Source organism: Salmo salar, chromosome 26 (assembly GCF_965601325.2).
Source record: "Salmo salar chromosome 26, fSalSal1, whole genome shotgun sequence".
NCBI classification, from domain to species: domain Eukaryota; kingdom Metazoa; phylum Chordata; class Actinopteri; order Salmoniformes; family Salmonidae; genus Salmo; species Salmo salar.
Window position 1 is genome coordinate 42,608,378 of NC_138316.1, and position 108,651 is coordinate 42,717,028.

The 108,651-nt window shown below is 44.5% G+C and overlaps 1 protein-coding gene across 1 annotated transcript; it reads left to right on the forward strand.

Moving 5' to 3' along the window:
* Positions 1-14,908: 14,908 nt before the first annotated feature.
* Positions 14,909-95,942, forward strand: LOC106562708 (D-glucuronyl C5-epimerase B). The gene is made up of 6 exons (XM_045708959.2): positions 14,909-15,112; positions 52,198-52,307; positions 66,680-67,209; positions 82,451-82,702; positions 90,217-90,509; positions 91,516-95,942. The coding sequence occupies exons 3-6, from the start codon at positions 66,693-66,695 to the stop codon at positions 92,245-92,247; spliced, it is 1,794 nt and encodes a 597-aa protein (XP_045564915.1). The 5' UTR covers positions 14,909-15,112; positions 52,198-52,307; positions 66,680-66,692; the 3' UTR covers positions 92,248-95,942.
* The last annotated feature ends 12,709 nt before the right edge of the window (positions 95,943-108,651 follow it).

The following is a 108,651-nucleotide window of genomic DNA, read 5'->3' on the forward strand; positions in this document are numbered from 1 at the left end:
GCTAAAACTGGTGAGCATAGAGAGTATAAGGATATTGTTATCTACTGTATGTCGGCACCAACGATGTCAGGATGAAACAGTCAGAGGTCACCAAGCAAGCGCAACATAGCTTCTGCGTGTAAATTAGCTAGAAAGATGTCAGCATCGAGTAATTATCTCTGGCCCCCTCCCAGTTAGGGGGAGCGATGAACTCTACAGCAGAGTCTCACAACTCAATCTCTTGCTGAAAACTGTTTTCTGCCTCTCCCAAAAGATTAGCTTATCCCCACATTCTGCCACTAGCACAGTCAGTGTAGTCAGCTCAGCTATCCCCATTGAGACCGTGTCTGTGCCTCGATCTAGATTGAGCAAAACTTAACATGGCGGTGTTCGCTTTAGCAATCTCAGTGGAATAAAGACCTCCTCCATTCCTGTCATTATTGAAAGAATTGTGATATCTCACATCTCAAAATAGGGCTACTTAACACTTCCAAGGCAGTCAAGCTCAATGAACTAATCACTGATCATAATCTTGATGTGATTGGCCTGACTTAAACATGAATTTACTGTGTTAAATGAGGCCTCTCCTCCTGGTTATTCTAGTGACCATATCCCCCGCACATCCTGCGGAGGTGTTGCTAACATTTATGACAGCAAATTTCAATAAAAATACATTTTAAAAAAAGACTGCGTTTTTGTCTTTGGACCTTCTAGTCATAAAATCTATGCAGCCTACTCAATCACTTTTTATAGCTACTGTTTACAGGCCTCCTGGGCCCTATATATGGGTCACTGAGTTCCTTGAATTCCTGTCGGACCTTGTAGTCATGGCAGATAATATTCAAATTCTTGGTGACTTTAATATTCACATGGAAAAGTCCACAGACCCACTCCAAAAGGCTTTCGGAGCCATCATTGACTCAGTAGGTTTTGTCCAACATGTTTTCGGACCTACTCATTGCCACGGTCATACCCTGGATTTAGTTTTGTCCGGTGGAATAAATATTGTGGATCTAAATGTTTTTCATCATATTCCTGGACTATCGGACCACCATTTTATTACGTTTGCAATCGCAACAAATAATCTGCCCAGACCTCAACCAAGGATCATCAAAAGTAGTGCTCTAAATTCTCAAACAACCCAAAGATTCCTAGATGCCCTTCCAAACCCCCTCAACCTACCCAAGGACATCAGTTAACCACCTAACTGAGGATCTAAATTTAACCTTGCGTAATACCCCCGATGCAGTTACACCCCTAAAAACCAAAAACATTTGTCACAAGAAATTTGCTCCCTGGTATACAAAACAATACCCGAGCCCTGAAGCAAGCTTCCAGAAAATTGGAACGGAAATGGCGCTCCACCAAATTAAAAGTCTTCCAACTAGCTTGGAAAGACAGTACCATGCAATATCAAAGAGCCCTCACTGCTGCTCGATTATCCTCTTTTTCCAACCTAATTGAGGAGAATAAAAACAATCCAAAATGTATTTTTGATATTGTAGCAAAGCTAACCAAAAAACTGCACGCGTGAAGGTGGTAAATTACCTTTTAACGGCGTCAGACCAAGGCTCTGCATCTGTCCTCGTGCTCCTAGACCTTAGTGCTGCTTTTGACGCCATCGATCCCCACATTCTTTTGGAGAGATTGGAAACCGTAATTGATCTACACGGACAGGTTCTTGCCTGGTTTAGATCTTATCTGTCGGAAAGATATCAGTTCGTCACTATATATTTTACCTCTTGGTGATGTCATTTGGAAACCCAATGTCAACTTTCACTGCTATGCGAACGACACACAGCTATATATTTCAATGAAACATGAAGAAGCCCTGAAATTACCCTGGAAGCCTGTGTTTCAGACATAAGGAAGTGGATGGCGGCAAATGTTTTACTTTTAAACTCAGACAAAACAGATCTGCTGTTGGATCTGACAATTAATCTTGATGGTTGTACAGTCGTCTCAAATAAAACTGTGAAGGACCTCGGCGTTACTTTGGACACTGATCTCTCTTTTGACGAACATATCAAGAATATTTCAAGGACAGCTTTTTTCAATCTTCGTGACATTGCAAAAATCCTAAGCTTTTTGTCCGAAAGTGATGCAGACAAACTAATCCGTGCTTTTGCCACTTCTAGATTAGACTACTGCAATGCTCTACTCTCTGGCTACCCGGACAAAGCACAGTTAGTCAGTTAGTGCTAAACACGGCTAGAATCTTGACTAGAACCAAAAAATGTGATCATATTACTCCAGTGCTAGCCTCTGGCTTCCTGTTAAAACTTCTTCAGGATTGGTGGGTCCCCTGCGGGACAGTTGAGCTAACGTAGGCTTATGCGATTAGCATGAGGTTGTAAGTAACAAGAACATTTCCCAGGACATAGACATATATTGGCAGAAAGCTTAAATTCTTGTTAATCTAACTGTACTGTCCAATTTACAGTAGCTATTACAGTGAAAGAATACCATGCTATTGTTTGAGAAGAGTGCACAGTTTTGAATATGAAAAGTTATTAATAAACAAATTAGGCACATTTGGGCAATCTTGATACAAAATTTTGAACAGAAATACAATGGTTCATTTGATTAGTCTGAAACTTTGCACATACACTGCTGCCATCTAGTGGCCAAGATCTACATTTCACCTGGGCCGGAATAATACATTATGGCCTTTCTCTTGCATTTCAAATATGATGGTACAAAAAAAGAGAAAAAAAAGGTTAGTTTTTTTCTTTGTATTATCTTTTACCAGATCTAATGTGTTAAGTTCTCTTACATTCCTTTCACATTTCCACAAACACTAAAGTGTTTCCTTTCATATGGTACCAAGAAAATGCATTTCCTTGCTTCAGGGCCTGAGCTACAGGCAGTTTTTATTTTTTTTATTTCACCTTTATTTAACCAGGTAAGCTAGTTGAGAACAAGTACTCATTTACAACTGCGACCTGGCCAAGATAAAGCAAAGCAGTGCGACAAAAACAACAACACAGAGTTACACATAAACAAAGGTACAGTCAATAACACAAAATAATGAAGAAAGAAAGTCTATATACAGTGTGTGCAAATGGCATGAGGAGGTATGGCAATAAATAGGCCATAGTAGCAAAGTAATTACAATTTAGCAGATTAACACTGGAGTGATAGATGAGCAGATGATGATGAGCAGATGATGGTGTGTGAGTAGTGATACTGGTGTGCAAAAGATCAGCAACGTAAATAAAAACAATATGGGGATGAGGTAGGTAGATTGGGTGGGCTATTTACAGATGGACTATGTACAGCTGCAGCGATCGGTTAGCTGCTCAGATAGCTGATGTTTAAAGTTAGTGAGGGAAATGTAAGTCTCCAGCTTCAGCGATTTTTGCAATTCGTTCCAGTCACTGGCAGCAGAGAACTGGAAGGAAAGGTGGCCAAAGGAGGTGTTGGCTTTGGGGATGACCAGTGAGATATATCTGCTGGAGCGCGTGCTATGGGTGGGTGTTGTTATCGTGACCAGTTAGATTTCGGCGTGTCATTTCAGGCGAAAATTGAAAAAAAGGAGCCAAATCATAGCATTGCAAATGAAATAAAAATACCAATGCTCATATTTTCTTGCCACCCAACCTATTTTTTTTATAGATTGATCTGCCCTTGCAGCACTGAGATTTCAGATTATCCCAAAAATGTTAAATCTGATAAACGTAATCAGAAACGATTCTACTGTTGTCACTGAGGGATTCAACTGTTGTTACTTAGTGATTATACTGTCGTTACTGAGAGATTATACTGTCGTTACTAAGTGATTATACTGTTGATACTGAGGCATTATACTGTTGTTACTGAGTGATTATACTGTTGTTACAGGGATTATACTGTTCTTACTGAGTGATTATACTGTTACTACTGACTGACTATACTGTTCTTACTGAGTGAATATACTGTTGTTAATGAGTGATTATATTGTTCTCACTGAGGGATTATAGTATTGTTACTGAGGGATTATACTGTTGTTACTGAGTGATTCTACTGTTACTCAGGGATTATACTGTTCTTACTCAGGGATTATACTGTTGTTACTGAGTGATTATACTGTTGTTACTCAAGGATTATACTGTTGTTACTGAGGGATTATACTGTTGTTACTGAGGGATTATACTGTTGTTACTAAGGGATTATACTGTTACTAAGGAATTATACTGTTGTTACCGAGGGACTATACTGTTGTTACTAATTGATTATATTGTTGTTACTGAGTGATTCTACTGTTGTTTCTGAGTGATTCTACTATTGTTTCTGAGTGATTATGCTGTTGTTACTGAGTGATTATACTGTTACTCAAGGATTTGACTGTTGTTATTGAGGGTTTATACTGTTGTAACTCAGGGATTATACTGTTGTTACTGAGTGATTATATTGTTTTTACTGGGGGATTATACTGTTGTTACTGAGTGATTATGCTGTTGTTACTGAGTGATTATACTGTTCTTACTGAGTGATTCTTGTAACGGTCGTCGTAGTGAATGGACCAAGGCGCAGCGGGTACGTGAATGCTCATGTTTATTTACAAAATAAAACACGAAAAAACAATGAACGGACGACAAACAGTCTTGTAGGCTCACACAGCAGTACAAAGAACAACCTCCCACAATTCCCATGACAAACACATCCCTAATTATAGGACCTTCAATCAGAGGCAACGATAGACAGCTGCCTCCAATTGAAGGCCAGAATCCCAATTACCTAAACACAGATCTAAACACCCTAGAACAGACATAGAAATATACAAACATAGAACAATGACCAAAACCCCGGAATACATAAATCAAACACCCTCTACATACACACACCCCAAACCATATAAAACAAATACCCCCTGCCATGTCCTGACCAAACTATAGTAACAAATAACCCCGTTACTGGTCAGGACGTGACAATTCTACTGTTGTTACTGAGTGATTCTACTGTTGTTACTGAGTGGTTATACTGTTGTTACTGCGGGATTATACTGTTGTTACTAATTGATTATAATGTTGTTACTGAGGGATTATACGGTTGTTACTGAGGGATTATACTGTTGTTACTGAATGATTATACTGTTCTTACTGAGGGGTTATATTGTTACTCAGGGATTATACTGTTGTTCCTGAGGGATTATACTGTTCTTACTGAGGGATTATACTGTTGTTACTGATGGATTATACTGTTGTTACTGAGAGACTATACTGTTGTTACTGAGGGATTATACTGTTTCTCAGGGATTATACGGTTGTTACTGAGTGATTCTACTGTTGTTAGTGAGTGATTATATTGTTACTGAGGGATTATACTGTTGTTACTGAGGGATTATACTGTTGCTACTGAGGGATTATACTGTTGTTACTAATTGATTATAATGCTGTTACTGGGGGATTGAACTGTTGTTACTGAGTGATTATATTGTTCTTACTGAGGGATTATAGTGATGATACTGAGGGATTATACTGTTGTTACTGAGGGATTTTACTGTTCTTACTGAATGATTGTACTGTTGCTCAGGGATTGTACTGTTATTACTGAGGGATTCTACTGTTGTTACTGAGGGATTATACTGTTGTTACTGAGGGATTATACTGTTGTTACTTAGATAGTATACTGTTGTTACTAAGGGATTATACTGTTGTTACTCAGGGATTATACTGTTTTTACTCAGGGATTAAACTGTTGTTACTGAGGGATTATACTGTTGTTACTCAGGGATTATGCTGTTGTTACTGAGGGATTATGCTGTTGTTACTGAAGGATTATACTGTTGTTACTGAGAGATTATACTGTTGTTACTGAGGGATTATGCTGTTGTTACTGAGGGATTATGCTGTTGTTACTGAGGGATTATACTGTTGTTGCTGAGGGATTATGATGTTGTTACTGAGGGATTGCTGCCATATTCTTTTACTAGTAGTGGTAATTGCTCATTTAAATTAGTGTGCAATCTGAAAGGTGACCTTGATATTGTTACGGTAACTGGGAAACTCCTGAGAATAAAGAGCTGGTCCGACATGAAGACATGTCTTTGGATAAAGACATGGCATATATTATATTATTTTATATTATTGTAATATTATATATATTGTACAAGACATATCCTGAATCTAACTATTTTGAGGAACTCAGTGTGCGCTTCTTAACTGTCAAGCAACTATGTTTTTTTCCCCAGCTGGTAAGTACTCTCAGAAAGTGAATACAAAGGTGTGAGTCAACCACCTCCCAAAGCACAGGTACCTGTCTCATAGAATGAACATGCATCCGTTACTCCACTCCATTTTCCTATCCTCTTAACAACACGAGAGCTCTTAAGCACTTGTTGGCTGGTTCATTTACCAGTCCCACAATTACAAGTCCCTCTTAGATTACTCCTACTCTCACTTGGCCTTACATCATTTGAACCTGATTGGTGTGTTAAACCTTTTTTATTATTTTTAGTTTTAGTTTCACCAGTTGAGAACAAGTCCTCATTTACAACTGTGACATGGCCAAGATAAAGCAAAGCAGTGCGACAAAAACAACAACACAGAGTTACGCATAAACAAAGGTACAGTCAATAACACAAAAGAAAAGAAAAATAGAAAAATATATGTACAGCGTGTGCAAATGTAGAAGAGTAGGGAGGTAGGCAATAAATAGGCCCTAGAGGTGAAAATAATTACAATTTAGCATTAATACTGGAGTGATAGATGTGCAGATGGTGATGTGCAAGTAGAGATACTAGGGTGCAAAAGAGCAAGAGGGTAAGTAATAATATGGGAATGAGGTAATCGGGTATGTTATTTACAGATTGGCTGTGTACAGGTACAGTGATCGGTAAGCTGCTCAGACAGCTGATACTTAAAGTTAGAGAGGGAGATATAAGACTCTAGCTTCAGAGATTTTTGCAATTTGTTCCAGTCATTGGTAGCAGAGAACTGGAAGGAAAGCTATATATATAACCTATACTCTAACTTTCTGTCAGACAGGAAGACTACATGGTAGGTCCCCAATATGCAGTCAGTGACATATTATCAGTGACATATTATGCTGTGCTTACTTCTGGTTCGAATTGCAAATTATAGTGTTAGCAGTAAGCACATTCACACACAGAAAAGGAAAGCCCTAGCTCAGTTTAAGTAACTGAAATATAGTGTTATCAGTAAGCCCATCCACACACATAAAAGGAAAGCCCCTACTCAGTTTAAGTAACTGAAATATAGTGTTAGCAGTAAGCCCATCCACACACAGAAAAGGAAAGCCCCTGCTCAGTTTAAGTAACTGAAATATAGTGTTAGCAGTAAGCCCATCCACACACAGAAAAGGAAATCCCTACTCAGTTTAAGTAACTGAAATATAGTGTTAGCAGTAAGCCCATCCACACACAGAAAAGGAAAGCCCCTGCTCGGTTTAAGTAACTGAAATATAGTGTTAGCAGTAAGCCCATCCACACACAGAAAAGGAAAGCCCTAGCTCAGTTTAAGTAACTGAAATATAGTGTTAGCAGTAAGCCCATCCACACACAGAAAAGGAAAGCCCCTACTCAGTTTAAGTAACTGAAATATAGTGTTAGCAGTAAGCCCATCCACACACAGAAAAGGAAAGCCCTACTCAGTTTAAGTAACTGAAATATAGTGTTAGCAGTAAGCCCATCCACACACAGAAAAGGAAAGCCCCTGCTCGGTTTAAATAAAGTTCCACAGTTGAAAGAAAGGTTGTGGGAAGTTGTCAGGTTGAATTAGAAGCCAAATAAAAGTTTATATTTAAGCAGTTAGGCACAAAGGATGTGGTATATGGCCAATATACCATGGTGAAGGGCTGTTCTTAGGCAAGACGCAACGCGGAGTGTGTTGTGAAGTGTGTTAGAGGTAGGTGAAGGAGTCAAGCGCAGGAGAGCAGAGATGTCCATGTAGCGTCTTTAATAGGCAAGTCCACAACACACAAAAGGTCAGGTACAATACTAAAACAAGAAACCGCCCACGACACAAGACAACACAGTACTCATGGGAGGAGGAAAACAACGCTCCTAAACTTATACACACTCAGTATAAACGTGAATAAACCTGAGGCACAACCTCAACAAGCAACATAACACGTATAATCCCACACAAACCTAAGCAGGCAACAGGGGTAATTATACACACAGAAATTAAACCAAATGAACCCAGGTGTGAAAGAACCAAAGACAAAACAAACGGAAAAGGAAAAATGGATCGGTGATGGCTAGTAGGCCGGCGACGCCGACCGCCGAGCACTGCCCGAACAGGGAGAGGAACCACCTTCGGTGGAAGTCGTGACAGAGTGCCTGGATACAGCCCTTAGCCGTGGTATATTGGCCATATACCACAAATCCCAGAGGTGCCTTATTGCTACTATAACAGGTTACCAACTTAATTATAGCAGTAAAAATAAATGTTTTGTCATACCCGTGGTATACGGTCTGATATACCATGGCTGTCAGCCAATCAGCATTCAGGGCTCGAAACACCCAGTTTATACAAGCCTACATGTCTCCATTCAAAGTGATGGCCTCCCTCGCTCCCCTTTTGCAGTGCTGTCAGTTTTTTGCGCCAAGGTTAATATCAGAGAGAGCGAGAGCAGCGTATGAAAGTGGCGCGTCTCATCCCCTTTTCCCAAAAGTGAAAATGAGAAACTACAGCTGAATATAAATGGCGGGAGATCAAATGAACTGTGGTGTTGAGCGCCTTATCTCGCCCAGTCAGCCTATTCAGGCCCCAGCAACAAAGACCTAGCTTCCCTCATGGTTGTGACACACACACACTCACTCACTCACACACTTACACTCACACTCACACTCACACACAGCTATAGGGAGGTGAAAACACCAGCCCCGCCCCAGAGAGAGTTGGTGTTGGACAATTATGCTTTCAATGACCAACACTGGAGCGGGGAGACAAATGTTTTCATAGTGAGACAGCTTTTACCAATTAGCTCAGTACATTTGTGTAAGCACGGCTGGGTTCAGACAACATGTCCAAGAACCATGTGGCTGGGTTGGAAGTGTGGCAATATATTTTATTATTGAATCATGTACAAGCTTGTAAATCATATGTTCTCACTGTAAAGGGCTTGACTGCCATGGATTTAGTTGACTGTATGGATCAGTCCAGGTTATCCATTCTCACTGTGTCAACAGAACTTCAAACCTCTTGACTATAGGATTCTCAAGATGATCAAATCAAATGAAACTTTATGCACCGAATACAACAAGTGTAGACCTTACCGTGAAGTGCTTACTTACAAGCCCTTAACCAACAGCGCAGTTCAAAAAGAGTTAAGAAAATATTTATCAAGTAAAAAATAATAAAAAGTAACACAATAAAATAACAATAATGAGGCTATATACAGGGGGTGCAGGTACCGAGTCAATGTGTGGGGGTCCAGGTTAGTCGAGGTAATTTGTACATGTAGGCAGGAGTGAAGTGACTATGTATAGATAATAAACAGCAAGTAGCAGCAGTGTGGGGGGGGGGGGGGGGGGGTGTCGATGTAAATAGTCTGGTGGCCATCTGATGAATTGTTCTGCAGTCTTATGGCTTGGGGGTAGAAGCTGTTAAGGAGCCTTTTGGTCCTAGACTTGGCGCTCTGATACCGCTTGCCGTGCGGAAGCAGAGAAAACAGTCTATGACTTGGGTGACTGGAGTCTCTGACAATTTTATGGGCTTTCCTCTGACACCACTTATTATATAGGTCCTGGATGGCAGGAAGCTTGGCCCCAGTGATGTACTGGGCTGTACGCACTACCCTCTGTAGTGCCTTACGGTCAGATACCGAGCAGTTGCCATACCAGGCGGTGATGCAACCGGTCAGGATGCTCTCGATGTCGCAGCTGTATAACTCTTTGAGGATCTGGGGACCCATGCCAAATCTTTTCAGTCTCCTGAGGGGGAAAAGGTTTTGTTGTACCATCTTCACAACTGTCTTGATGTGTTTGGACCATGATAGTTCGTTGGTGATGTGGACACAGAGGAACTTGAAACTATTGACCCGCTCCACTACAGCCCCGTTGATGTTAATGGGGGCCTGTTCGGCCCGCCTTTCCCTGTAGTCCACGATCAGCTCCTTTGCCTTGCTCACATTGAGGGAGAGGTTGTTGTCCTAACCACCACCCTGCCAGGTCTCTGACCTCCTCCTTATAGGCTGTCTCATCGTTGTTGGTGATCAGGCCTACCACTGTTGTGTCGTCAGCAAACTTATTGATGGTGTTGGAGTTGTGTTTGGCCACGCAGTCGTGGGTGAACAGGGAGTACAGAAGGGGACTAAGTACACACCCCTGAGGGGCCTAGTGTTTAGGATCAGCGTGGCAGACGTGTTGTTGCCTACCCTTACCACCTGGGGGCGGCCCGTCAGGAAGTCCAGGATCTAGTTGCAGAGGGAGGTGTTTAGTCCCAGGGTCCTTAGCTTAGTGATGAGCTTTGTGGGCACTATGGTGTTGAACGCTGAGCTGTAGACAATGAACAGCATTCTCACATAGGTGTTCCTTTTATCCAGGTGGGAAAGGGCAGTGTGGAGGAGATGGCTTGCGCAATCTGTGGATCTGTTGGGGCGGTATGCGAATTGGAGTGGGTCTAGTGTATCTGGGAGAATGCTGTTCATGTGAGCAAAGGCACTTCATGGCTACCAACAAGAGTGCTACGGGGCGGTAATCATTTAGGCAGGTTACCTTCACTTCCTTGATCAACCTAATAATAACATATTTTTGCCTAAACCTGTAGTATGAGCATATGCATGTAACTTCTTCAGTCCACATCTAGTATCTTCATCCAGACTTATTTTTTTTAATGAGACGCTAATTCCTAATTTTGTCAGTGCAGTTATAAGTACTGTAAAGCTGGATGCGTATTTAAAGCTCCTATCAGTGTTGTGAATGCTGCTTTTTCACACTACTATGGAATAATATCCACCATGTGTTTGAGCATATTTTTCATTGGAGGTAGCTACCTGGGTAGTGCCAGACATCAGCCTCTGCGCATAGGGACAGGGATAAAAACACTAAGCTTATTAATTTCAATAACATTCTGCATGTTCTTGGATGAGGGAATCGAGAACATGGCTGCCAGGAAATGTGATTAGGTGCCGTAATGTCCTCTGTCGTTTTAACAACCTTCCACTCACATCCTCTCCCAAAACAAGATAGACCTACTTAATTCCTTCTGCCCTCCTCTTGTGTCGTTTTCCCCCCCTGTATTAGTGCAAAGTTACATACTCATTATTATACAGCTGGGTGCGTTCAGTTTGACAGAATGGTGTGCAATGGTGAATTCAAAGGAAACTGTACCGAACGCCGAGTTGAAGAACGGTGTGCTGAACGACCAGTTGAAGAACGGTGTGCTGAACGACCAGTTGAAGAATGGTGTGCTGAACGACCAGTTGAAGAACGGTGTGCTGAACGACCAGTTGAAGAACGGTGTGCTGAACGACCAGTTGAAGAACGGTGTGCTGAACGCCCAGTTGAAGAACGGTGTGCTGAACGACCAGTTGAAGAACGGTGTGCTGAACGACCAGTTGAAGAACGGTGTGCTGAACGACCAGTTGAAGAACGGTGTGCTGAACGACCAGTTGAAGAACAGTGTGCTGAATGACCAGTTGAAGAATGTTGTGGTTATGGTGACCCAGAGAACGACTGTGTATGTGCTGCACAGGTTTTGTGTTTTAAAATGGTCACAACCATATCGCACATTGTTTTACGGACATGTGTCATTCAGTACAAACCGTCAAGCAATTAGCAAATGTTGAACCCGAACTGAACGCACCCCTGGCATCTTGGGTCCAGATTTCCATCATCCCAATTTGAGCTTTTTTGTCAACAAGCTTCCAGGGAGCATTCAAACACACCTCCAAAATTTAGCACATGTACACATGGGAATTTACACACACACACATCCCGAGAGACTGTTTACTTCTGAGAGACTGTTTACTTCTGAGAGACTGTTTACTTCTGACAAACTGTTTACTTCTGAGAGACTGTTTACTTCTGAGAAACTGTTTTCTTCTGAGAGACTGATTACTTCAGAGAAACTGTTTACTTCTGAGAGACTGTCTACTTCTGAGAGACTGTTTACTTCTGAGAGACTGTTTACTTCCGAGAAACTGTTTACTTCTGAGAGACTGTTTACTTCTGAGAGACTGTTTACTTCTGAGAGACTCTTTACTTCTGAGATACTATTTACTCCTGAGAAACGATTTACTTCTGAGAGACTGTTTACTTCTGAAAAACTGTTTACTTCTGAGAGACTGTTTACTTCTGAGAGACTGTTTACTTCTGAGAGACCCTGCTTCTGAGAGACTGTTTACTTCTGAGAAACCATCTACTTCTGAGAGACTGTCTACTTCTGAGAGACTGTTTACTTCTGAAAGACTGTCTACTTCTGAGAGACTGTCTCTTACTCTATGTTGGAGATGGACAGGCACTCCTGTGGGATAGCACACACACACACTCTCTCTGTCTCACTCTCTCTCTCTCTCTCTCTCTCTCTCTCTCCACACACACACACACACGCACGCACGCACGCACGCACGCACGCACGCACGCACGCACGCCCCCCACACACCCACACACACACACACACACACACACACACACACACACACACACACACACACACACACACACACACACACACAAAACAAAAAATGACACACACACACACACACTGAAAATAACAAATACACAACACTACTATCTTTGACGCCCACTTGATTATTTGGCTGACCATTAAAAAGCAACTCTTGTAAATGGTGCATACTATTGGCATGTTATTCCTATAACACCCACAGCACCCTGTAGCCTGCAGCCTGTTTCCTTTCCTCCCTTAGCAGAGTGGACCAGGACTCCGACCCCAGTGACACATCCAAAAAGCATGACCAGCCATACACATGGCCAAAGCTCATTACCCAGCATGCAAGGCTGAGTATGGAGTGAAGCTCTTCATCGCAGGTCAGGAACCCTTTCACCGGGGGGGGGGGGGGGGGGGGGTGAAAAGACTCCAGCTCACAGGAACATAGTGAATAATGCATGGAGGTGACTAGGGGAGCCTGATCAAAGGATACCGTGTAAGCTGATGAATATGAGAAAGAGCTTGACAACGGCCTCCAAAGGGTTGTTGTTTTTTGAATAAAATGAAAAATTTTGGAATTACAAACGGCTGTGTGTTTTTAAGGGTGGTGGGTGGACGATGCAGCCTAACCCTGTCTATGATGTTTACTGTTTATAAACATTTTCCACACATGATTACAATTCTATTGATCGATCTATTAGGCAAAGCACGTAATGATACGCTAACAAAGCATTTGTAACCTGCATTTGCCACGACTGAGCACCACCACAGATCCAGAAATATTGTTGTTTTATAATGCAAGAAGTCATGCTCTTATGAGAACCTGCTTCATTAGCTTAATTATAGCCTGCAGTCTGCACACACAGACACACACACACACACACACACACACAAAGTCCCCTAATCTGCAGTAAACAAAAATACATTTGTTATTGATTTGCTCAATGCATTTTACATTGTGAATGTTTCATCTGGAGTAAATATGTCTGAAAATACCACAATTACCTCGCTGTTTCTCAGGTTAATGAGTACAGCTCCCAGCCCGGTTGTACACAAACAGAGTAGGACACACTTAAACATTGGTCTAGTGCTCATAAAAATGGGATTCTGGTACTGCTGTCATGAAATCAGATGTGTTGTACGTTTTCAGCCAGGTCACAGCCTATGTTGAACAGGGATGACTCAAGACTTTTTTTCTTCTCAAATTAAAACAGGCCAAAAAAGAGCAACATGAGAACTCATATCACAACATGAGAACTCATATCACAACATGAGAACTCATATCACAACATGAGAACTCATATCACAACATGAGAACTCATATCACAACATGAGAACTCATATCACACAACATGAGAACTCATATCACATCATCAGAACTCATATCACACAACATGAGAACTCATATCACACAACATGAGAACTCATATCACAACATCAGAACTCATATCACACAACATGAGAACTCATATCACACAACATGAGAACTCATATCACAACATGAGAACTCATATCACACAACATGAGAACTCATATCACAACATCAGAACTCATATCACACAACATGAGAACTCATATCACACAACATGAGAACTCATATCACAACATCAGAACTCATATCACACAACATGAGAACTCATTAAGGCTGCAGGTAGCCTAGTGGTTAGAGCGTTGGACTAGTAACAGAAAGGTTGCAAGATTGAATCCCTGAGCTGACAAGGTAAAAATCTGTCGTTCTGCCCCTGAACAAGACAGTTAACCCACTGTTCCTAGGCCGTCATTGAAAATAAGAATTTGTTCTTAACTGACTTGCCTAGTTAAATAAAGGTAAACTAAAAAAATAATATCACAACATCAGAACTCATATTACAATGCCACTTGAGAGGGTTCAACATAAGTTTAGTCTAATTATGCAGAAATTCAATGTTAGTGACTGAATACAACAGACTAGATCTTGGTCTCTGGATAGCAGGTAGCCATCGCACCTCTGCTAATATTCATACAGAGTTGTAGCATCCATCCACATTCCACAATATACCTTGTAGCCTATAGCTGTATACATAATGAATCAAAACCTCCTTACCAGATCATTTGAAACTGAGGGCCATATATGATCACAATTTATGTTTTCACAACTGTTTTTGCTTTGAAGCATATTGAATGAAACATACTTTTATCCTATTTAGTTAAAATAACAGACAGATCACTTAAAATGACTGTATATGTGCATAACCGCGACCCCTAACGTCAGATATCTGAATCTGCCAATGAAAAAAAAAAAGATAATCTTCGATTTCATTGGCCATTGCCTTTCTCACCGGGGCCTCTCACTGGTTCGTCAAATCTCCACCCTCTCGTACTGTCTCGCGGTGTCAGAGTGCTAGCAGTGAGAAGCAGATGCGCGATTGTGTCCACATTAAATGTTGCGCGAAGGTAAGGCATACTGCCTCTTGTGAAAAGGAACATTCAGAGAGAAGCCAGCTATCTACCTAACCTGCACTGAAGTCATTGATTTCAGCATCCCTGGATATTCAGCACTATATCTGAACAGGACATTTATTGAGCTTTTGTCGAAGGTAAGTCACACATCTTTCAGCATTCTCTGTTTATTATTGCCCATGTAATGCTAACGTCTGTTTGCAATAATTTTCCATTCTCCACATACACAGCCAGCTGCTAGTTAGGACAACCGTCATATGTAGTGCCTTGTTCAGACAGTATAGCAACGGAAATGTCTCTATTTGCCGTACTAGCTTGTTTGCTAGCTAAGTAGCTAGCTATCATTGTATTTGATAGGGTGCATTGAAGTTACATGTACAAGTTAGCCTGCCAGCTAGCTCGCTAACGTTACAGTAGTGGACTAGCCAGCAATGTTTTAAGACATCAGCTGGCAGCTACGTTAGCTTCTTCTGGTAGACACACTCGTACAACCACAGCGGGTAACGTTAGCTAGCTAGCTAGCTAGCTATATGTTTTGCAAGTTGCACAAAAACACTAACTAGGTATGTTTTTCAGTGTAAAGGGATAAAGAAAAGAAGGAAAGCACATTTGGGTAACTTAGCAGTGTTCACCCTCTTGACATTCTAGCCAGCTCCTGCTACGTGGCCAGTCTCTCATGCGTTCAACTCTGAACTTCTGAGTTTAGGCGAGTAAACTAGCTAACTATTTCCAACTACCAGACAGTACAACGTTAACACTTGAGTTATCCTGTCTGTATAACCACCCAACCCCAATCAAAGTAGATTTTACCCTCCTCAGTCCAGTTTTAGAGTTTGGCTATGCCACCATAGTATAAAACTAGTCAAATTCATCTAAGGGTCTTTTCACATAGTCATCTTTAAAGCGAACTCTGGGATTTAAAAAAAGAGCAAATAACTCAGTTCTTTGTGTTCACACTAACCTTGCATTTTAATGAGGACTCAACTATTTTTTGCCAGTTCACTTCACCTATTTTGTGATCCGAGTCACATTGCTATGTTTAGAAAGGACCCAAGATCTTCTTCCAATATTCATTCAATGCACTCTGGGTTTTTACAAATGGCAGGAAAGCCATTCAATCAGAATGTGTCATTGGACAGCAAGATATACCTACTTACTTTGTTGGAAGCTGATAGATTGCATTTAGTTAAAAGATGAGACATAATCATTTTAATCAGAAGATGCTATTAACATGTAAATATTATGGTAACAGAATAAATAGCAGAATAACTGCAGATTAAATAATGCTGTCATTGAAAATTGTAAACCCAATGTAGGGTACTGCCCCTTTCGAGAGCTAGAATAAATGTTGTACCCTAGTTTGTGATTCTCACCAAATACAGTATATTATTTCCTCACACTATTCAAACCCCACAATCGAATAAACCGTCTATGAAGCTCTCTTAGCCTATAGATCACATATTGCAAAACAATTATCTGAACTAAACTCCACACATTTTAAGGCATTTCTGTGCGTTCTTGACAATCGCTAATCAATATCCAAAACAGAAAAAAAAAATCCACAAACCTGCACGTCATCCCTCTTTTGTGGCACTAATGTGAGGGTTTATGTCAGGGAAAACGGTGTTTCAGTAGTCTAGTGTGTGGTGCCGGAATAACGACATGTAATCCTGGGGAGATTTTTGTTCACATTACCCCAACAAAGTGAAGCAAACGGAGCTCAGACCAGCTCTGAAGATTGTTTCGGTTCACTTCGAGGGCTCTTTTGAGGGGTCTGAGTTCCTTTGGAATGTTCACACTACAATTTTTTTTGCAAATGGCATTGAGTTCACCAAAATTGTCTGAAAGGGACCAAGTGTGAAAACAATGTTTGGCACCCCTGATCTTTAAAAAAGACACCACTTTTCAAAAATAAACTGTCACACACCCCAGTCAATTCTATTCTATCCAGCCTCTTCACCAACTAAAGGAGATTCATCCAGCTTTACGTTGTCTTGTCAAACTGTTTCTGCAGTCTTGGATACAGTGACTTTTTGGGGCTTTTGTGTGCACTGGCTGAGCCCACTTGGCTGTTGTGACTGCATCTCTCTGGTCTGAGAAGCAGTCTTTGCTCTGTGCACTCTAGCTAGCCTAATGCCTTCACAAAGTCAACACAATTTTACTTTTTCAACTTTTTTGTTACAGCCTGAATTTTAAATGGATTAAATTGAGATTGTGTGTCACTGGCCAACACTCAATACCCCATAATGTCAAAGTGGAATTATTTATATATATATAAAGCTGAAATGTCTTGAGTCAAGTATTCAACCTCTTTCTTATGGCAAGCTTAAATAAGTTCAGGAGTAAAAATTTGATTAACAAGTCACATACATTTGCATGGACTCACTCTGTGTGTAATAATAGTGTTTAACATTTATTTTATAATTACTGCCTCAGCTCTGTACCCCGCACATACAATTATCTGTAAGGTTCCTCTGTCGAGCAGTGAATTTCGAACACAGATTCAACCACATAGACCAGGGAGGTTTTCCAATGCCACGCAAAGAAGGGCACCTATTGGTAGATGGGTAATACAAAAAAAAAGCAGACATTGAATATCCTTTTGAGCATGGTGAAGTTAATAATTACGCTTTGGAGGGTGTATCAATACACCCAGTCACTACAAAGATCCAGACGCCCTTCCAAACTCAGTTGCCAGAGAGGAAGGAAACCATTCAGGGATTTCACCATGAGGCCAAGGGTGACTTTAAAACGGTTAGAGTTTAATGCTGTGACAGGAGAAAACTGAGGATGGATCAACAAGATTGTAGTTACTCCACAATACTAAACTAAATGACAGTGAAAAGAAGGAAGACTGTATAGAATATAAATATTCTAAAACATGCATCCGGGTTCCAATAATGCACTAAAGTAAAACTCTAAAATGTGGCAAAGAAATTAACTTTTTCCTCAATACAGGGCACTATGTTTGTCGCAAACATCACGGAGTACCACTTCATATTTTCAAGCATGGTAGTGGCTGCATCATGTTATGGTATAATATTAATCGGCAAGGACTAGGGAGTTGTTTTATGATAAATAGAAACAGAATAGAGCTAAGCAGAGGCAAAATCCTAGAGTAAAACCGTGTTCAGTCTGCTTTCCAACAGACACTTGGAGACAAAATCACCGTTTGTGTGTGTGTGAATACATTCTTTAGGCACTGTATATGCCAAACAATGGTTTGGCCTTGGCAGTGTGCACTTTTGTCAGTGAGTCAGCGACTGTGATTTGTAGTTCACGTGTTCTTCCAAATCCATTTCAAAGTCCTCTCTCCAATGAGTGTCCTTTATCAGCACATTTTGTCATACTTTCTTGAATTATTCTTTCTGTGATTGAAGTGCAGAGCTAGCTGATGCTGAAAGGAACGGTGCATCAGTTGCTATTCAGACTTCCAAAAGAGACTCATCAGTGGAAATGCCTTTTCATTCATAAGCACTTTTTAAAAGACCTGGGGACTACATTCTCTGGAAATGTGATGAATAATGGGCTCATTGGGTTCAGAGTTTAATTTGAGATTTCTGTTGCAGCCAATGTTCCCTCTAAGCTGTGTGCGAACACGCAGTAGTCCCGAGACGCGCATCTCCCTGGGACTGCAGTGCAGAAATATCAGCCCACAGAGAGTAGCTTGAGATTAAACTTCACTCAACTTTCTAGAGCAGTGGTCACCAACCGGTCGACCGTCAAACATTTCTGTAAAAACCCTGATGATAAGTCCTTGTTTTTTTTTTTTTAAATGTATTTGTCTCCTGCTGTTGGCGGTAGGTGCACCCGGGTAGGGGAACGGTTGCCATTTTGAACCATTTCATCTGTCTGAAGGTACAAACTCTCCCTTCCCGGCGGGCCCAGAAAGCAAATCAAGTGCATTAAAGGCCTACCGCTGTCCAATCGGTTGGCGCAGATGATCGTGTCTGCAGTAACATCGCAGGCATTAAAGAAAGCTAAAGCAAAGTTGGTACTGTGAGATTTCAAAATGTTTAAAACCATGAGAGGGGCTCAATGAATACAGCAAAGTGCTGCTGTTTTTATGACTGAGTTCATGTTTAAGTTCTTACTCAGCACTGTCAACACTTTGTATTTAACACTTTTTTTTATAAGCCATGAAATGTGTGTTCTTCCTATTTCCACTCAATGCTACAACAAGCAGTGCAGTAGTAATGAATGAGTAGGAAAGTGTATCTATAGGCTTGCGTTGTTTGGGTCTTTAATATCAAGGAATATTTCACTTTTTCTCTGTTCATAGGAGTAACAACATGAATTTGTGCATGAAGCAGAAATAATGCAGTGTGACTCGAGTTTCACCATCAGCTGGAAGACAGTGTCTCTTTTTGGTCAGTGTATGAAAGGTAAAGTGGAGGGGTGTTGAGGCGGACCCTCAGTCTGCTGCTCTCACCCTCCGCTGAGAATGACCATCAGATGCAGGCACCATCAGCAAAGTATTTAAATATATGCTCACTGAGCTGTGCTTCACAAGTAATATCACAACGTATCTATTACAGGTGTGATCATATAGCCTACCTCAAATATTGAATTATAAACTGGGTGGTTCGAACCCTGAATGCTGATTGGCTGACAGCCGTGGTATATCAGACCATATACCATGGGTATGACCATTTTTATTTTTACTGCTCTAATTACATTGGTAACCAGTTTATAATAGCAATAAGGCACCTTGGAGGTTTGTGTTATATGGCCAATATACCACGGCTAAGGGCTGTCTGCAGGAACTCCGCGTTGCGTCGTGCTTAAGGACAGCCCTTAGCCGTGGTATATTGACCAAATACATTTTAAATTCAGTTTTTAATAATTCCTGTCATTTTAATCCTAGTAAAAATTCCCTGTCTTAGGTCAGTTAGGATCACCACTTTATTTTAAGAATGTGAAATGTCAGAATAATAGAGGTGATTTATTTCAGCTTTTATTTATTTCATCACATTCCCAGTGGGTCAGAAGTTTACATACACTCAATTAGTATATGGTAGCATTGCCTTAGTATTTGGTAGCATTGTTTAACTTGGGTCAAACGTTTCGGGTAGCCTTCCACAAGCTTCCCACAATAAGTTGGGTGAATTTTGACCCATTCCTCCTGACAGCTGGTGTAACTGAGTCAGGTTTGTAGGCCTCCTTGCTCGCACACGCCTTTTCAGTTCTGCCCACACATTTTCTATAGGATTGAGGTCAGGGCTTTGTGATGGCCACTCCAATACCTTGACTTTGTTGTCCTTAAGCCATTTTGCCACAACTTTGGAAGTATGCTTGGGGTCTTTGTCCATTTGGAAGACCCATTTGCGACCAAGCTTTAACTTCCTGACTGATGTCTTGAGATGTTGCTTTAATATATCCACATCAATTTCCTTTCTCATGATGCCATCTATTTTGTGAAGTGCACCAGTCCCTCCTGCAGCAAAGCACCCCCTCAACATGACGCTGCCACCCCTGTGCTTCACTGTTGGAATGGTGTTCTTCGGCTTGCAAGCCTCCCCCTTTTCCTCCAAACATAACGATGGTCATTATGGCCAAACAGTTCTATTTTTGTTTCATCAGATCAGAGGACATTTCTACAAAATGTATGATCTTTGTCCCCATGTGCAAACCGTAGTCTAGCTTTTTTATGGCGGTTTTGGAGCAGTGGCTTCTTCCTTGCTGAGCTGTCTCTCAGGTTATGTGGATATAGGACTCGTTTTACCTATGGATATAGATACTTTTGTACCTGTTTCCTCGAGCATCTTCACAAGGTCCTTTGCTGTTGTTCTGGGATTTATTTGCACTTTTCGCAGCAAAGTACGTTCATCTCTTGGAGACAACGCGTCTCCTTTCTGAGTGGTATGACGGCTGCGTGGTCCCATGGTGTTTATACTTGCGTACTATTGTTTGTACAGATGAACGTGGTACCTTCAGGCGTTTGGAAATTGCTCCCAAGGATGAACCAGACTTGTGGAGGTCTACAAATTATTTTTTCCCTGTGTCTCAGCTGATTTCTTTTGATTTTTCCCATGATGTCAAGCAAAGAGGCACTGAGTTTGAAGGTAGGCCTTCAAATACTTCCACAGGTACACCTCCAATTGACTCAAATGATGTCAATTAGCCTATCAGAAGCTTCTAAAGCCATGACATCATTGTCTGGAATTTTCCAAGTTTTTTTAGAGGCACAGTTAACTTGGTGTATGTAAACTTCTGACCCACTGGAATTGTGATACAGTGAAATAATCTATCTGTGAAAAATGACTTGTGTCATGCACAAAGTAGATGTCCTAACTGACTTGCCAAAACTATAGTTTGTTAACAAGAAATGTGTGGAGTGGTTGAAAAACGAGTTTTAATGACTCCAACCTAAGTGTGTGAACTTCCGACTTCAACTGTACCACACCACCTTGTGCCTTATTGCTTGAATATAATAAATAAGTCTCTCACAACAATGCATTGGCAGGAAAGACAGTATGCAGTGATAATTGGCTAAAGTTTACTGCACAAACCTTATTACTACAGTACTGTTTTTAATTGGTTAATGTTGCATAGCTTACGTTTTTTAAGTCATGTTAATAAATCTAAGCGGTAGATCTCAGCTTGCATTTTGACTCTGATCTTGACTCAGGAAAGGTTGGCGACCACTGTTCTAGAGTTTTCCCTGTAAACGCTATCAACGTTTCCCTTTACTGTGGCAATTGTGATCGACTCAACGTAATGTTAGCCACTTTCAATGCAACACTACCCAAATCAAAATACATTTACTATAGGCAGAAAGCATCAGAGTAGGATTCTATTGCATTGACATGCACTACTCAGCCCATACTCTACACAGACCTATGCTGCAGTAGGCCTATAGGCCAATACACTGTTGCCATATATGGATGTGTGCCATTTACTTTGAACTAGACTGTTTACAGCATGATCGGTCGTGAGTAAATGCTTTTGTTTTGAGATCAAAGCGAGAGCTGAATGTATCCACGTGTGCACATTTTGTTCATATATTTTGCTAGTTAGTGAGTTAATAACCAAGTTACAAATAATTTGTAGTCAGCAATAGGGGAGTGATTGCTTCCTACAAGAGCACAAAATGTATGCGTTTCTAGACATCTTTGAAAATCGAGTCAGGTAAAGACTTTTTTAAATTTTTATTTTTATTTTTTGTCTTCAAGGGGCAGTGCTGTATTGAGACAGACTTGAAATAAGCTAAGCCAACAGGCAGAGGGTAACTGTTTGATTATCTGTAATAATGGTATGGGAATAATGCATTTTATTTTGTAAAGTTGTTTCTTGCATCAAACAACATTTTCAGTCACCTTGGCCACTTAAAACTATAACTTAAAGTGGGTGCACCCTCAGTGTTCAGTCAACGGGCTTGAAGTTGCACTGAATTTTCACTACGTTCAAGTTTGCGCTCAGCATACTTTACATTTTCTCAGTGCTGGAAAAAAATTAGAGGAAACATTGGCCTCAGCCCTGTCTAGTTTGCAGGGTTGTCTGATCAAGTCGCTTCACCTCAGCAGTTTACAGGACTTGCTGTAGCTGCTTCCCCTTCAGGTCAGGCATGGCTCTAGAAAGAATTTGCCTGAATGAAATGCATAGTCCTTTCCCATCATTGCTTAACCTCTTATGGCTACGGGGCAGTATTTTCACGGCTGGATAAAAAACGTACCCGATTTAATCTGGTTACTAATCCTACCCAGTAACTAGAATATGCATATACTTATTATATATGGATAGAAAACACCCTAAAGTTTCTAAAACTGTTTGAATGGTGTCTGTGAGTATAACAGAACTCAAATGGCAGGTCAAAACCTGAGAGATTCCTTTACAGGAAGTGGCCTGTCTGACCATTTCTGGAACTTCTTTGCCATCTCTATCTTTTACTAAGGATCTCTGCTCTAACGTGACACTTCCTACGTCGTCCATAGGCGCTCAGAGCCCGGGAAAAACCTGAATGTCGTCATCCCAGCCCCAGGCTGAAACACATTATCGCCTTTCTCAAGTGGCCGATCAAGGGACTCTGGGCTTAGGCGCGTGACCTGGCCGCCCCCGTCTTTGTGATTTTTTTATTTTTTTCCTCTGTTTGCCGAAAAGGAGATTCCCGGTCGGAATATTATCGCTTTTCTACGAGAAAAATGGCATAAAAATTGATTTTAAACAGCGGTTGACATGCTTCGAAGTACGGTAATGGAATATTTAGATTTTTTTTGTCACGAATTGCGCCATGCGCGCGACCCTTCTTTACCATTTCGGATAGTGTCTGGAACGCACGAACAAAACGCCGCTATTTGGATATAACGATGGATTATTTTGGACCAAACCAACATTTGTTATTGAAGTAGCAGTCCTGGGAGTGCATTCTGACGAAGAACACCAAAGGTAATGAAACTTTTGTAATATTAAATCGGAGTTTGATCAGGGCTAAACTTGGTCGGTGTCTAAATGGCTAGCCGTGATGGCTGGGCTATCTACTGAGAATATTGCAAAATGTGCTTTCACCGAAAAGCTACTTTAAAATCGGACATATCGAGTGCATAGAGGAGTTCTGTATCTATAATTCTTAAAATAATTGTTATGTTTTTTGTGAACGTTTATCGTGAGTAATTTAGTAAATTCACCGAATGTTTGCGGGGGGTATGCTAGTTCTGAACGTCACATGCTAATGTAAAAAGCTGTTTTTTGATATAAATATGAACTTGATTGAACAAAACATGCATGTATTGTATAACATAATGTCCTAGGTGTGTCATCTGATGAAGATCATCAAAGGTTAGTGCTGCATTTAGCTGTCTTCTGGGTTTTTGTGACATTATATGCTAGCTTGAAAAATGGGTGTCTGATTATTTCTGGCTTGCTACTCTGCTGACATAATCTAATGTTTTGCTTTCGCTGTAAAGCCTTTTTGAAATCGGACAGTGTGGTTAGATAAAGGAGAGTCTTGTCTTTAAAATGCTGTGAAATAGTCATATGTTTGAAAAATTGAAGTTTTTGTATTTTTGAGGAATTTGTAATTCGCGCCACGCCTATCATTGGATATTGGAGCAGGTGTTCCGCTAGCGGAACGTCTAGATGTAAGAGGTTAATCAGGTCCTGTCTGAAACGTGAATATGGAAAGATCTGCCTGTCTTGACAAGAGCAGGATAGTCAACCACAGCTGTTTTCCTTAGCAGGTGTCTGCAATCTCTGCTGTTTCAGTGGGATGAACTTCTGGACCACATTGGTCTGAGCGGATATTGTTTCTGTGTTCTTACAAGAATTCTTACAACTCTTATGCATGGTGCTGTATTGACTGTTTTGCTAATTCTCTTGAGCCTGGCTCCACCTCTAAGTGAGGTTTTTTCAATATTTTAGATGTTGCGAACACACTAAATTGTAATTCCTGCATTTATTTAGAAACGAATGCATTTACAGCTTTGATTAATGCAGCATCAGTGCTAAGTTGATTCAACAGCAATCTTTAGTTCTGGGGCAAATGTTCAGTTAATTACAAAGCTTTTTTTCCTCTGTGGCTCTCTGTGCTATGTGAAGTAGACCTGTATTAAGGGTGCAGTAGCTGGAGAGGCAGGTGCTGATTGCAGCCAGAGGATCCAGCTACTTTACGAACAGTGGACAAATGGCCTCTACTCTACTTCTCCAGTCAGCTGCTGGTGTCATCTCTTTCCTCAAGGGGCTCAGTTCTGGGCGCATCAGGGCAAAATGCTGAATTATTTTATAAAGTCATTGGGAATACATGGGTCTTTTGATGTGCTTTAGTGGTGGCAGGCAGCCTAGTGGTTAGAGCGTTGGACTAGTAACCGAAAGGTTGCAAGATCGAATCCCTGAGCTGACAAGGTAAAAGTCTGTCGTTCTGCCCCTGAACAAGGCAGTTAACCCACTGTTCCTAGACCATCATTGAAAATAAGAATTTGTTCTTAACTAACTTGCCTAGTTAAATAAAGGTGTAAAAAAGAAAGTTAACCGAAAAGTCATGTTTGAAACATGTAGGTGAGGCTAGCTATTCGCTAGGACTACATCAGGCCCAATGTTAAAGGCCTGGCCTGTAGTCTATTTTATTTTAAATGTTGCTGTTATTTCAGTCATGTTATTCAGACTACTTGAGAACTGGAATAGACTACGTAGGTGGTTAATGCCCCCAGTGTCTGAACAGATGTGAAAAGCAACATTAGCCAGAGCACTAGGCTACATGCGTGAGGAACCTAGGTTCTGTAGGCTAAATGGTGTGGGGGAATGTAGTGTTCAGGGAAGTGTTGGCGTCTCTAATTTGCATGATGAACTAAATTAGTTCTGGTTATCTCAGCTTACCACCCCATTCTATTGGGAGCAGTTATCATCTTGGCTAAATTAATGAATGATAAGTTGAGCTGATTATCAGACTGTCAAAAAGTAAGCTAATTATAGTGTGTGTGTGTGAGGCTTTTGTATCAGCTGCATTGCATTATCCTAAAGAGAGACTGTACCGTCTAGCTTCCTGCCACAGATATACACATTTCTTCTGTTTTTCCCCTTTTATTGTTTGAAGGAGTCTTGGTAGTTCTACTTCCTGTTCCGTAGCTTTGGAAAGCAACCCTCAACAATGGGCTGCTTTTATGAGCTTTGAAAAGTGCCAGCTGAAGAAATTGTATTGAAGGAATGCTAACATTTCTGTGCCCTGAGGAGATGCCATTGTCTCTGGGGTGTTTGCCTGCCACCCATCAAAGCAGAGTCCTAAAGCATACTGAGTGGCTTTATGACACTTGTTTGGCTTTGTCCTGCCCTGTGGTGGTTTGCTGGGAGGTTATCAGAGGTGGGGCGTCTGGGGCCAGGCATACAGGCAGATGGCCACTCTGTGCTGCTCATACCCTACTGGAGCACACTAGGAAATCCTCTAATTGTCATGTCCTTTTGGGATGTGGCAGTGCTTGAACTTCTCCCTTCCTGTTTTCTGGCTAAATTGCGTTTCAAGGACCCACGACCATGTTAACTCGTGCTCTTAACAAATTGTTCCATCGGCTTGTTTTCAGTAAGGCTTACCTACACGGTGTCGACCCTAAGTCATTGTCATCAGTGACAAGTGTATCTAGCGAACAACCAAACCATTATTTAAACATAATACAACTTAGTATGCTGCAGTGGTTTAAATATCCAATTTTAACAATATAACAGCTTTTTCACTAATGTATTTATGAAATTTAATTAACCCAAATCTCTTGGAAATGTAAAAGTCAACCTGTCTTTCAGGGAAGTCTTTTGAATACTGCACGAATAATTAGAGAAATGGGCTTGGTCCTAGCAGCAGTGTAGCCTAATAATGATGCAGCATTTTTACTAACATTCCTAAATCTCTTCTTATTGTCTAGGTTGTATGGAAACGTGAGCTGTAGCTGTAATCAGTGGCTCATGTGACTTCTGTCTTGGTAGTTACAATAGTTCCACGTTTCAACCCGTAGCCTACACACACACTCATCAGCAACCCTGCTTCCAAGAGCGACAGTTTACAACCAATGACACCAACCCCGTCCACGCATAATTAGCACTTAGCGGTATGTCTTGATAATCGCGAGTCTCACCTGCAGTGCCTTGATAAGATGCAGAACTTTCCCTCCTGTTCTCCTTTAACTTTTGCTAAAGCTTTGGGGAGTCTGCCAAGGCCCACCAAGTGCTTTGATTAAGAGGCATATGATATTTCAGTGGACTAATTATACTGGAAGGTGCAAGGGGAATTTTTAATAGGGAGTTTGGCTGAGAACAGGTCTCAAGCACAAAGGAAGCTGAAGTGAAATGGGAAGAAGTAAATTGGCCTTCACCGATTTTCAGAACGCCTTTTCCGCTGTCTTTTTGTTTTACTGCAGCACCTCTTAATGAGCGTCCGTAGGAGCCGTTCCATGTAATTTCAGCAAGCCATGACACCCACCATCTCAGACCATACTATTTATTTTCATCATGAGCAAAAGCAAATGGCTCTCTACCCAAAGTTGCAAATAAATTGTTGTGATCTGTTCAATAAACATGAGACCAGTGACATTTATAAAAGCGTGTAGCAGGAACAGTGGCATCTAGTGGGCAGAACCTGGTATTTTCACACATTTTTGTTAAATAATGCAAGTGACTTCAATGGCCAATTTCTCAGAACAGGGGAAAAACCACCAGGTTAACAGGGAATACATTACATAGTGTGACGAAACAATACTCCAAGCCGTAGCTCCATACTACTTGTTAGACATGGGGAACTGATAATGGTTGTTGGGGAGGGATTGGCATGGGGGGGGTCCATGGGTGGCTTTTGATCATGTTATTGGATTCCTCATGACTTACAATAATTATGGTCCAAATTGGATGGTAGGTACTATATTTATTGAGTTCTATAAATTAAAAGGACCAATTTGGGTGTAATCAATTAGCTTATTTTCTCAGACCAAATTATATTTCAACCAAATAATGTTTCAGGAATGTTAATCTTATTTCTAACTACAGGAACAATTTCAACACGACCCGTAGCCATCTTCAAAGGAGATTTAGAAAAAATAGGCACACGACTCTTGGTAAGACTATGGGCCTGTGCAGGCCTGGCCAACTAGCTGGGCCTCATTTGGTTGCCTCAGGACCTCTACTCTAAAATGTTGGGTCACTGGCCTGTTCCGTGGCTGCCTTTAAAAAAAATGTATAGGCTCACTGTCAACCAGACACTAATAGGTAGACTCATAATCTGCCCCAATGCTTCAGTCACTTGAGTCGGCTCATCGAGGGGGTTTAGTCTCTGATACCGTGAGTGGAGCGTTAAGCCAGGCGCCCCATCGAGACTAATAATAGTGTAGTGCTGGAAGGCCCTGCCCTACTTTGGCTCCTAGCTGGACACTTCCTGCAGCCCTCTGGTACACAAGTCACTCCGGTCATTTTGATGGCTGGGTTACTGGCTAACTAACATTGCTGTCAGCAAGACTGCTAAAATGGATCATCCAACTGGGCTTCATTCAGCCCTGCCATTAAAGTTCAACACAGTTGTGGTAAAACAAACGTGCAAAGTTTTCTGTACTTTGCAAGAACCAAAAGGAGCCATGAATATAAACGCTCTAATGGATTGGAGACATTTTGAGAGATCGATAAAACCTCAAATCCAGCAAAGGTTTTACGGTGCCCTCGCAATCAATACGCTGCCTGTGTTGCTGGTTTGAAAAGGGCAACACAGACAAACACAGGGTTAACGGTGCAAAGTTTACCCAGTTCTTGAGGGGTGGATACTTTTGAGGGGGTGGAATTTAGCAGGAGGTGAGATCTGTTTGCTGTGGATGGTTTCCATAAGAGTTCCCCGGTCAGTTCATTTGTTGAGTCACAATGGGGGTGTGACGATCCCTATTGATAGTTAATTTGATGCGTCTCCATGACACATGGCTCCAGTTTCCAATAGTGTCTAGAACAGTAGTTAATAAATACATGACTGATGCAGAAAAGACTAGGGGAAGTTTTTTAAAGTGCTCATGATGTCTCCAGTGTGTTCTGTTTTGAACTGAAGCATGCAAGCCTGCATTCAAACTGTGGAAGTTACTCCCATGTCCTGATTTGAAGTGTGCATGGATGACTCCCCATCTCGCCACTTCATTGTACAATGGTCTTTCTGTTGAGGCCCTTTTGCTTTAGGGCCACTTTGTCACCCCGGAACGACAGCAGAGCTTCTGGGAGCCAAGAGATGTCAGGAAGGGCTAGGCCATTATTGTCTCATCAGAGAGAAAATATGGGCTTGAGAAACTACACACTTTCACCCACAGACTTCTGTTTTCTGAGTGGTTTCTGTGTAGTCAATGGGCATTCATATCACATTTTAATGTTGATGTAATGGGTGATTCATGATGTTTAACATTTTTGAACAGCGCTTGGTGTTTTTTTTTTTTTTTATGGAGTTGTTGATGACATGGTGCAACATCCCATAGTCAGCTGATTCAGTGTGGTGGTGACCATGCATCATTGAGAGCCTCATTTAATTCAAACAGCTGTCCAATCATTTCTATATATTTTGTACTGAATGGTTCCTTTTTATAACTGCTGTATGTTGTCTAACTAAATATTACCATGGAGTAGCCTAAATGTGTGACATTGCTCATTTTGCTATCATCATGGGTCTTGGTGAAATACAAAGTATTACACAACTTTGTAAGACAGACTATTTCCTCTTTCGAACATCACTTGTTTTCCCTAATGCCATTTTTTTTTCTGAGTACTGGCTCTTGGAAATGTGATGTCACTGTTACCACTGCTGTCTGTAGAGGGTGGTCTCCATGCTGTCTGTGGGGCTGTCAGCCTGACAGTTAACCCCCTCGCTGGGGCCCCTCAGGGCACCGTTGACCATGGCCCAGTTCACAGTCCTAAACCAGACGGCACTAATGCTCCCCGACCCGGGGTGCTCTAATCCTCAGACGCCCCCCTTCCCCTGCAGCCCCAGCAGCCACATCAACAAAGAGCTGGCTTCAGCACCCCGGCACCAAGACCAACAGAGATGGAGTTGTGCTCCCATCCTATTATTCACTGTACTCTCATTATGGCCAGTTGTGAATGGAGGGGGCTTTTAGAAAAATGTGTCTGTGCTGCCTTCGGGGCTAGACTTCCTGGTCGATGCCAGTGTTTGTGCAATAGCCTGAATGTCCAGACAGGCTCACAGGGACAAAGGTGGGGGTGCTCTCTCTGAGGATTGGGAATATCTAGTTGGCTGCTGCTGAGCCAATGGAAAGCTTGCAGCTCTCCCTGTTGCCCTGTGGTCTGCTATGACAGACACTGCCATGAGGAGTAGTGGCTATGGACACATGCCCACACAGACACACACTGTGGTGTTGGCCTGTGGAGTCACACTGCTGCCTTGCCAGGATGGTCCTCTCAGGTCTGTTTAGGAGTTCATGGAGCCCATTCAGCTGAATGTATAGAGGGGTGTTCCCGGAGTGTCAACAGAGGTCCATATGACCCTCATGTCATACTAACTGGCTGAGAGCCTTCACTTTGTTTTCACTCTGTTTTGATCTCAATTTTCTGTCTTTCAGTTGTTCAAACAATGATAGGAGAATGGATTGGAGCGTAGATCAGTTGTTGGCATTAAAAGTGGAAAACCATGTTTGTCTTGCCTGTTCTTGGCATTGTTGCTGTTTTGACAACAGCCAATGGGAGGAGTACAGTGCATTGGGAAAGTATTCAGACCCCTTGACTTTTCCCACATTTTCCACATAGCCCTTTTCTGAAATTGATGTTTAAATTATGTATTTTTCTCAATCTATGCACAATACCCCATAATGATAAAGCGAAAACTAGGTTTTCAGAAATATTTGCTAGTGTATTAAAAATAGAACACCTTCTATAAGTATTCAGACCCTTTGCTCTGAGACTCAATTGAGCTCTGGTGAATCCTGTTTCCATTGATCATCCTTGATGTTTCTACAACTTGATTGGAGTCCACCTGTGGTGGAAAGGCACACACCTGTCTATATAAGGTCCCACAGTTGACAGTGCATGTCAGAGCAAAAACCAAGCCATGTCGTCGAAGGAATTGTCCATAGAACTCTGAGACAGGATTGTGTTGAGGGACAGGAAGAAGTTTAGAACCACCAAGACAATTCCTAGTGTCTGGCCAAACTGAGCAATCGGGGGACAAGGGCCTTGGTCAGGGAGGTGACCGCGAACCTGATGGTCACTCTGACAGAGCTCCAGAGTTCCTCTGTGGAGATGGTTGTCCTTCTGGAAGGTTGCCCCATCTCTGCAGCACTCCACCAATCAGGCCATTATGGTAGAGTGGCTAGACAGAAGCCACTCCTCTCTAAAATGCAAATGACAGCCCGTTTTGGGTTTGCCAAAAGGGACCTAAAGGACTCTCATACCAGGAGAAACAAGATTGAACTCTTTGGCCTAAATTGCAAGCATCATATCTAGAGGAAACCTGGCACCATCCATCCATCCATCCGGTGAAGCGTGGTGGCAGCCTCATGCTGTGGGGATGTTTTTCAGCGGCAAGGACTTGGAGATAAGTCAGGATCAAGGGAATGGTTAACTTAGCAAAGTGCAGAGAGATCCTTGATGAAAATCTGTTCCAGAGCGCTCAGGACCTCAGACTGGGGCAAAGGTTCACCTTCCAACAGGACAACGACCTTAAGCACATAGACGCGTCTCAATGTTCTTCAGTGCCTCAACCATAGCCCGGACTTGAACCCGCTTAAACATCTCTGGAGAGACCTGAAAATAGCTGTGCGGCGACGCTCCCCATCCAACCTGACAGAGCTTGAGAGGATCTGCAGAGTAGAATGGGTGTGCCAAACTCAAGTCTGTAATCTCTGCCAAATGTGTTTTAACAAAGTCCTGAGTAAAAGGTCTGCATATTTATGTAAATGTGATATTTCAGTGTTTAATACATTTGCAAAAAATTCTAACCATCTTTTGCTATGGAATTATGGGGTATTGTGTGTGTGTGTGTATTGAGGAATATATTTTTTTAATCCATTTTTGAGTAAGGCTGTAACGTAACAAAATGTGAAAAGTTCTAGACAACAGCCAATGAGTGGAGTATGTCTAGACCTACACATGTTCCATCATTCTCTATTCATGCTCAGATTCAAATGATACCTGGAAAAGCAAGCACAGAAAAGGAAAAGCTTTCATTGTCGTTTTGAAATGGTCTCCATGTCAATGTTCCCTGTTATCTTGTAAAATGGCAACAAGTGGGTACAGTAGGCTATCTGTAAATGGCTGTTGCTGTTAGCCTGTTGAGGCGGGTGTCTGGGGAGGTCGTGCATTGTAGGGGCGTGAATGTTAAAACGTAAAAAATACCTAACCCAAAAAGTTTTTACCGTAGCATAGTCGGTGAACTATTGCTACCATGTATGACTAAGGAGGATCTGTCGCAACCATGTACTAGGGATGTGACGAATGGGGATTTTTTTTCCTTCATTTTTTTGGGGGAGTCGTCCTTTCAGATTGTTAAGCATTACTGTACCTCAATTCCACCTTGCAACGTTTGCTGCATTTCCTTCTCATTTAACTTCTCAGTGTTGCCATACAGGACTTTGCCTGTCGTCGCCTGCCTCTCTGCCATTTTTCCAACTGTTAACGATGACGTGGTGGAGAGTCGACTCCAAAGTAATTGATTCCTCGACTCCTTGCAGGTCGATTCCCATTTCTGAGTGAAAGTTCAATTCATCTGGGAATCGACTCGTAAGAGTCAGTGTTTTTGGAATGGAGGAGAAGGATTAGTTGTCGTACTTCTGAGAATACTAACACTTGTTTCAGAGCGAGCTAGTGAGTGTTTCAATTAGATGGCACAGCCACAAAGTCAAAATTGTCTCATGAAAATTCATAAACTATAATGTGCTTTTTTTTGTTTTCATATAAGGTTAGGCTAGCAGTGTGATTGAGGTTAGGATTAGGTTTAAAATCACATGTTGGGTTTCCCAAGTGGCACTGCGGTCTAAGGCACTGCTAGAGGCATCACTACAGACCTGTGTTTTTCCATTTGTCACATCCCTAGTGCATGGTAGCGACAGCGACAGATCCTCTCCAGACCTTTAGCTCACTTCCTGCCACCGGGAACTCCTGCCTCGACCTTTAGCACCCTCCAAGCAGCAGGTTTTCAGGGGCGATATATTAAAAACCTCCAGTCATCCAGAAACAAGGTGGAAGAGTGCTTATGCTTAAACCACATGGCGGCCCTCCTCTCCTCAGCAGATATAGCTTAGTGATCCTCCACACACTGTCTATTAGCCTGTACGTGCCTATGTTAAATCCAGAACGGAATGCTAAACTAGAGAAGCCATCACTGATTGTAAACATTGCTTAGTGTCTTGTTTTAATATCATTGGTTGAACTTTATTTGACATGTAGGCCTATGTTTTAATGACTTTTAGCTCATCACTACACTACTGATACTTTACATATGCAGACCATTGCTCAATATCAATAAGTGTTAGGATAGTCATTATTAGGTTGTGTTGGCATTATTTGCAGCGACTCCTTGATGTTTCTCCTAAGCGAGGAAAGCGCTTATGCAAATATGACCTGTGTCATGGGAAGGACAGCGGTAGGGCTTCATAAGTATGAATAACGACGCAATTATTTTTCATCCATTTGCTAACACATGGAGCCAGTATAATAAAATGTCCCTCGGCAGCCATTTTCCCTCCTCCATCATGAGCGCCACCCACTCCCACCGTAGAGTCTGAAATGATGCCTCGTTAAATAGTTCTAATAGCCGCCTTTACAAGCCAGTGCCTGGATACAAACTGTCTGTCTGACTTCCTCCTCTCCCAGGATAAAATGACTTCCCTCCCTGGATGCCTCAAGTCACGCTCACACATGATTGGGCTTGCAAATTAAGTTTTCCCCTTTTGAAAGATAAGAGCAACCTTGGCCCTGGAGACCCGGTAAGTCTGTTTTCTTTGGCCGTGGACAGGCCAGCTCCTCCATCATCAGCTCTTTCTTTAGCTCTTCCATCGCGTCCTCCCCAACGGCCCCTCCCTCAACAGCCTTTGAGGCGAGGGGGGTCCCCAGACTGATGAAGCACTTTGGTCAAGAGAGAGCCACCGTTTGTCATCTGATTTGATGCAGAGCACACAGAGGAATGGAACCGAACCAATCAGCTGGCCGCCTTTCCTCATCCTCTTTACGTGGTGTGGGGATCGCACCTCCTGAAACAATGTCTTTTTTTGAACGGTATTGTTCCACAGTCGGCTATAGACGGGTTAGTTGACAACGTCAGGAAAACGACGTGCTCGCTTCAATGGGGCAGAAGTCAGTGTGTTGTGATTCTGGATGTGCAGATGGCTAGCAACAATGAAGAGGGAGAGAAATAAATCCTGGCATGTGGGGAATCGTAGGTGGCTTGTTTCAGCTAGTTTTATCTTGTGCTTGATCCAATGTCTTGTTTTGAGGTGTTTATGCTAATGTGGCAAATTCACTAGCTATCCAACAGATGTAACAATATATTTGAGAAGTGCTCATTGTGAAAATGTATTTGTTGACATGTCAAATATATTTAGAAAACAGTCTAAGCCAGAGGTCTAACCTTTTTCTAGCATGAGAGCTACTTCATTTATTTATTTTTATAAATGAACATGTCGCGAGTTAGTATCACTTATTTATTTTATAGCTTCTCCTCTACACTGCAACTTGTACACCAAGGACCTGGAGACAAGATGTGTTTTCTGTGAAATATACCTGATCAAATAATGGTTGATTTAAAGTATTTGGCATGACTTGTATTTTCCCATATGCTGTTTTCTATCTGGTTTATGGATTTATTTAATTGACTCTTATTACAATATTTGTAGAGAAACAACTAATTGATATTCTGATAGGGCTGGGGGGTATACTGCATTTGACCGACCAACACTTTTGGTTCCTACCTTGTCAATAATTCCTCCCTGGTTTATTAATTCATTGTCAAACAGCAATGTATTCAAGGTGCTGCCCACTATATCCCAACTATAGAATTAGAATAATCATAAAATTTTCATGATTCCAACAGTTCACCAATTAACTAGGCCTATATTGTTTTGCCCATATCATGCTGCGTGGCAGTGGGGAAATAAGTGCGGAAATTGATGAAAATGCTGAATTTGTTGTTGGATTGAACAGTATAAATGGAGAAAGCCCCATTTGAAGTCACATTTGTCTTATCACGCTAAGGTTATGAACTACTGAAAAAGCATATTTTGAACTTTTATTATTGAAAAACATACAATACCGTCAAACAAATTTTGATAGACAAAAAATCATATCCCGGCCATATGTTCTGAGTCCATTTCAATGCTTAACACATTTTTAATTTGTCTAATTCCCCTTTAGTTGTCCATCTAGAAAGAGGAATGTGTCAGTCTAGCGATGTTTCTGCTGTTAGGCCTACTGCTGCAGCACGTCATGGCATAGTTTGCAAAACAATGGACTCCCAATTTAATCAAATAATGATTTATGGTTCTGTCAGGTAAGCCTACTCTGCAATTGACATATTCATTTAAGGTTTTTGGGGAAAGTCTTTGTCTACTCGACCCACAAGACGGGTATCATTAGCACCTCCTAAGAGGCAAAATACGGAGGGATGGACAAACACGCACGCCAGATGGGCAATATTGCTGGAAATGAATTGCCAGGTGTTATGTTTGGCTTTTTAAGCCAATGGTGGCTAACCAGTGGTGGGATATTGTCAACATGGCTTTGATTGGATAGTAGCCAGGAGCTTTATGTTTGACAGTACTCCGTCTGGTTTGGCCCCGGACCCCGTCTGTTTCGACCCCCGTCTGGTTTGACCCCGTCTGGTTTGGACCCGTACCCCATCTGGTTTTGTTGCTAAACAACCAACCTGTCTATTAAACCGTGCACATTCAGTGTACACACACACACACACACACATCTAACATGTTTTGATGTTTTCACACACTTCACACTGCTCAAAATGCTGTGATGTCTTCAGCTCCATTGGCCCCATGTAAGACCTGTCACCACTATCATCAGATCTCATGTGATGAGGAGTCGGGCCAATGATCTATAACAGCTCTTTGTTTTCTTCAGAATATGTATCCAACCTAAAGATGGCGCCGACAGAGGGCTGCCTCGCTTCTAGTCCTTAGGAAACTTTGCACTATTTAATTTTTTGTAATCTATTATGCTGCACTGTTGGAACTAGAAGCACATGACTATTGCGAGTGTAGCAAAATTATCTGCTAACCATGTGTATGTGACCGATTTTTTTTAAATGATTTAACTCTCTCCTGAGACTGGACTATTCTGATAAATGACTTCTAAAGGAAGGATGGTTGGTGTTTATTGCAAGGAAAATAATAGAATGGAGTGGGGAAGCATGTTTTGAAGGGCAAACATTATTGGTGTTATTCTGTAAGAAACAGAGAGACGGTAGTTGGTTGGCTTTTTCCCCAAGTAGGTCTTTGTAAACTTGACAGTCCAGAGAAAAGTATGAAGGGAAGTGATCTCTCCTCCTTTGCAGGTTTTCTTTGAGGGCCTGTTCAGAGTGTACACACCCTGGAAAGTGCTTGCCTGTATTGCATTTTGCCTAGTTATAGGCTGTAACGTTGTGAAGCCGTAGGCTGTAACGTTGTGAAGCCGTAGGCTGTAACGTTGTGAAGCCGTAGGCTGTAACGTTGTGAAGCCGTAGGCTGTAACGTTGTGAAGCCGTAGGCTGTAACGTTGTGAAGCCGTAGGCTGTAACGTTGTGAAGCCGTAGGCTGTAACGTTGTGAAGCCGTAGGCTGTAACGTTGTGAAGCCGTAGGCTGTAACGTTGTGAAGCCGTAGGCTGTAACGTTGTGAAGCGGCCAGGGTGGGCTAGCGGTAGCAGATAAACACCAGGGCTAGCTGATCATTTGTTACCTTGTTGCCACCAAGGAGAAAATATTTGGATGTGCTTTCAATTACAAGGCTGCACATCAAAGAACATCAAGAGAAATCTTTGAACACATGTCTCGCTGGAACCAAGATGTTAATTTCATGTGCTTTATCTTTTAGATCGAAAGCCTTCACTAAGGTTATGACAATAGCCTTCAAAGGTGAAGCAACCATTATCATAGCAAATGACAACCAGCTTTTCAGTGGCAGGTTGTAGCACAGCCATATCTTAACGCTCCTCACTGTCATGACTGATGCACCCAGGTGACATCACCCCTGAAAGCTGGGCTCTTCATCCTCTACCTCCCTTTCATCTTCTCCACACCAAAGCGAGACTGCAGCACCTTTCATTCTGCCTCAGTGGAATATTACAACATAGGGACCCCACCGCCACAGAGGCGCTCAGAAGCCTCACTAAGAGGATTTCAGATGGAGGCGGTCGGTGCCAGGTAGAGGTCAGGCCAGGTTGAGCTTGAAAAGAGAGCCTCTGCCTCTGAAGAGCTAGTGTGTTGGAAATGTTCTGAGTGTTTCTGCAGGCTAGGCAACGTAGCAGTGTGCTGGTGAAGGCTAGGCATCGTAGCAGCGTTGGCAACAACAACAAGCTTTGGGGTGATTATTGACTCCCAGCTTTTCTACTTTTGATCTTCCCCATTTAATATTTATAAAGAGGTTTTTAGAAGTCCATATTTAGCTATTCATTTCATGTAATCCTCCGCTCTAAAAGCATTCTGCTGGAGTTTACTGAGCTTTAGCGGCGATATGCCAGAAAATCCAGACCCATGCAATTTCTGGCCTGCTTTCCACTGGATGTATTTGGGTGTGTTCTACTCGCACCATTTCTGCAATGTATGTGGCGTGTGAGAACTTGCCATATGACATCTCTAATAACAACGTACCTCCTGCTTTATATAATCCCTGTCTGTGGCGTTCAGAAAACCTGTCCCAGTCATTTTGAGTCATGGTCACGTACTAGAGTAAATGTGTGCATCTCACGTTTTTGGTGATGTCTATCTTCCTCCTTTATGAATGTTGCTGAAGTCTGTGCATCTGCAGTAGGTCTGTGCATCTGCAGTAGGTCTGTGCATCTGCAGCAAAGAGTAAGTGAACCCGTACTTTCTGTAGTGCTCCTAATGTGAGGAGCAGCTGAGTAAATATTCTCTCGCCTCACCAACAAGGTCATTCTCCTCTCATCTCTGCCTCTCCATTCTGTCTTATTGCCCTCCAAGACTACCTAGCCTTGGTAACATTGTACCAATGTTCTCCCTTGCCAACCAGCCCGTTCAGACAAAGCCCTGTCAGTGATGGCAGATTTGAAGAGTTGTGCTGCTCCGCTGGATGACTCTAATATCCTCAGCTCTCTTCCCCCCTCTCCATCTGGAGAAGGTGTGGAAATGACCTGGCGCAGCGTCATGTCCAACCCCGTAGCCCCCTGTTTGTAAAAAAATGTATTTGTCACCAAGTGAAACCACAGCGTTTTTGTCATTTTTCAAACGATAGGGTTTACTTTTTAATCATTTGTTTGTTTCACACCATTACCTGCCACGTTTTGAGATGAGAAAATATGATTTTCAGCTGAGAGCTTAGAATTCTGGAAAATTCAGCCTGTTGCTTAAGGGTTCGATGTGTGTCAAGGCAGGTGTTAGCTTTTAATGCCACTGTTGTCAGAACAGAGAGCTAAGACTGAGGCTATGTACACAAGGTGAAGTTTGAAGGGGTACATCTCTCAGGTTTTTCAATTTCCCCCCCCAAGGCCTTTCTGTTCTTGCTCACTCAATCTACAGGCACGTTGAACCATTTTACTAGCAAGGCTCCATGTGAATACTGACATTTTCGTAGAATTCCTAAGCATGGTGAGATTACGGGCCTTGCATATTGAACTCTGAATGAGCTTTTCTTATGAGCTCAGGTCCGCTTGGTTTATTTGTAACTGTGGATATCTCCCTGAAGTTCCAGGTTAATACAGGATACATGAGAGAAGTACTAAGTCAGACGGGCTATATATCACATTTTTATTAGTCACATGCGCCGAATACACAGTCATTTATCTAAGGTGCTACTAATTATCCATCACCCAACGGAAACCCTTGGTACCCGTCCAAGTTCTAAAATCTGTTTAAAGGGGCATGCTCTGCTGCTGTCATTTCTGCTGCCTTGACCATTGTTGATCTAATCGTTTCATTAGCCCCCTGATCTTCCAGTTCCCCCAGATTGAAGAGGCATGTCTCTGCCCTCCTCCCGTTCACAGGCCAATATCGCTCTCTCTCTGTCCTCCGCCTCTCTGTCCTCCGCCTCTCTGTCCTCCGCCTCTCTGTCCTCCGCCTCTCTGTCCTCCGCCTCTCTGTCCTCCGCCTCTCTGTCCTCCGCCTCTCTGTCCTCCGCCTCTCTGTCCGACGCCTCTCTGGCCGACGCCTCTCTGTCCGACGCCTCTCTGGCCGACGCCTCTCTGGCCGACGCCTCCTCTCTCCGTCCTCCTCTCTCTGGCCGACCCCGCCCTCTCTGGCCGACGCCTCTCCGTCCTCCTCTCTCTGGCCGACGCCTCTCTGGCCGACGCCTCTCCGTCCTCTCAAGGGTAGAATATAGGGCGGAGTGCTCGGTTAGGAATGCAATAGGAGGACAGCTATTTGTGGTATTTGGCATGCCTTGGTAGAAGTAGCGTGTAGCCTTCAGTAGTGGACTCTGATATGGGCCCCAACACACCACGCTGTAGTGGACGCTGATATGGCCCCCAACACACCACGCTGTAGTGGACTCTGATATGGCCCCCAACACACCACGCTGTAGTGGACTCTGATATGGGCCCCAGCACACCACGCTGTAGTGGACGCTGATATGGCCCCCAACACACCACGCTGTAGTGGACGCTGATATGGCCCCCAGCACACCACGCTGTAGTGGACGCTGATATGGCCCCCAACACACCACGCTGTAGTGGACGCTGATATGGCCCCCAACACACCACGCTGTAGTGGACGCTGATATGGCCCCCAACACACCACGCTGTAGTGCACTCTGATATGGGCCCCAACACACCACGCTGTAGTGGACGCTGATATGGCCCCCAGCACACCACGCTGATATGGCCCCCAGCACACCACGCTGTAGTGGATGCTGATATGGCCCCCAGCACACCACGCTGTAGTGGACGCTGATATGGCCCCCAACACGCCACGCTGTAGTGGACTCTGATATGGCCCCCAACACACCACGCTGTAGTGGACTCTGATATGGGCCCCAGCACACCACGCTGTAGTGGACGCTGATATGGCCCTCAACACACCACGCTGTAGTGGACGCTGATATGGCCCCCAGCACACCACGCTGTAGTGGACGCTGATATGGCCCCCAACACACCACGCTGTAGTGGACGCTGATATGGCCCCCAACACGCCACGCTGTAGTGGACGCTGATATGGCCCCCAACACGCCACGCTGTAGTGGACTCTGATATGGGCCCCAGCACACCACGCTGTAGTGGACGCTGATATGTGCCCCAACACACCACGCTGTAGTGGACTCTGATATGGGCCCCAGCACACCACGCTGTAGTGGACTCTGATATGGCCCCAGCACACCACGCTGTAGTTGAAGGCTTGTATTAGGAGGTTACTGTCAGGGGGAGAGCCCTCAGTATTACATTCTGGCCTCATATTGGAGATCAGTGTCAAGCAGTGTGTCTCAGATCTATTGAAAGAGAATGACAAATGTCCTGAAACCCCTCCTGGTGTCCCACTTCCCACTCTCTTCCACTCCCTCTGGCAGTCTGTGCTTCACTCTTTCTCCCACCCTCTCTCGCTCTCTCTCGCTCTGAATCAGAACTTTATATTGAAAAGCCAAGCCTTTGATTGAGGAATTATATCATGTGCCAGGATAAGATAGGCAAAGAATAATCCTCCTCCTCTTTTGGATTCCCTTTCTTCCCTGCCTTTTTATTTGTTGGCTCTGTCATATCAGCAAGCCTTCGAAGAGATGGAGCGATATCATCAAAGCTTTTTGAAGCCCCTACTCTCTTTTCAACTCCTTTTGATTTCCACAGGCTTAACTGTTTAATATTCCAAACTAGTTGGTGGCCTTTTCAGAAAACCACCAAGGTGCTGAGGATGTGAGCCTTGTCTTTATGCGGAGGCAGCTGGACTCGGCCTCTCAGACACTGGGGTCGCAATGCTTCTAGAAAGCTCTGTCGCTCTCCTCAGACAGCACCGTGGCCTGACGCCCTACAGACGCTCACGTCATTATCCTCCAGTCTCTTGTCTTTACAAGTGTCCCTAGAAGTGCCCCCCCTCCCCCTCTTACTGCAGGAGGAGGGGTGTCAGTGCAACAAGTTCCCCCTAGTCTGACGGGGGGCACGTTTAGCTAAGACTCCGTCGACCATTGACACTTCGTCTGGATTCAGAGCTGTGAGCTTTTGCAAACAGGTGTGTGTGTGTGGACAGTTTAGGACCTGTGTCCTACTTGTTTATCTTCTATTTCAAGATGGGTTTTCTGAGTTCATCCAGGATATGAACACTCAGTCTTCAGAGCCGACACTCTGGGAGGCTCTGCCCTCTAGGGCTGTTTATGCAGCTCTGTCAAACTGTGTCCAGCTTTTATTTACTCTCATCTCAGCTGGCCTGTGCTGCAGCCTGCCCACCCTGCCTTTCTCTCCTGCTTGTTTGTTTGGCGCCAGAGAGCCCAGCCTGAGTGGTACTTACAGAGACGCTGCAGTCTGGGCTCCCCTGTCGCTCAGCGCTCACTCCCGGCCTCCCTAGAGCCTGTTTTGGTTTTATCGCCTCGGCCTGCCACTTCTCACTATTCTGTCTTTTAACCCCACATTAGCGGGGTTGAACTTTTGTGAGTAAATGGGAAACAGTGAAGGATCCCTACTCTTCTGTCATTGTCGTCACAGTATTGGGGGGTAGGGGGGGGGTTGTTGGTTTGTCTAAAATAGATCAATGACTTGTGATGCTGCCAGCAGGATATTGTGACAGGGGCAGGATCTACTACTCACAGTAAGACACCAGCTGAGAAAGGGATGGAAGAGAAGGACAGAGAAGCTGAGAAAGGGATGGAGGAGAAGAGGACAGAGAAGCTGAGAAAGGGATGGAGGAGTGGAGAAGGACAGAGAAGCTGAGAAAGGGATGGAGGAGTGGAGAAGGACAGAGAAGCTGAGAAAGGGATGGAGGAGTGGAGAAGGACAGAGAAGCTGAGAAAGGGATGGAGGAGAGAGAGGACAGAGAAGCTGAGAAAGGGATGGAGGAGAAGAGAAGGACAGAGAAGCTGAGAAAGGGATGGAGGAGAAGAGAAGGACAGAGAAGCTGAGAAAGGGATGGAGGAGAAGAGAAGGACAGAGAAGCTGAGAAAGGGATGGAGGAGAAGAGAAGGACAGAGAAGCTGAGAAAGGGATGGAGGAGAAGAGAAGGACAGAGAAGCTGAGAAAGGGATGGAGGAGAAGAGAAGGACAGAGAAGCTGAGAAAGGGATGGAGGAGAAGAGAAGGACAGAGAAGCTGAGAAAGGGATGGAGGAGAAGAGAAGGACAGAGAAGCTGAGAAAGGGATGGAGGAGGGGAGAAGGACAGAGAAGCTGAGAAAGGGATGGAGGAGTGGAGAAGGACAGAAGATGAGAAAGGGATGGAGGATAAGAGAAGGACAGAAGCTGAGAAAGGGATGGAGGAGAAGAGAAGGACGGAGAAGCTGAGAAAGGGATGGAGGAGTAGAGAAGGACGGAGAAGCTGAGAAAGGGATGGAGGAGTAGAGAATGACGGAGAAGCTGAGAAAGGGATGGAGGAGTAGAGAAGGACGGAGAAGCGGTAGAAAACGGCTGCTTCGATCGGGGTGGAATCCACAGAGGAGACGGAGAACCGTGGCAGAGCCACATTCGTGGGGAGAGAGGAACACCAAATGATATGCAAAGCCTGGGTTAAAAACTCAGAGGAATATACTGACTATATTCCTGAGAGCTTGTGACAGCCACGACGCATCTCTCAGCGTGTGACGCAGGGCCCCTGAAACCCTCTTTGTTCACTAAATCCACTGTGAAGATTGCACTCATGTTTGGAGATTTGAGGATGGGGGGGTTGGAGCAGGATATTAGGGGTGTGTAGTTCTGCAGTAGCCATCTCAGGATTTAGGGCCTAATTATCCCCATCAGACAGGGTTATTGTGTTGGCTTGATACTCCCAATGTGCTTCTAGAGACTGCTGAAAACAATCCTGTCAGCTGTGATAAAAATAGAAACTGAGTTTCTGTATGCAAACCAAATTGGAGACCTAAGTCTTAATAATGTCTCCGTTTCCCACCCATGTGTAGTTGTCTTGCATATTCTAATCTAAATATTGCTTTGTGATGTTGTATTTGCCAGTCCGCATTAAGATGTTCTTGGTCCATCTGATTTTACGAGTAGCATTTCTGACTGACTGTTATAAATCAGAAATGAGAGAGATTCCATTTCCCTTTCAAGTGTGCATCTATTATTTAACCTGCAATATTTTATGCAGAATGGAAATTAGCCTGGTAAGAGGCACTTTCTTTTCCATCTTCATCGGATGCCAGATTAAATATTGTGTAGTTCAGTGTTCCAGCTCTCTCTGTGCTCATTTAGAATTCAGCTTTGTTGCCTCAGCCTTTGAAGTGTTGTCAGGGAAGCAGCTTGTGATCTTCATATACATTAGTGTTGAGTCTGACATGGTGTACAGACTCATGCCTTCCTAGTATTTGTTTACACAAAAATACAGGCAGCCACACTATTATTCTAACCAATCAAGGAACTCTAAAGGTGTCCGCATGCTTCCCCCAGTCAAAACAGTTGGGATGAGTTTGAATAGATTGAGGACATTTTGGGATGTCTTTGTTTGTTTTAGACTTTGGTCAGTTTTTTTTTGTTGGTTGTTCTGGCGCACATTTTCTTGAGACGACAACGTGGGTAGCTGAAGTCTACGCCCCTTCGTCGGTGATTGGTCAGCAGTAGGGATTCTTCACTAAAGGTTTGTTGTCATTAAATGAGAAATGACTCGTTTTCATGCAACTTCTTTAAATTGAGAAATACCGCACCAAACATATTAGTTAATGTAAAGTTGCGTGACTAAGATTTCCTCGTCAAAAACGTCAATTACACATTTCTTGTTATCTTAGATTAATTCTGACTATTTTGAGGAAGTGTGTACTCGCGACAGCATCTCAAAATGGCCAAACAGTACTATTTCAGATTTTTACTTGTTTTTCAGAATGTCTTTTTTAGGGAGTATTGCGAGTACACTCATTCGGTGAGCCGCCAGCCGAACTTAAACATGCTGACACCTTAATTGCGTCACAAGGTTTTAGCTCAGTCTTTTCTTCCCTGATACAGGAAGCAGACCCTGGAATACTTTGCTTTGATTCATTCTGTCAACGTTTCACAGTAAATGTCATAGATCTGTCTTCGTGCTGTATGTGTAAATTCTCAGCTGTTTTCCTTTTTGTTCGCTTTTCTATGAAAATGACAGCCAAATCACTTGAAATGGGAAGGTGTGCGATGATGGGACTGTTCATTCCTTCAGAATATGTGATGGACTCCTGTCACTGAAGAGTCTACTGAAGCTTGTTTTATATTGAGTCTCTAAAACTTGTGTTTAGATCTTCAGCTCAACCCACTCAGTGATCTATGTTCTGAATCAGAACTGAGCTGGCTGTGTGACTGGTTGATTCGGTGATCTTGGTTCTGAATCAGATTTGAGGTGTGTGTGTGTGTGTGTGTGTGTGGAAGCAGATATATCTGTCATTTTGGCTCTTTGTTTCACTGACTCAGTTTTCCTGGACACTGCTCTGGGTTTCAGATGGCTAATGATGCCTGCCACTATTAATGTCCATGGCTTGATTAGTTCATGATTAGCCAGCTATCAAGACCATGAGTGTTATGACTGCAGAGCAGATGGACCATCACAGGCCCACACACACCCTGAGTAGGAGTCCTGATGGATGCTCGCTCAGAGCGCCAGGAAAGGACGAGTGTCTGGAATTTACAATGCAGTAACATCATACTTCGGCCTGCAGTGTGAACAAGGCTTGAATGCTCAAATTAGTTTTAGAATACTGACTGTCCAAACCGAAAGTTAGTTACCAAATAGGATTGTATGTGTTCAGACAGCAGTCATTAGCTGACATGGCCAAGCTAGTTGTCATAGTAACGCCGGGTGTGTGTGCAGTGGTGTAGGCTATGAAGGGGGTTTGAAATATCAGATTCCATGTGCTTTTTTGGCTGTAGGTTCAGGATTTGAGTCACTTCAAACTGCCAATGTGAACAACACTTAATGTGAGGATCCTTAACCTCTCTAGGGTAGGTGGGACGAAATCGTCCCGCACTATTCAACAGCCAGTGACACATCAGAGCGCCAAATTTATAACCACAAAATGTCATAATTCAAAGTTCTCAAACATAGGACTATTTTACACCATTTGAAAGATAAGACTCTAGTTAATCTAACCACATTTACAGCGAAAGCAAAACATTAGATTATGTTAGAGTACCCTGCCAGAAATAACCACACAGCCATTTTTCAAGCAAGCATATGTCACAAAAACCAAAAACACAGCTAAATGCAGCACTAACCTTTGATCTTCATCAGATGACACTCCTAGGACATTATGTTATACAATACATGCATGTTTTGTTCAAGCAAGTTCATATTTATATCAAAAACCAGCTTTTTACATTAGCATGTGATGTTCAGAACTAGCAACTAGCATACACACCGCAAACTTCCGGTGAATTTACTTAATTACTCACGGTTAACGTTCACAAAATACATAATTATTTTAAGAATTATAGATACAGAACTCCTTTATGCAATCGCAGTGTCAGATTTTAAAATAGCTTTTCGGTGAAAGCACATTTTGCAATATTCTGACTAGATATCACGGCTAGCTAATTTGACACCCACCAAGTTTGGCCCTCACCAAACTCAGATTTACTATAAGAAAAATTGGATTACCTTTGCTGTTCTTCGTCAGAATGCCAGGACTTCTACTTCAACATGTTGTTTTGGTTTGAAATAATCCATAGTTATATTAAAATGGCTCCGTTTTGTTCGTGCGTTCAGGTCAGTATCCGAAGTGACGCGCCGGTGCGTTTCGTGACAAAAAAAATCTAAATATTCCATTACCCTACTTCGAAGCATGTCAAACGCTGTTTAAAATAAACATAATTATTATTATTTTTTTTTCTCGTAAATTAGTGATAATATTCCAACTGGGCGACGTTGTATCCATTCAAAGACGGAAAGAACAAAATGTAGAATTCACATGACCGCGCATCTCCAGTGTCACTGTCCCCAGGCAGGCCAGTAACAAACTCTGCTGCTGTACTTAGCCCAGAGACTGCAGACATCTCATTACACTTTCTGGCGCCTTCTGAGAGCCAATGGAAGCCAAGAAAAAGTCACGTTACAGCACAGATGCAGTATTTTCGATAGAGAGGCTACAGAAGGACAATAAATTGTCAGACAGGGCACTTCCTGTATGGAATCTTCTCAGGTTTTGGCCTGCCATATGAGTTCTGTTATACTCACAGACACCATTCAAACAGTTTTTAGAAACTTTAGTGTTTTCTATCCAAATCTACTAATTATATGCATATTCTAGTTTCTGGGCAGGAGTAGTAACCAGATTAAATCGGGTATGTTTTTTTTATCCGGCCGTGCAAATACTGCCCCCTATCCACAACAGGTTAACGTAATAGACTCCCCTTTACACCATGTACAATGTGAACGGTAGGTTAGAGCCTGGTTGAGTCATTGCATGTATGCAAGGTGTCAACCCCTGCTTTGAAGTGTCAGATGAAAGGACACTTGATGAAGGCTATGATAAGTGTCACGGTAAAGATTAAAGTCCAGAGATGTGCTAAGCTACCTCTCTGCAGGAACTGAGATCCCTGGATCATGTTGAACAACCATTCTGCTTCTTAAACATTACACATCCCAAGGATTAGGAATGGTTTGTTACTGAGCTGCTTTCTGCTCAGGGAGTCGGAAGACTGAGCTGCTTTCTGCTCAGGGAGTCGGAAGACTGAGCTGCTTTCTGCTCAGGGAGTCGGAAGACTGAGCTGCTTTCTGCTCAGGGAGTCGGAAGACTGAGCTGCTTTCTGCTCAGGGAGTCGGAAGACTGAGCTGCTTGCTGTGTAGTTTACTTCACTCATTTATCTCCTTGCTTCTTGGCTACGATTACAGCTGTCTAGCCCTGTAGGAGTAGAGATTTCCATATTGCTGTGGAATATTGATTTGACCATCTTGCTTGCCAGCATGTTTTCTGAATTCAAAGGTATTGAATATATTTTTTTAATCTAGTCTCCCTATTTATAAAATGGAGTACACATGGTTTTAAGGGAATAGCAATGTTAAACTATTCTGCACTCAACGAGGGCAATTTTTTTTTTTTGTTGCTAACGGTGCGTGTAAGTACTATTTGTCCTATCGTAGCCACTTGGAAGACCACTGCTCTGTTATTCTATTTCATTTCAGGTGACTAGTATCTTGAGGCAGTGTTCAGCTGGCCAGTCACACCCTGCCTCTAGTGCCTCCCCTTCAGTCTAACAGGGTTTTGAGGTTCCCTGTTGCAATGTGGGTCAAAAAAGATGCATAGTGGTTTATCATGCCTGTCACCTTCAAGGTGGTTGTATTTGATATTAGTAGCATCTCTAAATGGCCTTCACCACCCAGACCTGTCAAACCAGGGCCTTCACCACCCAGACCTGTCAAACCAGGGCCTTCACCACCCAGACCTGTCAAACCAGGGCCTTCACCACCCAGACCTGTCAAACCAGGGCCTTCACCACCCAGACCTGTCAAACCAGGGCCTTCACCACCCAGACCTGTCAAACCAGGGCCTTCACCACCCAGACCTGTCAAACCAGGGCCTTCACCACCCAGACCTGTCAAACCAGGGCCTTCACCACCCAGACCTGTCAAACCAGGGCCTTCACCACCCAGACCTGTCAAACCAGGGCCTTCACCACCCAGACCTGTCAAACCAGGGCCTTCACCACCCAGACCTGTCAAACCAGGGCCTTCACCACCCAGACCTGTCAAACCAGGGCCTTCACCACCCAGACCTGTCAAACCAGGGCCTTCACCACCATGACCTGTCAAACCAGGGCCTTCACCACCATGACCTGTCAAACCAGGGCCTTCACCACCATGACCTGTCAAACCAGGGCCTTCACCACCCAGACCTGTCAAACCAGGGCCTTCACCACCCAGACCTGTCAAACCAGGGCCTTCACCACCCAGACCTGTCAAACCAGGGCCTTCACCACCATGACCTGTCAAACCAGGGCCTTCACCACCATGACCTGTCAAACCAGGGCCTTCACCACCCAGACCTGTCAAACCAGGGCCTTCACCACCCAGACCTGTCAAACCAGGGCCTTCACCACCCAGACCTGTCAAACCAGGGCCTTCACCACCCAGACCTGTCAAACCAGGGCCTTCACCACCCAGACCTGTCAAACCAGGGCCTTCACCACCCAGACCTGTCAAACCAGGGCCTTCACCACCCAGACCTGTCAAACCAGGGCCTTCACCACCCAGACCTGTCAAACCAGGGCCTTCACCACCCAGACCTGTCAAACCAGGGCCTTCACCACCCAGACCTGTCAAACCAGGGCCTTCACCACCCAGACCTGTCAAACCAGGGCCTTCACCACCCAGACCTGTCAAACCAGGGCCTTCACCACCCAGACCTGTCAAACCAGGGCCTTCACCACCCATGACCTGTCAAACCAGGGCCTTCACCACCCAGACCTGTCAAACCAGGGCCTTCACCACCCAGACCTGTCAAACCAGGGCCTTCACCACCCAGACCTGTCAAACCAGGGCCTTCACCACCCAGACCTGTCAAACCAGGGCCTTCACCACCCAGACCTGTCAAACCAGGGCCTTCACCACCCAGACCTGTCAAACCAGGGCCTTCACCACCCAGACCTGTCAAACCAGGGCCTTCACCACCCAGACCTGTCAAACCAGGGCCTTCACCACCCAGACCCTGTCAAACCAGGGCCTTCACCACCCAGACCCTGTCAAACCAGGGCCTTCACCACCCAGACCATGTCAAACCAGGGCCTTCACCACCCAGACCATGTCAAACCAGGGCCTTCACCACCCAGACCATGTCAAACCAGGGCCTTCACCACCCAGACCTGTCAAACCAGGGCCTTCACCACCCAGACCTGTCAAACCAGGGCCTTCACCACCCAGACCTGTCAAACCAGGGCCTTCACCACCCAGACCTGTCAAACCAGGGCCTTCACCACCCAGACCTGTCAAACCAGGGCCTTCACCACCCAGACCTGTCAAACCAGGGCCTTCACCACCCAGACCTGTCAAACCAGGGCCTTCACCACCCAGACCTGTCAAACCAGGGCCTTCACCACCCAGACCTGTCAAACCAGGGCCTTCACCACCCAGACCTGTCAAACCAGGGCCTTCACCACCCAGACCTGTCAAACCAGGGCCTTCACCACCCAGACCTGTCAAACCAGGGCCTTCACCACCCAGACCTGTCAAACCAGGGCCTTCACCACCCAGACCTGTCAAACCAGGGCCTTCACCACCCAGACCTGTCAAACCAGGGCCTTCACCACCCAGACCTGTCAAACCAGGGCCTTCACCACCCAGACCTGTCAAACCAGGGCCTTCACCACCATGACCTGTCAAACCAGGGCCTTCACCACCCAGACCTCTCAAACCAGGGCCTTCACCACATGACCGTCCATGATAGTACAGCATTGTGCTGTTTAATTACCAAGACAGATTTAGTTTCTGTGTTAAACCAACACTGAATGCATGGAGATATAATTTAGAATTACCAGTCATGATTTAGAATCACAAGGTATATTTGCCATAGTCAAGACTTCAACAGCCTCTTGGCCCAGACTTGTTGTGTGTGATTTTTGTCTTCTATAGCCACCTTGGTGTGTCAGTACTTGCTCTGGTCTGATGGCTAGATCAAATGCAATTAAATATTATAATTTGGGGGAATTCTACGAAAAATCCTCCCACACAGCTCGGCCCCAATCAAACATCCACCTTCCTGCTCCACCCCATCTTAGCCTTGACTGAAGATACTCTCTTTGTTCTTCAAGCATCCGCTCCACTATGTAACACTGTGCCCACAACAGGGCTTGTATGTTACCAGCTGTTATAAACTTTCTAATACCTGATTTGAGTGCTTTGTCGATTAAACCCGTTTTGATGAAAGATTGATCGTCTCTCTTTGTGCGGTGATTTAACACCGTCTTTTATTTAACAGCCCTTTCCGCCTCTGCAGTAGGAACGTTATAGGGGCGCGATTAATTGCAGGGTGAAGTATCCCTGTCACTTTCTACACATTGCTCATGATGGATTGGCAGTACGTTAATGACCTAGTGGTTGCAATTACAAATATGCGTTTGTTTCCTCAGCATCATTTATGGGTCATTCAGAGCCTTAAGTCATTGGCTATTGATGTAAGACTATCATTTACCCCTGGTCAAAAAGCATTACGGCAATAATTTTGGTTTCCCTCACAAAACGTGTGACCTGAAAAGGCGGTGGAAGAGATCAATCGTAATTTACTTCAAGAAACATTACGTCTGTTAAAGGATTATCTTGAAACCTCCAACAAAGGGAAAGTACAGCGTGATCTGATTATTGCATGATCAATTCTCCTGTAAAAAGGCCAACATTTAACGTCATTCACCCTGGTAAATCTTGAAGTGTGGTGTTGAACCTTGTAACAAACCCTGTTGTGAACAATTGGATATTATCGTCTGATTTGACAAATTAGAATTAATATAGGCTAAATGCCCGGGCACAGTTAATAGTACTGATTTCAGTAAGAAGGAAGATGGACGTCAATACTTATTGGATTAGGATAGCCTCAGCATGAGGATCATGTTATAAATATCCTGCTAAATTCTCATGCCCTGGTGAAAGCTGATCTCTCTAAGATTACCCATAGCCTATTATTCCAAAGATTGTGTTGCCTGAACGTCTTAATCGCAACATGTTTATGACCCACAATTTGCATACGATTTGTATTAGTGCCACTGGTTGCTGCAGTGAACCAACATCTGCCAATTTTGGCTCAAATCTTGTCCACCAAACGGTACAGGCTTAGCCAAAGAGGGTGTTTTTAGTGATTTACAATGAATCGTTTGTATTTGATGCAGCACAGTTTGGGCACATTTGACCTTTGATGAAGAGGCCTCTGAATAGAGGAGAACATGGAGCTTCAATATTCCAGATTATATTTAACCAGTGAACTCCACCTCCATGCAGTCTGCCTTTTTATGTTGAACTTTCATGGTATGGATACATATGTCTGAGTGACCTTTATGTTCTCTCCAGATAGATATGATTGTCTGCTATTTCTAAGCCTTTTTGTCCAATGAACATCAATGAGAGGCCAGGGGATGAGGCTTGGCTGTTTGATTGGCCTAATTTGATTGTAGAGATGTAATCCGTGCATGTTTCTTTTAAGCGCTCATTTCTACGAATCATCACAGCCTTTCATCCCTATCAGCAGGGTACTAGAAGACTCTTTTTTTTCCCCCCCCACAGACACGTTTCTCTCTGGCCATGTTTGCCCAGGAGTTGTCTGATCTCCCGATGTAGGCCTGATGATGGCAGACACTGATAGAGCCCTGTCTTGGTCTGGGAACTCTTGATGTTCCCTGTCAGTGGTCCAAGTCCAAAATGGCTGCCGCCCACTCTGCTGAACGGAGTCAAGTTAACACACACAACATTCTCTGCTCTACAGGCCTTGTTGTTGTCTCCCTTGGTTGTTAGGTCATTATGCTTTCACGTTTTTAGGGACAATTTTTGAAACAACCAAAGATGTCTGCCTGGTAACTCATCCAAAATGTTAACCTTATTAGAATGTGATCATATGTAACTTCTTTCCTGGAGAGATTTAGGCCTATATTTAGTAAGTCATCCTCATCGGTAGGTAGTCACTGTTAGGGATGTGACAAATGGAAACATTTTCTTAATGTTGAGAACTAAAAACATCTGCTTTCTGTTAAAACTATAAGCTTCCGAGTGGCGCAGCGGTCTAAGGCACATCATCTCAGTGCATGAAGCGTCACTATAGTACCTGGTTCGAATCCAGGCTGTATCACATCCGGCTGTGATTGGGAGTCCCATAGGGCGGCGCACAATTGGCCCAGCGTCGTCGGGTTTGGCCGGAGTAGACCGTCATTGTAAATAATAATTTGTTAACTGACTTGCCTAATTAAATAAAATTCACAATGCAGTTGTGCTGTTGCCAGCAATGGTTTGGTTCTCAGGGTGCGGTCCTTTTCAGATGGTTAAGCATTGAACCTGTACTACCATACTCGACTTCAATTCCACCTCACATAATTAGCATTTCCTTCTCAACTACACTACCGTTCAAAAGTTTGGGGTCACTTAACCTCTATGGGCTCTATGGAAATAGTGTGGACATTAATGTTGTAAATGACTATTGTAGCTGGAAACGGCAGATTTTTTATGGAATATCTACATAGGCGTACAGAGGCCCATTATCAGGAACCATCAGTCCTGTGTTCCAATGGCACGTTGTGTTAGCTAATCCAAGTGTATCATTTTAAAAGGCTAATTGATCATTAGAAAACCCTTTTGCAATTATGTTAGCACAGCTGAAAACTGTTGTCCTGATTAAAGAAGCAATAAAACTGTCCTTTAGACTAGTTGAGAATCTAGAGCATCAGCATTTGAAGAAGTTGAGCCTTGCGCTTCAACATTCTTAGTTCTTGTGGAAATTGACCCACTATGCTGTTTACTTTCTGCAATCTGCATACTGGGATTTGTCGTAATGTTACGGATCCCAATTTCATTTAAAAGTTTTAACATTTTAAGTGTTCACACTGCTACTCAATGTAATGTGATGTTTTTATTGCAGGTGGTGAGGAGTCGGCCAGTGAGGTAGGTGGCCAGATGAACTAGAGCCAGGGGAACCCGTGGCCGTGGACATGACTGATCCGTTGGCTGTTTTCTGGTGAATGGATTAGGGTGAGTACCTACAGTGCCTTCAAAAAGTATTCATACCCCTTGACTTATTCCACGTGTTGTTACAGCCTGATTTCAAAATGTATTTTTCTCCTCACCCATCTACACACACTACCCCATAATGACAAAGAGCAAACATGATTTTAGCAAATTACAGAAATAGCTCATTTACATAAGTATTCACACCCCTGAGTCAATACATGTTAGAATCCCCTTTGGCAGTGATTACAGCTGTGAGTCTTTCTGGGTAAGTCTCTAAGAGCTTTCCACATGTGGATTGTGCAACATTTTTTTTATTATTTTCATAATTCTCCAAGTTCTGTCAAATAAGTTGTTCATTATTACTAGTTGTTCATTATTACTAGCCAACACCCAGTGTAGATTTGGCCTTGTATTTTAGGTTATTGTCCTGCTGAAATGTTAATTTCCTAGTGTCTGGTGGAAAGCAGACTGAACCAGGTTTTCCTCTAGGATTTTGCCTGTGCTTAGCTTTATTCCATTTTTTTTTAATAAATAAAAACTCCCTAGTCCTTGCCAATGAGCAGCATACCTATGATGCAGGCACCACCTGCTTGAAAATATGAAGAGTGGTACTCAGTAATGTGTAGTGTTGGATTTGCCCCAAACATAACACCTTGTATTCAGGAAAGCAAGTTCATTTCTTTGACACATTTTTTGCAGTTTTACTTTAGTGCCTTGTTGGAAACAGGATGTGTGTTTCGGAATATTTTTATTCTGTACAGACTTCCTTCTTTTCACTCTGTCAATTAGGTTAGTATTGTGGAGTAACTACAATGTTGATCCATCCTCAGTTTTCTCCTATCACAGCCATTACAATCTGTAGTTGTTTTAAAGTCACCATTGCCCTCATGGTGAAATCCCTGAGCGGTTTCTTTCCTCTCCGACAACTGAATTTGGAAGGGCGTCTGGATCTTTGTAGTGACTGGGTGTATTGATACACCATCCAAGTGTAATTAACAACTTCTCCATTCTCAAAGGGATATATTCAATGCCATACTTGGTCAGGCATTGGAAAACCTCCCTGGTCTTTGTGGTTGAATTTTGTTAGTAATTCACTGCTTGACTGAGGGACCTTACAATTATCTGTATGTCATTCAAAAATCATGTTAGACACTATTATTGCACACAGTGAGTCCATGTGACTTATTAAGCAAGTGTTTACTACTGAACTTAGTTATGCTTGCCATAACAAAGGGGATGAATACTTATTGACTCAAGACATTTCAGCTTTTCATTTTGTATTAATTTGTAAACATTTCTTAACATAATTCCACACTATAGGGTATTGTGTGTAGGCCAGCGACACAATCTAATTTCAATCCATTTTAAATTCAGGCTCTACCACAAATGTGGAAAAAGTCAACGGGTGTGAAATACTTTCTGAAGGCACTTTACCTGTCATTTTTCAAAAGTAACTTACTTTGGAACCATAGAACTGCATTAATGCTGACCCAATCTGACCTAATCTTAATTGAGTAAGCAGAGCTGTGACGGATTTCCCTAAACCCAAACCGTATCAAGTTGATAGCAAAAGGAAAGGAGAAGTCTTTGAACGTGCTCTGGATTTATTAGCCTGTATCAGGCTGGTAATTGGAAGTCTGCATGGAGCGAGAGCACGGGACTTGTGTAGATTCACAGACGCCGATCAAAGCTACAGCTCCACGGGTTGCTTTTTTTTATGCCACCTCTTCATGCAAAAGACTCGCCTAGAAGGGATATGTCACATGTTCAAGGTCCCAATATCTGTAACCCTGCTATGTCATGAGGTTTTAACCATGTAAGCCTTACTGTGAAAGGATACCATGCTCTGCTCTGTCCCTAAATCATATTCTGTTATGCTGCTGCAGAGGCTACTTGTTGTTGTCCACTGCTTGTAAATTATGTGCAAAGGTCACAGTAATGGCATTGAAGATTGGTTATTTTTCTATCGTCTCTTCTCCAGTTGATTAGGAGCGTGTTTAATCCCCTCTGTAGGTCTCTAATATTGTACGCTTCTTGGTAATAACCTGCCTAATCCCTGGACTAGCGATGAGTTGGACCGAGGCATTAACTTCAAAGCAATGTCCTCCATTCTCCGCCTGCTCTGAGAGATATAAACAATGTTTCATTGTGCAGCGCTAATGTGAAATTATTACTTTGTTGGCCACATCGAAGTAAATTTGTTAGCTCAGTGTGTTTGTTATGGTGATTAAACAAACGGAATGTAATAGAGAGAAGAAACCCAGTGGAATGCAGGGCCAATGCCAGGTAAGAACAACCTGGTGCTTAAGTCTTGTGTTATCAGGGCACAGACGGTAAACACCGGCTGGCCGGTACAGACCTTCCTCAGCTAAAATCAGCAGAACACATCTTTACTCAATTATATAGGCCCAGCTTTAGAGGATAAATCCTACATGTAGATATCTCAGCCTTACCCGGCTACGTGTGTAGATATCTCAGCCTTACCTGGCCTTGAAACGGGCATCGTTTTTTCAAATAAACATTTTACTTCCATTTTCTACATTTGTAAACGCCCATATGACTCTTTGGGTCGTTAGAGGTCTGAAGAATATCAGCTTGGAGTTGGAGTTCTCACACAGTGAACTCTTTTTTTAAAACCTGTATTAATCCAAATACACATTCTCACAGGGTTAGACTAGAAGAGCCTATATGCTGTTTTGTTTTCCACTGCAAACATCTGGATAGGAGTTTTGATTGGACTACAGTAAGAGTCTTATTCAAATCAATGTGAGGTCTGCACAACTGGGCCCTATTGGAGTGACGAGGGCATCCACACCCATGAATGATTAACAAGGCTGGAGTCCAGCAGGGTATTGAGCTACTGGAAGTCCTGCTACTCCCCTGAGAGGCCTGGTGAGCTGGTAAATGGAGACACACACACTACTCTAGAAACTGTTTGGCCATCTGGTTTTTAGAGCTTCTGCTTTGACAAATCTCAATTTTTTTCTAAACTTCTTGAAGTATTTGTTGAAATATGATGACTAACAGGTTAGAGTGGTGAACGTAGCTCACCGCTGACTCTGTTGGGGAATCCCTTTGCACTCTGATTCATTCATTATTTCACAAGGTGTAGTTGCAGGATGATCTCCTTCTCTGCAGGATGATCTATATCCAGTCAGTCTCAGAGAGAGACAACCTTTCCACCCAGAGGACTGGCATCCTTTAGTGAAGATCGCACCAGATTTGCTTTCGTGTGCCAACGTCTGATTGGGCGACGGAGCAGGTGTTTTGGGAAGAATGTGTACTCATTGCTAACAGAAGATGTGTTTTAATATGTGATGAAGGGCTAGCTCCCCCCCCCCTGTCCTTCTCTACTCCTCTCCTCTGAGATACAACTCGCTGTGACGGTGTGTTCTTACGCCCAGGCAGCAGCAGGCATTTGAAGACTTGAAAGGGCATGTGTAGGGGTGTTACCACAATTACAGAACAGACATTTGAATGTTGTGGATGGTACATGCACTGTGGTGCATATTAATACTCTGTCATCAGTGTGACTTATTCAAGCTGAGTCGCGGTCGCTTCCCTTGTATTGAGGCACCACCAAGGGAGAATTTGGCCTCAACCTTGGTAGTGATGCTGTCAACGCCTAAATGTTACTGAGTGAGCCATGCATTAACTGATGAAGAGGAGTGAGACGACCTACAGTGGAGCACATTTATGGGAGGCGTGTTTGTCTTTTCTAACGAGCTGCCTCACACACACACACACACACACACGGACACCCTTCTCGTCTCCGACACAATAGGAGTTAACAGGCCCCTGAGCTCCAGCCAGCCAGCGCTTATTATTTACAGCAGTCTGAGCCCCTGCCTGAATTCACCCAGAGACCACTGAACATGTCATGAGTGTCTAGTTGGGGCTGGAACACCTGGCTGCACAAACACCGGGACTTCTGCTCCGATACCTCCCCAAGGGCAGCTCACCGGCGCTGGGGCGTTATCGCAATGATGGCTGTTAGATTTTGTTTTCCACCAGGAAACAGCAGAGGGATAAAAACTAAAGTCTGCCCATCCCAGGGCTCTGCTGCTACTGTGGTCTGCCCATCCCCGGGCTCTGCTGCTACTGTGGTCTGCCCATCCCCGGGCTCTGCTGCTACTGTGGTCTGCCCATCCCCGGGCTCTGCTGCTACTGTGGTCTGCCCATCCCCGGGCTCTGCTGCTACTGTGGTCTGCCCATCCCCGGGCTCTGCTGCTACTGTGGTCTGCCCATCCCCGGGCTCTGCTGCTACAGTGGTCTGCCCATCCCCGGGCTCTGCTGCTACAGTGGGCTGCCCATCCCCGGGCTCTGCTGCTACAGTGGGCTGCCCATCCCAGGGCTCTGCTGCTACTGTGGTCTGCCCATCCCCGGGCTCTGCTGCTACTGTGGTCTGCCCATCCCCGGGCTCTGCTGCTACTGTGGTCTGCCCATCCCCGGGCTCTGCTGCTACTGTGGTCTGCCCATCCCCGGGCTCTGCTGCTACTGTGGTCTGCCCATCCCCGGGCTCTGCTGCTACTGTGGTCTGCCCATCCCCGGGCTCTGCTGCTACAGTGGGCTGCCCATCCCCGGGCTCTGCTGCTACAGTGGGCTGCCCATCCCCGGGCTCTGCTGCTACAGTGGGCTGCCCATCCCAGGGCTCTGCTGCTACTGTGGTCTGCCCATCCCCGGGCTCTGCTGCTACTGTGGTCTGCCCATCCCCGGGCTCTGCTGCTACTGTGGTCTGCCCATCCCCGGGCTCTGCTGCTACTGTGGTCTGCCCATCCCCGGGCTCTGCTGCTACAGTGGTCTGCCCATCCCCGGGCTCTGCTGCTACTGTGGTCTGCCCATCCCCGGGCTCTGCTGCTACAGTGGTCTGCCCATCCCCGGGCTCTGCTGCTGCTGTGGTCTGCCCATCCCCGGGCTCTGCTGCTACAGTGGTCTGCCCATCCCCGGGCTCTGCTGCTACAGTGGTCTGCCCATCCCCGGGCTCTGCTGCTACAGTGGTCTGCCCATCCCCGGGCTCTGCTGCTACAGTGGTCTGCCCATCCCCGGGCTCTGCTGCTACAGTGGTCTGCCCATCCCCGGGCTCTGCTGCTACAGTGGGCTGCCCATCCCCGGGCTCTGCTGCTACAGTGGGCTGGCATGTCATGAAGGGTTTATTCTGCTCTGAAATCAGCCGGGAGATAAGCAGGTACCTAGAGAAAGTCCAGAACATCCAGAGGACTGCCATTAAAAAGAAAAGGTCTGCTAGCATGAGAATATTCCCCCCCCCCCCCCTCTTGGTATTCATACACACTTGATATTGCCTAAGCATACCAATGAAAACATACTTTTAGGTGCTTGTGAGATGGGGTTCCAATGATCTTAATGCTGAATAATCATCACTAGCACCCTTTGTACTGCAGATGGTGGTTTTGGTATGAAGGCAAAGGTCGTAGGACATGAGTGCTTTTGCCTAAACGACGCTACACCTTTGTATTGAGAGATAATGACAGGAAATGAACCTAAACACTGCAGGATGTTCCTCATCCCTCCCCATGTTATCAGTAAAACAACACAAACCCTCTGCTCACATTTGAAAAACAATGTTAGGCCCACTTGTTTTGCTCTTTTCGCGGTCTCTTCATTATAAACTGAACTTGTAGTAGGAGATTGGCTTTAGCAGGCGTACTGTAGCCAATCCAACCACCCCCTTTTCTGTTTTCTTGCTGTTGTGTGAAGGGTTAAAGTATCCCCCCCTTTTTATACATGCACATTAAACTAACTGGCCAGCTGGTATGTTGGCAGTCTGTTGACGTTCCAAGGCAGAATGAGATACTCTTGAGCACGGTGTATCCTGGGTAGTTGTGAAGCAGCTGTTATTGCATCCAGAGATTTCTGACGCGTTAACAATGCAGCGCAGCTGCTGCCAGCATTCACCCGATGAGCAAACGCCTGTCATCGGAGCTTGCCTATGAGTGATGTCAGAGATGACCGGAGAAGCTGCGAGCAATTGGAACTCGCAGACCTCCCTCCTCATGGCTTCTGTGTTCAGTGTTTACAGTCCCGTGACCTCTGATCACAAAGGTACTTCTCAACACGTAAGCCCCTTCAACATATCGATTTGACCTCTGCTCCAACCAGCCAAGGTTAGACATGGACAGTTGAAGCAGAGGTCAATCGACATGTTGAAGGGGTCCATGTCTAACCTTGGATGGTTGGAGCAGAGGTCAATCTGTTTGAAGGGGTCCAAGGTTAGACATGGACCTCTTCAACATATCGATTGACCTCTGCTCCAACCGTCCAAGGTTAGACATACTATTATGTCTCTGTTGGTCTTCAAGGACTGTTTGTAAGTTTTGCCATAGCTCATGTTGCCTAGAAGCAATGCATTGTATTTCAACCAGCTTTTTGACTGATTTTCAAGTCTTAGCAAGCCTGGCATGCACCTGCCTCTGATCTATTCCTGGAACTTAAATGGCCTGAAGTGTTGGACAGTATATCTGATGACCGTTCTGTCAAGCTCGCCGTAGTCGCCTAACCCCACCTGGCTGGGCAGGTTGGGCCCAATATGGCATGTCGTCCCAACCCCTTGGAAGCCAACAAAACGCCACATGTAGTCCTACATCATCAGCATGCTAGCAGCAGCAGCTGCCCTCTTCATTTTGTCTCAACGTTGATGCCCAGTCAGTGTTTATAAAAAAACTCTGAGTGGAAGGGTTCTGACAACCATAAGGTGACCGGAGCCAAACCATCCACTCAGAGCAGAGGCCACTAAACCTGAAAGCAGTCCTTTCAGACTCCACAGTCCCTAGTGCCAGGGCCAGCCTTCCTCCTCCCACCTCTGATGGCCATTATCGGGACAGCATCGAAAGACAATGTAGCCCCTATGCTCCCAAGGGCCAGGTTGCCAAGGCTGGGGTGGAGGCCAAGGGCAGTGGATGTTCTCACATTACTGAGACACCCCCCCCCCCCCACCTTATCAAGGCTAAAGGCTAGGCTGTTTTAAGCTCAGTGGATAACCCCCCCCCCCACACACACACACACACATCTTTATTATTAAGGCTGTTTTAAGCTCAGACAGTGGAGAACCTACCCCCCCCCCCCCCCCCCATACACACATTTATCAAGGCTAAAGGCTAGGCTGTTTTAAGCTCAGCAGTATGCTTAGCAGCATTTCAATAGTCCTTCCTTTCCTCCTGTGTCTCGTCCCTCCCCCTTGGCCCCCTGGGAAGGCCATGCATCACCAGGATGAGGACGGGGAGTGGGCGTGAACTCTGGGCAGAGCGCCGTGGTGACAGATAAACTCTTAAAGCATACTGGGAGGGCATTTGGTCATGTGTGTTGGCTACAGATTGATGCACTCATTTTAAATGCAGGTCCCATGCCGCTGTGTCAAATTAAGTATCTTTCAATTCTCCGAAGCAGGACGTTGGCGCATTTTAAGCTGAAAAGCCCCCCCCCCCCCCCCCCACAATCTGTCAGGCATGGAGGGTTTTTATCCTCAACAGCCTTGTACTCCGTATCCGGTTTGTTGTCTGTTGTTTTGGAGTACTTTCCCTCTAAGTCTGTAGTTCAAGTTGTGGATATTACCAGAGGGATTAAATCTGGGAAACACATCCGTAGTCAAGCTGATTGCCCTTGGATTACACAGAGGCCCATCCATATCTCATGCACTTAAGTGGATTTGGGCCGAAATGATCCATGAAAACACTGCTACTGTCTAGTCCACTAGATATAGCCTAGTGGTGTTGTCTGAGCTGTAGTTTAGTCGTACATAATAAATGGGTTACGTTCACAAGTGAATTGAAAGATGCTACAGGTTTTTATTGAAGTGGCTCCTTTTCCAGAACCTTGAGGAGATCCGTTTTAACAGTCTGATCATATGAATCACAAGATGTGGATTCATGAAAGGTGGTGAGAGCGAGAACATGAATGAATCACAAGCAATGCGAAATAAGTTCTAGATTTATCCTTGCCCACTTGTCTAGTCACTATGGTGTTGTCCTGGTTTAGGCAGGCTGTGATTGGCTGGACTCAGTGAAGCCTAGTGGTATAGCCAGTAGCCATGCCACTGACTGAGCTCTGCCGGCAGCAAACCACCTAATAAGATACAATTATTTATAGTCAGGCCCTGATAAGATGGAGACAGTCTGCTTATCTTTCACTGTGCAGTCCCCAGGCTTCCTTCCAGAGTTCTCATCATTGTCAGAGCTCCTAGCAGCCCAATCATTCATCTCTACACTACGCTGACTTTTCTCCAAATATCAATGATACTTTTATTCATACAGCAATATTTTACATATGCAGAGGTCTGCCAAAGCAGATTTTTCACATGACATGACACTTAAAGTTGGTAACTGCAAGTGCAGAGTTGACTTTTACCCTCCAGCAGTTGATACTTGGAGAGAAGCATGTGTAGACCTATTTCCAAATGGAAGTCCTCTCTCTTATTGGAAAGTGTGTTTCTAACCCACCCCATACAGCTCATGTATTTGCAGCAACTATTGTTAGAACATGATCACCAACATATGATCTTCAGGGTTCATATTGTCAGCTGGGTTACTAACACCAGGCTGTTTTTAAAATGTATACAGTACCAGTCAAAAGTTTGGACACCTACTCAAGGGTTTTTCTTTATTTTTACTATTTTCTACATTGTAGAAATGATAGTGAAGACATCAAAACTATGAAATAACACATATGGAATCATGGATTAACCAAAAGAGTGTTCAACAAATCAAAATATATTTGAGATAGCCACTCTTTGCCTTGACAACAGTTTTGCACACTCTTGGCGTTCTCTCAACCAGCTTCACCTGGAATGCTTTTCCAACAGTCTTGAAGGAGTTCCCACATATGCTGAGCACTTGTTGGCTGCTTTTCCTTCACTCTGCGGGCCAGGTCATCTGGTGCAGCACTCCATCAATCTTCTTGGTCAAATAGCCCTTACACAGCCTGAAGGTGTGTTTTGGGTCATTGTCCTGTTGAAAAACAAACGATAGTCCCACTAAGCGCAAATCAAATGGGATGGCGTATCGCTGCAGAATGCTGTGGTAGCCATGCTGGTTAAGTGTGCCTTGAATTCTAAATAAATGACTGACAGTGTCACCAGCAAAAGAACACCCACACCATCACACCTCCTCCTCCATGCTTCACTGTGGGAACCACACATGTGGAGATCATCTATTTACCTAATCTGCATCTCATGAAGACATGGCGATTGGAAGAAAAAATATTGTTTTCTTGGCCCAAGAAAGTCTCTTCTTATTGGTGTCCTTTTAGTAGTGGTTTCTTTGCAGCATTTCGACCTTGAAGGCCTGATTCACGCAGTCTCCCCTGAACAGTTGATTTTGAGATGTCTGTTACTTGAACTCTGTGACGCATTTATTTGGGCTGCAATTTCTGAGGCTGGTAACTAATGAATTTATCCTCTGCAGCAGAGGGTCTTTTCTTTCCTGTGGCCAGTTGGTTTTTGCGACTGCACTTGAAGAAACTTTCAAAGTTCTTAATCTTCTGCATTGACTGACCTTCATGTCTTAAAGTAGTGATGTACTGTCGTTTCCCTTTGCCAAGAACAGCTCAAATAAGCATAGTATGGACTTGGTCTTTTACCAAATAGGGCTATCTTCTGTATACCACCCTTACCTTGTCGCAACAACTGATTTGGCTGAAATGAATTAATTTGTGGAATTTCTTTCCTTAACTTTTAACAAGGCACACCTGTTTTTAATTGAAATGCATTCCAGGTGACTACCTCATGAAGCTGTTTGAGAATGCCAAGTGTGCAAAGCTGTCATCAAGGCAAAGGGTGGCTACTTTGAAGAATCTCAAATATAAAATATATTTTGATTTGTTTAACACTTTTTTGGGTGGGATACTACATGTGTTATTTCATAGTTTTGATGTCTTCACTATTATTCTACAATGTAGAAATAGTAGAAATAATAAAAAAATAAAAACCCTGTGTCCAAACTTTTGACTGGTACTGTGAATGTTTTTCTTTATTTCCCCCTAACCCTACCACTCCTCCCCTAATTGGAGTAAACGAATCGACAACAACACTTAGGCTTCTACTTCCAGTGTATACGGACACTGTATATTTTACAATAGTTATATTTTGTTTGTTTTTAGGCCCATCTTTCAGCTCCCCTCCCATCTATCTCTGAACACCATCCAGTTTTTGTTTCTATTTAGTATATAGTTTTCAGCTGTGATGTTTAACAAAAGTTCTGAACCTTTCTATTCTCAGTGTCTACAGATTGTAAATAAAATAAACATTTTTTCTAAGAGCATTATTATATTATTGATCATTTGACTGACATTTTTAAATCACCCAGCACTCAAGGCTGTTCTTAAGAGAGTAGCCTATACTGCCTCATATCCTGTATCATATCATGCCTTTACTCTACACGCCTATTAGAGAGAACTGGAACTTCCTGACTCTGGTCACCCTTGTCTGGCTACATGCTTGTCCTTGGTGTAGAACTTTGTTGGAGACCATTATCGTTGTAATTTGACTCGGCGTTGCTAGGGCAGATTGCTCCCATTGTGGAATTAATGCGCATTCATTGTGCTGACCTTTAGCTGTGGCTGGATTAAGCTGAAGCATTGAGATGCTCTTGGAAGTAATGATTTTCTACCCTCTCTCTCGCCTCCTGTATTGTGGGAAGGCCGAGCCTTTGTCGTTGCTGCATCTGCAACTCCTAGCGCCGTAAGCTGTAATTAGTGAGGGGGTTTGCCTATTGATTTCTCTCAGGACGATGGAAATGCCAGAAACAACATGGCTGACGTGAGCCTCGTACCCGCGCTGATTGGCACTGTTAATTGGGTGAATGAATCGACGCGTCTCGTTCGCCTGGTAGACGTCTACTCCAGCCTTTTATCTAGTTTTGACCCTCACCTCAAAGCATTTCAAGTTCTTAATACCGTTCTCGTAGACAAGTGTTTAGTCCCTCTTTGGTTGTGGCTGTCTGTGATCCACTATTTGGAAACCACTATTCTAGTTATTTACTCCTTGTTCAACCTCCACCCCTGTGCTCATTTAAAATGGCCAATGCTGACAGATGCGCTATGTCAATTGGTCTATGCAAGCCTCTGAAGTGGTAGTTGAATGAATGTTTTCCATTCCCAACCCTCAAGCGGAAGCATCTGCAAAGGCGTACACAAACAACTAATTGCCAATGCTGCTCGTCATCACATTTACCATAATGCTGGTTCCTTTCCTCAAGTTAATCTGCATTCGATTCTCATCAACTCATCTGCAGATGTTCCTCAATCACCTTGCATCTTCTTAAGCGGTTTAGTCTACTTTGTGTAATCAATATTCCTTAATTGATCACCCGTGTGCTGTGGGGCCCAGACCTGTCATCTAGAACCGTGAGCTGGGGAGCCCAGACCTGTCGGCTCTGTCTAGAACCGTGAGCTGGGGAGCCCGGACCTGTCTGCTCTGTCTAGAACCGTGAGCTGGGGAGCCCGGACCTGTCTGCTCTGTCTAGAACCGTGAGCTGGGGAGCCCGGACCTGTCTGCTCTGTCTAGAACCGTGAGCTGGGGAGCCCGGACCTGTCTGCTCTGTCTAGAACCGTGAGCTGGGGAGCCCGGACCTGTCTGCTCTGTCTAGAACCGTGAGCTGGGGAGCCCGGACCTGTCTGCTCTGTCTAGAACCGTGAGCTGGGGAGCCCGGACCTGTCTGCTCTGTCTAGAACCGTGAGCTGGGGAGCCCAGACCTGTCTGCTCTGTCTAGAACCGTGAGCTGGGGAGCCCAGACCTGTCTGCTCTGTCTAGAACCGTGAGCTGGGGAGCCCAGACCTGTCTGCTCTGTCTAGAACCGTGAGCTGGGGAGCCCAGACCTGTCTGCTCTGTCTAGAACCGTGAGCTGGGGAGCCCAGACCTGTCTGCTCTGTCTAGAACCGTGAGCTGGGGAGCCCAGACCTGTCTGCTCTGTCTAGAACCGTGAGCTGGGGAGCCCAGACCTGTCTGCTCTGTCTAGAACCGTGAGCTGGGGAGCCCAGACCTGTCTGCTCTGTCTAGAACCGTGAGCTGGGGAGCCCGGACCTGTCTGCTCTGTCTAGAACCGTGAGCTGGGGAGCCCGGACCTGTCTGCTCTGTCTAGAACCGTGAGCTGTGGAGCCCGGACCTGTCGTCTCTGTCTAGAACCGTGAGCTGGGGAGCCCAGACCTGTCGGTGTAGAGCAGTAGGCTAGTGTTGGAGTGACTATCTGTGCTGTTTTTCTCCACATCCCAACACCTCTCTTGTTTGTATCAATGGAGCTCCCAGATAACACGTTGCATGTGTTTTTGTTGAAGATGTTGATCCACACATACGGTGACAGTAGTAGTGGTATAGCAGAAGCACACGGAGTATACAAAATATTAAGAACACCTTCATAAAATTGAGCCCCCCCCCCCTTCCCTCAGAACAGCCTCAATTCGTCAGGGCATGGATTCTACAAGGTGTCGAAAGCGTTCCACAGGGATGCTGGACCATGTTGACGCCAATGCTTTCTTTGCTTTTGCGGTATCCAGGTAGTCATACCTTCATACCGACCTTGTCATACGGGGATATTCAGTAATATCGGCACTGATCACAAGGGCCGTGGTTTTCAAACCCCAATAATACTCTGCAATCTGAGGATTAGCAATGCTAACAAGTACATGTAAAATCCCAGAGAATGCTAATGATCGCGTTGTAAACATTTTTGTACAGTTTCTTACTGAACTATACAAGCAACTCAAAAATGCTACTCAGTTTGCTACACAAAACAAATATTAGCCAGCTAGGCTCTTGATCCAAGAGGGGATTCTCTGCTGTTACCAAGTGAATGCTTGATTATTTTTTTTGCTGCATATTTAACTGTAAAACATTTAGCACATTTTAGACAAGTTAATAGTTATAGGATATCTAGCTGGCAAACATTTAGCTGTGAATTCTAATCTGTAATTAGATCACCTGGTGCATGCTGCACAACAGTAAAGCGACTCAAGGCTCCGGTCTGTCGTCATCGTCGTATGCTTGTAAACAAATGCCACGTGACTGGGGACTACCGTAAGCTTCATAATAATATGACGGGTAAAATGAAGAAGGCAATGTTCTTGATCACCTAACGTATAGCAGAAGTTAACTGCAGGTATTTACAACCAGTTGAGTTGACAGCCGTTTTACACTATTTTATTCATATAGAAGTTGTGTGTGTGTTTCCCCCTCCCCTGGAAAGCTATGAACTTTCACCTGGAATTGTTTATTTAAGTCTGAGGGGGGGGGAAAAACACTTTTCAAAAGTATTCATTCTCTTTGACTTATTCCACATGTTGTTAGTCTGAATTTCAAAATGTATATGAAAAGAAATGTTCTTGCCAATCTATTACATTTAATACAGAAATGTCTAATTTACACCACCATCACACCCCTGAGTTAATACTTTGTAGAAGTACCTTTTGGCAGAGACTAGTCTTTCTGGGTAAGTGTCCAAGAGCTTTCAACACCTGGATTGTGCAACATTTTATTTAAAAAAATATATATATATCTTCAAGCTCTGTCAAATTTGGTTGTTGATCATTGCTAGTCAACCATTTTTCAGGTCTAGCGATGGATTTTCCAAGTAAATTTAAGTCAAAACTGTAACTCTACCACTCAGGAACATTCACTGTCTTCTTGGTGAGTAACTCCAGTGTAAATTTGGCTTTGTTTTAGGTTATTGTCCTGCTGAAATGTTAATTAATTTCCTAGTATCTGGTGGAAAGCAGATTGAACCTGGTTTTCCTCTAGGTTTTTGCCTGTGCTTAGCTCCATTCAGTTAATTTTTTTTATCCTGAAAATCTTCCTTGTCCTTAACAATTACAGGCATACCCATAACATGAGGAAAATATGGAGAGTGGTGCTCAGTAATGTATTGTATTTTCCCCAAACATAGCACTTTGTATTTGGGACAAAAAGTTAATTGCTTTGCCACATTTTTTTGCAGTATTACTTTAGTGCCTTGTTGCAAACAGGATGCATATTTTGGAGTATTTGTTTTCTGTACCGACTTCCTCCTTTTTGTTGAGCCATCCTCAGTTTTCTATCACAGCCATTAAACTCCTTCCTCTGCGGCAAATGAAGTAGGAAGGCTGCCTGTATCTACAGTGCCTTCGGAAAGTTTTCAGACCCCTCCACAATACTTATGTAAATCTGATATTTCAGTTTTTCTATTTGTAATACATTTGCAAAAATGTATAAAAACCTGTTTTTGCTTTGTCATTATGGGGTATTGTGTGTAGATTGAGAGGGGAAGACGATTTAATCCATTTTAGAATAAGGCTGTAACGTAACAATGTGGAAAAAGTTCTGGAGTCTGAATACTTTCCCAAGGCACTGTATGTGTTTTATATACTTAATGTTGTCAAATGATACTATTAATAAGTCTCTGTTATCCCCTGTGCAGGCGTGCTGTGACCATGCGTTGCCTGGCGGCCCGGGTCAACTACAAGACCCTGATCGTCATCTGCGCCCTCTTCACCCTCCTCACCGTGCTTCTGTGGAACCGCTGCTCCAGCGACACCGCCCTGCGCTTCCTCCCGCGGGCCCCGCCGCCTCCCCCCAGCGCCAAGGGGGGCGATGCCAGCATTAGCAGCCAACAGCAACCCCCGCAGCCCCCGGAGCCGCCGCCCATAGTAGGCGGAGCTGCCGGCATCAAGTACGAAGAGATCGACTGCCTGATTAACGACGACGTCACGATAAAGGGTCGGCGGGACGGTGCTGAAGTGTACTTTCCTTTCAGCTGGCTGGAGAAGTACTTTGACGTGTACGGCAAGGTGGTGCAGTACGACGGTTACGAGCGCTTCGAGTTCCAGCACAGCTACTCCAAGGTGTACGCGCAGCGCGAGCCCTACCACCCGGACGGCGTCTTCATGTCCTTCGAGGCATACAACGTGGAGGTGCGCGACCGCGTCAAGTGCATCAGTGGAGTGGAAGGTGAGTCAAATCCCTTGAGGCGCCAACATTGATCTGTGACACTGTCCACGAGGAAAGGCATTTAATTCCAGCCAACCATATTACAACCAATATTTTTGATTCACCTGACGCACAGGAAATCAGAGCCTGTCTATCAATCCTTTAATCGCCTTAATTACTACTTATTGATCAATACCATCACGAATGTATGGCCTTATAAAATCTTATTTGTTTTTCCCAAAATTTTGTTTTCTCCGTTTTGGTTTTTCAAGGTTTCTGTAATTTTAAAAATAGAAAAATAACATAATGTGATCTTTTTTTGATTTTGGGTTGTAGTATGAACCAACGAGAGACTGTTTAGTTACCGACGTTTGTGTAGCGTTCATGTGGCTGCAGAGTTTTCAAAACAAATGGCCACTGGATTGATGCAAATGGTCATGATATCATTCTGCCAGGTAGGCATAGGCTACTTTGTGGTAGACATTTTAATTGGTAAGGTTTTTGGGAAAGCCTTTCCATCAACAGAAGATGGTTATAATTAGCATCATCCCTAACGGCTACACAATGTGCAGACATACGCTCGCCGCGCAGACTCGGGCATACGCTCGCCGCGCAGACTCGGGCATACGCTCGCCGCGCAGACTCGGGCATACGCTCGCCGCGCAGACTCGGGCATACGCTCGCCGCGCAGACTCGGGCATACGCTCGCCGCGCAGACTCGGGCATACGCTCGCCGCGCAGACTCGGGCATACGCTCGCCGCGCAGACTCGGGCATACGCTCGCCGCGCAGACTCGGGCATACGCTCGCCGCGCAGACTCATAAAGTTGCAGGAAAATACGAATCACTGATGCATTCTGTTCTAGTATTGTCTTGGGCAAATTAATGTGCTTTCTACTAAGTTCAATACATTTTTGAATATTGTTGAAATCCGTTTTAATATCTGGATTCCGTGATTCCGTCCTCATTCTCCGCAATGTGGATTTTTTTGGGCCCTGTGAATGGTCCCACCCCAAGACCAGGATTGGAAGAATTCTGTGAATAGTCAAATGTAAGAAAGCAAAGTAGCCCAACATTCATTGCCTTTGTCCTCAACTCCATAACCCCTCCTTGCAAGTCCATAAACAGGGACCAGGAAAATAACTACTAAAGCTCTATCACACACTAGTTTATACATGGCACGTCAGGGCCATGTAAAAGCAGTCTGAACGGACCCGTCTTAAAGGACAGTGTCCGTACGTGCTTAAGAGCCATTTAGCTGCACAGTCTACAGGAGAATTTTCCAGGAAACCAGGCTTGAGTAATCCACCACTGGCCCCTTGTGAATAATGCACCATCAATTGAGTTGCATTAAGCAAATGAAACTGGGATTTGATCGGGCAGATCACGAGACCTGATTGTGGCAACTTAATGGAGCACCATTTTGTGCTTGTACCGCTACGCAGGGGTCTCCTGTTTCACAACGTGGAGATGGTGGACTATTGGTAGACAATGGAGTGAGGGTCTCCATGTGTGGGTACCTGTGGTTTTAATCTCTGATCAGATATGTGTGGTGAGGATGTCGCTTATTTTCTGTGAGTGTTTTACACCTACAGCACCTGATGTCACAGGAAGGCTAAAAAGATAATTGACATCAACCACCCGGGCCACGGCCTATTCACCCTACTATCATCCAGATAGCGAGGTCCGTACAGGTGCCTCAAAGCTTGGACCGAGAGACTGGAAAAATCTCAAGCCATCAGACTGTTAAATAGCCATCACTAGCCGGCCTCCACCCAGTACCCTGCCCTGAACTTACTCACTAGCCGGCTACCACCCGGTTACTCAACTCTGCACCTTAGAGACTGCTGCCCTATGTACATAGACATGGAATCACTGGTCACTTTAATAATGTTTACATACTGGTGTTTTGTTGAGGACTTGTGAGGCATCTGTTTCTCAAACTAGACACTAATGTACTTGTCCTCTTGCTCAGTTGTGCACCGGGGCCTCCCACTCCTCTTTTATATTCTGGTTAGAGCCAGTTTGCGCTGTTCTGTGAAGGGAGTAGTACACAGCGTTGTACGAGATCTTCAGTTTCTTGGCAATTTCTCGCATGGAATAGCCTTCATTTCTCAGAACAAGAATAGACTGACGAGTTTCAGAAGAAAGTTGTGTCTGGCCATTTTGAGCCTGTAATCGAACCCTCAAATGCTGACGCTCCAGATTCTCAACTAGTCTAAAGAAGGCCAGTTTTATTGCTTCTTTAATCAACACAACAGTTTTCAGTGGTGCTAACAAAATTGCAAAAGAGTTTTCTAATGACAATTAGCCTTTTAAAATGATAAAGTTGGATTAGCTAACACAATGTCTACACTGTATTTCTGATCAATTTGATGGTATTTTAATGGACAAGAAATGTACTTTTCTTTCAAAAACAAGGACGTTTCTAAGTGACCACAAACTTTTGAACGTGTGTGTGTGTGTGTGTGTGTGTGCATATGTATGCGTATATATATGTAAACTCAGCAAAAAAATAAACGTCCTCACTGTCAACTGCGTTTATTTTCAGCAAACTTAACATGTATGAATATAAGATTCAACAACTGAGACATAAACTGAACAAGTTCCACAGACATGTGACTAACAGAAATGGAATAATGTGTCCCTGAACAAAGGGGGGGGGGGTCAAAATAAAAAGTAAGTCAGTATCTGGTGTGGCCACCAGCTGCATTAACCTCTATGGGCTAGGTGGGACGCTAGCGTGCCACCCGTGGTACACTCAATCAACAGCAGGTGCATTTCAAGAGCGGCAAATTTGAATCCAAATAAATGTCAAAATTCAAATTTTTCAAACATACAACTATTTTACACCCTTTGAAAGATAAACATCTCCTTAATCTAACCACGTTTTACGATTTCAAAAAGGTTTTACGGCGAAAGCATAAATTTAGAGTATGTTAGGACAGTACATTTACAAGAGTTGTGTGTAATGTTTTGTCAAGTCAAAGACAGGGTCACCAAAACCATAAAACCAGCTAAAATGATGCACTAACCTTTTACAATCTCCATCAGATGACACTCCTAGGACATTATGTTAGACAATGCATGCATTTTTAGTTCTATCAAGTTCATATTTATATCCAAAAACAGCGTTTTACTATGGCATTGATGTTGAGGAAATCGTTTCCCTCCAATAACCGGCAGTCAAGTCAGCGTCACAAATTAAATAATTAAAATTAGAAAACATTGGTAAAATATTATATTGTCATTTAAAGAATTATAGATTTACATCTCTTGAACGCAATCAACTTGCCAGATTTAAAAATAACCTTACTGGGAAATCACACTTTGCAATAATCTGAGCACTGCGCCCAGAAAAATACGCGTTGCGATACAGACTAGACGTCATGTTGGGGAGATCTAAAATCGAAAATACTATGTAAATAATCCATTACCTTTGATTCTCTTCATCAGATGTCACTTCCAGGTATCACAGGTCCATAACGAATGTAGTTTTGTTCAAAAAAGCTCATCATTTATGTCCAAAAATCTCCGTCTTGTTAGCACATGATCTAAGCCAGCCGGACTTCTCGTCATGAACGAGGGGAAAAAATATATTTCCGTTCGTTCAAACATGTCAAACGTTGTATAGCATAAATCATTAGGGCCTTTTTTAACCAGAACATGAATAATATTCAAGGTGGACGAATGCATACTCTTTTATAACGTATTGGAACGAGGGTACCCAACATGAACTCGCGCGCCAGGTGTCTAATGGGACATCATCGTTCCATGGCTCTTGTTCGGTCAGATCTCCCTCCAGAAGACTCAAAACACTTTGTAAAGGCTGGTGACATCTAGTGGAAGCAATAGGAAGTGCCAAAATATTCCTCAGCCCCTGTGTTTTTCAATGGGATAGGTTTAAAGGTAATACAACACATCAGGTATCCACTTCCTGTCAGAAAATGTCTCAGGGTTTTGCCTGCCAAATGAGTTCTGTTATACTCACAGACACCATTCAAACAGTTGTAGAAAATTTAGGGTGTTTTCTATCCATATATAATAAGTATATGCATATTCTAGTTACTGGGTAGGATTAGTAACCAGATTAAATCGGGTACATTTTTTTATCCAGACGTGCAAATGCTGCCCCCTAGCCCTAACAGGTTAAGTACTGCAGTGCATCTCCTCCTCATGGACTGCACCAGATTTGCCAGTTCTTGCTGTGAGATGTTACCCCACTCTTCCACCAAGGTACCTGCAAGTTCCCGGACATTTCTGGGGGGAATGGCCCTAGCCCTCACCTGCCGATCCAACAGGTCCCAGATGTGCTCAATGGGATTGACATCTGGGCTCTTCGCTGGCTGTGTCAGAACACTGACATTCCTGTCTTGCTGGAAATCACACACAGAACGAGCAGTATGGCTGGTGGCATTGTCATGCTGGAGGATCATGTCAGGATGAGCCTGCTGGAAGGGTACCACATGAGGGAGGAGGATGTCTTCCCTCTAACGCACAGCGTTGACATCGCCTGCAATGACGACAAGCTCAGTCCGATAATGCTGTGACACACCGCCCCAGACCATGACGGACCCTCCACCTCCAAATCGATCCCGCTCCAGAGTACAGGCCTCGGCGTAACGCTCATTCCTTCGACGATAAACGCAAATCCGACCATCGCTCCTGGTGAGACAAAACGGCGACTCGTTAGTGAAGAGCACTTTTGCCAGTCCTGTCTGGTCCAGCGACGGTGGGTTTGTGCCCATAGGCAACGTTGTTGCCGTTGATGTCTGGTGAGGACCTGCCTTACAACAGGCCTACAAGCCCTCAGTCCAGCCTCTCAGCCTATTGCAGACAGTCTGAGCACTGATGGAGGGATTGTGCGTTCCTGGTGTAACTCGGGCAGTTGTTGTTGCCATCCTGTACCTGTCCCGCAGGTGTTACACGTGGTCTGCCAATGCGAGGACGATCAGCTGTCTGTCCTGTCTCCTTGTAGCGTTGTCTTAGGCGTCTCACAGTACGGACATTGCAATTTATTTCCCTGGCCACATCTGCAGTCCTCATGCCTCCTTGCAGCATGCCTAAGACACGTTCACGCAGATGAGCAGGGACCCTGGGCATCGTTCTTTATAGTTTTTTAGAGTCAGAAAGTGTCTAAGTTTTCATATCTGACCTTAATTGCCTACCGTCTGTAAGCTGTAAGTGTCTTAACGATCGTTCCACAGGTGCATGTTCATTACTTGTTTATGGTTCATTGAACAAGCATGGGTAACGGTGTTTAAACCCTTTACAATGAAGATCTGTGAAGTTATTTTTACGAATTATCTTTGAAAGACAGGGTCCTGAAAATGGGACGTTTCTTTTTTTGCTGAGTTTGTGTGTGTCACACTCACACTAACATTGCTCGTCCTAATATTTCTTAATTCCGTTCTTTTACTTTTAGATCTGTGTGTATTGTTGTGTATTGTTAGATATTAATGCACTGCTGTACCTATGAACACAAGCCTTTCACTACACCCGCAATAACATCTGATAAATATGTGGATGTGACCAATAACATTTTGAATTGTGTGTTCTATTTGTCTATCTTGTGGGTTGTGAAGTATGCTTCGTGTTGGTGTGTGGGTAGGTGTGAATATGTCGCCTATAACACACGACAAGAAAAGAGCACAGTATCTCAGAAGCTCACACACATTGTCTGCCTTTGTCCTCAGTGCTCCACTTACTGAGCCGGAGTGTAACCAAGCGTCGCCCTACCTCTGTGTTCGTCCCTGTCCTTACTGCGCTGCCAGTCCACTTTCATTTATCTTCTCTGTTTAAACAAGAAATTCTCCCCAAGGATGGCCTTGGGTTTTTGTTCTGCCGTGACTATAGCACAATGGAGAGAGCAGGTTTCCTCTGCATCTCTCTCTCTCTCGCTCTCTCATTCTCTCGCTCTCGTTCTTGTGCTGTCTCTTGTTCTCTCCTTACTGGAAGTCACAGCGATACTGCCAAGTGTGGAAGGAGAGAACATCTCTCATGTTCCTTCCATTTATCTCCTTGTTATTACTCTCCTCTCTGATGCCTCTCCCTGTCCTGTCTCTCTCTCCCTAGGGGTTCATTTCATCATATGCCACTTTCACTTTCTTGGCTTATTCAAATTCTGACCGCATAGCAGGCGTCATGCTATGCGTCATATTATTCTACATGGTATTTATGGTCATTTGCATGGTAGCTGCCATGTGTTGTTGCCTAACAAGTAGTATTTACTTCTCTATGGATGTGGTACCATTTTAGTACCCTGTAATATTAATTAAATAGAAGGTGGATTTGACTAGAACAGAAAATCATGATCAAGAGCCATTGAGATTAATCAGGTATGAACAGAATTTTTTTTTTGCCCTTCCACATTGTTTTAACTCAATCAGACATGGCTTGATAACCACCTGCTTTTCTTAGGGAAATTACAGATCCTTTTGGATAATCAGCAGAATCCAGTGAAGTTTGTGTGATGGCTAAATAAAAATGTTCACTTGTTCTGTGCTGATGTGATTTCAGGCTTGATTAACAAGACACATCCCATTTACCAACGGCTTGTAAGACGTGCATCACCTGCCCCTCCACCTAAATGCAATTAGACTTTACATTTTTTTTTTTTTTTTACTGTAAACATAATCATACTTGATTTGTTTGTAAAGCCAATTAAAAAGGCATTGGAACTCTAGTTTGGAGGCCTTGTTAGTGTTGGAATTGACAACGAATGATGCTAGCTTTAAGAGAATGAGAACTGGGCCAGCTAGCCTTTTATAATGAGGACTGGGCCAGCTAGCCTGCTATAATGAGGACTGGGCCAGCTAGCCTGCTATAATGAGGACTGGGCCAGCTAGCCTTTTATAATGAGGACTGGGCCAGCTAGCCTTTTATAATGAGGACTGGGCCAGCTAGCCTTTTATAATGAGGACTGGGCCAGCTAGCCTGCTATAATGAGGACTGGGCCAGCTAGCCTGCTATAATGAGGACTGGGCCAGCTAGCCTGCTATAATGAGGACTGGGCCAGCTATAATGAGGACTGGGCCAGCTATAATGAGGACTGGGCCAGCTATAATGAGGACTGGGCCAGCTATAATGAGGACTGGGCCAGCTAGCCTGCTATAATGAGAGTCGGGCCTTAACTAAAGTCATTACTGATAGGCACCTCTTGTTAAAATGAAAGCCCCCATATATCAATAGCCCATTTCAGAAAGCTCTGGCTCTAAACCACATTATCACCATGCTGGCCCTTCCCAATGCTAGTTGGTAAAGTGGCCTGTATACTTGAGGGGGGGGGGGGAGGAGGAATACTGTGAGGGTAGCAGTTCAGGGAGCTATTGTCATTCATCTTGAAAGTGAAGTCTCAACTTTTTTGGGCTCTGTACTTCATCAATTTGCATTTGATATTAATTGATGAATGAGACAAAAAAAGCTCAGCGCTTTATATTACATATTAATACATGTGCCTGAAGTGATAAAAAAAAAAACATTTCGTGTGCTCTCACTACCTGCTGACGATTGTGTAATTATGCAAATGACCAACATTAAAATGTGAAACCTTTTAACTTCTTTTGAATGAGAAAAATAAGCCACTGACTGGAAACAATCGTCTCAGGAACAGTCATAGGAATTTACTGACAGCAGTTTGTATATGGAAAAAGTCAATCCCCTGCAGATGTATTCGTTGCTGCGTCACTCTACATTTGTTGCATGGCTGAACTGCACCCTGTTATTAGGTCCAGCTGGGTAGTAAATGCTGCTACCTTTACCCAACAGTGTTCTGCACCACAGGTATGGAGGGCTGCATTTGGCTGGGGCGGAAAATGGGTCAGTCAGGAGCTGAGCAGAATCCATGTGTGGTACTGTATGAATCTGGAGGGAGCTTACTTATTATCTCACCCATTTCCTATAGACGAGGAGAGACTTGCACTATCTCGCACCTCAACTGCAACTTTGCATCTTATAAAGGGGTGAATATATCACTCCATTTAATTAGGTCGTCACAGCCAGAGGGACCCGAGGGCTCAGCCGTAAGGTTTTGGGAGCGTTTCTACCCGATGCGCCCTGGTATCCATGGAAAAGTTATTTAGTGAAGGCCCCTTGGAGCATAATGCATTAAACATGGGTCTCCTTTCATCTCTGTCCCTACTTTAACCCTGCCTAATCACTCTGGGACCAACTCAAAGCGTTCACCATCCGCTGAGAGACTCCTCCACAACAGACTTGGTCAGAGTGGAGATGTCAAGTGGACTCATTTGTATACGTTTCTTGTTCAAAAGGCAACTCCTTGACGTACAAATGCAATTCACGGAACAATAAGTGATTTATTTTGACGTGATGATGTCATGTCCGCTTTATGCCTTGCGTTTCTATATTAGAAGGGAGGCGTAGGTATACATTTTTTGACTTATTAGAATGTATATCAGCAGTGTTTTCTGTAAGTACATGGAGAAAGTAGCCAGCCAGGGAGTTCCGGTCTGGGGGGGGCATGCCCCCTCAGGGATTTTTGTTTTGCAGAACAAGCTTTATTTTGGTGGCCTCTGGTACATTCTGTCTATATTACTTCTGAAAAATACACAGTTCAATTATTGAATACGTTAATGACTTTACCTCCCAGATTGGTAAAATGAGTTGTTGACTTTACGATGAACATTTCTTAAAATGGATGAATTCAGCATGCTAGTTGTTTTTGGATTTTGCCATAGGGTGGATTTGGCTGTAGGGCGGAGGCAAATGTTTGCAGTTTTTATATGATAACTGATGATCAATGGGCCCCACCCCGGTCAGTAATTCGACCATGCTTACTACAAGTTTAGTTAGTTAGTCTAGCGGACAGCATTTCGATATTGCCCCTTGTGTATTCTATTATTCAATAAGTTTCTTGTGTGAAATTGGTCCGTGGGCCTAGAAAGGGGTGGTGGCCCGCGGGAATGATTTTAACATTAAACAAGTCTTCTATTGAGGTTAGTCATATTTACAGTTTTACTGCAACATGAATTGCCACAATGACGTTTGTTCTTAAAATTATTTATTTTATTGGCTCTGCTGCTTTGGACACTTTTAGGATAAGGAATCCAATGTCATTTTGGGTGAACTATCCTTTTAACACGTATGTCAAACTCGTTCCATGGAGGGCCGAGTGTCTGGGTTTTTGCTCTTCCCTTGAGCTTCATTGATGAATTAAGGTCACTAATTAGTAAGGAACTCCTCACACCTGGTTGTCTAGGGCTTAATTGAAAGCAAAAAGCAAAAACCTGCAGACACTAGGCCCTCCATGAAATGAGTGACACCCTGCCCTCCCCTGACAATCCCACCCACAGTGATTGATTGGCCTGTCAATCAATCATTGTGGGTGGGATTGTCAGGGGGAGGGGAGGGTGTTTGAGTCAGTTCGTAGGGTTTCAGACCTGTCAATCAATCACTGTGGGTAGGACTTTGAGGGAAGGCGGTAGATTAGTAATCTTGTCAGAAAAGAGTGTAGTCTACTCTTTCAATTCAGTTTTATTGTGGCAACCCCCCCACAATTTTTTTTAAATGTCATGTAAACATGGATTCCCTGTTGAGAAACAATATAGAATTGAAGGGAAATGGGTTTAAAATAACATTTAAAAACATGTTAGGGGGAGGACACCCAGACCCCCCATTGTGCACCCCCACTTTTATACCAAGTCAGGCGCCCATTAAAAGACATGAAAAGACCTACAGGTGTGATTGAAGAATGAAGCCAGTGTTTAACATGGGCTTTGCTACACAGAAAGCAGCAGTTGACTACTTGTGGACACTTTAATCAAATCAGTAGGCCTATATCAATATTCTGAATAATACCGTACCATGACATTAGCTTTTATAACCTTCAATCTGTTTTATTTATCATATTTTCTCTACCTATTGTTCCTGCAGCGAGGATTCAACATCTTAACCGAATGTTTTCATAATTTATCTGCAGATAATTGCCAAAAAAGCAGTAGTAGCCTACCAGTATGCAAATTGGAGAGCTAAATGAACGACTCGAGTCCTTCACCTAAAAGATACGTTCAAAAAGAGCCGTTCGTTCGCGAGCAACCATCACCAGGCTACACTGACAAGTCACTTTAGAGGTCACTGGCAACTCTCGACATCGGCTTGGAATCCTAGGAAAATACAAAGATCTTTTGGTTTACTTGTCCCGATGCGGTACCATGGACTTATAAATAGCAAAGTATGATTTATAAATGGCAAAGGGATCTAGAAGATGGACTTTTCAGTCAGTTCGACACCTTTTATAAACTGGTCAACACTTGCTGTTTTGTCATCAATCAAAGCACAGTAAATAGTCTATGGGCCGCGACTCTATGGTTGGCTATAGTAGGCCTATGAAACACGTAAATGAATATGCCTCAACAATAATGAAGTGGATTTTAACTCATCGTTACCACTTGCATTAATGTACATTGGAAGTGTAAATTCACTCACAGAGGTTGAAGAGGATCACGCTCCTCCATGAAAATAAATTTGACTGCAGCCAACGAGAGCGCACAAAGATCACACGGGTACCGAGAGGCGGGACAGACAGCAGACTGACAATCCAGCAGTGTGTCCCTGTCATCTCTGGCTTTGACTGACAGGCGCCTGTCCTATAAATAGATCACTAGAAGATTCATGTCGTTCAATCGAGTGAGAGAAGGCTTTACTGACTTTTCTGACGAATTGAAACTTTTTAAATGGAAAGAAGCCTAGTTAATGAATAAAGTGGAAAAAGTAGCCGGCTGACAAAGCAGTTTATCGGCTATTTCGTCGCTGGTCGGAGCTTATGGAAAACTCTTATCAGGTGACTGAGTTGCTGCTGAAGTTGAATCTTTAGGAATGAAGTTCTAGCAGGTTGTCTGTCATTACTGGAGAGAGAAGCTCCTCTCCTCAACCCATAGAGCTTTTCTTTATCACTTTCTAGTCTGTGTTCTTACGGTCTTTTTCTTCCCCTAGTCTCTCTCTCACACACACCCTCTAATGATGTATATGACGCTCTTCATCCAGAGGGGAGTGTGTGTGTGGAGGGGGCTAAGGACTCTCTGAATAGAATCTAGGCCAGACACTGTCGCCAAACCTAAGACTTAATTTAACTCCTGGAGCGTGTAGCAGGAGTAGCAATCCCCTGCCATGGTGCTTACAGCTGCAGTCCTGGTGCCACACGGCCCTAGTGTAAATCAACTTTTAAGTGAGAATGGCTTGCATCATCTTTAAAGTCGACATAGCTCAGGAAGATCTAAGCGATAGTCAAACCATTATAAGCCATTTTTACACCAAAAATGATTTCTTTTCTTTGGAGAGTCTTCATGCGCCAGGTATCCTTTCTACATCAGACATCTTTTTTTTTACCCAGCAGCCCCTGAGAAATAATGGATGTGCACGCTGAGTGTTTGTGTGAGATGGATGGAGGGCGACCTGGCAACTGCCTGGGTTTTGTAAGGAGAACTGAAGGCAGACTAATGAATACTGAATACTATGCTCCCAAATTCAGAAAACGTCACCACCTCAACTATTCCATTATTAATAATCCTAAACTCTGCTGTCCTTTTGTCTGGTCGTCCTTTTGTCTGGTGTTGACGGTTTATACTTGATACTTAGCTGTCTTTCTCTCCTCATCTCTTGTCCTTAATCTGCTCTGAACTGAGGATAGCAGAAAGCAATATGGTAGATCCCTCTTTTTTTCCATTGGGTGCAGATGAAGGAAAGGACATATGAGGAAGCTTCTTTAAACTATTCACACCCATTGGTCCGGTGTTGTCTTGTTGTACAAGATAAAACATTGCAAACTGATTCACACCCCCTCACTGCTTAATGCAGAGTAATCACCCCCACCACCACCAACACTATGGGCTAGTCTAACGCTAGCCGCTAATGTGATTGTCATGGCTAGTGGGTTCTGCTGTCTCTGTCATGAGCTCTTTAGGTAAACTATCTATTCATCAGGGTGCCACCCGCCAGGCAGCCCAGGCTATTTGTAGTGGGACGAGGAGGCTATCCTCCAGGTACCTGACGTTGGAAATAGATTAGCTTGAATTTCACCTCACGGTCTTGTCTGTCTCTCTGATCACTTAATGTGGCCATTTTCCTTTCTCTCTGTGTGCTTGCCTATTTCTCCGTTGGTTTCTAAAATAGGCCGTGTCTCGCTGGCACTTTTGTCTCGCTTCACTTTCTCTACCACACCCCCCCCCCCCCCCCCCCCTCGCTCTCTACATGTGTCTACCGCTGTCTGTGGCAGGACTCTCTCCATTTCTATATTTGTACTCCCAGCTATGAAGTTCTGCCTCTGTCTGCCGCCGCCGCCGCCGCTCTGTCCGCCGCCGCCGCCGCTCTGTCCGCCGCCGCTCTGTCCGCCGCCGCTCTGTTTCTAATTTAAACATGAAGTTTGAAATATATAAATAATATATAAATAATATTCAAACTTTATTTGTCACATGTGTAGACCTTACCATGAAATGTTTACTTACAAGCCCTTAACCAACATTGCCGTTCAAGAAGAGTTAAGAAAATATTTACCAAATAAACTAAAGTAAAAATCATAAAGTAACACAATAACATAACAATAACGAGGCTATATACAGGGGTTACAGGTCCCGAGTCAGGGTGTGGTTGGTACAGGTCAGAGGTAATTTGTACATGTAGGTAGGGGTGAAGTGACTATGCAAAGATAATAAACAGCGAGTAGTAGCAGTTTACAAAACAAATGGGGGGGGGGGGGGGTGTCAATGTAAATAGTCCGGTGGCCATTTGATTAATTGTTCAGCAGTCTTATGGCTTGGGGGTAGAAGCTGTTAAGCATCCTTTTGGTCCAAGACTTGAAGCTCCGGTACCGCTCGCAGTGCGGTAGCAGAGAGAACAGGGTGGCTGCAGTCTTTGACAATTTTATGGGCTTTCCTCTGACACCGCCTATTATATAGGTCCTAGATTGCAGAAAGCTTGGCCTCAGTGATGTACTGGGCCATACGCACAAACCTCTGTAGCATCTTAATGTCAGATGCCGAGTAGTTGCCATACCAGGCGGTGATGCAACCGGTCAGGATGCTCTCAATGGTGCAGCTGTAGAACTTTTTGAGGATCTGGGGACCCATGCCAAATCTTTTCAGTCTCCTGAGGGGGAAAAGGTTTTGTTGTACCATCTTCACGACTGTCTTGATGTGTTTGGACCATGATAGTTTGTTGGTGATATGGACACCGAGGAACTTGAAACTCTCGACTTGCTCCACTACAGCCCTGTCGATGTTAATGGGGCCTGTTCGGCCCGCCTTTTCCTGTAGTCCACGATCTGCTCCTTTGTCTTGCTCACATTGAGGGAGAGGTTGTTGTCCTGGCACTACACTGACAGTTCTCTGACCACCTCCCTATAGACAGTTTCATCGTTGTTGGTGATCAGACCTACCACTGTTGTGTCGTCAGCAACCTTAATGATGGTGTTGGAGTTGTGTTTGGCCACACAGTCGTGGGTGAACAGGGAGTACAGGAGGGAACTAAGTACACACCCCTGAGAGGCCCCAGTGTTGAGGATCAGCGCGGCAGACGTGTTGTTGCCTACCCTTACCACCTGGGGGCGGCCCGTCAGGAAGTCCAGGATCTAGTTGCAGAGGGAGGTGTTTAGTCCCAGGGTCCTTAGCTTAGTGATGAGCTTTGAGGGCACTATGGTGTTTAACGCTGAGCTGTAGTCAATGAACAGCATTCTCACATAGGTGTTCCTTTTGTCCAGGTGAGAAAGGGCAGTGTAGAGATGGCTTAATCTGTGGATCTGTTGGGGCGGTATGCGAATTGGAGTGGGTTTAGGGTGTCCGGGAAGATGCTGTTGAAGTGAGCCATGACCAGCTTTTCAAAGCACTTCATGGCTGCCGATGTGAGTGCCACGGGCAGTAATCGTTTAGGCAGGTTACCTTCGCTTCCTTGGGCACAGGGACTATGGTGGTCTGCTTGAAACATGTAGACTCGGTCAGAGAGAGGTTGAAAATGTCAGTGAAGACACTTGCCAGTTGGTCCGCGCATGCTTTCAGTACACGTCCTGGTTATCCATCTGGCCTCGTGGCTTTGTGAATGTTGACCTGTTTAAAGGTCTTGCTCACCTACGGCTACCGAGAGCGTTATCACACAGTCATCCAGAACTGGTGCTCTTGTGCATGCTTCAGTGTTGCTTGCTTCGAAGCGAGCATAAAAAGCATTTAGCTCGTCTGGTAGGCACGTGTCACTGGGCAGCTCGCGTCTGGGTTTCCCTTTGTAGTCCGTAATAGTTAAGCCCTGCCACATTCGACGAGTGTCAGAGCAGGTGTAGTAGGATTCGATCATAGTCCTGTGTTGACTTGTTGCTTGTTTGACGGTTCGTCTGAGGGCATAGCGGGATTTCTTATAGGCGTCCGGATTCGTGTCCCGCTCCTTGAAAGCGGCAGCCTTTAGCTCGATGCGGATGTTGCCTGTAATCCATGGTTTCTGGTTGGGATATGTACCTACGGTCACTGGGGACGACGTTGTCGATGCACTTATTGATGAAGCCGATGACAGGTGGTGGTGTACTCCTCAATGCCATTGGATAAATCCCGGAACATATTCCAGTCTGTGCTAGCAAAACAGTCCTGTAGCTTAGCATCCATGTCATCTGACCACTTCCGTATTGAGCGAGTCACTGGTACTTCCTGCTTAGTTTTGGCTTGTAAGCAGGAATCAGGAGGATAGAATTATGGTCAGATTTTCCAAATGGAGGGCAGGGGAGAGCTTTGTATGCATCTCTGTGTGTGGAGTAAAGGTGGTCCAGAGACGCTTTTCCTATGGTTTCACATGTGACATGCTGGTAAAAATGATTTGTTTGCCTGGATTAAAGTTCTCAGAAGGCAGCCCGATCTGCGTCCTTTTCCTCCGTCTTTTCTTCACCCAAATGACGGATCTTTGCCTGTTCCCGGGAGAGCAGTGTATCTTTCTTGTCGGACTCGTTAAAATAAAAAGATTCTTCCAGTTCGTGGTGTGTAATCCCAGTTCTGATGTCCACAAGTTATTTTTGGTCATAAGAGATGGTAGCAGCAACATTATGTACAAAATAAGTTACAAACAACGCAAAAAAAACTAACAAAATAGCACAACAGTAACGAATTGCAACTGATATCGAAATGATATCAGTGTATCAAGAATGAAGTATCTCTGAAAACAAGACAGTCATTATTCAGTGGCGTCCTGGGTGCTCAGGCATGATCTGTAATCACAGGTGACGTCAGTGCTTTGTGATGCTAGTGCCTCAACTGTTTTATTATGTAAGCTCTCTCCCCCAGGCGTGCCCCTCTCTACCCAGTGGGGTCCCCAGGGCTACTTCTATGCCATCCAGATCGCCCAGTACGGCCTGAGCCACTACAGCAAGAACCTGACGGAGCGGCCACCCCATGTGGAGCTGTACGACGCGGCCGAGGAGAAGGACAACCGCGCGGGCTCACCCAGCGGGCCCTGGACGGTCCCCAAGGGCTGCAGCCTCACACGGCTCCACGACAAGGGCCGTGCCACCGCCGTGCGCCAGTTCAGTGCCCCAGGTAGGATGGCAGCAGCGCATGTATGTCTATAGTACGGGGAGGTAGATGGAAATAGAATGATATTCTTGTGCGTTTCTGTCTCTGTGGTGGATAGAATGCAGTGGTTGAAAATGAGGCTGGAATGTTCTGTCCTCACCTCAATCTGTAGAGCTTTCTTAGACCTTGATCATTAGTACATCATCTACCTCTCCTTGATTGCTCTCTTTGTCTATTTCTCTTTCTAGCTCTCAACTTTGTCTGGCCATTTTCCCTCTTCTCTCTCGCTCCATCTCCAGGCTATTCCTCTCTCTACTCATCTTTCTTAGTCCCCATAGAATTACTCAGGTTAATGCTTTTTTCCGCATGAATCTTGTTCTTGAGGCAACTCTGCACAGCCACAAAGTCATTATATTTTAACCTTAACCCACTGCTAACCCAATTTTGACTTTTCAGCTGGCCTATCTAAAGGGAAGTTGCTCAGTTCTGCCTCCAGGACAAGACTCATGACGACAAACGTCACCCTACTAGAATGAACTCCCACAATCCCCCTCTCTCTCCCTCCCCCACAATCCCCCTCTCTCTCCCTCTCTCTCCCTCCCCCACAATCCCCCCCTTGGGTATCTGACAAGCGGATCAATGAGTTTCATTTGATTGGAAGCCTGTGGCCTACTCATCCCATACAGAGCAGATTGTGGTCACTACTGTATGTCTCAGTCGTCAATGGCAGAGAGGCGCCTGGATTCTGGGCGCTGATGCCCATTCTTTTGTTGATCATCCTGTAATGCAGTTTTCCCCCTGCAGCAGATCAAACCCCATTAACATTAGCAGGGCCATTCTATAAGGAGACAGTGGAGTAATTGTTGTCACTAGCTAAGCCCCATATGGCTAGAGCTGTGGTCTATGAATGTGTGAGTGCTTATGTGTTTCGATAGGCCTAAATAAGTGCGTGTGTGAGCGCAATTGAGTACCGGTGTGTGTGTGTGTGTGTGTGTGTGTGTGTGTTGTCACGAACCGGCTCAAAGTGCGTAACAAAAAAGGAGACAACGTGGAGATAAGGAATAACAAAATGTATTTCTTTAACTAAAGTAAACTAAATATAATTAACAATGGCGCGTGTGTAGTCAGTAATCACTAGTGTGAGTGAGTGGTCGCGTGCATAAATGTGATAATGAGGGGTGTTGAAAGGTGCCAAAGCAAACAACCAAAAACAGCCACAACCAAAATCTGTGTCTGCATGGAGAGTCTCCCCAATGAATGGGGAAGAGGTGCATTTATCCTGGGATACACCCGAGACCAGGTGTCCCATTTCACTGACGACCCTCCCGGCTCCGCCCACCGACATCCTATTAAGGAAAACAAGAGCAAAGCGAATTCGGCAGACGAGTGGGAGGGTCATCAGTGTGTCACGATACCTGCATTTTAATTTGGATACCAGGTTTAGTATCACAATGCTCGATACCAAAATGATACCTCAGCAAAAACAGAAGGCATATTAGCCAAAGCCACAGAATGGCACTTGATCCAGACAGATGAACTCAGGTACTGCTCTGTTCAATTGCTGGGCATCTTTTGAGTTCAATATCATTACATTTCAAATGTTTTACGTCAGACTTCTTCAGATACAGCCATGTATGTATTAATGAACCAATTAAACAATCTAACTACATAACAACAACATGGTAATACCTTTTTGAATGGTATATATCTATTGATAAACTGGGTAAATCAAGATGTAGTCTAGGTCTATCCACAATACAGGTGAATGCATATTCAATAGGAGTGTGTGCATGCGTTGAGTTATTCAGCTTGTTTTGGCTGATTTCATGGGGTACAGATGACAATCTGTTTCCCTTCCATGTGACACTTATGTTATTGTACCGATCAACAACATTTGCGTAGAAGTAGCTTCTTTTATAAAATTGCCACTGTCTCTTTAACTAGTAATGAAGTCGTTCACGAGCCAAGAGGGGTACGGCCTGTCGGAGCCCTCAGTTCTCTGAGGCAATACATCTTTGACAGAGAGAGAGAGACATGAGGGAGACCGATAAAGTGAATTAGTTATGTTTTTGGTGGAAAGTTAGCCTGCAAAGCTGGAAGCTACCGGTATCTTCTTGCATTGTAAAGTATTTTAGCCTGTATGGACATTGTTTTTTGAACAATAATTAACAGTTTCAACTTTTCTACATGCCGTGTCACATTTTTCAAGTGTGTTGACTTCTGTGCATCATGAGTGAGGAGCTAAAATAATGCAGCCCAGACTCCCAGTGCAGGCTAACAGTGAGTATGTGGAGCAAACATGATGCAGCCCAGGCTCCCAGTGCAGGCTAACAGTGAGTATGTGGAGCTAACATGATGCAGCCCAGACTCCCAGTGCAGGCTAACAGTGAGTATGTGGAGCAAACATGATGCAGCCCAGGCTCCCAGTGCAGGCTAACAGTGAGTATGTGGAGCTAACATGATGCAGCCCAGACTCCCAGTGCAGGCTAACAGTGAGTATGTGGAGCTAACATGATGCAGCCCAGACTCCCAGTGCAGGCTAACAGTGAGTATGTGGAGCTAACATGATGCAGCCCAGACTCCCAGTGCAGGCTAACAGTGAGTATGTGGGGGACATTTGCAGCGATGATAGACTTGATTCGTGAGACACATTTGACAAAAGTATCGAAAGTAACAAATTATAGTACTCAAACCGTTTTGTTCTAGTTTCTAGAAAGTACAGATGTTTTGGTATATTCGTGTGCCTTCAGAAAGTAGTCACACCCCTTGACTTTTTCCACATTTTGTCGTTAACAATGTGGGATTAAAATGGATTTAATTGTAAAAAAGAAATGTTAGTGATCTGCACAAAAGACTGTGAAAGTGGAAGAAAATGTGTTTTTAATTTATTTAAAATTAACACATATCTTGATTAGATAAGTATTCAAACCCCTGAGTTAATACATGTTACAATCACCTTTGGCAGTGATTACAGCAGTGAGTCTTTCTGGGATTTTTGCCATAGATTTTCAAGCTGATTTAAATCAAAACTATAACTAGGCCGCTCAGGAACGTTGTCTTGGTAAGCAACTCCAGTGTGTATTTGGCCTTGTGTTTTAGGTAATTGCCCTGATGAAAGGTGAATTTGTCTCCCAGTGTCTGTTGGAAAGCAGACTGAACCATGTTTTCCTCTAGGATTTTGCCTGTTCTTGGCGCTATTCCATTTCTTTTTTTCCTAAACTTCCCTAGTCCTTGCTGATGACAAGCATACCTATAACATGATGCAGCCACCACCATGCTTGAAAATACTAAGAGATACTTGGTGACGTATTGTTGGATTTGCCCCAAACATAACGTTTTGTATTCAGGACAAAAAGTTCATTTCTTTGCCAATTTTTTTTATTTATTTTTTAAGTATTACTTTAGTGCCTTATTGCAAACAGGATGCATGTTTTGGAATATTTTTTTCTTCTGTATGGGCTTCTTTTTCCTTCTGTCATTTATGTTAGTATTGTGGAGTAACTACAATGCTATTGATTCATCCCCAGTTATCTCCTTTCACAGCCACTAAATAAAAAATCTCACTGTTAGCTTCATGGTGAAATCCCTGAGAGGTTTCCTTCCTCTCGGGCAACTGTGTTAGGAAGGACGCCTGTATCTTTGTAGTCACTGGGTGTATTGATGCACCATCCAAAGTTGAATTAGTAATTGTAATTGTAACATGCTGAAAGTGATATTCAATGTCTGCTTTTTTTTATTACACATCTACCATTAGGTGCCCTTCTTTGTGTACCATTTGGAAAACCTCCCTAGTCTTTGGTTGAAATTCACTGCTCGACTGAGGGACCTTACAGATAATTATGACTGGTTTCAGAAAACTAGGCGTATGTCATGCGTCACTACTTCACAGGAGAGCCATTTGAATGTAAATGTTTTAGCTAGCTAGCGTTAGCAGGCTCGCTTGCTAACGTTACGTGTATGATCTGTGTAGTAATATTATTCATATTTGAGCCATTTGCATTGCTAGTTAAAGCCTAATGTTAGCTAGCTAACATTGAACCTGCTTGGTTAGCTACCTACAAATTAATGCAGAGTAGTAACGTTATAAATTGGGATTATGGTTCATTGTTTAGCTAGATAGCTACATGTCTAAACAAAAGACTCCACTGTGCAAGTAACCATGTCAATAGAATGTTCATGATATCACTGCGACAACTGTCGCTAGAGTTAGCCAGAGCGAATTTACCAGCTATCTACCTCGATTTCAGAGCACTCTCGTCTGAGTGTGCCAGAGCGCAGAATAACTGACAAATATACGATAGCACAACACCCGTTGAATATGGCCGGTATCAGTAAACGTTGGCAAAAAAAATCGGAATTAAATTGTTGCCAGCACTACAGTTAGTCACCAACGTTCTGGATAACATAAAAACAGCCTAATCAGCTCTGCCTGGGTGAGTAAAATGGTCGGAGTGATCTGTTCTCTAATTTTTTGGGTCTGGCAGTAGCTAGCAAGCTAGCCAACGTTAGCTTGGGTGCTTGACTGCTGTTGTGAGGTCAGAACGCTGGGATGAACCCTACTCCTTGTGCCAGAGCGTCCACTGTGTGCTCTGAACGCTAAGAGAGCGAAAGGCTCAATTTACCAACAGACAATCTGACAACACTCTGAGTTTACGAAACGCCCAGAGCGCGCTCTCCTGCTCTTCAAATTAAATTACAAACACACCCGTAGTATAAACCAGCCTTTAGTCTTAATGTCTTTGATTGTTTAGTACATGGCCTTACATGTGAATCCTTAAAGAGATGGGTGGGGCTAAAGCGAGTGTGAACGATGCTGAATGGGTGTAGACAAAAGAGCTCTCCAGTAGGTGTACCAAAACATTCAAGGGCCATTTTCTCAAAAGTGAGGTTACAAGTTTATCAATTTTCAAAGCATAATTACTTTCCCATTGTTCTGTAGTGTATGATATACCATTTTGTAGCTCTGAGTCTCTACTTTTATCCAATGTAAAAAATAAAAATATCTGGGTGGAGTACTTATTGACTAATTTCAGCTTTTCATTTTTATTCATTGGTAAATATTTCTAAAAACAGATTTCCACTGACATTATGGGGTGCTGTGTGTAGATCTGTGACGCACAATCTCAATGTAATCCATTTTAAATCCAGTCTGTAACTCAACATAATGTGGAAAAAGTCAAGGTGTGTGAATACTTAATAAAGGCAATGTATGTATTAGTGCACCTGTGCCGCAGACAACCTGGCATATTGTGTCTCTCAACCCCGGTGATGAGCAGCAGACAACCTGGCATATTGTGTCTCTCAACCCCAGTGATGAGCAGCAGACAACCTGGCATAGTGTCCCTCTCAACCCCGGTGATGAGCAGCAGACAACCTGGCATAGTGTCCCTCTCAACCCCGGTGATGAGCAGCAGCAGACAACCTGGCATAGTGTCCCTCTCAACCCCGGTGATGAGCAGCAGACAACCTGGCATATTGTCCCTCTCAACCCCGGTGATGAGCAGCAGCAGACAACCTGGCATATTGTCCCTCTCAACCCCGGTGATGAGCACCATCAGAGAGGAGATGGGATCTCGTCTGTATTCCCGGCCCATCATTTATTGATGGCAGAGTAATCACAGGGCCACGGTACAAATCCACTTACTCTCTGGGTTGCCTTAAGTAATGGATTTATGAGTGCATTAAAGAGCTGTAGAAACCTGGGGCCCTGCCTGCCATCCTGACTGTGCCTCTCTGTCTGTGTGCCTCTCTGTCTGTGTGTGCCCTCTCTGTCTGTGTGTGCCCTCTCTGTCTGTGTGTGCCCTCTCTGTCTGTGTGTGCCCTCTCTGTCTGTGTGTGCCCTCTCTGTCTGTGTGTGCCCTCTCTGTCTGTGTGTGCCCTCTCTTTTTGAATGTTTAATAGTGCCTCCTCCGCTAAGTGTTTTCAGAGTGCTGTGGGGTGCAGACTTAGTAGGAGGGAGGGAGGGAGCAAGGCTTAGCTGCTGACAAGGGGCCTGAACATTTTGAGATAAGTTCAGAAGATGAATTCTGGAAGGAAGCGTGTGTATCTATACATATACAGTACCAGCCAAAAGTTTGGACACCTACTTATTCCACGGTTTTTATTTTTTACTATTTTCTACGTTGTAGTGTAATTGTGAAGACATCAGAACTATGAAATAACACATGGAATCATGTAGTAACCAAAAAAGTGTTTAACAAATCAAAATATATTTTATATTTGAGATTCTTCAAAGTAGCCACCCTTTGGTGTGATGAGCGCTTTACACACACTTGTGTGGAAAAACCCTTGAATGAGAAGGTGTGTCCAAACTTTTGACTGGTAGTGTGTGTGTGTGTGTGTGTGTGTGTTAGGTATTCAACATTTCCTAGTAGTGTTGTCAAACTGTGTTCCATGCTGGGTTGTTGCCTAAGGAAGTGTTGCAGTGCGAGATGTGGACTGAATCCAGACAGTAAAACAGAATTCAACAATGTATTGAACTTTATCAGTAGGGAATCAACTAAATGTATAAAAGCATGTATTCATTTGCCCAAGTTTATCATGACATGAACAGAGTGGTTCGTATTTCCTGCAACTTTCGGAAGAGGCAAGGAGAATTCCTCCCTGTCTGTATGCTGTATGGGTGGTGTGTGCTGCTATCACTTTGTGTAGCCGTTAGCGATGATGCTAATGATAAATCTCCCAATAGATGGAAAGGCCTTCCCAAAAACATTCTAAATGAAATATTAACTACAGAGTAGCCTCTGTTTACCTGGCAGAATATCATTATTATTTACATCAATCCAGTGGGTATTAGTTCTGTAAACTCTACCTACGTGTGACAATGCAAATGTGTGCTACAAAAACACAGCTAAACAGCCTCTTGCTAGGTACACACTGGAATTAAAGGGTAACTGCACACTAATTTTCCCATACCTCAAGTGGTCTCCTGATGTGGTTTAAGTATGGTTGTTGACTTAGATTATCCAATTTTTTGTTTTTTTATAAGTGTGATTTTGAGAGCAAAAAACTGAAAAAACAAGGAACTGAAAAACAGAACCAAGAACTGAATTGATTTTTATTTTAGGGGCCTAATTAGGATATGGGCTGAGCAGCACCTTGGTCTATTTTCCTTCTCTCCCCACTATCTCTCTTCTCGCTTAGATGTATATATCCATCTATCTATCCAGGGGGACTTTCTCTCAGAACCCATGCATCTGTTGGGGGGGGGGGGGGGGGAGAAGAGAGACTTCTCAAAGTCCTATTACAATGCAAGCCTACAGAAAGCTGTCCTTAGAATGACACGGTAGCGCTTTATGATGCTGCACGTTTAAGACAAACTGTCTTGGGTGTGATGGGCCTTTTTCTAAATACAGCGCATTGTTACAAAAAAATCCTACTTCAAAATCTCCCTCACCCTGTTCGTAACCATGAGAACAAACCCAAATACACACATTCTCATTAGTTCAGAGAAGGTTGGACTCTAGTGAGTACCAGCGCTGTGAAGAACTGTGAAACCATTAAACCCACCATGTTGTTACTCCCTCCCATCACTACAGAGAACTCTGAAGGTGTCTCCCTCCCCCTGGGCAACTCCAAGGACTTTATCATCTCCTTCGACCTCAAGTTCACCTCCAACGGAAGTGTGTCTGTGGTGCTTGAGACCACGGAGAAGGGCGCGCCCTTCATCATCCACTATGTCACCTCCACTCAGCTCATCGCCTTCAGCGGCCGCGACATCACCTACGGCATCGGGCCCCGTGCCGCCTGGTCCACGGTTACCCGGGACCTGCTGACCGACCTGAGGAAGGGCGTGGGCCTGTCCAACACCAAGGCCGTCAAGGCCACCAAGGTCAGCACCAAGGTCTTAATTGTGTTAGAGCAGGGCTCTCCAAACCCCATTTGATTCAGTTTATCAACAAGCTAATTATTAGAATCGGCTGCAGTAGATTAGGGGTGTAGTGAAAAATCTACAGGAGGGTGGTTCTCCAGGAACAGGGTTGGAGTGAGAACCTACAGGAGGGTAGCTCTCCAGGAACAGGGTTGGAGTGAGAACCTACAGGAGGGTAGCTCTCCAGGAACAGGGTTGTAGTTACAACCTACAGGAGGGTAGCTCTCCAGGAACAGGGTTGGAGTGAGAACCTACAGGAGGGTAGCTCTCCAGGAACAGGGTTGGAGTGAGAACCTACAGGAGGGTAGCTCTCCAGGAACAGGGTTGGAGTTAAAACCTACAGGATGGTAGCTCTCCAGGAACAGGGTTGGAGTTAAAACCTACAGGAGGGTAGCTCTCCAGGAACAGGGTTGTAGTTACAACCTACAGGAGGGTAGCTCTCCAGGAACAGGGTTGGAGTGAGAACCTACAGGAGGGTAGCTCTACAGGAACAGGGTTGGAGTGAGAACCTACAGGAGGGTAGCTCTCCAGGAACAGGGTTGAGGTGAGAACCTACAGGAGGGTAGCTCTCCAGGAACAGGGTTGGGGTGAGAACCTACAGGAGGGTAGCTCTCCAGGAACAGGGTTGGAGTGAGAACCTACAGGAGGGTAGCTCTCCAGGAACAGGGTTGGAGAGCCCTGCTGTAGAGAAACAACAAAATGTATAGAAACAATAATACATTTTAACCAAACAATACATTTAAACATGTTGGTTAAGACCATAAGATACTATTTACAGTGTTAAAATATATTTTTAAATGTTAGTTACCAAATCAGCATATAACCCATAAGGTTATAAAGTACCAGAAACTTAGAAGTAAAAGTTGTGTGAATCTTGGTAGGAAGAGTTAATGTTCCTACCATGTTAAACATGGCTTCAGTTAAACAAAACAACCTGCCCCCCCCCCCCCCCCCCCCCTGTTTCCAGGTGATGCCGCGGCGGGTTGTGCGACTGATAGTCCGCGGGCGCGGCGCCATCGACAACGTCACCATCGCCACCACGGCGCACACGGCTGCTTTCTTCGCCGCCAGTGACTGGCTGCTGCGCAACCAGGACGAGCGTGGCGGATGGCCCATCATGGTCACACGCAAGTTGGGTGAGGGCTTCCGCCCCCTGGAGCCCGGCTGGTACTCCGCCATGGCGCAGGGCCAGGCCATGTCGACTCTGGTCCGTGCCTACCTGCTCACCAAGGACCAGACGTACCTGAACGCTGCGCTGCGGGCCACCGGCCCCTACAAGCTGCCCTCTGAACAGCACGGCGTCAAGGCTGTCTTCATGAACAAGTACGACTGGTACGAGGAGTACCCCACTACACCAGGCTCCTTCGTGCTCAACGGCTTTATCTACTCGCTGCTCGGTCTCCACGATCTGGCCGAGACGGCGGGCGAGAAACTAGGCCGGGAGTCTGGCCTGTTGTTCTCTAGGGGCATGGAGTCCCTGAAGGCCATGCTGCCGCTGTACGACACGGGCTCAGGCAGCATCTACGACCTGCGGCACTACATGCTGGGCACAGCCCCCAACCTGGCACGCTGGGACTACCACACCACGCACATCAACCAGCTGCAGCTGCTGGCGTCCATCGATAACGCGCCCATCTTCCGGGACGTGGTGAAGCGCTGGAAGAGCTACCTGAAGGGGGGACGGGCCAAGCACAACTAGGAGCCGGTCCTGGACCATAAACTCTTTGGGGAAGGTGTGGGAGGGAACCGGGTGATTTTTGTATGTGTGTGGGTGTGCACATCTATCTGTGTGTAAAGCCTACGTAGCTAAGTGTGTGTGATCTGGTAAGGTTTCAGAGAAGGTGAAAGGTGCGTTCAGTCTATTGCAGTCTAAAAGCGGTAAATGTTTGTGGTGCCCGTTACAGTCCCGGGTCTTATTTTTGCCACTGTAATTGCAGCTGTGGTCTATTCCGAGCTAGCTGTTGTAATTATGTGCAAACGTAGCTTCAGGGAGTGTGTCTGTGTGTATGGGAGAAAAAGGGTGCCCCCCCCTCCTATTTGTCTCTTCACTCATCAGGATGCTACAGAAGAAGGTCTTGAGTGGGTTTATTGAATAGCTTTGTTCCAACACTTTATTCCTTCACTAGTCTCCCCTCTAATTGTCTTTTTGTTTACTGTTTCATCTGTGTTTTGGGACGGCTGGAGAACTAGCTGACTGAAACCGTACTGTAAATACTAGATGAGTATGATATGAGTCTTTTATTTGGAGGAGACTAATTTATAGACTCTTTTTGGAGGAGAGTTTTCACCCAGCCGACCAGGTTTCCAACAACATTGATGATAGTTGTTTTGAACGTACCAAATGTTATTTGTTCTATGAAAGTAAATAGTCCACTGATTGGTGTTCAGAGTAGAAAGATAAGGAGCTACTATCGTCATTCACTAACAGTCGCTCCCCTGGATTATCATGAGTAACCCCAGTTGATGTAGAATCAGTTTATTTTAACCCAATCCCAACCTAAAACATCAGTATCCAATAAATAGATCTGTCTTGTGGTCAGCTCTTAGGGGTAGCAACATCTCGCCCCTTCCAGAAAACATCCCATTCCCATAGGCCTCATAACCACCGCACCACAATCTCATTTTGGGGGGCGAAGATTGAACCCTGCGGAGCCCCGTAGTCCTAATCTGTTCAGGGGCGGTGTCCGTGTAGCTGCTCTCAGGTCAGTTTGATTGCTCTGGGACACGGGTTGTATTTCAGCCCAGCAATGGGAGGCAGCATCCCTGATCCCCGGCCACAACTAGCTCCCATTACAGCTCCCATTACAGCTCCCTGGGGTCGGCCCATCATCCTTCACATACTGGAGCCAGAGGCATTCGCTATAGTCGTTACATTACATCCTATCTTTTCCCATTGCCAGGAAATGGCCGCCCTCCCCTCAGTCTGAGACTGGAGCTCTGTTCATGTCCACTATAAATCCATCTTGAATTCTTCCTTAGTGATTTCACTGATTTTTTTTATTTCACCGTGGGTTGATTTTCGTGAACCCTCTCCAGTTGTGAGTGTCTGATCAGCAAATGAAATGTAGATGAATGTAATTTATTTGAATATTGTTATTGTTTCAGTAACACTGACATCATATCCTATTTTACATTCATTGTCAGAAATACTGGCTGCTACACTACATTTTGATTACTCTATCAATCATCTGGAAATGATATCAATAATTTGCTAATCACTACACTACAATTCTGGAAGTGTGTGTGTCTGCGCGTGTGTGAGAGAGTGGGCAGATTGAGGCGTCATGTTGTTCGAGGAACACTGTCAACAAGAACATCGCCGGCGGCTGAGGTTGTTTTGAACGCTGCCCTAATTCTTGGCACACGGAGACGCTAGCGGAAAGCAAGCTAATGACAGTCAGTCTTTCTCCCATCCGTTAGCATGCGTGGGCTCAGGCCTGTTTAATCTCCCTGCCTGGCCTATTGACAGGTGGATGTGAGTGAAGAGGGTTGCAGAGCCACCTCTAATTCAGACGGTTAATAGGCTTGAGTCTTGAGAGCCTGTCGGTGGTGCAGCAAGGAATGATTCAGCTTTTAACTGACTGGTAAACAATGACTGGCCAAGCCCAAGAAGACTGTTTCAATCCTGACTGATATGGAGTCAGATCAAAGATGGTTTGTGGTACAGATGGATCGGGTTTCACCGTCTCCAACCGGCTACAGGAATTCTAAAGTTCGTAAGAGGTTCAAATGTTCTTTGTTCAAAGGACCACTCCATTTCTCCCATTTTTCCTAAATCACTTTTTAACTTGATAAAAGACGAAATCCGGCTATTTTAGTGACGTTGGCCCTCGCTCTTTGAGGTGATGCCAATGACGTATAAAATAATGAAAGGAAAACCTACTACTGGTGTGAGTCTGGTACTGCCGTCAGAGAGGAGACCGTAAGAAGAGCTTGGCGTGAGCTACATGTTTTCATTAGAACATGCAGAGGAAATGGTTGAGTCAATGGGGTTTAACCTTCATTTACTCTATCAGTGAAATTCAGTGTCAGTCGAGGTGCAGTAGTTCTCAAACTCAAAGCCCCAACCTTGTGTTTCCTAGCCTGGTCCCAGATCTGTTTTAGCACGACAATGACCATAGGATTTCACAAGACTGCACAAACGCATCTGAGACCAGGTTGTGTGTGTGTCTACCTGCTCCATCTGATCTCCCAGGTTCCATGTCAGTCACAGGGTTCAGATGGTCACCTCTTCACCCTCTGTGACCCTTGCCCTCTTGTGCCCTGCTCTGGTTTCATTCTGGAGGCCAAGTCATTGGTTGCTGAGAAATTGCACTCTGAACCTGTCATAACTTGAGATCCCCTGATTTGGATATTCAATGGATATTGTTTAATTCTCTTAATCATTGGTTGATCATTTCTATTCAATCTCATTTCTTTACATGAATACCACTATGCATATTTCATACTTTGACGGGACTAAGAATGAAGTACATTCTTTAAAAAGATATTGGGACAGTGAGGCGTACCGATAGGGCCTGTTTATTGAGAGCTTCATTTTGTTCAGACCAAAGTCTTTAAAAGTCCAGGTTGTTTGAGGTGTTATTCTTCTTTTTTTGGTTTCTACATATTTTCCATGAAGCATTTTGTTTGTCAGTCTCAAGTCTGAGATATCACAAGATGACAAACGATAATGCTTAAACGAGAGTTTCTTGCCTTCCCCCCTCAGAGACAACGGGGGAATCAACTGCCTTTTGAAAAATGTTGTTTTTGAAATGTAGATTCTAATAGAGTAGCGTGGGAAGTTGTAGTTAACAGAAGATATGTAAAACTGGCCTGTCTAATGGGATGTGTGCAACCGTACCTCTAGTGTTAGTGCTCGGTCATATTTCAAAGGGAAAAATAGGCTCCTAACTGCAGATCCTCCTGGAGGGGGTTGTAGTTTACCAGCTTGTTTTGTTTAGCGTTGCTTTACATGGTGGAAGGATTTGCTTTAGGGTCAGCTGTTTTGTTTGTTGTTGTTGAGTAAAGCACAATCACAGGCTCCATTCGTTGGTCTATATTTCTGTTGGATTTTCTTTCTTCTGGACAATGTGCAACGCCTTCCTTTTGAAAGCTGCTATTGTTTTTCACTGTGTAATGGAATCTTTCTAGTCTTTATTTTCTCTCCTTTTCAACTTGATTCTTTCCACTATCCTGTAAATTGACATGTGCGGATCACATGTGACTTATGCAATAAAATGTAGACTGTGTCCCAGCTGCCGAGGGGCGCCCAGAGAGCGGTTGTACAGACAAGCACAATGTGCACATGCTACCATTTTTTTATGCAGAGAAAAAGTGTTTATATATATAAGAGTGAATCTTTGTGCTTAAAAGTCGCTTTTTAAAGTTGTAAAATAAATACATTTTTCTTAATGTTGACGTCCAATGATCTTTCTTCAAATATGCAACCATGTTCCTGTTTAATACTCTTTAATTGCTTAGAAGATTAATCAATCAAGGTGTATCAAAATGCACAACTCGTTTCGGACGAGACGATTGAGTTACAATCCGATAGTCTACTTCCATTAAGTGATCAGTCCTCTACACCCACAAAACACAAACCTGAGCAAAGACCTAATGGATGGAACCCGGGTGAGTTTAAGCACATTGAATTGGAAACTCGTTGAGGACGCTCGACCTGAGCTCAGCAGAGCTCCCCTCTCCTGACATTTATAGACTTCAGCCCTTCTCTCTCTCTCTCCACAGACCCTAATGATATTACCTTTCCTCCTGACAGCCAGTTTGTCTCCCAGCCCTTTAATTAGGCCTTTCCCAGACTCCAGGCTTTGTCTCTTTATTGGCCCCATTGGCCCTCCCTCCACAGGACCATCCACATCCTTCACCTACTCTAGTGCCATTCAGATGGCTCTGATAGCATTAGAGGAATTCATGGTGCTTTGAGAGTCCGGAGACCCAGGAGAGGAGCACTGCAGCTGGGTTCATTTCGCTGTCTGTCTGATCAGATTAGCTCCAGGGTGACCCTACGCTCATTGGGTTTGGGTCCGTGTGAGGCGTTTGTAGATGGGATAGGGAGAGGGGGGGTGGAAGGGTTTGAGTAGAGCAGATTAAAGCAGGGGAGGTAAGAGTTGAGTGAGTGAAAGAGGGAGGTAGAGGGGGAGAAAGGAAGATGGAGGAAGCCTCGAGTCATCACTTCATTGTGTAAGACGGAGCTTATGAAGTTGCAAGTCTTAGAGGTAGCTGGAACTTTCTCATTACATTTGATTTGCTTTTTCTAATCTTTGCTTGGTTTATGATCCCACTCTGACCTATTTTAAACACTGATGCTTATCTAATTCAGAAGCAGAATAAACATTGTTATCGAATGCAGATAGTTTTAGCAATATCTATTTCAGACGATGGAACAGCAGAGATGATCATTAACCAAAGACCATGTGATCATTCCCTGATTTGCTGCCATTGACTTACCAAACCAGCTAATTACAGTGTTTGGCTTGGCGCTTTGTCTCGCGGCTCTCCTCTTATAGGCATTGTACTGAATAATATAGTGCATTATGCCACTAACTGGCAGTTGTGTTAGAGCCAGAGGTGACCTCGGGTGCGAGGCTGGCATAACCGTGCCCCAACCAGCGAGGGAGAGCGACCTGAGCTGCTTACCCACCATTAATTATGAATCCGGCAGGGCAGACTGGGTCAGGGAGTGTCTGTCTGCCAGACACACACCCGACCTCGCCAACAGACTCCAGAACACCACAACCAAGCAGACGACCTAATCCACTCCAACCTACCTACCTTCTACCGACCTCCTGTCACACTGGCAGCACACACACTAGGACGTACTGTATTCTAATGAATGTGCTGCAAGAAGCCCGGTTTCCATTTGCACTTTGAAATTAGGGCCAAATTATGCCCCCACTGGGGGCTCTGTTTTGCCTGCAGAAGAGGAGGGTGTTTAGCCTCAAGTAGATTTCTCTCAACAGCGGTGGTTACGCACCAAGGGCTTCTTTCCACAGCATATGGTGGAAACCAAATGGTAGGTTCAGGTTGTGACCTACTGGGTTGTGGCCAGAACCATTGGTCTTTGTTTGGGTTTGTCACAGGGGAATTCTTCATTGTAAAACTATAGGTGGGTCAAGGCCTCTGGTAGATTTGGTCTATTAGGTCCCATCTGTTGCTATTAGAAGTCGTATCAGAAACCGTAGGAAATGTTGTCAATCACTGAGAATTCCCTCTTTCGCTACAGCGGAGCTACTGTGTCTATGCATTGTTCTTACAGAAGATATGCAGAAAGATTACTGCTTGTCAGAGAACACAATGAACTCAAGAAAGACTGGGTCATGGTGCAAGTTAAAGAAGCTAGTAACAACTGATTTTAATTAGGTTGAAAAATACTATCTTCATAGCCAGGCTACTAACGCTATGTTACAGCAGTGATATTTATTTTTATATGGCTTCTGGGGGTGTTCAGGTGATAAACAACGTTGATGTATTTTATTGGCCATTATAAGCCGTCACTGTAGTTGAATGAACACATTTGACCAAAGCAATCCAGACATACTCAAAACCATGCTAATACCAATATTAGGCGTTAGGATTCCCCAACCTGTGTGGTAAGGTAGGCCTCAGCTGTTCACCTTGAGGACTGTTCAGAACTCTACCCTGTTATGTTTCCATATGAAAAGACTGACATCTTGTGGTGAAGTGTGATATTGCAGACATAGCTGTGAGCTTGCGTTTTATTCACCTGTCATATGTATTATAATAGGGAAGAGGATTGAACTCTCCTGAAAGTCTGTCTGGAATTCAACAAACTACCATTAATTTTTTTAAAGTGTTTTATTATTCATTATTTGCATCAAGAATATGACATTTCCATTATGAGGTCAAATAATCTCATAACAGTGATGTTTTTTCTAAGACATCCAGAGATCGATGCTCTAAATGTCCAACAAACTGGTTTGGATTTAGCCAACTACTTATTAAGATTGCATAAGATGTATGATAGAAGGAAATAACTTATTAGTTTCCTAAGTCTCTCTGGGGTCCCAGGTGATACTATATCCAGGGCTGCTTTACTGAGCTCTCCATGGCGGAAGTCACATGACGATCCATCGCCACAATCATTAGATGATGGGAATGCCCAAGCAACAATTATCAACACTTAACGTATGTTCTTACATTGTAAATGTCTTGGAAACTGGATCGGGGCCGAACGGGACCATGGCAGGAGAGATCCTCAAGCCGGCCAGGGTCACTGGATAATCCAGCCTGGAGGCAGGCGTGTCCTCCTTCCTCCCGGCGCATGTCCAAATTGATCCCGGCACACGTCCTTCCGCCCTGCGCTCTTCCTCCCTTCCTCCCTGTGCGCGTCCTTCCTCCCTGTGCGTGTGTATTGTCCTTCCTCGCTAGGTGTGTGTCCTCCTTCCTGCATGACTTGAGTGAAGCCAATGCAGCCGCTAAGGGAGCAAGTATCTCACTACACGTCAACACAGGAAGAGTCCACCATGAACCCCCTGTGCACGTCAACACAGGAAGAGTCCACCATGAACCCCCTGTACGTCAACACAGGAAGAGTCCACCATGAACCCCCTGTGCACGTCAACACAGGAAGAGTCCACCATGAACCCCCTGTACGTCAACACAGGAAGAGTCCACCATGAACCCTGTGCACGTCAACACAGGAAGAGTCCACCATGAACCCTGTGCACGTCAACACAGGAAGAGTCCACCATGAACCCTGTGCACGTCAACACAGGAAGAGTCCACCATGAACCCTGTGCACGTCAACACAGGAAGAGTCCACCATGAACCCCCTGTACACGTCAACACAGGAAGAGTCCACCATGAACCCCTGTGCACGTCAACACAGGAAGAGTCCACCATGAACCCCCTGTCACGTCAACACAGGAAGAGTCCACCATGAACCCCCTGTACACGTCAACACAGGAAGAGTCCACCATGAACCCTGTGCACGTCAACACAGGAAGAGTCCACCATGAACCCCCTGTGCACGTCAACACAGGAAGAGTCCACCATGAACCCCCTGTGCACGTCAACACAGGAAGAGTCCACCATGAACCCCCTGTGCACGTCAACACAGGAAGAGTCCACCATGAACCCCCTGTGCACGTCAACACAGGAAGAGTCCACCATGAACCCCCTGTACACGTCAACACAGGAAGAGTCCACCATGAACCCCCTGTACACGTCAACACAGGAAGAGTCCACCATGAACCCTGTGCACGTCAACACAGGAAGAGTCCACCATGAACCCTGTGCACGTCAACACAGGAAGAGTCCACCATGAACCCTGTGCACGTCAACACAGGAAGAGTCCACCATGAACCCTGTGCACGTCAACACAGGAAGAGTCCACCATGAACCCTGTGCACGTCAACACAGGAAGAGTCCACCATGAACCCTGTGCACGTCAACACAGGAAGAGTCCACCATGAACCCTGTGCACGTCAACACAGGAAGAGTCCACCATGAACCCTGTGCACGTCAACACAGGAAGAGTCCACCATGAACCCTGTGCACGTCAACACAGGAAGAGTCCACCATGAACCCTGTGCACGTCAACACAGGAAGAGTCCACCATGAACCCTGTGCACGTCAACACAGGAAGAGTCCACCATGAACCCTGTGCACGTCAACACAGGAAGAGTCCACCATGAACCCTGTGCACGTCAACACAGGAAGAGTCCACCATGAACCCTGTGCACGTCAACACAGGAAGAGTCCACCATGAACCCTGTGCACGTCAACACAGGAAGAGTCCACCATGAACCCTGTGCACGTCAACACAGGAAGAGTCCACCATGAACCCCCTGTACACGTCAACACAGGAAGAGTCCACCATGAACCCCTGTGCACGTCAACACAGGAAGAGTCCACCATGAACCCTGTGCACGTCAACACAGGAAGAGTCCACCATGAACCCCCTGTACACGTCAACACAGGAAGAGTCCACCATGAACCCTGTGCACGTCAACACAGGAAGAGTCCACCATGAACCCTGTGCACGTCAACACAGGAAGAGTCCACCATGAACCCTGTGCACGTCAACACAGGAAGAGTCCACCATGAACCCTGTGCACGTCAACACAGGAAGAGTCCACCATGAACCCTGTGCACGTCAACACAGGAAGAGTCCACCATGAACCCTGTGCACGTCAGCACAGGAAGAGTCCACCATGAACCCTGTGCACGTCAACACAGGAAGAGTCCACCATGAACCCTGTGCACGTCAACACAGGAAGAGTCCACCATGAACCCCGTGCACGTCAACACAGGAAGAGTCCACCATGAACCCCGTGCACGTCAACACAGGAAGAGTCCACCATGAACCCCGTGCACGTCAACACAGGAAGAGTCCACCATGAACCCCCTGTACGTCAACACAGGAAGAGTCCACCATGAACCCCGTGCACGTCAACACAGGAAGAGTCCACCATGAACCCCGTGCACGTCAACACAGGAAGAGTCCACCATGAACCCCCTGTGCACGTCAACACAGGAAGAGTCCACCATGAACCCCCTGTACGTCAACACAGGAAGAGTCCACCATGAACCCTGTGCACGTCAACACAGGAAGAGTCCACCATGAACCCTGTGCACGTCAACACAGGAAGAGTCCACCATGAACCCTGTGCACGTCAACACAGGAAGAGTCCACCATGAACCCCCTGTGCACGTCAACACAGGAAGAGTCCACCATGAACCCTGTGCACGTCAACACAGGAAGAGTCCACCATGAACCCCCTGTACACGTCAACACAGGAAGAGTCCACCATGAACCCTGTGCACGTCAACACAGGAAGAGTCCACCATGAACCCCCTGTGCACGTCAACACAGGAAGAGTCCACCATGAACCCCGTGCACGTCAACACAGGAAGAGTCCACCATCAACCTCTTTTAGAGAATTGTGTGGGAAAATACATCATTATGCACATCAAATGGACATCTGGCCTATGAGTGATCTTTTCTTTTGAATGTAGGCTACCAACGTGGTCTCGGAGCATTTCGTATTATTCTGTACGGAAATCCCAGACATGGTTGTACTATTTAATGGATGTCCATTGCAATTTGTAGGATATGTTACAAATTGCAATTTGTAGGATATGTTACAAATTGCAATTTGTAGGATATGTTACAAATTGCAATTTGTTGTGGCTTACGCTAACCCATGCACCCAGACCAACCACCCTCCTTTCGTTTTTACCTTAAGTAACCTGTCTTATGTAACCATACCAAACCTAACATATCAAACTCATTTGAGTGTCCCAGATTTATATTTACTATCTTATATTTACTGGTCTACTCTGAGACCAGTCTGAGGCTACTCACATGTGTAAAGTGTAGGCCTGTAACATAAACGTTTAATACACTCAATTTTCCCTATTTTAGTTTGTGTGTCAGCTAGGCCAAATTATACAGTGTGCATACTAATTTACCTGTTGTGACAAAGTGTGTCCGACTCTTAATCAGTGAAATTTGGGATACAATTGGCTGAATGGCGGAGCTGTCCTTCAGCATCACAAAGTTTTCCCTAACCACCACTATCTCAATATGCAATATATTCTACTTGCAGTTCAGCACCACACAAACTCACATTGAGGATGCACACCATGATAATAACATAACTAATTGAGGATGATCATATATAATGTGTAGGCCGATGTGAAAGGCACAATCTAAATAGTAACATTTCATACATCTTCTGTTTGTTCTTTCATTCAATTTCCTTATCAATTTCCTTTTCTAAGGTGTTAAATTGGATTGTGGCACTATCAATCCATTGAGATTTTTTATTTTTTTGTAAATACAACCAAATTGTTTTTTTGTTTTTTTTTCATCCAAAATCCAAACTTTTACCTTTCCAGACAATTTGAGACTTTCCAAATGAATGTGTACACCTTCCTAGCATGATTTGATATCACTGTCATTACATTCACTACATTAAATTAGACTACATTAAACTAGACTACATTAAACTAGACTACATTAAACTAGACTACGTTAATACATTAACTAGACTACATTAACTAGACTACATTAAACTAGACTACATTAAACTAGACTACATTAAACTAGACTACATTAACTAGACTACATTAATACATTAACTGGACTACATTAAATTAGACTACATTAAATTAGACTACATTAAACTAGACTACATTTAACTAGACTACATTTAACTAGACTACATTAATACATTAACTAGACTACATTAACTAGACTACATTAATACATTAACTAGACTACATTAATACATTAACTAGACTACATTAAACTACCTAATGGTTCATGTTTACTTGCCGTCACCTGGTTACAAGTCCCAGTGAAGATGTTTTATGCAATCCTAGACGGCAGATACTCCACACTACCAGGTAACAAAAACACACTGGTGTCTTGGGAGGAAATAAAATGTTTTGATAAAGAATACCTCAGGGGCAAAATCTGTATAGCTCTCACAAGAGACTTTCTTCTGTTTGAACCTCGTTTGTCTTTATGTTCAGGCCTCCCATTTTGTTTTAAAAGTAATTCAAAGGAATGAATCACCAAGTTATCACAAATAGCATATTGAATGAATCACCAAGTCATCACAAATAGCATATTGAATGCATTGCATTTATTTGACATTTATTTGACATTTATTTGAAAGATGTACAAATATGTGCGATGTTTCATGTTGTGTTGTAGTCCTCCTGTAGAATACCTTATTGGTCGTTTACTTTGTTCTTTCCCTCTTTGTCTAGGGACATGCCGGGTCTAGGGACATGTCACTTAGGTTGGTTAACCTGCCGGGTCTAGGGACATGTCACTTAGGTTGGTTAACCTGCCGGGTCTGGGGACATGTCACTTAGGTTGGTTAACCTGCCGGGTCTGGGGACATGTCACTTAGGTTGGTTAACCTGCCGGGTCTGGGGACATGTCACTTAGGTTGGTTAACCTGCCGGGTCTGGGGACATGTCACTTAGGTTGGTTAACCTGCCGGGTCTGGGGACATGTCACTTAGGTTGGTTAACCTGCCGGGTCTAGGGACATGTCACTTAGGTTGGTTAACCTGCCGGGTCTGGGGACATGTCACTTAGGTTGGTTAACCTGCCGGGTCTGGGGACATGTCACTTAGGTTGGTTAACCTGCCGGGTCTGGGGACATGTCACTTAGGTTGGTTAACCTGCCGGGTCTGGGGACATGTCACTTAGGTTGGTTAACCTGCCGGGTCTAGGGACATGTCACTTAGGTTGGTTAACCGCCGGGCGGGGCTGCCGGGGTCCTGCCGGGCGGGGACATGTCACTTAGGTTGGTTAACCTGCCGGGTCTGGGGACATGTCACTTAGGTTAGTTAACCTGCCGGGTCTGGGGACATGTCACTTAGGTTAGTTACATTTGACATTTTTTTTTACATTTTAGTCATTTAGCAGACGCTCTTATCCAGAGCGACTTACAGTAGTGAATGCATACATTTCATATAATTTCATACATTTTTTTTCTGTGCTGGCCCCCCGTGGGAATCGAACCCACAACCCTGGCGTTGCAAACACCATGCTCTACCAACTGAGCTACAGGGAAGGCTAACCTGCCGGGTCTGGGGACATGTCACTTAGGTTAGTTAACCTGCCGGGTCTGGGGACATGTCACTTAGGTTAGTTAACCTGCCGGGTCTGGGGACATGTCACTTAGGTTAGTTAACCTGCCGGGTCTAGGGACATGTCACTTAGGTTAGTTAACCTGCCGGGTCTAGGGACATGTCACTTAGGTTGGTTAACCTGCCGGGTCTGGGGACATGTCACTTAGGTTGGTTAACCTGCCGGGTCTGGGGAGATGTCTGGAGAGACCTGAAAATAGCTTTGCAGCAACTCTCCCCATCTAACCTGATAGAGCTTGAGAGAATCTGCAGAGAAGAATGGGATAAACTCCCCAAATATTACATTACATTTAAGTCATTTAGCAGACGCTCTTATCCAGAGCGACTTACAAAATGGTGCATTCACCTTATGATATCCAGTGGAACAACCACTTTACAATAGTGCATCTAAATCTTTTAAGGGGGGTGGGGGGGGTTAGAAGGATTACTTTATCCTATCCTAGGTATTCCTTAAAGAGGTGGGGTTTCAGGTGTCTCCGGAAGGTGGTGATTGACTCCGCTGTCCTGGCGTCGTAAGGGAGCTTGTTCCACCATTGGGGTGCCAGAGCAGCGAACAGTTTTGACTGGGCTGAGCGGGAACTGTGCTTCCTCAGAGGTAGGGGGGCCAGCAGGCCAGTGGTGGATGAACGCAGTGCCCTTGTTTGGGTGTAGGGCCTGATCAGAGCCTGAAGGTATGGAGGTGCCGTTCCCTTCACAGCTCCGTAGGCAATCACCATGGTCTTGTAGCGGATGCGAGCTTCAACTGGAAGCCAGTGGAGAGAGCGGAGGAGCGGGGTGACGTGAGAGAACTTGGGAAGGTTGAACACCAGACGGGCTGCGGCGTTCTGGATGAGTTGTAGGGGTTTAATGGCACAGGCAGGGAGCCCAGCCAACAGCGAGTTGCAGTAATCCAGACGGGAGATGACAAGTGCCTGGATTAGGACCTGCGCCGCTTCCTGTGTGAGGCAGGGTCGTACTCTGCGAATGTTGTAGAGCATGAACCTACAGGATCGGGTCACCGCCTTGATGTTAGTGGAGAACGACAGGGTGTTGTCCAGGATCACGCCAAGGTTCTTAGCACTCTGGGAGGAGGACACAAGGGAGTTGTCAACCGTGATGGCGAGATCATGGAACGGGCAGTCCTTCCCCGGGAGGAAGAGCAGCTCCGTCTTGCCGAGGTTCAGCTTGAGCTGGTGATCCGTCATCCACACTGATATGTCTGACAGACATGCAGAGATGCGATTCGCCGCCTGGTTATCAGAAGGGGGAAAGGAGAAGATTAATTGTGTGTCGTCTGCATAGCAATGATAGGAGAGACCATGTGAGGATATGACAGAGCCAAGTGACTTGGTGTATAGCGAGAATAGGAGAGGGCCTAGAACAGAGCCCTGGGGGACACCAGTGGTGAGAGCGCATGGTGCGGAGACAGATTCTCGCCACGCCACCTGGTAGGAGCGACCTGTCAGGTAGGACGCAATCCAAGCGTGGGCCGCGCCGGAGATGCCCAACTCGGAGAGGGTGGAGAGGAGGATCTGATGGTTCACAGTATCAAAGGCAGCAGATAGGTCTAGAAGGATGAGAGCAGAGGAGAGAGAGTTAGCTTTAGCAGTGCGGAGAGCCTCCGTGACACAGAGAAGAGCAGTCTCAGTTGAATGCCCAGTCTTGAAACCTGACTGATTAGGATCAAGAAGGTCATTCTGAGAGAGATAGCAGGAGAGCTGGCCAAGGACGGCACGTTCAAGAGTTTTGGAGAGAAAAGAAAGAAGGGATACTGGTCTGTAGTTGTTGACATCGGAGGGATTGAGTGTAGGTTTTTTCAGAAGGGGTGCAACTCTCGCTCTCTTGAAGACGGAAGGGACGTAGCCAGTGGTCAAGGATGAGTTGATGAGCGAGGTGAGGAAGGGGAGAAGGTCTCCGGAAATGGTCTGGAGAAGAGAGGAGGGGATAGGGTCAAGTGGGCAGGTTGTTGGGCGGCCGGCCGTCACAAGACGCGAGATTTTATCTGGAGAGAGAGGGGAGAAAGAGGTCAAAGCACAGGGTAGGGCAGTGTGAGCAGGACCAGCGGTGTCGTTTGACTTAGCAAACGAGGATCGGATATCGTCAACCTTCTTTTCAAAATGGTTGACGAAGTCATCCGCAGAGAGGGAGGAGGGGGGGGGAGGAGGAGTCAGGAGGGAGGAGAAGGTAGCAAAGAGCTTCCTAGGGTTAGAGGCAGATGCTTGGAATTTAGAGTGGTAGAAAGTGGCTTTAGCAGCAGAGACAGAAGAGGAGAATGTAGAGAGGAGTGAGTGAAAGGATGCCAGGTCCGCAGGGAGGCGAGTTTTCCTCCATTTCCGCTCGGCTGCCCGGAGCCTTGTTCTGTGAGCTCGTAGTGAGTCGTCGAGCCACGGAGCAGGAGGGGAGGACCGAGCCGGCCTGGAGGATAGGGGACAGAGAAAATCAAAGGATGCAGAAAGGGAGGAGAGGAGGGTTGAGGAGGCAGAATCAGGAGATAGGTTGGAGAAGGTTTGAGCAGAGGGAAGAGATGATAGGATGGAAGAGGAGAGAGTAGCGGGAGAGAGAGAGCGAAGGTTGGGACGGCGCAATACCATCCGAGTAGGGGCAGAGTGAGAAGTGTTGGATGAGAGCAAGAGGGAAAAGGATACAAGGTAGTGGTCGGAGATTTGGAAGGGAGTTGCAATGAGATTAGTGGAAGAACAGCATCTAGTAAAGATGAGGTCAAGCGTATTGCCTGCCTTGTGAGTAGGGGGGGAAGGTGAGAGGTTGAGGTCAAAAGAGGAGAGGAGTGGAAAGAAGGAGGCAGAGAGGAATGAGTCAAAGGTAGACGTGGGGAGGTTAAAGTCACCCAGAACTGTGAGAGGTGAGCCATCCTCAGGAAAGGAACTTATCAAGGCGTCAAGCTCATTGATGAACTCTCCAAGGGAACCTGGAGGGCGATAAATGATAAGGATGTTAAGCTTGAAAGGGCTGGTAACTGTGACAGCATGGAATTCAAATGAGGAGATAGACAGATGGGTCAGGGGAGAAAGAGAGAATGTCCACTTGGGAGAGATGAGGATTCCAGTGCCACCACCCCGCTGGCTCGATGCTCTAGGGGTATGCGAGAACACGTGGGCAGACGAAGAGAGAGCAGTAGGAGTAGCAGTGTTATCTGTGGTAATCCATGTTTCCGTCAGCGCCAGGAAGTCTAGGGACTGGAGGGTAGCATAGGCTGAGATGAACTCAGCCTTGTTGGCTGCAGACCGGCAGTTCCAGAGGCTGCCAGAGACCTGGAACTCCACGTGGGTCGTGCGCGCTGGGACCACCAGGTTAGAGTGGCAGCGGCCACGCGGTGTGAAGCGTTTGTATGGCCTGTGCAGAGAGGAGAGAACAGGGATAGACAGACACATAGTTGACAAGCTACAGAAGTGTTGTTTCTTGTATTATTGTCTCCTGTGTCTTTAGAGAACTGTTTCACTTTGATATCCTTTTTCTTCTGTCCTGATTTTCTCTTTCTTTTCTTCTGTTAACTAGATATTCTTTGTTGTTCTTCGTTAGCTAGCTAGCTTCTTCCAAAAGAGTCCCTAGCAACTGCTTAGCAACTGGTAAACAATTCAGCTTGCTAAGATAACTACAATTTTATGAAAAATAGTTATTTTTCAAAACGCCTATCTTCTTTGTTTGTTGCTTGTTTTTTCTCCTATTCAGTCTTGCAGTTTTCTTTTGCTTTTTTCCGATGTACTTCACTCTAAAAACCATGTAAATTTCAATATTTGTAGGAGCTCATTTTTCAGCTGCTGCTGCTCAAATTGGAGTTCCGGAACCACAGCTGTGCCAAGCATGTAGCATCATACCCAAGAAGGCTTGAGGCTGTAATCTATTATTATGAGCCATCCTCCCCTCCGCAGCCTCCACTGCATTGACCCTAAACCTTAACCTCAACGTTACCCTTAACCCCAACCCTCACTTAACCTGACCCTACTCATAACTCTATCAAATTGTTGAGTATCTTCAGATAAAATGTGACATTAATTTGTAATGGTACTGCAGGTAAAAGATCAGGCTCTTCTATGATTTGTAGGACCATCATGTCTGTGCTGATATAGGCCTAGCCATGTAGTTGTTACTCAGTTTACACACTTGGTTAATTTTTACACATTCTAGTTGCTGAGATTTGAGATGAACTGTCCTCAAGTGAACCAAACCTAGAGCTACAGTAGTTAGCAATGTCCAGTCAAAGAAATAAAACATAATTTGTAACTATATTCGAACGAACAAAGCAACAAAATAAAATTTAAAAAACAACATTTATTTACACATGACAGAAAATTACTAAGAAAAGGCCATACTTAATGTTACTACGTCTATAGCAAAAGTGGAATATGTGTTCAGATTTTGAACAACATAACATGGAAGAATGTTGATTTAAGCTTTCAGTCATCTCTGGGTGTGACACTCATTCTCTGGGCAGATGACATGTGTACATGCCTCTTTCTAACATGGAAGGA

Coding starts and splice junctions, on each gene's coding strand:
- LOC106562708 (XM_045708959.2), top strand. CDS start 66,693: ATGCGTTGCCTGGCGGCCCGGGTCAACTACAAGACCCTGATCGTCATC. Junction 67,210..82,450: donor GTGCATCAGTGGAGTGGAAG/GTGAGTCAAATC, acceptor TCTCTCCCCCAG/GCGTGCCCCTCTCTACCCAG. Junction 90,510..91,515: donor AGGCCGTCAAGGCCACCAAG/GTCAGCACCAAG, acceptor CCCTGTTTCCAG/GTGATGCCGCGGCGGGTTGT.